This window comes from Macrotis lagotis, chromosome 1 (assembly GCF_037893015.1).
Source record: "Macrotis lagotis isolate mMagLag1 chromosome 1, bilby.v1.9.chrom.fasta, whole genome shotgun sequence".
NCBI classification, from domain to species: Eukaryota; Metazoa; Chordata; class Mammalia; order Peramelemorphia; family Peramelidae; genus Macrotis; species Macrotis lagotis.
The window spans coordinates 824,543,507-824,687,685 of record NC_133658.1 but is presented as its reverse complement, the minus strand read 5'-3'; the positions used below and the strand labels follow the sequence as shown (position 1 = coordinate 824,687,685).

The 144,179-nt window shown below is 35.9% G+C and overlaps 1 protein-coding gene and 1 pseudogene across 3 annotated transcripts; both read left to right on the top strand.

Moving 5' to 3' along the window:
• Positions 1-50,791: 50,791 nt before the first annotated feature.
• Positions 50,792-140,863, top strand: CAB39L (calcium binding protein 39 like). 3 transcript variants are annotated; one of them, XM_074217150.1, is made up of 10 exons: positions 50,792-51,031; positions 52,912-53,115; positions 75,267-75,406; positions 82,589-82,753; positions 89,709-89,827; positions 104,481-104,649; positions 112,716-112,775; positions 118,278-118,343; positions 127,315-127,459; positions 140,774-140,863. In XM_074217150.1, the coding sequence occupies exons 3-9, from the start codon at positions 75,296-75,298 to the stop codon at positions 127,456-127,458; spliced, it is 834 nt and encodes a 277-aa protein (XP_074073251.1). In that variant the 5' UTR covers positions 50,792-51,031; positions 52,912-53,115; positions 75,267-75,295; the 3' UTR covers position 127,459; positions 140,774-140,863. The 3 variants fall into 3 exon arrangements, with proteins under 3 accessions (XP_074073251.1, XP_074073250.1, XP_074073252.1); XM_074217149.1 differs by lacking the exon at positions 50,792-51,031 and having other exon boundaries at positions 52,727-53,115; XM_074217151.1 differs by lacking the exons at positions 50,792-51,031; positions 52,912-53,115 and having other exon boundaries at positions 75,326-75,413.
• On the top strand, positions 104,661-107,918 carry LOC141508484 (high mobility group protein B1 pseudogene; annotated as a pseudogene).
• Positions 140,864-144,179: the final 3,316 nt, after the last annotated feature.

Below are 144,179 nucleotides of genomic sequence, written 5' to 3'. Positions count from 1 at the left end.
GCGGCTGCCATCTTGTGTGTGGCGTTGCCCGGGGCGCCGGGGTGGGGTGCTCGGAATCGGCGCCGGCCCAGCCCAGGGCTTCGCGACCATCCCCTCCTTCCGGCGGGAAGGGGGACAGCGCCGTCACCCCGAGTTTCCCAGCAGAGGAGAGCCCCTTGTCGGTTTTGTTGAGGGCGCGCACCCCCGCTCGGCCTTCCCGAGGCCCCCGAGAGGGTTGGGGGGCAGCGCGAGGAAGGCTTCCTTCCCCCCCGCCTGCAGCGCCGGGGTGCCGGGCCCCGACCGCGGCTTCCACCCGGCCATCTCCGGCCCCCGCGGCCCTGTGCCCCTTCCTGGCGGGGAGGCTTCGTGTCACCCCGCCCTGGACTCGCCTGGGGACGTGGTGTGGGGTGTCACGCAGAAGAGAGAAGGTGTTTGCCCCCCCAGAAACCTCCCGCACTCACGAGCTCTTTCCCCACTAAAAAATGATGAAATTGGGGGCGCAGTGGATACAGCACCAGCCCTGGAGTCAGGAGGACTCGAGTTCAAATTGGCCTCGGACACTCACTGAAACCATTGGCCTTGAGAAATCTTGAAAAAAATTATGAAATTGGTTTGTATATAAAAGTAGGAAGTCACCACATCTGACAACCAGGCTTCATTGAGTTGTTAGTTGTGGCGTCCAGGTGGAGGAGGGGCGGGTCACTATCTTATTTCATTGAGTTTAGCTTTCAATTATTCAAGGCTAGCCCAAGGTCCAGCTGTATGATTGTTTTTGGTGACAAGGATATCCAAGGAAGCAAACAGCTGTGATAACAATGAAGAAAACGATAACTTCTATCCTGTGGCTCAAAAAGCTTCAGTTTCAAGAATTCTTTGTTCAGATTCGAGTAATATGCAGGAATGCAATGATGAACTTAGGCTTGAGAGAAAATTTAGCCTAGATGCAGTGTTTTATCAATAATGGGTGTTTGTTGAGTTACAGAATACAGAAGTGCAATGCTCTAACTTGTAGATAAGACTCTAAATGAAAATATAATGCTTTTAATTGAAATTTCACCTGTTGAAATTTTGACTCCTTGAATGTAGTTGCTTAGGGCACATGTGTATCTATTCATATAATTCATATAAATTCAGTAGATTTCACAGTCAGTTGATGTGTTGTTGAATAATCATTTTATAATCATTTTATTAGTAAAACTCATACCACTATGGTGCTCCCTAGATTTTATTATGCTTTTGTGGATTACCCGTTGCTCTTCTTTCACAAAGCAAAGTGCCCTTCCCAAGCAAACTTTGAACTTTGGCACTGCTTGAAAAATCTGTAAGTTAGTACTTAAGTGAGTACTTATTGAAGCTTCTTGATACAACCTCATTTAAATAATCTTGAAATAACTTTGAATCAAGAGTTAGGAGACTTAAATTCTAGTCACAAGCTCATTATACCAAATCAACTTTTGGGGCTTGTTTCCAAATATGTAAAATGATTTAAATTATTTGGATCACTAAGATCCCTTACAGTTAGTTATATGACACATGCTGTAATCCCCCATTGGAACCGGTAAGAGAGAGGGCATAAGAGTTGTCTTTCTAATTCTCAAAGTTCATCAGCCCCCAACCATTGGCTGGCTGCTTTCTCTCTGTGATGAACAATTGATATTGAATAGTCAGGCTTAATTAGCCATTATAATAGGTGTTTATTTGGTACATCCCCTCACCAAATCTGTGACATGCTTTCAAATCACCAGTGCATCCAGACATTTAAGCTGGCTGTAACTTTTCTGTTTGGCTCTATGCAGAGCCTGGACTTTGCCTTCCTGCCTCTTATCTTTGGCTACAAATGCATACAAATGACCTTATGTTGTTTTATAGTAATTAGTTGCTGTCAGCTGTTGCTATCCTAGAATATGCTAGAATTAGAAAGTCCAAAACTTCTGACCTTCCAAATTCCACCACATCCTCCTCAAGTCACAAGTAAGAAGGATGAGACCAAAGCATTTCCATCTAAGGAGCATGATGGCCAAATCCCTCAACCAGTAAGAATGACTTGTCACACTAAAGGAGCTATCCAGGCCTGAGTCACATGGAGTTCGTTATCAAGATATTTTCTTCTCTAATTATGGATTTCAGGCATAGTATCCTATCATTTTACTTTTATGGGATGAGAGAATTTTCTAGGCCAACCCCTAACCTTACTCATTTATGATATAACCATGATTCTATGCCTTGAGTCTTTTCTATTTTTGGCTTTTTAATTTTTTGGTTTTTTTCCTCGTACCCCACAGGCAAAGGAAGGCAGCTAGGGAGTGCAGTGGATAGAGTGCCAGAGCTGGAGTCAGCAAGACTCATGTTCCCAAGTTCAGATCTGCTCTCAAACATTTTTTAGCTGTGGGACCCTAGGCAAATCCCTCATCCCTGTTTGCCTCAGTTTCCTCATCTGTAAAATGAGTTGGAGAAAGAATTGGTAGACCACTCCAGTATCTTTGAGTAAACTTCAAATGCTGTTATAAAGAATCAAGATACAACTAAAAAATGACAAAACAACTTCAGCAAAGGCAAAGGACTGTAACTTCTATAATATACAAATAAGTTTACATTACTGATTTTCATTTTTATTAGTTAAAAGGCAAATATTCTAAAAAAATCATTATATGAATGTTTTTTACTTTAAAGAACACATTTTGATTTGGTAATTATGGATATCTCTCACACTACTTTCTTTACATGAACTACATGATCAGCAACATTTTAAGCTGAAATGAATCATGAATATGGACAATATGGTTTGCTTGTATTTTGAACAATTAAGATTTGATATTTGCTTGTTATATCAACTCAGTAAAATGAATTGTAGTATAATATACATTTTAAAAAATTCATTTTATAATTTTTATTATATTCTTCTAATTATTATAATTATGCTTCTCCTAGTAAAGCAGCTAGGACAGCTAGGTGGCACGGTGGATAGAACACTGGCCTTGGAATCAGGAGGATGGGAGTTTGAATTTGACCTCAGACACTTGACTGTTAATAGCTGTTACCTTGGGAAAGTCACTTAACCCTGATTACATCGAATCCAGGGCCATCTCCAGTCATCCGGATCATATCTAGCCATTGACCCAGATGACTCTAGAGGAAAAAATGAGGCTGGTGACTTAGCACAGCCCCACCTCATTCAAATTCAGATCATGTTCTTGTCTTATTTAACATCACCTCCTTGATGTATTAGTCTTCTTCTAAAATCTATTTGTTTGTTTATGTATTGTTTTTTAAGGCAAAGTTCTTAAGTCTCTTGCTCAAAAATGGCATGGTGTTTCCTACAAGCTCAGAAAAATATTCTTATGTATGTGTGGTCAGGGTTTTCTCACCAACAAAGCTAATCAGGTGTAAAGAGGTTGTTTTAAAAATGGTCGATGAAATATTAGAGAAAGGAAGGGAATAAATATATTAGGTGCTCTGCTAAGTACTTTACAAAGATTATTCCATTTGATCTGTACAACTCCATGAGGTTAGTGCTGTATTATTCCATTTTATAGGAGGTAAATTGATTTATCCCAGGATCATGCAGTAAGTGTCAGAGGCTGGATTTGAATTTAGGTCTTCCTGAATACAGACCTAAAGTGCTTTTTCACTGGGTCACTTAGCTATCAAGAGGAAAAATATAGGAAATTTCCCCTATTTCCATGTGAGAAAAAAAGCCACATTTTTTTGTTGTTACCCTTTGTTATATATATCTATATCTCTATATATGTATATATATATATATATATATATATATATATATATATACCTATAGTAATTTTTCTTTTTTTAGAAAAAATATTGCTCACAATAGAATCTCCTCATATTGCTCAGTGGAGTTTTCCTGTTTTAAACAATTAGGATGATATTTCATAAATTTTATGTCAATATTCCTTTATTATTAATTACTTCTGACTAGCACTAATCTTAAATTAGATAGAATAACTTTTTTTTTGTACCATATGTTTGGTTTTATTGATGTGAGGAACTAATTTCCCATTGAAGATCTGTAATTGTCTTGCAATTAAGTTAATTAAGTATCTTTAAATGCTTACCCAAATGTTTGCAAAGTTTTAGGACTAGCAGCACTCCTTCTTTCCCTTCGCCTCTCCCCAAGTCATTTTTGGAGCAGCCACCCTTCTACAAAAAGGGCCACTACCACTACCAGTGAGCGCTAACCATCTGCCCCATAAAGTCCTGGAAAGCCCAAGAGCCCCAGGAATTAGCAAGCTTCTTGAAACTTCCACTTCTACTTCTTCCCCAGCCAGTGCAAGGCAGGAGAGCAACTTCCTCTGAAGGTGCTTCTTTTCAGTTTCCTCCTCAGCAGCTGCAACTCAGAAAATTCTTTCACCAGTTTTTGATATAGTTATGTCATGACACTCCAGAGTTATATTACCTTCTTCTTTGCCCCCATGAATCAAGTGTGGAGATTTTTCCCACTGGACTTGATATTTGAAGTTTCCTGTATTGTGTCTTCCTATTAGAATGTAGGCTTAATGATGAAAGATTCTGTTTGACTTTATGTATTCTCAGGTGCTTTAAATATAAGCACTTAATAAAAAGTATTTTCTATCAGACACTGTTCTGAGGATGCAAAAATAAAACAAAAAGTCTCTGTTCTTAAGGACCTTACATCCTAATTGCAGAATTGCCTAGTCACTGAGAGATTAAGGGACCTTCTTAGAGCCACACGGCCAACCTTGACCAGAAGTGGCCTTGAATCAGGAATTTCTGACTTGAAGTTTCTTTCTCTAGACATCACACCTAGGTGTCTGAGTTATTCTGCTTCGTTTCTTTTAGATGACTTTCACAGTCTTAGTGAAACTCATAAGACATAAAGATGAATTTGAAACTGAATATGACTATAGAAAAAATAGTACTGGGCTTAATGGAGTCTATAGTCATCAAACCTATCAGAGTCTGAATTATGTGCAGTATTTGGATGTAAAAATACCGTGCATATGCTTGAGCCTTTTTTCCCCCCATCAGAATTGTTTGAATTATGTATTTGAACCTCCAGATAAGGTATATACATATTACTAAGCAAGAGATCTCCTACTAAAAACAAACTAGTTTTTCATTGCCTGTTTTAAACTAACTAAGCAGATTTGGCAGGAAACCTACATCAAGATATTATACTAGTGGCCCAGTACATCTCAATCTTTTTTTTTAGATAGCATATGTTTGAGAGCTACAGATTATGTTCTGACTAGGTTTATTTTATAGATGACTCAGTATATATCCTTCAAATAATACATTCAACTTACCATGTTGGGTTTTTTTTCCTAGATCCATCTACTCATATCCTCTTTTCTTAATGTTTTTCTTTGATCTTAAAAAAAATACTTCCTTTAATATTATCTTTATTAAAAAATTTTTTAAAGTTATCTTTATTGTTAAGGTTTTACTGAATAGAAAACACAACTAAGCTATATAGTCTTACCATTCATTTAAAAGGAAAAACCCTCTCTTCAACCTCTAGCTATCAAAAATTATGAAAGAAGTTAATATTTAGAGCTGATAAGGGAAGGGAAGGGGGGAGGAAGGGAATAAGCATTAATAAATAAGCATAAATTTAAAATGCACTGTGGTTAAGTACTTTAGAAATATCTCATTTGAATGAATATCCATAAATATATTTATATGTAGCTAAAATGCTACATCTATAAACTATAAGATTTCAAATCTCTGTCAATTTCTCATTTGGGTTTTCATTGCAACTCCATGAGGTTCATAAATATTATCTTTTTTTACTGATAGGAGCAAACTTCAGAGAAAATTATTTGTCTACATATTAGTAAATGACAGAGGCAAAATTTGAAGTAGGTCCCTCCTGGTTCCATATCCTTGGGTCACATACAGCCCTCAAAGACCATGCTTTATTACATTTTGTTATTATCGTCATTATTATGGTTTACATTCTAGTCATAAATAAATATTAGGGGCAGCTAGGTGGCGCAGTGGGTAGAGCACCAGCCTTGGAGTCTGGGGGAGCCTCAGTTCAAATCCGGTCTCAGACACTTAATAATTGCCTAGCTGTGTGGCCTTGGGCAAGTCACTTAACCCCGATTGCCTTAAATAAAATAAAAAAAATTAAATTCTTTACATGACCCTTGACAAGTTTTTGTTGGACAGTGTGACCCAGAAAAGCTAAAAGATCCATGCCATACTGTTCAAGCTTAAGAAAACTTTCTGTGAGAGTTTACAGAAACAGAAGTTTTTAAAAGGTTTCCTGATGATGATGATGATGATGATGATGATGATGATGATGATGATGATGATGATGGCTAACATCTATACAGCTTTTTCCTGGTACTGTGCTAAGCACTTAGAATTATTACATGAATCTTAAAATAATGCTGGGAAGTAGGGGGGAAATTATTAGCCCCATTTTACAGATGGAGGAAACAGGCAAGCAGAAGTTAACTAACTTGTCTAAGATTTTCTTGACTCCATCCATGCTCTATCCAATCCACTGCATTTCTTTAGCTGCACCTACATATTTGAAGATTGTTCTATTTGTAACTCTTTAAGTCATATTTTTTCTGTGGGAACAAATTCTGAAATTACTCATTTAAATCAGCATTCAATAAATTTGCTAGATCCAAAACTTAGGAGTAAAATTAATTCTTAAAAGTAAAAAAAGTTTTTTTAAAAAAAGGAATAAAGACTCCTTGTTGCCCATGACCTTTGATTCTCAAACCAAGGTTGAGATTCAAATTAAAGGTCTACAGAAAGATCTCAATGAATCTACTGTGAAGATTCCAAGAAGAAGCTGAGCACATCTGCTGAGATGTTTTCTAATACTTCCTTCTTTTCCCCTTAGGGGATTACAAGCTGGAAAGGCCAACCTGCAAGAGATACAGCAGTTTTCTTAGGACCAAAGGAGTTTCTCTTTCATCTGAATTGCTCCTGACATGAATGATGTTCTCTTGTGAATTTTGCCTGTCAAATTTATATAATACTAAAATCTGAGAATATATGAACAAGAATTATAGTGTATACTTTTTACTTAGAACTGTGACACCAAAAATACTAAGCAATAAAATGAAATTTCTTGATGTTTAAAATTCACTGAGTTCTGACATTTCAGTGGGAAATAGGTTTTATTTTTACACAATTTTTTGGTTATATGTTTATTGCATAAAGTAAGATATACCATTATTAGATTATGCTGCAGATATAAATGATGCCTGAACAAAATAATTAAGTAAACTTTACAATATGCTTTTAGAAAATGTACTTTATAGTAAAAATTTGTTTTGCTGAATTGCACTGGTATTCAGTCTTTGATTAACTGGGGATTAAACATTATTTCCATGATTATAAAATATTGGTCCTTGAAAGCACTATTCATCAAGCAACAAGAATTTATTAATAAAATGTTTATTAAAGGTAGCTTGGTGGTGCAGCAGGTAGAGCATTGGACTTAAGAGTCAGAAAGATCTGAGTTCAAATATGGCTTCAGCATTTACTGAATGATTCCTGAGCAAGTCACTTAACCCCTATTTACCTCATTCCTTATCTGTAAAATGGGGACACACTGGAGACTAAAGTGGCAAACTACTCCAGTATTTTTGCCAAGAAAATCCTCTGAATAAGCACATAAGGTCTCAAAGTGTTGGACAGTACTGAAAAATTGTCTTGTAGATTAGTAGGTGAGACCTGTCTGTCCTACTCAGCAAATTCCTTTTCATAATCTGGATATCGGAAGTTGAAGTCTGAAATGAAATGAAACATCCACACATACAGATATTAAAGGAAATTTTGGTTGGAAAGTTGTACTAGTAGCTAGGGAGATCAGAAAAGGTCTCATGGAGGAGATGACACTTGAACTGAATTATGAAGTTAGGTATTGTAAAAGGTATAAGTGAGAAGGGAAGGCACTTCAAGTTTGGGAGCAAGAGGTAAAATGTCATATATGAGAAATAGAAATCAATGAAGGAATTTGTTTTATTTGACTACTCATATTTGTATTTGGTTTTGTTTTTCTTTGTCAAAACAGGGAGGGCCTGGTGGGAAGGAGAGAAATTGGAACTGAAAATAAAAAAAAAAATAAGTAGGTAAGTTTGCCTGCCCCAGGAAATGATAGGTAATTACCATGGGCTACTTTCAAGTAGGGTTGTTTTAGATTGTACTTAGTTGGGTATGGATTTGCCAAATGAGTTCATTTCCAATTTAAAAATGCTGTCGTGCTATGTGGACTGGAATTTAGAAGAGAAACTAGAGCCAGTGCATAGATAGATATGGAAATTATTTGCATAGATATGGTATTTTAACCCATGGGAGCTAAATCAATTGAGAAGGGAGATTATATTTGAGGAGAGGAAGGCACCTTGGTATATAACCTTAGTGGATGGGATGCTTATGATGAGCTAGCTAAGATTGTGAAGAAGCAGTCAGATTGTATAAAATAAGGTAAGAAAATTTTCTTCATTGTATATAGTTCAGATTACAATATGAAATACCAAACCAAACATATCTTTTCCAGAGCAGTAAACTGGATGGTTTTCTTAGTTGAAAGTTGATTAAAAAAAAAAAAGATAGCATTTAAAAAAAACAAATGGAATTTTAGTTTTTATATAAATGTTGACAACAAAGGTTTTTTTTTCTTTCTGTTTCCCTTCCTTCCCTCTCATCCCACACCTTCCCCTCCAGGGGCATACAAGGTAGCATAGATTGTATAACAATTTTGTCAATTAAGAAGTACATTATTTTGTGGTTTCTTGAGGTCCCTTAAGAGAGTTTTTCAGTTAATTTTTAATTTTGGAGTTATATTAAAATTAGAGATGAAATGCTATTTTATACCAGTGATAGTGCTCTAAAATGACATTATATTATCTTATGTAATTTAATATTTCAAGTCTTTCAAAATAGCTTCTGAAGTTTTTGCTTTTGTCCTAAGTAATTTTTATTAGTTACTTAGGTGACAACAAAGGTATGATTCTCAAATTGGCAGATGACATGAAGTCAAGGAGATATAACTAAGAGCAAACTAAGATGAAATGTAATACTTCAGTGGCTTTATGATATAGCATCATTGTGGGTACTCCCTCCAATGATACAAATTGCAAGCTATCCATATCTTCTGCTCCTGTGTAAGTCTTCCATTTCCCCTGTAAATCTCCTCTAGTAGGTTTACCCAAGATTCTAAGTACCTTGAATCTCTTAATATTATGAGGTCTAGCCTCTTGGTCATCAATAGGGACCATATATTTATCATATGTATTACATAACCATCCTATCTCCTTTTTCAGTCATACATTCTTAGATTTTTTTTTAAAGATCACTTTTGGGTCTCTAGTCTGTGTGTAGACATCATAGATCTCTCATTTGCCCTTTGAGACCTGCAGTTTTGGTTGGTGGTGACTGGTACTTTCTGATTCTCAGTCATAACACATCGATGTTATTAATAAAAAGGTGAAGTTTTGTTTCGGGGAGAAGCTTGAGTCATTGAAAGTACTGCAGAGGGGGCGGCTAGGTGGCATAGTGGATAAAGCACCAGCCTTGGAGTCAGGAGTACCTGGGTTCAAATCCGGTCTTAGACATTTAACAATTACCTAGCTGTGTGGCCTTGGGCAAGCCACTTAACCCCATTTGCCTTGCAAAAAAACAAACAAACAAAAAAAAGTACTGCAGAGTTTTCCAAATGCAACCCAGAAAAGTTTTCCTTATCACTTTATTTTATAGCCTAATTCATTTTCATCTGTAGTATCCTCAGGATATTGTATCATAAGTATATAATAGATTACAAAGTGAATATCCTGCATCCATTTTGTTTTTCTTGGATTTAACGTTAGGTAAAACTATTTTGATTGGTTGTGTTTCACTTAAAAGATTTCATAGTATTTTGGGACTTGATGCATTCAGCACAATCCAACCCAGGGATGCAGGTGTCTGGAGATCTTTATCATCTTTTTTTTTTTAAGCCCCCTTTTGTACTATGGATTTCCACCTTGGTTGTGGAAACTATTGATAACTCATAGATCTCCCTACTTCGTTTTTTTTTTAGTTTTTTGCAAGGCAAATGGGGTTAAGTGGCTTGCCCAAGGCCACACAGCTAGGTAATTATTATTAAGTGTCTGAGACCGGATTTGAAAGCCACCTAGCCGCCCCTCCCTACTTTATTTGTTGCTTGGTATTAGAAATCAGAATCTTCTAAGTTCTCTGTTGTTGCACATAACAAGGAATCTTGTATAATTTCAATATATGTATAGGCTATACCTTGTTGGAGAAGAATATTTAATATTTTTTGTTTGTTTTATTAAGGAACAAACACACATTAGGATCTTGTGTTTTCTGCAATTTTTCTGAATTAAATGATTTTCGTATATGGTCTGCTCTAAAATATTTATGGTAAGTTGCCAGATGCTTTCTTAAATTTCCATCGTGTAAGTCTTCAATTTATGTGTAGTTTATATTCTCAGAATTTTTGTTGAGATGAGAAAGTAAGCTTATAGGTTCATGTTATTTATTTCCATTCAGTTATTTTGTTTTTAGGCAGTAACATTAACTATGCCTTTAAAAAAATCATTTTGTATGTACCTCCTTTTCCAGGTATGTGGAGAATTGATCTTTCAGTGCTCTTAAAATTGTGATGCTTATATTACAGACCTCTTCCATGTATTCTTTGTCTATTCCAGCTAGTCCAGACTCAGATTGAGAATTGGAATGGATTTAGTCAGCTAGTTCAACCCTCGCATTTTAGAACAATGTAGAAACCAAGACCTAGAAAAGTTAAAAAAAAACCAAGCTAAACTTTCTTAGACTGTTTCAACACAAGTCCTCTGACATCAAATCCTGTGGGGATGGAGAGGGATATGACAGTAGGAAAGGTAGCTCAGCATCAGAGCTGTCAATCAGATAGTACTGACTCTCATGTTCCATATCTGGTTTCAGAGTTGCTCTGGGGTGATTGCTAAGCTCTCTGTGCCTCTCTTTAACCCAGAGAGCCCAGTGCCACTTTTTCCTTGAATTCTTCCTTCTGTATAGTGAAGCTATTGCTATATTCTTTTATCTAAAGTTGGTATGGATATAGACCAGTTTTATCTTCCCAATCCTGTTTAGGGAAGCTTGCTTACTTTATCTTCTTTCCATTATATTTCTGTAAAGATTTTTAGAGACAAACTTGCACACATAGTTTCTTTCATCAGATTAGTGGTTGGTGAACCAAGTCAAGTTAATATCAATGTACCCAGTGCATGGGATCTATCTTTTAGACCCTGCATCAACCCCACAATGTTAATAGACCAGAATGTCCAGTTACTTTCAGTCCCTCTTTTTAAAATTTAATTTCCTTATATGTTTCAATTAACAGGAATTAATTTTTTATTTTCTCACACCTCTCTCATCCCATCTTCCATTGAGCCCCCCCCAAAAAGGAAGACTATTATATGTGCTTTGTCAAGCAAAACAAATTCTTTCATTGACTGTGTCCAAAAATCTCTCTCATTTAGCATCTTGAATCAAGTAACTCTGCCAGTGTGGAAGCGTGCTTCATCATTGATCCTCTGAATTGTGGTTTGTCCAGATTGTCAGGTCTTTCAAAATAATGAAATTATATAAATAGTTCCTTTGGTTCTTCTCACTTCACTTAGCATCAGTTCATACAGGACTTCCCACTTTTCTCTAAAATTATTTATTTCATTTCTTATGGCACACCAATATTTCAATATGTTCATAAGCCATACTTTGTATGGTCATTCCTCAACAGAAGGACATCCCTTTAGCTTTCAGGATTTTTTATTACTACTACAAAAAGCATTGGTACATACAAATGAGTCTTATTTGAATCTCACAACAATCCTGGGAGGCAGGTCTTTTACAGATAAGTAGACTGACAAGGATTAAATGATTTGCCCAGAATCACACAGCTAGCGAAGGTCTTGAACTTCAATATAAATTCAGGTCTTCCTGATTCTGAACTAATGCACTATCCACTGTGCTACCTAGTTTCCCCTGGAACCTCAGGGTTACTTTAATTTGTATTTCTGTAATTACTGGTGAATTGGAAGAAACTTTTTCAAAGTTGTTGATGGTTTGAATTTATTCCTTGGAAAACTATGTTAATTTTCTTTGATCACTTATGTTTTCCTTCTCTGCCATTCTCAGCAAAAATATTTACCTGGGAATTTTTCACTCATGAAAAACCGCTATGGTGGATTGGTATCCAGGGAAGCCTCAGTCAGCTCCCATGTGAGTGATGTTCCATTGTCAGATCCAACCTTCTTCTGGGCCCCATTGAAAGCAATCTGTTTGGCTACCTCAGTCCCTGAGAAGTTATCAGGAGGGGAAAAGGCAATGGTTTTCTGCCAATGGGTCTTCATTTGCTTACTGTCACTTTTCATGTTCCAATAATTTTTTTTGTTTAAAAAATACCCAAATTATACTATATACTCACTCTTGAAGTTTTGTGTAGACCAAGTATGTAGGCTATTTAATGATAAAATTAGCAAGAATAAATGTAAAGTTCTGAATTTAGACACATGTTGTCTAAATATATTACATATGCATGGGGGTGATGACCAGCCTTGATGGACTTGCTCATTCCATCAGTGCAACAATCGGACAATTTTGGGGTATCTGTGGTGGAGAATACCATCTGTATCCAGAAAAAGGAAAATTGTGGAGTTTGAAAAAAGACCAATCACTGTGATCTTTAGGGGGAAAAAAGATCTGTTATCTTACTATGTAATTCTGCAATCTCTTGTACTTTATTTTTCTTCCTTAAGGATATGATTTCTCTCTCATCACTTTCAACTTAGATCAATGTATACCATGGAAATATTGTGAAGACTAACAAACTGCCTTCGGTGGTGGGGAGGAAGATTAGGGGAAAAATTGTAAAACTCAAAACAAATAAATAAATATATTGCATATAGGTAAGATTATATGTCTGGGAGTTTTGGTTGACTGTAAGCTAATGGTATGATAGGGTTGCTCTAAAAAATCCCAACTAATATTCTTAGATTGAATTAATAGTAGTATAATGTCTAGGAACCTAGAGATCTCACTACTTTTTATAGATTAGATTATATTTAGCATATCCAGTTTATTTGGGGGGGCATTGCATTTTTTTCTTTTTAAAATTTTTAAAATTTGAATTTAATTTTTAAATTTTGAATTTTACAATTTTTCCCCTAATCTTGCTTCCCTCCCTCCCACCCCCCACAGAAGGCAATTTGCCAGTCTTGACATAGTTTCCATGGTACACATTGATGTAAGCTGAATGTGATGAGAGAGAAATATATCCTTAAGGGAAAAAAAATAAAGTATAAGAGATAGCAAAATTACACAATAAGATAAGTTTGTGGTTTTTTTTTAATTAAAGATAATAGTCATTGGCCTTTGTTTAAACTCCACAATTCTTTCTCTGGATACATATATATGGTATTCTCCATCACAGATGGCCCAAAATTGTGTCTGATTGTTGCACTGATGGAATGAGCAAGTCTATTATGGTTGATCATCACCCCCATGTTGCTGTTAGGGTTTACAGTGTTTTTTTGGTTGTTCTCATCTCATTCAGCATCAGTTCATGCAGGTCCTTCCAGGCTTCCCTGAATTCCCATCTCTCCTGAGATAGAACCCTGTCCCCCTGCTGTTATCAGAAAGTAAAGTCAAGGAACTTCTCAAAGTTAAGTCTTAAAGTACCAAATCCTTTCAGTATTGAACAACATATTTCCCCAGTTAGGATCTTGGAATAGGTTCAGCGCTCATTGAGGTGTGCTCTAAGGCAGACCAAGGAGACTTTTTATAGTATTTGGAGGGGGCAGCTAGGTGGCGTAGTGAATAGAGCACTGGCCCTGGAGTCAGGAGAACCTGAGTTCAAATCCAGACTCAGACACTTAAAAATTGCCTAGCTGTGGGACCTTGGGCTAGTCACTTAACCCCATTGTCTTAAATAAATAAAAACTTAAAAAAGAGATAGTATTTGGAGGTAAGAGAGAAGAATGGTTTTATAATTTACATCTTGTATTGTCACTTAACTGATTATACATTTGTAAAAATTTTATGGTAAGTTTGAGCTTGCTAAAATGTGAGGGGAAATTTTGCAAAACTACTTTGGGATAAGAATTTGTGGAGTATGCTAGAACAGAGGCCTTAATACACAACTAACAATGTACAGACTAAGATATGAGCTCATAATTTAATGATTAACATCATGATGAAAAATTTTAAAGAATAAAGGATTTATTTTAATTTGTGGGAGGTCAAGAATTTCTTTTGATAAATAATTAAAAGTTTACTTTTTGAAATAATATTCATGCCAACATTCTTGATATTTCCTTGATAGTGGGGGTTGACTAAAAATGAATCAAAACTATTCATAAATTCATCTATTCATAAATTCTTTTGTGGTATACATCTTCTCAAAAGAATGATATTTTCCAAAGAATGGCTTTTTTTCTGAGGGAAAAAAATAACCAAATTATAAAGGCTTAAAGAATGATTTTTAAAGTTACAATGCTTTCAGACTGAACCAGCTCTATACAGAATTACTTTAAGATATATAAAAATGTAAATATACATATATATGTATATATATATATATACATATATATATATATATGTAAGATTTGAGACAGCAAATACAGATTGGGAACAGAAATCCAATTGAGTGTAATTATGTTAGTGCTAACAAAAGTTGAATATTTTGCACTTGACCAGACTTATTTGGTCAGAGAGAAATATGATGCTGTTAGTAATAGTCATAGATCACAGACTCAATCAAAATGTATTGAATTTAGAGTGAGAAAGAAGCTTTGAGGATAATCCAATAGACTTTTTTTTTGGCAAGGCAAAAAAGGGGTTAAGGACTTGCCCAAGGCCACACAGCTAGGTAATTATTAAGTGTCTGAGACTGGATTTGAACCCAGGTACTCCTGAGTCAAGGGCCAATGCTTTATCCACTGTGCCACCTAGCCACCCCATACACTTCTTATTATTTTTGTTTTTTAAAATAACATTTAATTTTGAGGGAGTTTGGAAGCAATTGGGCTTAAGTGCCCAAGGTCACACAGCCAATATCTGAGTCTGAATTTGAACTCAGGTCCTTTTGACTCTAGGGCCAATGCTCTTATCCACTGCACACCTAGCTGCCCCTATTTGAACTTTTTCAATTAACATGTATTTATTTTTCCTTCTCCCCCTTTCATTAAAAAAAAGGAAAAAAGAAAAAATTCTCAGAACAAATATGTATAGTTAAAGCAAAACAAATTCCCTTATGGGCTGTGTCTAAAAATAGATGTCTCATCCTGGATCTTGAAGGCATCACTTGTGTGTCAGGCAGAGAGGTAGTATTCTTCATCATTGATCCTCTGGAATCATGGTTAATCATTGTATGTTTCAGAGTTCTTCAATCTTAAAAAATTTTTTTTTCCAATTAACACATTTATTTTTTCTCATACCACTCCTCCTTCCCACCCACCCCCCACCATCATCTCCCTTAAATCAAAGGAAAAATAGATGTATCTTGATTGGGAACTGTAAAGGAGGTAAAAAAAATCAGTCATATTTTCAGCCTAGGTCAGTATAGAAAGAGAAAAAGAGATGACTTATATGGAATATTAGACCAATTCTTAATGAGATCCAGGATTCCTCAAAAGATTATTTTGAGAAGAAAGTTTCCTCTTTTTTTTTTTTTAAGGTTTTTGCAAGGCAAATGGGGTTAAGTGGCTTGCCCAAGGCCACACAGCTAGGTAATTATTAAGTGTCTGAGACCGGATTTGAACCCAGGTACTCCTGACTCCAAGGCCAGTGCTTTATCCACTATGCCACCTAGCCGCCCCTAGTTTCCTCTTTTTTAATCTGAGCAATTTATATTTTTAAAAATATTCTTCAGTTTCACTTAGATTATCACATTTATTAGTATGTAATTGGGCAAAATCCTAGTAATTGCTTTAATTGCATTTAATTTCATTTGCAGTAGTTGTGATTTCCCCTTTTTCATTTTGTATAATGGTAAATTAGTCTTTTCTTTTTAAAAAATAAATGGTTTATCTATTTTATTGTTTTTCCCCATAAAACTAGCTTCTAGTTTTATGTATGAGTTCAATGGTTTTTTGGTGTATTAATTCAATGGTTTTTTTATTTCACTTTTATTTATCTCTTCTTTAATCTTCAGAATTTCTATTTTAGTATTTAATTGGGGATGTTTAATGTTTTTTCCTGGGTTTTTTTTTAGTTGTATGCCTAATTTATTTATCTGCTCTTTCTCATTTATTGATTATTGCATTTATAGATATGAATTTTCCTCTAAGCACTGCTTTGGTTGCATCCTACAAACTCTGGAGTGTTGTCTCATTGTTGTCATTTCATTCTCTGTAATTAAATTAGATTGTTTCTATTTCTTCTTTGATCTCATTCTTTAGGATTACATTGTTTAATTTTCAGTTAACTTTTTTTAGGTTTGTTTTTTTTTTTTGCAAGGCAAATTGGGTTAAGTGGCTTGCCCAAGGCCACACAGCTAGGTAATTATTAAGTGTCTGAGGTCAGATTTGAACCCAGGTACTCCTGACTCCAGGGCAGGTGCTTTATCCACTGTGCCACCTAGCTGCCCCTTCAGTTAACTTTTAATCTGTTCTGCCTTAGACCTTTATTAAATGTAATTTTTATTACATTAAGGTCTGAAAATGGTGCATTTAATTTTTCTGCTTTTCTGCATTTGTGAGGTTTTTAATAGACAAATACATGATTTTAGTTTTTATGAAGGTGCCATGTACAATTGAAATAAAGGTATATTTCATTTTATTCTGAATCATTTTTTTCCAGAGGTCTATCATATCCAAGATTCTATTTATTTCCTTAACCTCTTTCTTATTTATTTTGTGGTTATATATATATCTAGATCTGACAGGAAAAGATTAAACTCCCCCACTAGTATAGTTTTATTTTTCCATTCCCTCCTAGGGAATTTAACTTTTTTTATGAATTTTTATTCTATGCCATTTGGTGCATATATTTAATGTTGACATTATTTCATCATCCTTTTAGCAAAATTCCAAAAAATGAAAAATCAGTGGAACTTTATGACCAAAGTCCAGAACTGAGATTAAAGAACAATACAGCAAACATCCAGAAACAATGAATTCAGTATTAAGGAGCCATAGTCAGGATCACATGATTTAGCATCCACAACTAAAAGAAAAATGGAGAATTTGGTATCTGATAGTCTAGAGGGCATAAGACATATTTTTGTTTGTCCTTCATTTTTTGAAAATGATCAGTGACATCATGGGATTATGAATTGGATTTAAATGAGACAGTTGCATGTAGTTGTCAGCTTGATGCTGTCTCTGTCTCTCTCTCTCTCTTATTTAGATTTTTCAAGGCAGTAGGGTTAAGCGGATTGCGCAAGGCCACACAGGTAATTATTAAGTGTCCGAGGTCGGATTTGAATCCAGGTATTCCTGACTCCAGGGCCAGTGCTCTCTCCACTGTGCCACCTAGCCATCCCAGCTTAATGCTCTCTTCCAGAGTCATAGAAGTTCAGTGACAAGACAAAAGTCAAGATAACTGGCAGTAACCCCAGATACAGTAAATGACCTTGGCATCTTCAATGTCTGAACAAGCTCTATCTACTTCATAGCACTATTTTCAGTCACTTTCATAGCCTTTGGAACTTATTGCTTTCATCCATCCATCTGCCACAGAAAGTCTTCACATGCTTGAGGTAGACATTCCCTTAACTTAACCTGCAGGTTAGAGGCCTATCAGTCAACCTCAACCTGGTTTAGCCTCTCTGCCTAGAATGGTTTTGCCATCATGTAATCACTGTGCAAGCTACAGCTTCTTAGAGCCACAGATGAGAGTTGGGTGACCAATTAGACACTAAAGGTAGATGAACAGCCCTGAAAAGGTCTCTAAAATCCAACCCCCTATACACTGCATAGACCCCCCCCCAAAAAAAGAGGCTAACAACCAAGAATAACCTGTCTAGCAAATCTGAGCAAGACTTAGAAGGAATCTAATTAGACAAAAGGATGGAGAGTAGTTCCATCATGTTTTGATTAACTTAGAAGAAAAGAAAAGGAGAGAAGGAATAAAATACTGTGGTGGAAGGGAAGATGCAGAATGAAGAAAATTATTTTACTAATTGGGGTGCATGTGTAGAGTTATATGAAGAGGGAGGAATAGGTGTGAACAGGTGCCTGATTGTGGGTGATATTTAAAACTCATTCTCATCTGAACTACTTTAGGATGGGAGAATACACCCACACAGTTGGCTATAGAAATACATTTCACTTAACAGGCAAACAGAAGGAAAAGGAGAGAAAGGAAGGAAGGGTAGCTTAAAGGAAGGGATTAGTCATAGAAAAATAAGCTCTTAAAGTATAGGCAAGAGAAAGAAAGCTTATAAGAGAAAAGGGAAATACTCTATAATCTCTGTGAATGAAACGAGCTTACCCCCCAAATTGAAAAGGATAGATAAGTGCAACAGAAAATAATGTTCTGACAATAATTTCTTTATAAGACAGATGAACATAGAATCAAAATAAGGGACTTGAGCAAAATCTATTATGCTTCAACTGAAGCAAAAAGGACTTTGATAAAAATCATGTTTATCATGTTTGATAAATATATCAATGAAAATAGACCTAATTAAAAGAAATAGGGAAAATACATTTTAATAATGAATATCAGTAGTAAATATGCACATACATATATATAAAATGAATTTAAGTACATGAAAAATTAAATGAGTTATAAGACACTAAAGCTATAAATCATGGTAAACTTCAATTTACTGTCTCTTAGACCTAGAGAAACCTAATTTTAAAAACATAAACTAAAAAGAGATGGATAGAATATTTTAAAAGGTTAGCTATAATACATCCTTGGATATTATCAAATGGAAATAAAAAAGATATATATCTCTTATCTCTGCATGATATCTTCACAAAAATTTATCTATATTGGGATAAGGGTCAGCAACAAGATTGCCATCTGTTTTTATATGGCCCATGAGTCAAGAATAGTTTTTACATTTTAACATAATTTTTATTACATAAAATATTGTAAAATCTATTCTTAGTTTATGCAGTGAACAAAAATAGGTGATGTACCATATTTGGCTTACAGACCATAGTTTGCTGATCCCTGTACAATGGGATTAAAAAACCTCAATACTAATATAGAAAAGCAGAAACATTAAATGAGTCTTTTTTGAAGAATGCAAAAAAATTTTTTATCAATAATGGATCACTGATGGGGGCAGCTAGGTGGTGCAGTGGATAGAGCACTGGCCTTGGAGTCAGGAGTACCTGAGTTCAAATCCAGCCTCAGACACTTAATAATTACCTAGCTGTGTGGCCTTGGGCAAGTCACTTAACCCCATTGCCTTGCAAAAAACTAACAAAAAAAAGAAAATTAATGGATCACTGATGAAATAAATTAATTGGAAAGTAAATTACTTAATCCTAACAAGTCATAGAAATAGTCAATAACTTCATTAAAGGTTATGACAACAGTGTGAATATATCATAAATTTTGAGTATGAATGCAAAGCAATCCTGAAAGGAAAATTTATATCTCTAAACACTTTCATCAATAAAAGATAATGAATTGGACATATTTCTGTAAAAACTTGAAAACCAACAAATTAACCCCCAATTAAACATAAAAATAGAAATTCTGAAAGTCAAAGAAGAAATTTACAAAATTTAAAATGAAAAATAGAATTAAACTAAGAGTTATGCTTTAAATAAAGCAGAATATTTTTAAAGGGAAAAAAACAGGTTACCAGTATCAAAAATGGAAATTGATGAATTTACAATAAATGAAGAAATAAAAGTTATTGTGAACTATTTCATCCAATTATATTCTAGTAAAATTTGACAGTCTATATGAATTGAAAAAATATTTGCAAAAATATAAAATGTCTAGATTAATAGAACAAGAAGCAGTGAAAAGAAATTGAAAAAGCCATGTCTGTTTCCAAAGAAAAAAGCCAGGACCAAATGGATCTACAAAGAAATTCTATCAAACATTCAAAGTGCAACCAATTCCAATATTATATAAAATATTGAAAAAATGAAAAAAGGGATTCTACCAAATTTCTTTGGTGACACAAAAATGGTCTTGATACTATAGACTAGTATCTTTAAGGAGTATTGATCCAGAAATGTTAAAATGTTAGCCAAGTGTGGCAGCTAGGTGGCGTAGTGGATAGAACACCAGCCCTGGAGTCAGGAGTACCTGAGTTCAAATGTGGCCTCAAACACTTAATAATTGCCTAGCTGTGTGGCCTTGGGCAAGTCACTTACCCTCATGCCTTAAATAAATAAAATTTAAAAGAAAAGTTTAAAATATTATCAAGTCAACTACATTAATGTGTCATAAAAGTTATATACTCTAACCAGGCTGGAGTTATACCAGGAATGCAGGGTTGCTTCAATATTTGGAAAACTATGAATATAATTAACCATATTAATAACAAGAACAAAAAACCACCCTTTTATTAAATCAGTTACTGTAGAAAGAGCTTTTGATATGATAAACCTATTTACATTTAAATATCAACCCAGATATCATAGTAATATACAGTTCTTTCCATAATAAGTTAAATAGTATCTGTCTAAAACCAAGAGCTAACATTAGCTTTAATTGGGATCAACTGGAGATGTTTCCTATCAAAATCAGTGGTGAAGCTAGAATGTACACTGTCACTAGTACTGTTCAATGTAGCATTAGGAATGCTAGCTCTAGCAATGAGCCCAGAAAAATAAATTGAAGGAATAAAGAAGAAACAAACTCACTTTTTGGAGGTGATAAAATTTTCTTAAAGCATCATAGTTTTTTAAACTGATTGCTACAATTAAGAACTCTAGCAAAGTTGTAGGTTATAAAATAAAGTCATATAAATCAAGAGTATTTCTGTTTATTATCAACAGACATCAGGAATATAAAGAAAGAAAAATTTCAGTTGAAATAACTACAGAAAGTATAAAATACTTAGGAATTTACCTGCTGAGACATACACAAGAACACAATTATCAAATACAGATCTAAATAATAGGAGAAGTTATTATGTTCATGGGTATCCCTAAGTAAACTTAATAAAAATGACAATACTGCTTAATTTATTTAGTGCCATGCCAATTCAGACTACCAAAGGATTACTTTGTAGAGCTAAAAAAAAAAATTCATCTGGAGGAACAAAACTATCGAGAATCTCAAGAAAATGAATGGAAAAAAGTGGGAAGCCTAGCAATATCACATCTCCAATTAAACTACAAAACAGAAATCATCAAAGTAATTTGGTACTGGGAAAGAAATAGGTTATTCGGTGGAACAAATTAGGTTCAAAAAGTAAATTAGCATAGTAGCCTCATATTTAGTTTATTTGTTGTTTTTTGCACTTGAATAGGATCATAATGAAATCACTGTCATGCCCAAGGTGTAGTATATCCAATTGTGACTGATCAGACCAATATGAGCTCATAAGACTTCCACAAGTTGGGCATAAATAGTTCATATGAACATTTAGAGTAGAGATGTCTCTAAATTTGAACATCTTATATTTGGCGGGGGTAGGGGCTCACAGAGCACAGCACCGTCCCTGATGTGGGCATGCCATGCTATAGGTCCCATGCCAGTGTCTCCCATGTTTCACAATCAACCCATCCCAAAGTCCAGAGAGACTTCAGAGTATCCTTGTGTTGCTTCTGACTTTTCGTGTGTGTGCTTACCTTGTGTGAGTTCTCTTTATAAATAGTCTTTAAGGCAAATGTTTGTTTGGCATTTGAACAACATAGTATTTTATCTGTGTTTCACAGGCATGCAACAATATCAGCCCAATGGCTCTAAACCCCTCCAGTGTGGTAGGCAGCCTAATACATTACTCTCCTCTTCCATATTTTCTTTTGGAGCCTCCCAGACACTGAGCTAGCTCTAACAATGCATGTTTCAACCAATGTAGTGCTGGCTGGGTGAGAACTTCTGTTTTCTTAATTTTGCTAGACAAGTAGCAGAGGATTGAGCCATACTTTGTTGCCTTTCAGCCTCAGAGGCTGTACTGAATATACAATCATTTGCAAATACACTAACTCTCCCTTCACTTTAGTCTTTGTAGTCTTTTCAAGATAATTCATTTACTATCAGTGTGATAGCTGACCTTGATACCATTTTCATCCTCATTGAAAGCACCTGACCATACTCCATTAGTGACTGAGAAAGGGTGAGAACTTGGTCCATTATCTCAAATCTGTGCAAGCATTCTGTCACAGAACAGACTTAAAATAATGTTTAATTTCTCCAGAAAGGCAAATTTTACCATGATCCACCACATTACCATGATTTATTACAAATCATCAGAACTGGCAGTATCAAAGGTCTTGGTAAGATTGGTGAATGTTGTGGACAGACCTCTGTTCTGCTCCTGGCATTTCTTCCATAGTCTCAAACAGCAGGTACTGTTGTCAGCTGTCCCTTGACCCTTTGTGAAGCCTCACTGATTCTCAGCTAAATGACCATCTATCAAGTGAAGGAACAGCCTATTGAGGAGGACTTTGGTGAGAATCATGCTGGCAGTGACTGAGAGTAAATCTTGCTTTTGTTTGTTCCAAGACAATCTATTTCTCTTTCCTTTATAGAGATGGACAGTGGAGGCATCCTTAAACTCTTGGAAGCTAATCTCCTCTTGCCTTTTTAACCCAGAAGATTTCAGTCAACTTCTGTATGAACAGTGGACCCCTGACTTTTAAATCTTAGCTGGAATAGAATCAGCACTAAATATTTTGCCACATGAGATAATCCTAATGGCATTTGGAACCTCATTTTCAATTGGAATTTTGACTGGAAAGGGATTGACTTCCATCTGACATGTGTGTTCATTAGTTTCAAAATTGGTTGATGATAGTCTGTAAACAGTAGGGAAGTGTTCAGTCTATCACTTCACTTCAGGATCATGTCTTTATCACTAATCAATGTAGCTCCATCAGCACTGAGTAGTTGAGATACACCATAGGACTTTTGCCTAATAAATAGCCTTCAGGGGTGGCTAGGTGGCACAGTGGATAGAGCACCAGCCTTGGAGGCAGGAGTGCCTGAGTTCAAATCCAGCCTCAGACACTTAATAATTACCTAGTTGTGTGGCCTTGGGCAAGCCACTTAACCCCATTTGCCTTGCAAAAAAAAAAACCTAAAAAAATAAATAGCCTTCAGAACATCATTAAAGTGCTTTAGATTGTTTTTTTAATTAAAGATTTTATTTGAGTTTTAAAATTTTCCCCCCAACCTTACTTCCCTCCCCCACCCCCACCCCCACCCCCCACAGAAGGCAATTTATCAGTCTTTACATGTTGTACATTGATACAAATTGAGTGTGATGATAGAGAAATCATATCCTTAAAGAAGAAACAAAGTATAAGAGATAACAAGATCAGGCAATAAGCAGTTTTTTTCCCCTAAATTAAAGGGAATAGTCCCTGAAATTTGTTCAAACTCCTCATCTCCTTATCTGGATACAGATGGCACTCTCCATTGCAGACAGCCCAAAATTGTCGCTGATTGTTGCACTGATGGAATGAGCAAGTCCATCAAGGTTGATCATCACCCCCATGTTGCTGTTAGGATGTACAGTGTTTTTCTGGTTCTGCTCATCTCACTCAGCATCAGTTCATGCAAATCCCTCCAGGCTTCCCTGAATTCTCATCCTTCCTGTTTTTTAACAGAACAATAGTGTTCCATGACATACATATGCCACAGTTTGCTAAACCATTTCCCAATTGAAGGACATTTACTTGATTTCCAATTCTTTGCCACCACAAACAGGGCTGTTATGAATATTTTTGTACAAGTGATTTTTTTCACCCTTTTTCATCATCTCTTCAGGGTATAGTGGTATTGCTAGATCAAAGGGTATGCACATATTTGTTGCCCTTTGGGCATAATTCTAAACTGCTATCCAGAAAGGTTGGATGAGTTCACAGCTCTACCAACAGTGTAATAGTGTTCTAGATTTCTCACAACCCTTCCAACAATGATCATTATCCTTTCTGGTCATATGGACCAGTCTGAGAGGTTTGAGGTAGTATCTCAGAGATGCTTTAATTTGCATTTCTCTAATAAGTAATGATTTAGAGCAATTTTTCATATGATCTCATCTCGAAATTGCTTTTAAAGTGCTTTAGGTTCTGCATGAAACTAAATTTCATCTGCCTTTTTACTGAGCCAAGAATCCTGCATCTCTCTAAGCACCTCAGTTTTGATGAAGTTAAACACTTGCCTTCATAGAAGGAATAAACTATCCTGGGGTTAAACTTGTGGAGTTCTCAGTTTTGTTTTGTTCTTTTAAAAGCTTCTGATAAAATAAAAATAATTTTTTAAAAAAGCTTCTGAATTACACCATTTTTGTCAAAGCAACCTTGATAATTGTGTGTCCCAGCTGAGTAAATGCAACCTGAATCTCTGAAGGCTTCCTACTCTTGCCCATAATATGCTGGCTCAGCTTTGCCTCCAAGTAAGCAACAAGCTATTGACACACAGAGAAAGGCATTAATCTCTGAACATAAAGTCTTCTGGTAATCATAATTGCTTTGGGTTGCTGCTCGGGGACCTATCCCGATCCGTCGCCTGGATACATATCTCTTTCCGGTCTTCAGATGTCATGGACCCTCCTTGGGGACGGAGGGCAATGAACTGGACAGAGCCCCTGGTTGCAGTCTAACAAGCAGGTCTTTATTGTTTACATTGCAGGGAATATGGCTCCTGTCTTTCCCAGTCCAGTCCCTTTTATAGTCCCAAGCTCCTCCCTTGTTCCTCCCTCACGGGCGGAGCCGTTCCTGTTAATGGGGCGTTCCCAGCGCCCAAGTGGGCAGGTTTGCACCCCCAAGCCCATAGGTGGCCAAGGTCCAGAGCTGGGTCCCTGACAGGGTTGCCACTTTTGTTGAATGCATTTTTTTATGTAAAATCACGTAAAATATATTTCCACATTAGTCATGTTACAAAAGAACACACACAGAAAAAAAAAGGCAAAAAAGTATACTTCGCTCTATATTCAGAGTTCTTCAGCTCTCTCTGGATGTAGATAGCAGTTTTCATCTTGGATCCCTTGGAATTGCCCTAGATCACAATGACTGTTTTTATAAACATTTCATATCTTTTTTAGGCACTCTGATCAGCTCAAAGATCAACCACAATTACAAAAGATTCATGATTAAAACATGTTGCCCACCTCCAGATAGAAAAGTAATAGACTCAGAGTGCAGATTTAGACTTTTTGACATGGTCAATGAGCAAATGTGGTTTGCTTGACTCTATGTGTTTGTGACAAGTTTTGTATTTGTTGCTTTTAAAAATTTATTACTTTATTTTTCTCGAGTTACATGTAAAAACAATTTTTAACATTCATTTTTTAAAACTTCTGTCCTTTCTACCTCTCTTCCTCTTCCCTTCCCCTTCAACACCTCCCCGCAATATGAGAAATCAAACAATTTGATATAGTTTGTAAATGTATAAACAAACATTTCCATAACATTCATGTTGTGAAAGAAAACTTAACTCCCCCCACCAAAAATAAAAAAGAAACCTCATGAAAAAATTTTTTAAACGTATGCTTCAATTTGGTCTGACAGCTGTCATTTCTTTCTCTGGGTATTTTTCATCATAAATTCTTCAGAGTTGTGCTTAGATCACTGTATTACTGAAAAAAGCTAAGTCATTCATAGCTAATTATCCAACAATATTGCTAATACTGTGTACACAGTACATTTCACTTTGAATCAGCTCATGTAAATCTTTCTAGGTTTTTCCTGAGAATATCCTGTTCATAATTCTTATAACAGAATAACATTCTTTCATTATCACATACCAAAATTTGTTCAGCCATTCTCCAACTGATGGGCACCCCCCACTTTTTAATTCCTTAAATATCTTTCTTCATATAGGTTCTTTTCCTTTTTTTTTTTAGGTTTTTGCAAGGCAAATGATGTTAAGTGGCTTGCCCAAGGCCACACAGCTAGGTAATTATTAAGTGTCTGAGACCGGATTTGAACCCAGGTACTCCTGACTCCAGGGCCGTTCTTTATCCACTATGCCACCTAGCTTCCCCTTTCCTTTTTGTTTTTAATCTCTTTGAGATACAGATCTAGTAGTGACATTGCTAGATCAAAAGGTAAGCATGGCTTTATACCTCTTTGGGCATAGATCCAAATTACAGAGTGGTTGAATCAGTTCACAGCTCCACCAGTAGTCCATCAATGTCTCATTTTCCTTATATCCCCTCCAACATTTGTCATTTTCCTTTTCTGTCCTATTAGCCAATCTAATAGGTATAAGACAGTATCTCAGAATTGTCTCAGTTTTCATTTTTACAAATAATAGTATGTTGGAACATTTTTAACATGTCTATAGGTAGTATTGTTCATATTCATATTCTTTGATCTGAATGTGAATGGATAGCTTGATAAGAATGTCTATAATTTGTCAAACACTATGCTACACATTTCATCTTGCCTGTTCCTTCATCTTACAATGACATAGTCTATTGGATGCCAGTGTTTGCTGCAAAAGTGCATACATCGAGTTTCATTGTCTTTAGGTAAATGGAAGACAGTATTGATGATAATGTCACAAGATGCTAGTCTTCAGTGGTAGGTACTATTGTTGCTGTTTTTAACACCTTTCCTCCAAAGGACTTCCAACCATATCTGACATAACTGAATCTGCTCTTGCATTAAAGTCACCCAGAATTTTTTAACTTGTTCTCTTTTGGCACATTGATGATGAGAGTCTTCAGTTTTTTGTAAAAATTTTCTATGACCTCATCTGCGTTCTTCATTGTAGGAGCATATACACCACTGAAGATAGTGTGGTCCTTTCCTGCCAGTGCCAGTCACATTAGTCTGTAATTTACCTCTTTGGAAAGCATACAAGCTTACTGACTAGATTAGTTTTGATTGCAAAATCAATGCTAGCAACATCCCTTCAGCCACTTCAGAAAAATGTGCATTCAGCTCTGACTTTGGTAAGTTGCTCTTTGTTTGCCACTAAGGGGGAAAATTTCATGATCAAATGAGATAGAATCCCAGAAGGTAAAATATTTTTAATTACATAAAATTTTTTAAAATGTTTTAATTTTTTCCCAATCACATGTAAAGACAATTTTTAACATTCACTTTTTAAAAAATTGAGTTGCTAATGTTCTTCCTGCACTCCTCCCTGAAATGGTAAGCAATTTAATGTAGGTTGTACATGTGTAATCATGCAAAACATTTCCATATTAGTCAGTTACATTAAATTTATTTATTTTTTGCACAAAAATAATACACCTAAAATTAGAAGAGAAGCAGATAATATGGGGAAAAAATCTTTCCCAGGATGGAAATGGGAGGGTGGGAGGTGGAAAGGGGAAAAAAAAGTATATCTTCATAAAAATAAAATTTAATTAAAAAAAACAGAACATAAAAAGTAGAGGGGTAGAGTGTGTCTTATGTGAGAAGTAGCAATAAGGCTGAAGTCACAGGATTATAGAGTTCATAGAGGGAAATAGGATAGAAGAATATTAGAAAGATAAGCTCCAAGGCCATATTAAGAAAGACTTTAAAAGTCAACCAGGAGGGGCGGCTAGGTGGTGCAGTATATAAAGCACGGGCCCTGGAGTCAGGAGTACCTGGGTTCAAATCCGGTCTTAGACACTTAATAATTACCTAGTTTTGTGGCCTTGGGCAAACCACTTAACCCCATTTGCCTTGCAAAAAACCTAAAAAACAAAACAAAAACGTCAAACAGGATTTTGTATTTTGTGCCAAAGGTAATAGCCACTAGCATTAACTTAAAGAGTGGGTGACATTCTCCTTAGGAAAGTCATTTTGATAGAAGACTGAATGATATTTTGGAGTGGGGAGAGACTTGAGACCAGGTTATCAACCAAAGCTATTGAAGTAAGTCTATACATGAGGTGATGAGAAGAAACAGGGCAATAGCAGTTACAGGAAAAAAAGGGAGGGGGACACAATGAAAGTTTTATAACTGAATATCAGAGAACATAATTTCTAGGATTCTAAGATTCCTCTCCCTCTTTAACCTTCTCAACTGTTGTTGGTTCACTAGCTGCCAAATTTGTGGAAGTCTTTTGCTGATATTGATCACTTAAATGTGAGATGACTGTGTTATGAAATGGCATTTCTTGTGGTTAAACAATGAAGACAACTTTTTTTCCCCCTGCCCTTTTAACCTTCCTATTTAGTTGAAATTTTTTTTTTGTTTTTGGATTTATGGTTCAATTCTCTCATTATCCTCTTAAGTTCTTTCACTGATGAGGTAGAGCTCTTAAATAAGGATTATTGTTATTAGGAAACAATCAGTTTAGCACAGACTCTAGAACTTTGTATTTAAAAGCAATATATATAGAATATAATATTGTTATCATGCTTCTATAACAATTCAACATAGAAGTGAACTGTCTACCTAGGTTCCAATAAGCAGCAATTTAATTGACTAATTATGGAGTAATTGGGATACTGAAGACTAGTTGTGGCTTAATGAATCTAAATTGACATTTAGGATTGGGAAAGTATGTGGTTAATTAGTGCAGCTTAACTTCTCAATAGCTATAACTACTTCAAGTTTTCCTTTGACATCATGTTGTAGGGGGGAAAACTTTTCCTTTAAGATAAACCAAAGAACAACAGTGTATCATATGTCTTATGCTTCATTTTGTAGGTGTTTTGCAGATTCTCTCTTCAGTTACTCCTAAATACCTGATTCATTGAAGAATTTCCTTTCTAATTCATCAATACAAACTTAAGTAGATTGAAGTAACCTAACAAAGTACCATATGTTCTGGCACCAAGAAAATGATCTTTCAATAAAATTATTGAAATGCAAAAAAAAAAAATCACAAATTTAGTCTATACAAAACTGACTGTCATTTTATATTTTTCTTTGTTTCATGGGGTGCAGTGGTCAGAGAATTCCTCCCTACTTGGCAAGTGTGCTGGTGATGAGCCTCTCTACTTAGCTACAGTGGTTCTCAGAAAGCATCTTGCCAAGACTGTAATAGAAACATTTCCAGAAAGGTAAAAAGTGCATGAGAATAATAGCCTTTGAGAACATAAGCTAACTTCATGCTATGATGAAGAATCAAAGCAAGATTTTGTAGAAGTGACTTTGCCAAAAATTACAGTTAAAAAACTGATATTTTGGGGCAGCTAGATGGCTCTGTATAGAGCACCGGCCCTGGAGTCAGGAGTACCTGAGTTCAAATCTGGCCTCAGACACTTCATAATTACTTAGCTGTGTGGCCTTGGGCAAGCCACTTAACCCCATTCATTGCCTTGCAAAAAAAAAAAAGTGATATTTGAAATTGTACAGAGAATCAATATGAAACTTGGAAACAACTCAAAATACTATCTTAAACTCACCAAATTCTTCCTCCTCCCCCCCAAAATGACAAAACTCAGTGCTAATAAACTGAGGAAAATAGGTAGACTCATTCATTAATGATAGTATTGTAAATTTCAAATTTCTTTGAAAAGAAACATAGTGGTTTTCTTAAGGTTAAAATAATCCTAACCTTTCATCTAATGTCATTATTGAAAATTTATCCTAAGAATATAGACTGTTTAAATATATATGAAAATCACATTATTACTTTCATTTTCAAAAGATGTTTAAACACTTATAATAAATGTTAGTTGAATGAATGCACAAGCATAATGTTATGTTGCAAATAAAAATAAAAATATGAATATATTAAATACTATAGATTCAAAAAACAAAATGAGCATGGTAATATAAACATATTTTGATGTTTTTGTTTAGTCATTTGCAGTTGTTGTCTTTGTGACCCCATCTAGGGTTTTCTGGGCAGACATTGGAATAGTTTGTCATTTCCTTCTTTAGCTCATTTTACAGGTAAGGAAACTGAGGCAAACAGTTGACTTGCCCAGGATCACTCAGATCTTCCAAACTCCAGGCCCAGTGCTCTGTCCACTTGCTGCCATAAATATGTTGCAAATAAATAAAAAGAGCACATTCATAAATATTTGTAAGTTTGCGTACCCAGAGACATTGAAGGAGATAAAAAACAGATGGGGAATAATTGTATGCTGAAGGCCTTATATTTAAGTGTATTTATACTCTGATAGAATTGTGATATCCATGTGAGTACTGCAGCCACTGATATCCATCAATGACTTCTTATTCTGAGCAATTTTTATAAGTTATTTTCCCATAAATCCTCTAGAGAATCTGTTGTGATTCTTTTAAATATAATTTTTTTAAAGTTTATAAGAGAATAGTTGTTTAAAATCTTAATACTTAAAAATTCATATTCAGAGTGCTTTAAAATGATTTACTAATGGAACCCTAAATCCTAAATAGAAATTAACTCACTATCCTAGACAATAAAGCATAAATATAAATTTTTTAATATTTCAAAATTTTCTAAGAAAGTATCTAATTCTTAGCAACTTATTCCCCTGTTGTTAATGTTCCTAACACAGAAATTTACTGTGGCTGTTATTCATATTTCAGGAATGGAGAGATTAAAGAAATCTTTTTTTAAAAAACTGATAATTATTTTGCCCAGTGATGAGCATTTTTTATGTTCTCTGTTGTATAAATATGAAAAAATTTTTAAATAAAATGTAAAGGATAACAAATAATACATCTTTAAGCTTGTCTTAATATACAGAATATTGGTTTCACTACTACAAACTTTGCTTCAAATCCTGACTAATATTTCAAAGCGAATCATTTCATCTTGATGAGTCAGTTTCCTCATCTGTAAAATGCAATAGTAATACCTTTGCCACCTACTTCATATCTATGTTATGGTAAAGTGCCTTGTTAACTTTACTGTATAAACAAATCTTTATTGTTATTTCCTTCTCAATTTTATGTTTAATGGAGCTTATGTAGAAATGACCATGGGACAAATACAATATTCTGATATTATTTTATTTTTTGTAATCAGCAATCTATTATGAAGGAGATAATATGATTTTTGTAATTAGATGAAAGCATCGAGATGCAGCTTTATATGAAAACATATATTGGATAATGCTGGACATGAGATTTACTTCTTTTTCTTCCCACAAGGTTTTCTTTCTGTTAGGTCTTATGAATTTTGAAAACTTTTTATCCTGTTTAATTTGGAAGTTAATGGAATGGCAATATCTATATTGTTCTTAAATTGGGGCTGGGGAGTGGTCAATGCTTTGAATGATTATGGATAATAACTTTTTAATGGTTTAATTATATTACTCTTAATTCTTACCCTTAATTCTAGCAGCTGTTTTGAATTGTGCTTCCTAATCTGCCTAAAGACACATTCATGCTAGATAGATGTGAAATTGGGGCAGCATTCTGTTCAAATAGATTTTTGGCTTTGCAGACTGAAGTGTTGAGAAGGATATTTGCTTTCCTCACTTGTACTTGGAAGGAATGATTTGATTTCCAAATATCTGGGCTTCTTGATAAACTGCATTTAGGATGTTGTGGGAATCGGTCAACCAGCCACTGCTAATAAATAATCCAGCATGAATCAGAGACTTATGTTTACTGCATTTTATTCACTCAATATTTATATCTTACATGAGACAATGAAAAAAAAGATGCTTGCTCCTTATAGTACAACTGGTTATACGAAGAAAAGTGGTGTGTATTCAAGAAGGAGAAAGGACTCACTAGTTTTAGGAGATAGAGAAAGAATGTGTCCTTGTTAGTTTAACCAGCTGAACTCAATCAAAAGTAACTGTACATCCCCTGTCAGGATAGATAAGAGTACTTTCCTTAGGCTGTTGAAGTCCTCCTTTTGTAGCAATTAAGTCTATTTTGTACCTAAAGAAGACACTGAAGGGAACCAGCTGTTGCAGATGGTCCAGGAGCAAAATGTTGAATACAGAACAAAATGTCAGTTTTATCTTTCCAAAAATCCTCTTTCTGTAGTGGATTCTGGCAACAGCCTGTTATCTAGTTTAGTATTTCCCCTATTGTCATTTCTCTGCTACCTTTCTCCCCAATTGAACTTTGCCCAGTTGCCTGTTAATTATTTCAAACTGGATTTTCAAAAGGTTATCTTATACTTGTCCAAAACTGGACTCATTTATCTTTGTCCCTAAAATTTCTTTTTTCCAGTTTCTGTAGAAGACACAATTTTTCAGGATCTTAGAATCATAATCTTGCATTGTTCTGGCCTTCTCATGCTGCTTCATCCTACATATTCAATCAATTGAAAAAGTTTTCTATCCCAACTACATCTCTTTTATCCACCTCACATAGCTACTGCCTCATTTCAAGCCTTTATCACTACTTGTCTAGAATATTGCAACAGCTTCTTAATTTGGTATCACTGTCTCAAGTCTTTCCTCCATTCCATTCCATCTTTTTTTTTTTTTTTTTTTTTTTGGTAAGGCAAACGGGGTTAAGTGGCTTGCCCAAGGCCACACAGCTAGGTAACATTCCATTCCATCTTACATATTACTGCCAAGGTAATTTTCCTTAAATGAACATTTGACCATTTGTCTCACTATTCAACCAACTCCAAGGGCTTCCTGTTGCCTCTAGGAAAGATATAAAACTCGACCCAACATGATCCCAAACTATTTTTCCAGTTTTATTACATGTTATTCCCTCTCATAACACTCCATCTCCTATCTCTGTGCCTTGTATCTTTGTCATCATCATCATTCCCTGTAGTGCCCTTTTACTTTCTCTTCATAAAATTCTTCTCTTCCATTAATATGCAGGTCAATGATCATGTTCTGCATGGAGCTTTTCCTGAACCTTCATTATTTAGTTTCCTCCCTCTATATACCTTTAATTGTTTCAATAAGCATTTCTGCTATAATGAATCCCAGATCTACTTATCCAGTCCTAACTTCTCTCCTAACATTCAGATGTGCATCTCTCTATTTGGACATCTCCAAATGGATATTTTCTTTATATCCTCACTGCTTAGCACAGTGCCTTTTTGTACATAAAAAGCTTTTAACAGATAGTTAAATGACTAAATGCCTTTAAAATTTTGTGTTTCCAGTAGGGATTTCTTAGGTCATTTTTGTGTTTAGTTCCACAATGTTCTGTCTGACTTTCTTTGAAGCTCATGTGATATATCAGATCCCGAGATGTTAGCATACAAATGTACCCATTTTTAGATTAGCAGAAGAACAAAAGATTTTTACTCTAATTCCTCTTTGTCTTTGTTTTACATGTGTTGCTAATAGTGTCTTGCTAGATTCCTTTTTCTAATCTATTTTGCTCTCCTTTTCTGCTTTATAGGTATGAATTCATCCCATTCATAGCCATAGTTAAAAGAGTTGATTATTACCCTTATCATCTTATGCTTTGCTCCCCACTTCCTCTTGCCAGAGATAAGAACCAGTGTGCTTCACACCAATGCTCTCTATGCTTGATATAATCAACTTCTCTTCCTCTATTCTCTTTTCTTCTTCACCCAGACCCAATTTTTTTTCCCCTTAAAAACCTGCTTTTTTATGGTCTCTTCAAATTCAATATTTGTTTTGCTTGTGACTAATCACTACCTAAACCTGTCCTCTATATTTCTTTCAGAAGATGATCAACAGATTTTTTAAAAATTTCACTTTTCTCATTTTAATATGTATGGAAGGTTTTCTTTCATGATTTCTTGAAATATGTTATCTGGGTATTTTTCCCCTTGAGGCCTTCATGTAAATCCTATGATTATTAAATTATTTCTCCTTTATCTATTTTCCATGTAATTTTTTCCATGAAACATAACATTTTCTTCTATTTTCAAATCTTTTGACTTAGTTTTAATATTTCTTGTTATCTGATGGAATCATTAACATTTCTTGATCCATTCTAATTTTCAAGGAATCTGTCCACTTGGGTTTAGTTTCATCTTGTGTTAAACTGTTAATTCTCTAAGTCTTTTCTTTGAAGCTCTCATTTCTTTTCTAATCACTCTTATTTTATTTATAATGCTTTTATAAAACTTTTAAAAGCTCTTGCTTTTTTTAAAATTTACATCTCGATGAATCTGTACCCAAGTCCTCCTCTTTGGATTTGAGTTTGAATGTTGTCTTCTTTAAGGATGAGTGGGCCCACAGTTATTTATACTTTAAATGTCAAATAATCAGATTAAGAGTATTGGTTGATTGGTGATCTTCTGGGTTTTCTGGACTCCAGACCTTGATTTGTTTCAGAACAGTATAGCATAGTCCTTGGATGAAGTTCCAGTAGAAGTAGTTGACTCTAGTTCTTGTCTGCTAGTTCAGAGTCTCAGGAATTATCATCAGGTTCAGACATAAATTGCCCTAGCCCTGTTTTGGGTCAGGAACTAAGTCATCAATATGCTTTGGGACTGCTATTGGTTCAAGCCCTATTCTTGGACCAAGACTTAGTCCCTCTTGATGATCTCACAGTGTTGACCTAATTTTGTTCTCAATTTAGTCCTGAGCTTGTGATCCACACTACTGAATTATTGGAGCCCTGTAAACTGAGTCCAAAATCCCAGCTTTTCTACAGCTGACCTAGACCCAGAGATAGATGAGTGCTCAGTCTTGGTTCACCCTGATCACTTGCCAATGGGTCAAATTTGTAATACCAGTACTGGAAAGTTACCCCATTTCTCCTCAGTGTCCATGATTAGTCCTTGGTCAAAGTAGTGCTGGGAACTCTTCTTAAAGTTTTGTTGGAGCAATTGTAAAGAGATCAGGCTGCATTATTTCTTTCTATTCATTCATTTTGAATTGTCTCTGATTATGGTAGTTTCGCTTACTAAGTTTGTCTTACAATGACATAGTCTATTGGATGCCATTGTTTGTTGCAAAAGTGCATCCATGAAGTTTCATTGCCTTTAGGTAAATGGAAGACAGTATTGCTTTCATGGATGATGACTTTAGATGGCTATGTTCTATAACATTGTTGACCATTAGGAACATCATTGTAACTAGTTTCATTTAATTAAAATAATTTGTGTGTGTGTGTGTGTGTGTGTGTGTGTGTGTGTGTGTGTGTGTGTGTGTACCTGCAAATTACTTCCACAAAAAGTAGATAAGCAATTAATCATCTTAAAAAGCTATTTGGGGTACTAAGTTTAGTGACATGTCAATAGTTACACAGTTTTTATGTTTCAGATTTAATTATATAATCTTTCTGAAGCCAAGATTGGCTCTATATGGCACAGTCATGTTGTTAAGATATATGATGCTTTAAAAATACTTGAAATAGCTGTGACAAGACTAACACCACATCTGTGTTGGTATTCTTTTTACTGATACAGATCACAACCTCTTCATGACTAAATTGATAATATTTGAAAGTTGCTATGAAAAAAGAAATAGATTAGTCACCCTTTACCCAATTTGATAAATAACTCTGACCTTAAGACTGGTCTTCAATGGCAAATAGTCTATAATTGGATCAAATTCTAAACCTTGCTAGTTTAGACAGGCAAGCCAGAATTGGAGCTCCATTAGCATATTATTCAAGAACCTACAGTGACCTCTAGGTCAGGATTAGCATCACTGGGTCATCAGAGTAAGGCCTTAATAGAGAAAAGGCAACCTTATTTGACAAAAACCACAAAAGCAACAACAAAAAGCCAAGAAAAATAGAAACTTTTTTTAGGGTTTTTTTTTTTTGCAAGGCAATGGGGTTAAGTAATTTGCCCAAGATCACACAGCTAGGTATTTATTAAGTGTCTGAGTTCACATTTGAACTCAGGTCCTCCTGACTCCAGGGCCTGTATTGTGCCACCTAGCTGCTCCCAAAATGGAAACTTTAAATATCTCTGCCTCTAGTCTGAAATAGTTAATAGTAAATTTTGACACTCTCTGCCTTTCCAGTTAGCAATGATAGCTGCTTCCTAGGTTCCAGCTTAGATATTGATTTGGTTTTCTCAGGTGATGGACATAAGGGGGAAGCACAGTGAGACTGCAGTTCAGTCTGTATTGGTGACAGATTGACCTGTTGTCTGGATCCTCACCTTCTGGAAATCTAGAAGTCATCTTGACTCCTTTCTTCTTTTCCTTCTTCCTGCATCCTGTTGTGTTGATATGTCCTACAAGGCATCTGTCAAAATCTACTCTTATGACTCCAACCGTTGCCACTAGCCTAAGTCCTTTTATATACTTAGACTAATAAAATAACCTTTTCATTAATCTTTTGGTCTCCTATTGTCCTTTCTAAATTAACCTTGCTGATAGAGCACATAGAAAGCACACCACGAGATCATCTAGGCCAAACCCCTTCTTTTTATGAGGTCCCAAGAGATTAAGCAATTTGCCCAAAAGTATATAGGAAATAAATGGCAGACCTGGGCTTTATACTCATCTCCTATTACTGAAGTTAGAACCCTTCCCCATTATATCCCCAATTAAATCATAGGTCCAGTCCTTCCTTTCCATATGTGATTTCATTCATGTAAGTATTCCCTACACTGACAAAGATAATGTCCTCATCCTGTCTTAAATTGGAAAATTCATCGCCCTGCAGTCAACCTTCTGATATTGATCTTTTGGTTCTTTTTTTTTTTTTTTTTTTTTTTTTTTTAGTTTTTGCAAGGCAAATGGGGTTAAGTGGCTTGCCCAAGGCCACACAGCTAGGTAATTATTAAGTGTCTGAGGTCAGATTTGAACTCAGGTGCTCCTGACTCCAGGGCCGGTGCTCTATCCACTGCACCACCTAGCCTCCCCTTGGTTCATCTTTCAAAGAGAAATATCTAATCTTTGATCAGTATTCTTACAAAACTTCCCAGGGCTTATCCTGTTGTCTGTCCTTTGAGAATACATGGTAACATGGTAACTTTCACACCATGTTGTGGCTACCTACCCTGGAAACTGGATACAATTTAAGATGAAATCATTCAACATACTTTTGTCCCAGGCACCACAGAAAAAAAAAAGATAAACTACATTAGCCTTCACTAGGTTATTATCTAGGGAGAGATGTACACCTAATAACAATAATAATAATAGATGAATTTTATATTCTACTTCATGGTTTATTAAGCATATTATGTATATATGTGTATATATATATATATATATATATATATATATATATGAATGAAAAAGCATTTTTTAGGTATTTGCATTAAACTATCAAGTGTGAACCATGTATTGAACCGATTGAGGAGGGAAGGAAAGAAAGAGTAACTGGAGAGGGTGTGTCTGTAGACATTAACTAGTGATGTTATGGAACCTACAAATAGCATGAACCTTCAACGGGGGAAGGTTACTAGTGATGAAAGGAGAGAAAGAACTTAGGTGGATCAATGGGGCAACCAAGGTAAAGCATTCCAATTCCCCCCCCCCCCCACTTCAACCAGTGAACCAAGGGGAATAAGTGAAAGTACATTGGTACTAAAGAGGGTGATCTGGAAAATTGTGTCATCGAGGGGGCCAAGTTTCAATAATAAATGGAAAGAGCGGGAGATGAGCATTTTTGAGATAAAGAGGGCTGAGTGGTGTTTGAGTGAAACTTGGGGTGGAAAGACTGAGAAGGATTAGAATAAAAGAATTTGTGGGGTGGGTTGGGAAATGGGTTTAGATGATGATCTGTAGAGTTTCAGACTCACTGGGATATAAAGGGTGGAACTGTGTGTGAGAATGTAAGGAGGCCAGTCCTCTTCCCAAATGAGCTTGCAATTCAGACTAGAGGGAATGCCTTATGATGAAAAACACTGTTTTGGGGTACATAGAATCATCTCCTTGCTGCTTTCCCTCCAAGGACGTTCTAGACCCAGGAGATAGAAGGCACCAGGGAGCAGTCACAGGAAGATTTGATTCCTCTTCTTAGCTGAGGAGGCAGGAAATGAGGCAGCAGCAGGTAACAACAGATGCCCTGTGCAAGGGAAATCATTTGGATTGTTTAATTAATATTTAAAGAAAATTAACTGAAAATGAATTAAAATAATTGAAGTACATTGGTTACTTGATAGTGAATTTATAAAATGAGGTTATAGTGTGTGAAGTTTTATATAATTTTCTGTATAAACAAATGATTTTCTTTGAATAAAATATTCTTTGAATAAAAATATTTTTCTTTTTACTTATTTTTGTATTTTTATAAAGTTACTTTTCATAGTAATAATGAATAAAAGGAAAACAGTTTTTACTTAGAAACTACTCTTAATTCCTAAGTTGATGCCATGGAGAACTAGAGACATGTTTTCAATTGACATTTTTAATTTAAATTTTATGGATATCTTTTGTTTTATACTACCTACATTTCTCTAAGTCTTCTGGCCCTTTCCATTTAGTCATGTCATATAACAAATCATTTTTTTAATAAAGAGGAGAAAAATAGGAGAAAAAAACAAAATATAATTTAAAAGGCTGAAAATATATGCAATATTCCATATTCAGATACCACCCACCTACCTCTTCTTTGGAGCCAAGCCAGTGGCGTTTAGGGTTTTTTTTAGGAGTTATTTGCATCTTGTTTCCTGGGTGTGGGGGGGGAGCAGGGCAGCATGCTTATTTTTTTTTTTAAATCTCTTTACTTGTCAAGAGTCTACAGCTTCTGACACAGGCACAAGTAAGAGAAGAACTAAAAAACTTGTCAAAAATGTAACTGAGACGGGCAGCTAGGTAGCATAGTGGATAGAGCACCAGCTCTGGAGTCAAGAGGACCTGAGTTCAAATCCAACCTCAGACACTTAATAATTGCCCGGCTAGGGGCGGCTAGGTGGCGTAGTGGGGGCGGCTAGGTGGCATAGTGGATAAAGTACCGGCCCTGGAGTCAGGAGTACCTGGGTTCAAATCCGGTCTCAGATACTTAATAATTACCTAGCTGTGTGGCCTTAGGCAAGCTACTTAACCCCGTTTGCCTTACAAAAATCTAAAAAAATAATAATAATAATAATAATAATAATTGCCTGGCTGTGTGACCTCTTGGGCAAATCACTTAACCCTATTGCCTTAAGTTAATTTTAAAAAATTTAAATATTAACTGATGCTCATTGTATATAGTCTACAACTTTAGTGCTTTATAGACTTAGAAGTAATCTTCAAGGCTTTCTTTAACCCCTTCATTTTACATGGATGTTAAAATGATTCTTCTAAGTTATTTAGATACTAAATAGCAAAAGTAGAGTTTCACCAACTTGGAACTGGCCTCAGAGACCATGTAGTCTAACCTCCCAGGCTTACATTTGAGAAAACAAAAGCAGGTAGGTTCCATGGCCCTTTGAGCCAGTCAGGAGGAAAGCTTCAGCAGAGGACTTTGTATCCAGGGCCATGGTACAGAACGATGCTCTTTGCTCTACAACATACTTCCTCCTATTAAGACAGTTACTGAATTCTAAATCCTCTGGTCTATTCTGATCTGCTCTAACCAAGACTTAAGGGAGCTTGTTTTATAACCTGGTCTGGAGGACTTCTCTAGGGACACACAAAATGCAGGGGAGCTTAGACACAGAGAGCAGCATCCAGGAGCCCCAAACCCTTAGATAAGTTTTCTCTTCTGTGGAGGAGGTCGACGTACTCTCTTTTCTCCTTTCTCCTCATACAGCTTTTCCATTGCAGTACTTGGATTAGTTTAAACACTAATTTAGTGACCAGGGCTTTCTGTTTTTACCTACTGCTTTTAGGTAGTCCTAGAGTTGGAAAAAGACTGTTAAAAGCTATTTGCTTCCCTCATAAATGAACTGCCCCTGCTCATGAATCAGGGTTAACAATCTCCCTGGCTGTTCTTCCTTGATTTTTAGCAATAGTTATTCAGATTTTATTTTTTTTCTTGGCCTGAAAGCATTGACTTACAAACTTTCCTCTTTCTAAAGTTCATAATTTTTTAACATCAGTTTTTTTTCAGCTTGTGAATTTCTTCACCTTTAAATTTTTTATTGATCTCTTTTATTTTTACATCATTTACATTTTATATTGTAGATGTTCATCCCTTATAACAAAAGATAAAAAATAGGGGGAGCAGGAACCTAGTTTCACAAAATTAGCACACTGAAAAAGTTTGAAAATTATATTCATGGAGCTCTCAGAATTCAAATGTTTCCAAGGATCATAGAGAAAATTAAATACAAAATAGGAAGAGACTCTGGATATAGTTTTGTTCTGTTATGATGATCTTGGGAAAAGAGAGAAAAAGGACAGTAGGGAGAAAATAAAAGTGGAAAGAGAAGAAACTTATCTTACATTAATAGGGGTATGTGAGATGAAGATTATGCAAATATGGAGGAAGTGGTGGGAGGAATAGACTTTTCATGAAGAGGAGGTGACTATGCAGAGATATAATAGGTATGTCTGGTATGGGGCCCTTCTTCAAAATGGAGCTTCTAAAAAGAACAAAACAGTAATAGACAGGGCCCATGGGAATGTTTTCAAGAGGCAGCTAAGGTGAGAGGTATAACCCCTAAGAATTAAGCCTTGCTGGTTTGGGTCCTTCCCCAAATACAAGCTCAGGGGAAATTCACCAGTACAGGACAAAAATTATAAAGAAAATAGATAAGAAGGGAAAGAATATTAAAGGTACCACACACAGGTCAGTCTCAATGCCTAGTTTGCAGGTTATCCCAAAAATTTTAGTGAAGTTTTAAACTTTAATATTAAACTTTACAAGTATAAATGTGATAGCCTTACAAAAATATCATTTGAAGTTGTGTTTAAATTTCCCTTATTTAGTGTTGTGAATTTTGAAAATATATTTTTAATTTCAATTTTAAAAACAAGATATATCCTATCTTTCTATTCTTTATGTTCCATATGTCTCAGACCAGTGGATAAGTAGAAAAGGTCCTCTTGCTTGGTCATATCGGGCAGCTTTTAGACTTTTTCATGAGGAGTTTTTGTCAAAACTGTTGTGCTCACATTAAAATCTTATTCTTTGCACTTGTAATCCTAGCTTTAAAATTAGTTCTTTTAGTCACTAAGTAACCACTGGTGAAAAGTTTTTACAATTTAAAAGCTGACTAGAGAATATTTCATATATATATATATGTATATATATATGTATGTATATATATATATAGCATAAGGTGGCAGTTACGTTGAATTTTAATAAGAAACATCAATATTTTAACATTTTAAGTAATTAACCTTTTTAGTCTTTTAAAGTTGTAGCTTGTATAGACATGAAGTTATTAAAGTTTAAAACTACACCAAAATTTTTTGGAAATACTGTATATTCATTGAATAACATAGCATGTGCTGTAAATAAATAAAGGAAAAGCTAATCAAATTATAGGATGAACTAAAAGCATCAGTGTGGGACCTCATTTTCAATATCTTTAAAATTTAAGGAAATCTAAGAATCATAAACCAGAAAGAAATTAAGGACCAGAATAGAGTTTTAGAAAAGTTAATTATGATAGTTTTTAATTTTTTTTCAGTTACTAACAAGAAACTTTTAAAAAGCAATATTCTCAGCTGTGAATGACTCCTGTAAAAATTGATAAGTTTTTGGAAATGAAAATCTCAGAAATAAATTCAGAAAAGAAGAAAAATCAAGCACATCTTTTAATGATCACAGAGCAATAAAATTATTTTTAATAAAGGAACTCTGAAGAAAGGATTAAAATTAATTAGAAAATAATTTAATCTTGAAGAACTTTATGAATTGAAGGACAGATCATGTAGTTTACAAAAAATTTTGTCAAAAATGTCAAATATGAAATAATATATCGAAACTTTAGGAATGCTACTAATGTATTCCTCAAAATTTTTTTTCTATTTCTAAACTCATTTATCAACAAAGATAAGAAAATAGATCAATGAATTGATTATGTAAATAAAAAATAACTGGAAAAGCAACAAATCAAGAATTGAACACAAAACAGGCATCTTGAAAAATTGAACTGATAAAACTAGGAGCTGTGTAAGAAAATTAATAAAAATTAGTTGAATCAAAAATAGAGGAAAAATAAATTATCAAAAATAAAAAGGCTAATTTCCAGTAATTGAAAATTAAATAAGCCATGAGAAACTGAATGATCAACAAAACTGATAAATGAATTGGATAAATATTAATAAAAATATAAAGCACTCAGCATAACCAAATTAATAGAGCATTTAAATAATATCAGATGATAATGATGTTTGTCCTTTGTTCTCCGAGAAGACCACGACATCAGGAAACAAGAATGTGAATTGGATTTGAGTGAAGGGGATTGCTCTACTAAGTCACCAACCTCAGTTTCTCCTATGTAGTCATCTGGGTCTAGTGGAATATAATCAGGACAGCTGGAAAGGACCCATGGATGAGCGGTAATCAGGTGCCTGAGGTTGGATTTGAGCTCAGGTCCTTCTGAGCCTAGGGTTGGTGCTCTGTGCACTGGTACCACCTGGCTGCCCAATATCAGTATCAGAAAAAGTAATTGAACAAGCTATAAATGAATTTCAAAAGGAAAAACTCATGTCCAAGTAAATTATATCAAATATGGATAGGACAATTAACTTGAATTACTTAATAAACTTATAATAGGAAAATGATTCTATAAAATATTTTAACCTTGTGAGTTAGTTGTGATTATTATTATTATTATGCCCATTTTACATTTGAGTAAACTGAAGTAAACAGAGGTTAAGTGACTTGCCTAAGGTCATACAACTTCTAAAATATGAAAAAATGAAATCAAAGGACTAAGTATAGGAAGGGAGAAAACTTGTTTTTATAGATGATATGAACTATCTGAAGAACTTAGAGAATTGTCAACTAAAAAAAAGTAGAAAAGAGTCCAGTAAAACTAATTAAAACAGTCATTTTAGCAGTTACTTGATATACAACAAATCTACAGAAATCATCAGCATTTTTGCACTTACCAACAAAATCCAGTAGGAGGAGATAGAGAAATTGCCTTCAAAAATAAAAATATTTGGGAGTATGCTTCCCAAAGCAAAGTTAAGAAATATGTGAGTTCAACTATAAACACACACACACACACAAAATATAAAAGTAATGTAGCTGTAGCTGCTGCTTGAGTTCAATTAATTGCCTGTGATGAATCACAATTCAGATCTGGGAATGCAGGTGGGAAGAAAATAGAGATTTATTAAAGAACCAGCCTTGGAGTCAGGAGTACCTGGGTTCAAATCTGACCTCAGACACTTAATAATTACCTAGCCGTGTGGCCTTGGGCAAGCCACTTAACCCCATTGCCTTGAAAAATCTAAAAATAAAAAAAAAAAAAGAAGTTACAACACAAAAGAAAGTAACATGAAAGTTAAGAATTGAGTTTAAGGAAAAGCCCCATGGATTGCTAATTAATCTTGGCAGGTCAGCGAGCAGGCTCAGCTGAAGTTTGAAAAGGCAGAGAGAGTCCGAGAGGGGAGGGGAGGAGAGCAGGCAGTCATGAAGCTTGGGTTAACCAAACCACATGGTGAAGTCTATGGAGCTCCATGTGGTTTAAGGAAGAACCTAGAAGAAGTGGCACTTCCTATTAAATACCCCTCTATTGTAGGCTGAACAAAGGGTGCTGCTTGGGGTGTGGTCTTTCACCTGGGAGCCAGGTAACCTCCAATGGCAATCTACAGCTGGTCCTTCCTGTCTCAAGGTTTTTGATGTCCAATTTAACGTATCATTTCCTGTCTGCAAGTGTCCAGGCCAAGGTTAGGTCAAGGTGGAAATGGAGGATGAGATACAAACAAAAGAGTCAGGGGGAGACAGGATAATCAACATTGTCCAAGGGAGGCAGGATCTCAGGAGTGGGAACAGATTTTGTTTCTGCTAGATTCACAATTCTCTACATCAATAACACTTAACCTTCTACTCTTTTGAGAGGTTAAGTATCTCTAAAGCACTTTGCAAACTTTAAGGACCATAAAAATGTTACCTATTATTATCATTATTATTTTATTGTTCTCGAATAGGCTAAGCCAATATGATGACAATGATAATTCTGCTTAAATCATTTTACTTAGTGTTATGCTAATTAAACTGTCAAGAGATTGCTTTATAGCTAGAAAAATAATAAAGACATCTATCTGGAAGCACAAAAGTTCAAGAATCTCAAGAGAAATATTGAGTAAAAAGGAAAAGAAAGAAAGAAAGAACAGATCTGAAACTATAATTTAAAGCAATAATTACCAAAACTGGTACAAAACAGTTTGGTAACTGGTTAAAAAAGAGAGATCCATCAAGGGTAGTATAGAGTCTGTTAAATCCAAAGACCCCAACTGTTGAGATAAGAATTCATTATTCAACCAAAAAGCAACTAGGTAGTACAGTGGATAGACCCCTGAACCTGGTGTCAGGAAGCCTCATCTTCGTGAGTTCAAATCCATCTTCAGATACTTATTAGCTGTATAACCCTGTCTCATTTTCCTCATCTATAAAATGAACTGGAAAAGGAAATGGCAAACCACTCTAGTTTTCTTCCCCAAGAAAACCCAATAGGGATTGTGTATAGTTGGGTACAACTGAAATGACTGAATAACAGCAAATTTAACCAAAATTGCTTGAAAAACTGGAGAGCAATGTGACAGAAATTACCTTGCAATATCTTGCAACATATAAGATGGATACAAGTCAGATATAAAAGATCATATCATTAGTGAATTGGAAGAACAAGAAAGAAATTTCCTTTCATATCTATAGATATAGTAAGAGTTCAAGACCAAACTATGGATAGAGAGGACCACAGAAGAGAAAATGGGCAGTTTTGATTACATAAAATCAAAGTTTTTTGTATAAACACAACCGATGCCATTAATCTTCCACACCACCTTCCACTTCAACACAGCTGCAGATAGAGAGGGGTCATACTCTTTATCTTACCATCACACACAATTGTTTCTGATCCGTGTTATGTCCCCTAAATTCCTGTATCTGATCATAATTTTTTGTCATTCCACTTTTCCCTCCCCCTCTACCTTACAACTTCTTATCTGTTTTTCTTCCTAATAGACATTTCCAGTCCTTCCACTTGAAACACAGCAATTCACAGAGTTAAATGAGTGATTGAAGGAAAATTTATTATGCCTCAGGCAAATCTATTAAATAAGGGTAGCTATCATTTTCTCAGACAAGGCAAAAGTAAAATGTGTGTGTGTGTGTGTGTGTGTGTGTGTGTATCAAAGAGGTTAGCATTTAGGTACTTAAAGAAAAACTAATCAAATCATAGAGATACATGATCTTCACAATGGGCCTTTTTGAACCTAGATAAATCTAGCAAATGATTAAAAGAAATTAAAGACCATAATAAAATTTTAGAAAAGTTAAATTTGACAGATCTCTGACAGTTATTCTATGGGAATTGAATGGAATATGCCTATTTCTCAGATATATATAACACCTTTATGTGTTTTACAGATGTGTGTGTGCTAAGATATAAAAATGTTGTGTATTTTATATATATATATATATATATATATATATATATATTAGGCTAATATATAAAGATGGTAAGCGATAGGAACTTCATAAACACACAAAAAAAAGAAATTTGGAATATTAAACATCCTTGACTGACCACAAGGAAGCAAAATTATAATCAGTAAAGAGCCAGGAAAGAATTCTGATTTTAGAACAACTTAATTCTAAACTTGATGAGTCAAAGAATAAATCATAAAAATAAGTGTTTTCAAAGAAAATAGCATGCACAATTTACTAAAACTACTCTGCATACAAAACAGTCTAAAAGAGGAAAATTTATATCTCTATATACTTTCATATTTAAAAAGGGAGAAACAATAGATCAGTGGGCGTACAATTAAAAAATAGCCAACAAATCAAACCCCAACCAAAAGCAAAAATAAAAAATTTGAAAATCATAAGAAGAATAAAATTGAAAACAAAAAACCACTGGGAATTTTTAAAAAACTAATGAAATAAGTAATTTTTACCTGGTTTGAAGTTAAAAATTAAAAGTTCACAACACATGAAAAGAAAATTAAAGAAATATTAGAAATTACTTTGCCAGTTATTTGACCAAAAATTTGCTTAAATAAATTGAAATTAGAAAAACATTAAATATTAAAACTAACTAATAAATGGAGAATTTAAATAACCCCAGTTTCAAGAAAAGAATATGAACAAGACATAAATGAATTTCCAAATGGGTTAAAATAGTGATTACCCAGCAAATCCTATGAGATGTCCAGTGAACAAATTATTTACTCCAATATCACTTAAGCTGTAGACAGAGAAAGTGACATCCTGACAAACTCCTTTGTTGAGAACAAAGATGATTGTGATATCCAAATCAAGGAAGGATATAGTATTTTGTGGTTTATAAAATATCTTCATTACAACTTTATAAGGTAGATAATATAATTTTATTTCCCTCTTAATAGATGGGGGAAAAAACCCCCAAAACAAACCCTGAGACTATGGAAGTATTTGCCCACAGTCACAAAGAATTGGAGCTAGGATTCAAACTGAAACCATTTGACTTTAAAGATAATGTTCTTCAAATCTCTAATTAATAACAAGCATTGTAATTTGAATAGATTATGACACAAAAATACAAAGCATCATTAACAATTTAAATTTGTTTTTGTTATTGTCTTCTTAAATGTAAAGGAATTTTTATAAACTTTTTGAATTGCATGTTCTACTTCATTCTATTCTTATTTATGTTTGTGTTTATAATTATTGGTTTTCTGATAAGCAAACTTTGACCCTATACAGTGAGTACCTTCATTTCCTTTCCTTTTTCATTCATTGTAAATCTGAAATCTGATTTTTAATCTCATCATTCCACTAAAATTGTTCTCTCCAGACTTAACCAGTAATCTTTAAATTGCCAAATCCAATGGATTTTCCTCTATATTCATCTTTCTTAATCTCATTAAAGCCCTTGATCATACTCTTCTTCTCTATAGATTTTTACATTGCCCTCTCCTATTCTCCTTCTACCTGTTCGTCCAATGCTTCTGTCTCCTTGTATTTTCTTCCAGATTGAACTCATTAACCATGGATATCCCCTGAGATTCTATCCTGATTTCTCATCTCTTCTTCCTCTAGAGTATTTCACTTGCAAATATCATCAGCTTCCATGAATTTAATTATCATCTGTTTATCTAACCCTGACTTCTCTCCTATCTTCTAATCTCATTTCCAGTTGCCTCTTAGACATCTAGAATTGGGTGTCCTATAGACAACTTAAACTTAGCATGTGCAAAAACTAAATTTCTTTTCTTTCCATCCAAACTCTTTAGCCTTCCTAACTTTCCAATTATTGTTAAGAGTACATCCTCTCAGTCATGCAGACTCACAACCTGGGTGTCCAATTTTGACTCTGTGTCTCATCATCTATATTTGATCTGTTTCCAAGTGCTAACACTTTTCTTATTTTTCATATATATATATATATATATATATATATATATATATATATATACACACACACACACATATATATGTGCTCTTCTTTCCTCTGATACTCTGTTTTTTGTCCCATCATTTTCAAAGAGGATTGGTGACATCATGGGGTGATGTCTTGACATGTGCATGAATTGGATTTAAGTGAGACAGAACTGCATAATCGTCAGCATCTATCTCTCCTGAGTTATTGAAGTCCAATAACTTGAAGGAAGTCAAGATGACTGGAGATGGCCCAGGATACAGTGGATGACCTTGATGTCTTTGATATCTGAAGTGTCTTCATGGCCATTGGAGCAAATTGTTCTCATCCATCCATTCTAGGGGAAAGTCTTTCATATTCTTGAACTAGACAGCCCTACTGATGAGTTTGAGGCCTATTGGTTACCCTCAACTTGGTTTAACCCATCTGCCTAGATGGTTCTACTCAACTGCTGTGCATGCTACAGCTTCTTGGAGCCACAGGTAAGAGTTGAGTGGACCCTACAGGTAAATGAGCAGTCCTGAAAAGGGCTCATACTAGAGGAGTTCCAAGAACAAATACAAAATCTCTGTATGGCATACAAAACCCTTCCTATGTGACCCCTTCCTACCTTCCCAATCTTTTTGTCTTATTTCCCTCCATGTTCTCTGTGATACAGTGACATTGGTCTCCTTGCTATTGTTCAAACAACACTCCATCTCCTGAGTGTTTTCACTGATCCCTCTCTACCTCCTGACCTCCCTAACCTCCTTCAATTTTTAACCAAATCCATATTTGTGACTGTGAGGTCCTTGAGAGCAGGGGTTCTTTTCTGACATTCAAAGCCCTTCATAACCTAGCCTATTACTTCATTTTTACACTTTTCTTACACCTTAACCCCCTCAACTCCTCAGTATTTTGCTATTCAGTGACACTGAATTCCTTGTTGTTTCCAGAATAAGTCAGTCTATTTCTTAGCTCTGAGAATTTTTGTGACTCCCCACCCCCACACCCCATTTGTAGAATACTCTGCCTCCTTTTTTCTGTTTCCTGGCTTCAAGTCCTGGCTAAAATTGTAAAATTTCCTCTTAATTCAAGTGACTTCCCTGTATTTATTATTTTCCCTTTCTCCTGTCTATAGCTTGTTCATACATATTTGTTTGCATGATGACTTCTGTTGCCCCACTAGATTGCAAACTCCTGGAAGGAAAGAGCCATTTTTTTTTTTTTTGCCTTTTCTGGTATCCCTAGCAAGTAGCATAGTGCTGAGTTCATAATAGGAGCTCAGTAAATAACTTTGGTTGACTAATTCCCTGACACATACATCCTATTCTCCATATGTTGACATCCTTCCTCTACCACAGACCCAATTCAAGTGTCTCTGGTTTTTTAACAAAAATCCTGCCTATATTTTTTTTTATCTTATCTCCTCTAAGCCTTTCATGGAATCCAGAACAATACTCTACCCTTAGTGCATGGTATTCAGTAAGCATATAGACTTTGGTCCTGTTGGTGATCCTGATATGACTATTGCTTTTTGAAGTATTTTATTCAGAGTATAGTAATCAAAATTTATGATTATATTAGATGACCTACACTGATAAAAGAATTGGAGCATTTTCCTTCTAGCTCTGACCTAGATTTGTCTGATTTTAGTTCTTCAAATCCTGCTTATAGTTTTTGAAGGGATGTCATGTGGAAGAGGGATTAAATTTGTTTTGATTGGTCCCAGATGGCAGAACTATTGGCCAAGAAGTTTCAAAGACTCAAATGTAGCTATGATAGAAATTCTTGTTCAGGTATAAGTGAATAAACAAGACAATTTCTCAGTCTCTTTTGAATGAAGCCCTGTGTCTAAGTTCCTTAAAATTTACTAATTACTTAATAATAGTTACTTTAAAACTTCTCTCAGAACCCATCAGTATCTGGAGATGGCCACAACACTGTTGACAATGTAATAGAAACAAGCAATGCTCTTCCTTCTTCTGGGCTTGCTCCTGTGGCCCTTGATGACACAAGGCTAGGGCATGTAACTCCACAGTCAAAGTAGCTTGTCTCCAGCCTTAGGGCATACTTTCCATGTATGATCTTTCATAGAGTCCTCTACCCTCTAAAATGTGGTAGGAAGAGGCCAGGAATATTCACTCAATTTCATAATTACAGGGGTTTAATGATAGTTCCAGAGTTTTGAAAGGCTATATTCTTTGTCAGTAAATGAGGGGAAAGGTATTAACTTATCAGATACAGCAGTAAGAGAACAGGAAACTCTTAATTATAAAGAATCCAAATAATCAAAAAACTCACTTAATTTAATATATCTCTTTCATTCTCTTTGTGTGTATTTATTGAAAGGATAAAAGTATCTTTATTCAAAATGCATTCAGGAAATTTCAGTATATAGTATAAATATAATTTGAATTATAAAGCACCTAGTCAGTATGTGCAAAATTCTAGGGTTGCAAAAAAGAAAAACAACATGATCCCTATGCATGAAGTTTACAATTTAATAGAATGAGGAACTAGCCATACAAATAATTTTAAGATACGTTAATTTTTTTTTTTTGCAAGGCAATGGGGTTAAGTGGCTTGCCCAAGGCCACACAGCTAGGTAATTATTAAGTGTCTGAGGCGGGATTTGAACTCAGGTACTCCTGACTCCAGGGCCGGTGTTCTATCCACTGCGCCACCTAGCCACCCCAAGATATGTTAGAAAAAATTAAATGCATGAGTTTAGACTGCACTGAGATTCAAGAAAAGTGGAAATAATTCACATCTAAGGGGAAAGGAAGATGTCATGGATGGGGTAACATCTAAAGTTGGTGATATGGGGCGGCTAGGTGGCGCAGTAGATAGAGCACTGGCCCTGGAGTCAGGAGGATCTGAGTTCAAATCCGGCCTCAGACACTTAATAATTACCTAGCTGTGTGGCCTTGGGCAAGCCACTTAACCCCATTGCCTTGTAAAAAAAAAACAAACTAAAAAAAAAGTGGATTATACAGAACTACATCTCTGATGGCTGAAATTCTTCTCTTCTTTCAAGTCACAGCTCAGGTCTCATTTCCTATTGAAGCCTATCCTGAATCCTGAATACAAATAATCCTTAACTCCTTAAAATACACAGCTTTCTATTTGACTATACCTATGTATTTATATTTAATGATTTTTGGTGTGTTAATTTATGTTTAATCATAATTTTATGATTATTGTTATATTAATATATAGTTTATATATTTATGGATACTGGTATATTAATCCATCTTCCTACTAGATTCTAAAGTCCTTAAAAGCACTGTCATTTTTAATCTCTTAATATTAATCATTTTTATAAATAGAAAATAATTAATCCTGCATTGTGAGTAGAAAATGAGTTAGCTTGTGAAGCTCTTTGTGAATCTTAAAGTACTATGTAACTGCTGTTATATAAGGAATGTAGCTATCATCTTTATTGCTATTATTTATTATATTATTATTATTATTATTATTACTACTACTATTATTTTGTTTTCCTAATTTCAACTAATTTAAATTTTAATTGAAATTAGGAGACAAACTCCAGGATACAATTATTATTTACTTACTGGGTATAGGGATTATAAGACTATTATGTAAATGATTGTCATGTACTTACCATTCTGAACTTTACATTTTTTGAATTTTTAGAGAATATGATTAAAATGACACTTCATATAATTGTAGACTGCTGTCCCCGCAGACCCTATAACTTACACACCCCAGAACTTAGATAGTACCGAAAGGATGAGTGGTAGCAGTTAGAAAAATGCTGTTTGGATGAGGACCTGCTGGCTGGGAACCGGAATAGAACCCCAAAATAAGCTCTAGCTGCTATGTTTACTTACACAGCAGGTGTGTATAATTAACCAGTAGCTTCAGTTCTCACTTCCAGATTTCAACATTACCTTATCTCCCTATCTCTTAAATCTGACAGGTATATATATTGATACTTCTTCCTTCCATGTCACACCCTTTTCCAAGTTTTGCAGTAAGATACACTATTTGAAATTGTACCACATTGAATGCATTATGAGTGCACTAATACATACATGCACTAATCTTGTCTACTTTAATGTAAAAATAACTAGCATTTCTATTGAACTTAAAAGTTTGTAAAAACTTCAAAGCTATTACCATGTTTTATCCTCACAACAACCCTGGGAGGTAGATAGAGGCAGATTAAGGTAAAATGACTTGCCTGGGGATCACACAGCCATTAAAGAGTGTGAGGTCACATATAAGCTCAGGTCTTCTCCATTTTGGGTAGCGAGATGGTACAGTGACTCGAGTGCTGGATCAAGAAGACCTGAGTTCAAATCCAGCTGTGTGGACCTGAGCAAGTCACTTAACTCTTTTTGCCTTAGTTTCCTTATCTGTAAAAAGAGATGGAGGGGCAGCTAGGCATTGCAGTGGTAGAGCACCCCGAAGTCAGGAGGACCTGGGTTCAAAGTTAGCCTCAGACACTTAATAGTTGCCTAGCTATGTGACCTTAGGCAAATCACAACCCCATTGCCTTAAATAAATATAAAAAAAAAGAGATGGGGAAGGAAATGGCAAGCCACTTTAGTATCTTTGACAAGAAAACTCCTTAAGGGGGTTGCAAAGAGTTGAACATGACTGAACAATAAACAATTTCCCTGCAATAAACAATTTCCCCGCTTCAGGTTCTATGCTCCATGAACTGTGCCATCTATGTAGATTAAATATCCAAAGACAGACTTTATTATTGCCAGTGAAAAGATGTTATATATACTAACCAATATAGCCTAACTAGAAGAAAATATTTTTTTCAACTGAAATATCTTTTTTAATTTCCAAGATTTTTTAGTGATTTTTTCTTATTATCCTTAACTGAAAATCTAGTCTAAAAATTAGTTTAAAATGCTACAATTTACAAAACTTTATTTCATTCAAATTGCTTTTTATCAAAAATAAAATCCTACTACAGTGTTTTTCCCTTATTTTATTTATCTCAAGAAGAAATAGTAATTGTTTTTAGCATTTACTTTTTCAACTTTATTCTTATGATCAAGGATAGCATCTTCCTTTAAAGAATTAATATGCAAATATATTTGATTATCATTATTAATAAAAAGTCGACAATAGCATAAATTCTCAGCAAGACCATAAAGAAAATAATAATTTCATTATAGGAGCAGCTCCCCCCAAAATATGATGAGGGAAACTTGGACAAATAATCAACAAGCATTTATAAGTGTATACTATGTGCTTGGCACAAGGGATGCAAATTCAGTAAATGTGAATTTGTTGCATTTTTGGTTTATTCTATAGGGTTTTGTTTGGAGAGGGGAGTTTTTGTTTTTGTTTTTATTTTTAACTGAGTAATCGTTTTACTTCCTTGCTTTACACACATTCCTCTGACGTACTTAGTTGGGAGGGAGGTTAGTTGGGAGGGAGGAAGAGAGGGGAGCTAAACTGGCTATGTGGTATGTGTAAATATATATATATATATATATATATATATATATATATATATATATATATATATATATGAGAGAGAGAGAGAGAGAGAGAGAGAGAGAGAGAGAGAGAGAGAGAGAGTGAGTGAGTATGCAAGAGAGCTGGTTTGACCAGAAACAGAACTGCCCGTGACAGATTAAGAGACAAGAGAGGCTTGGAATCCGAGTCCAGGCAAAGGAGAGTGGAAATTTACAGCTGCTCTGTGAATGTTCAAGTGATCATTTTCTGCTAACATTTTCCATTGGTAACAGTTGATCTTCAAAAAGACAAAGTCAAGACTGAGCTGTGGAACTTGCTTTTCTATGCCACGTGTCAGCAATAAAAGACAACATCATTTAAATGGAAGATTAAGACTACTTCATCTAAGGGACTTTGGAACCAGAGAGAGCTGTCTTCAGCACCTCACCATGTGGCTGTTAGTTTTTGCTTAAGCCCGGATGTTCCTCTAAGGCTGGGTGAGTATCAGTCGGTTTAGCGCTTCTTATTTAGATCAGTAAGGAAGCAGGGTTAATATTGTAACTGTTAAAATTATTGCTTAAACATGCACTTTTAAGGTATAATTTATAGTTACTGTGCTGCATTACCTTTGTGTCTTGTAAACTGCTGTTACTAGGAGAGGTTGGAAAAAAAAAAAACAACAGCTACCAAACAATACTTCTCTGTTGCCTAAGGCACTTGAATCATGACCAACTATTTTGAGGCCATGGAATATCTTACTTTGGAAATGGGTTTTTATTTACAGAGGGTTTCCAAAAATAAAACAGTTGCAGTGTATCATTTTTCATCTTTCTAGCCTGCCTAAAAATGTAGAAATCGATTATTTTCCTTATAGGAATCATTTGTAGTCAATTCAAAACTAATATTAAAACTCATGTGATACATTCATTGTTAGTACCAAAATTACAGTATAACATAGCTTCAGAACTTAAATAAGTTATATACTACAGATAGTACCAGTAGGAAAGTGGCAATATTATTTAAATGCTAAATGATTGGTAGACCCATGAGAAATGCCATGTAAAGAGTCATATAATGTTCACTAAAGTTAGATGTCACTTTTTAATAACACACTACAAAGTTAAGATAATTAATAATTCCAGTAGTCTCCTGTTTTTTCTACCAGGTCTCATCTGGGAGTCTCACCTACATCTTAGCTTCATGTTCACATCTTGCAGAATTTTAGTATTAATTTATGAGGACAATTATGCATTTCTAAGAAAATGTCAGAAAAGAATGTTGGAATGTTAGAAATGTTAAAATATTGACCTGAATTAAAATAAATCTTTGTCTATTTATACATGTTTAAAATTAGAGATTATATGTTAACATTATGTTATCTTTTAAAAGGCATAGATGAATAAATATAGTATGTAGTCATTCTGTTGGGAAAGGAAGTGTATGTTCTTAGCTCTTAAAACTTAGTCATTAAATAAAGATGTTCTGTGCTGAGCAAAAGACTAATCAGCTCTCTGTCAGTTCTACCATGGAATCACAGAGTTAGCAAGAAACATTATTTAGATAAGGATTCAAGGGGAACTTTTTAAGAAAGAGAACTATTTAGCTATCAAAGTTGGATGGTATCTTTATAAACATATTAAAAGTAGTTTATAATACAATAACATAAAATAACTTGCTTTTACTTTTTAATGGCTCCTTTATGTATATAGAAAGAAGCCTTTAAAACGGGTTATTATTGTTGGGTTTGGAGTTTTTTGTTTGTTTCTTATTTTTTTTCCACAACAACTGATAATATTAAAAACTCATCTGGTTTTTGGATTGATATTGTTGGGGGGGGGGAGTTCCTATCTTTTACTGAAAGCTAAAAGTCAAGACATTCTTACTTCCCTGAAGCATTTTCCACACACACCCCTTCTTAGATTGGCCACAAACTTGCCATGTAACTTCATAGTTTTCAGAATGTTTCCTTTACATTTTGAACTGCTAATTCACTAGTGTGAATATAATTAGTATATTCCAGTACTATAAGCAGTATCCTCACCCCACCCCAGCCTTGAAGTGGCACTCACAGTCTAAGAGAGTTTGATTATGTCCTTGGAGTTTGTAGAGAGAACAACTGGCTAAATATATGTGTAGAATATCTGTCCATCAGGTATTAGACAACTTGGGTTTTCCTCTTGGTGTTTACCATGTATTTATTATGTGTGTTTGCATTCATATATGCATAAATATAATTTGCATAATGTGTATAAATTGCACAGATACCTTTAGATGAAGATATCCATATAGTTATTGTCAGTATGTGAACATGTAATTATTTATCTAGACATTTCCATATTTAGCAGGCCCAAATACAGAGAACTATTAAGATTTTTGAAAATCAGTTGAAGTATTTGTACAACAAAAGGTGAAATTAGTAATCCAAATATCAAAGTAGTTTTCCCTACTCTTAATTTGGACAAAGGAGGGACTTCACATTCATTTAAACATCCTTTCCACTTGCTCTGTTACTGTACCTCAGCCATTCTGAGACTGTTACAACCCTGATCTCACCATTACTCACAGTTGTTTTACTTCCATGATCAAGAATTCCTAAATTCTTTAATCCAATCATATCCTTCTATTATTCCATCTCTTCCCTACCCCGTTGTTTGTGATATGTCCTTCATCCCTTGGTTCTTTCCACAGTACCTTTAACTCTGACCAGTCTTGATCCTTTAGTTTAAATGAGTCCACATCTTAGAGTTAAAAGAGTCTTCTTTACTCTTAAATCCACCCCTGTCTAAACCCTTCCTTTTGCAACTGCTACTGTAGTTTTGCCAAACCTCAGTTTTGAATTGTTCCCAAAATCCACCTTCTCCTATTTTTCCTCTTCATGTGTAGCTAAATAACGTTAGAGAACGCTGACACATCTATGCTGACCAAGGCCACTACAAATTTAGGTTATCCAGTCTCAATTGAAACAAGACAATTCTTTTTCTCCTCCCAAGTTGAGTTCTCATAATGGCTATTTCAAGTCTCTCTTCTTTCTTCAAACCTTTTATACTACCTATTTCCTCCTATTCTCTGAGATCCTCAATTTATGCTGAATTAAGAAAATAGATGCAGAGGCTTTTACCACAAGTGTTCTCTTTTCTCCTTCCCTATGAGTCAAAACTCCTTGACATCATTCTCTATTCTGTCCTTTACCCCCCATCTATGACAGAAACAGTAGCTCTTCTCATGAAGACCAATTCCTACAGAGGTAAACATGATTCCTTTCCTTCCCATCCACTCTGGCATGTTATTAGAACTGCTTAGTATTTTCATTGTTGTTTAGTAATATTAATGTGCCCAACTCTTCAAGACCTCTTTTGGGTTTTCTTGGCAAATATACTGGAGTGGTTTGCCATCCATTTCCTTCTGCAATTCATTTTTACAGATGAGGAAACTGAGGCAAACAAGATAAAGTAATCAAATTTGAACTCAGGTCTCCCTAACTTTAGACTCAACACTCTATCCACTGTACTACCTAACTCCCTCACATATATAGATATAGATATAGATATAGATATAGATATAGATATAGATATATATACACACATGTATATATAGTTGTATGACTAAAAATTGAATTTAGACTTATACTGGCTAACCAAGGAATAGCTATTAGCAAGTCTAGTAATTAAAAACATATTTTCAATTTCACTTTTGACCAAAACCATTTCAAATTGTTCCCCATTCTCCATTAATTCCTAATTATTACAGTTAAGGCAGAGTATTTAGTACAAACAAACGAAAATTTAAAACAGATAATTGAAATGTATATAGAACCCTAATTAAATTGTTTATTCTTCTTTTATAGGATTTTAACCCAGGTTGAGATGTTAGCTATGATATATAACTTTCTGAAAATAATAAGCAAATTAATTATTTCTTTCTGACTGTATTCCCAATTTAACAAAATGAAACTATAAACTAGTCCTCATTATAGACAGATATTTCTTTTACTAAACACACAGAAGCCTTAAAAATGAGGAGAAAATGTCTTACCAAAATTTATTTCTTGGCAATGTTGACATTGTTTTATATCAGATTTTAACTGTGTGTATGTATGTGTTTGTGTGTATATCTATCTATCTATGTATGTATTAAAGTATTAGAGAAAAACAGAGACAGAGTAAGTGAGATATGGTCTGAGGAGTCAGGATATATGACATTTACTGGACTCTGTGATCCTAGGCAAATCACTTAACGTGTCAGTTCTCCAGGTTATTCTCTAAGATTACAGATGTGTCAATTTTTATTATTTGATATTCCTTCACTATTGAAATCACAGGTTTGGGAGGAAAATAAGTTATAAAGGACATGATGTGATCTGTGCTTGATTTTTCCTCAGCAGTATCATTAAATTCTTGAAATTAAAAAAAAAGTGGTAGTGCTTTTGGGGGGGGGGGGTTGCAAGGCAATGGAGTTAAATGACTTGCCCAACATCGCACAACTAGGTAATTAAGTGTCTGAGGCCAGATTTGAACTCAGGTCCTCCTGACTCTAGGGCTGGTGCTCTATCCATTGCACCACTGCCCCATATTATTTTATTTTAACTGTATACTCTAAGTCTATTTTCTTTGACTCTCTTATTTTTTTTAGAAAGATTTTATTTATTTTGAATTTTACATTTTTCCCCTAATCTTGCTCCCCCGCCCTCTCAGAAGGCACATTGTTTCCCTGGTATGCATTGATCTAATTTGAATGTGATGGGAGAGAAATCATATCCTTAAGGAAAAAACCTAAAGTATGAGATATAGCAAAATTACATAATAAGATAACTTTTTTAAAAATTAAAGGTAATAGTCTTTGGTCTTTGTTCAAACTCCACAATTCTTTCTCTGGATACAAATGGCATTCTTCATCTCAGATACCCCCAAATTGTGCCTGAATGTTGCACTGTTGGAATGAGCAAGTCCATCAAGGCTGATCATCACTCCCATGTTGTTGTTAGGTTATACAATGTTCTGGTTCTGCTCATCTTGCTCAGCATCAATTCATGCAAATCCTTCCAGGTTTCCCTGAATTCCCATCCCTCCTGGTTTCCAATAGAACAATAATGTTCCATGACATACATATACCACAGTTTATTAAACCATTCAACAGTTGGTGGACATTCACTCAATTTCCAATTCTTTGCCACCACAAACAGGGCTGCAATGAATATTTTTGTACAAGTGATGTTTTTACCCTTTTTCATAATCTCTTCAAGGTATAGACCCAGTAGTAGCAGTAGTAATTGCTGGATCAAAGGGTATGCACATTTTTGTTGCCTTTTAGGCATAATTCCAAATTGCTCTCCAGAAAGGTTGGATGAGTTCACAGCTCCACCAACAATGTATTAGTGTCCCCCATTTCCCACATCCCTTCCAACATTGATCATTTTGACTCTCTCACTTTTGACTCTCTTCCATAGCCCTTAATTTAGTCTACTTACAAAATGCTTAGTGATTCACTAGAATCCTCACATTGATCTATTATCAAGATGACTGCCCAATCTTAGGAGGAAAATAAAAGACAGACTTCCAGTTCCATAGCCTCCATTAGGACTACCATTTGCCTCTGGTCAAACCCAAATTTAGAACCATGTTTTTCAAAGTGTGCTTTATCAGTGGGAGGAGCCTATGTAGAGTCTCACAAAAATATATAGAGGTATCCAAGTGGTCTAGGGCCTGAGTCAGGAAGAACTGAGTTCAAATCAGGAACATGTGGTAAGGGACTGGTAAGTGGCAAGTGAGGCAGACCTGAACATTCACTAAACCCATTCTGTAGTCAGAGGTGAGGTTAGCTGTACTTTACCTGCCATACCTTCTCCCCACATCCCTGAAGTATGACCTGCACAAACTTATTGGCTGTCACATTTACCTTCTGTTTGTCTCAGTTCTCTCAACTGTAAAAATGGGATTAATATTAGCATACCCCACTTAGTATTATTGAGGATCAAATGAGATTATCTTTGTAAAATACATCAGTTGACTTTTTAATAAATCAAAACATTTAAAATAGACTCAAGGAACTTATTGTAAAATAATTCTATTTTGAATCTTAAGAATCAAGGAAATAATCACCAAATTTGATTCAGTGTAAAGCTGGATTTTCACATGTTATATTTAAGACCTCTGAAATATTCTTTGGGACATCCCACTTGTTTTGTTCCAGTAGAATTTTTCTGTGAGTACTTTGTTAGAAATCACATTCCCAGCCAGAATTTCATTCAACCAGAGTGGTGAAAGCTTGAAGAAACCTCAAAAATCATTTCTGTCAACCACCACATTTTTCACATGAAGGAACTGAGGTACATGAAGATGAAGTCACTTTCAAGCTTACCCAGGTTATTAGGCAGCAGAACTATTATCAGCTTGGATCTTCTGGAATTTTGTATTATGCTACACAGAGCAAGAACTGAATCAGGTCTGAAAGATGTTCTATTTGAAGATTTATTTAAATCTCCTTCATCCTTTTTAAAGGATTATCATTATATTATTACTCCTGAAAGGTTTTTGGAGGGTGGAGCAACGATTGTTGACATCAAGCACACCTAGGTATCTAAGATTGCTTTTGGACAACTGACGTGAGTGACTGAGTAAAAGAAAACATGAAGAATCTCCCTTCTAAGACACATGTCCACTTGGGTTCCTGATGGCATCCCCGATTGGAGACTGTGATTCAGAGCTGTTGTTAAACTTTGCCTGCCAGCATGATAAATGAATTCTTCATAGGTCAGCTCTGGTTCTGCTTAACATAGTCCATGAGCATCCTAGATCATAATCACAATCAACAATAAGAATTTGTTAATTTTTGTGTTATGTCAAGGCAATGTGAATACTCCTGAATTCAAGGAATTCTGAAAGTAATTGGGGAGAAAGGATGTAATCATAAAAAGATAAATAGTAGGGACAGCTAGGTGGTGCACTGGCCCTGGATTCAGGAAGACCTGAGTTCAGATCCAGCCTCAGACACTTAACACTTATTAGCTGTGTGACCTTGGGCAAGTCACTTAACCCCATTTCTTTGGAAAAAAAGATAAATAGTAATACAAAGTAGAATAGTAAGGGCCAAATAAGTGGTACAAACAATAAATCATTGAAATTCAAGGGCAAGAAAGATCAGTTTAAGGCAGGACAGTTCAGGAAGTATGCTAGAATGGAAGACAGGTTCATCTAGTTTGTACTTGACACTAAGTTAAAGGGGAGGTATTACCATTCTTTAAAATGAAATTATCTGTGCCTCTTTTTTTTCAACTTATCAAAGTCTTTTCCCAAGAATGCTTCTCCTCAACATAGCCCTGCCTTGAAATTACTAATACAGCCCATCTGATAACACATGAAACACCCTGTAACAAGTAGGCCCCACCTCTCTATGGAGAGGAGAGAACAGGGTTTCATTTTTCAATCTCCCATATAATTCATCATTTGATCTAAACTGAAGTTAGGTGTTTTAGAGTATTGTCTTAATTTGCATTGTTTTATCGATTGTGTTTGTTCTCCAGATTCTGCTTTGTTGGTCCTTCCTTCATCAGTTCATGCAAGTTTTCCCTTATTTTTCTGAATATCTCCTATTCATATTTTTTTATGACCCAATAAAATTCTGTTAAATTCATAAACTATTCTCAACTCTAGCTTTAGGTAAACAAACTACTACCCTGCCGAGGATAAAATCTGATTACTCTCTGTTTCTGCAGAGCCCCAACTAGGAATTTTTTTACATTTTAAAATAAAGTTTAATTGTATTTCAAAAAAGTAAAGACCATTCTTAGCTCAAAAACCATATAAAAATGAGTGGTAGCTAGAATTGACCCAAGGTCTATGGTTTGCTAACCCTTACTCTAGTCAAGAGGCACCCTTTTTTTTAACTATCTCAAAAAATGTCTCCATAGTTTGGTATATGTAGGATTTTTCTCTTTGAACTCTTTAGGCTATATTGGAAAATTAATGGGATTATTGTATTAAAATATTAAAATTTTAGTGATTTTTCTCACATATCTCTAAATGATTTTCTAGAATAATTGGACCAATGTATAACAATTTTTATAAGTTAGGATTGAAATGTTAAATTATCTTAATAAGCTGAAGAAACAAATAGAATGAACCAAATGAAAGGATGAATCATGTAAGAAAGCAATTCAAACTGTATATATATATTATTTTTGTTTGTCCTTCATTCTCGAAGAAGACTGTGACATCACTGAGGTGATAGCATGGTAAGCATGTGTATTGACTTTGAGTGGGGAGATTAGGGGGTTGTGCTAAGTCACCAGCTTCACTTTTTCCTCCAGTGCCATCCAGTGGCCAGATATGAATCAAGATGACTTGGAGTGGCTCTTGATGTGAGGCAATTGGGGTTAAGTGACTTGCCCAAGGTCACACAGCTAATAAGTGTTAAGTGTCTGAGACTGGATTTGAACCCAGGTCCTCCTGACTTCAGGACTGGCACTTTATCCACTGCACCACCCAGATGTCCACATATGTATAACATGAAAAATGACGAGCCAGTGGAAAACAATGGAATCTGTTTTTAAATCAAGAATCTGTCAGCATAATAGAATATCAAAGTTGGAAAGGACCTCAGATATTCTTCATTTAATCTGATCTATGTATACCTGAATAGAAGTTTCCTCTATTACATACCTAGCAAGTGATCATCTAATTCTTTTGTGATGACCTCCAGAGATGGGGTTCTCTCCAACTGTATCTGCTCTATTTTTTAGGTGGTTCTAACTGTTAGATAGAACCCAAATTGTCTTTCCCATTTTCTCATGTTCTCTTCTGCTTGGATCTAACTGAGGATGATAGAGTGGAAAGCATCCTGGATTTGACTGAGTTCAAATTCCAGCTCAGTCTACTTGTGTGGCATTGGAAAAGCTGGCCTCAGTGATCCCATCTGTAAAATGAAGGGGTTTGAATTGTAAATCATCTGAGCTTTCCTCCAGTTCTACATTATGATCCTATCAAATCTAATGCTTCTTCCACGTGACCGCCATTCAAATACTTGAAGATAGATAACCCAGATCACAAGATGAATCTAAATTGTTGGTATGTACTGTTATTAAAAAATACATGTGAGATTTATAAATAGAAGAATAAATATTTTTAAAAGGAGTATAGTGTACAAGGTAATCTCAATGTTCATCACTGATCCTTATAATATTGTTTCTCAAATTCTGTTACCCTAAGGGTGTTTGTTACACAGCTGTCCAAGGAGTTACTTCAAATTATAATTAGACTCAGGGAAGCATTGCAAACTATTTTGCTGTTTATTTCATTTGCAAAAAAGACATTCTAATAGTGCTGAAAAAGTTTCATTGAAGAATTTGTTTTTGTTTGTTTATTTTCAATTGAAGGACCCATGCCTCCAAAAAAATTTTGAGAAACATTGCTTTAGGATATTATGCCCAATTAGAAACACCTTAAAAATGAAACAGAATATTTGTTCATGGTTCAGTGAGAGATTCAGAAATGAATGAAGGGGGGGGGGGGGGTAGAGCCAAGATGGCCACAGGAGAAGAGTCTCTCCTAGGTATTCTCTCCATAATATTTCAAAAATCTTAATATTATGACTGACTAAATTTTCAAGAGACAGAACCCACAGAAAGATCAATTGAGGCAATTCTCCAGACCAAAGTAACCTGGAAAATAGTGTAAAGGCCCCACTCCATGGGATTAGAGTGGTGGCCTGCCAGAGTGAAGAAATTTCAGCCTCCCCGAAGCAGCTCCAGGGCACTTGGGAGCCATAGCTCATGGCAGTGGGGGCAGTTTCTTGACCTACACCCCGGGGACCACTGGGCACAACTTAGAGGATCAGCAGAGGGACCTCTGCTAGAGCGACTCTGGCGAAGCCCAGGCTCTCAGGGTGGTTGTGGCAGTTGGTGAGGTCAGCGCAGCAGTGCACTGCTGCAGCAGCCAAGGTCCAAGAAACAGAAGCAGGTGTGGAGCCCGCAAGCAGGAGCCTTGAAATGAGAGAGATGCAGGAAAAACATGAAAAAGAAGTCAGCAGCTTAGTCAAGAAGATCAAAAAAAAAAATGCTGAAGAAAATAACATATTAAAAACCAGCATAGATCAAATGTATAAAACAGTTCAAAAAGTTATTGAGGAAAAGAATGCTTTAAAAAGCAGAATTGGCCAGACGGAAAAGGAGATAAGAAAGCTCTCTAAAGAAAACAAATCCCTCAGATGTAGAATGAACTAAAGGAAGCTGATGATTTTATGAGAAGTTAAGACACAATACTTGAACACCAAAAGAATGAAAAATTAGAAGAAAATGTGAAACATCTCATTGAAAAAAACAACTGATCTGGAAAACAAATTCAGGAAAGATAATTTTAAAATTATTGGGATACCTGAAAGTCATGATCAGGAAAAGAGGCTTGACCTCATTTTTAAAGAGTTCCTACAGGAAAATTGCCTAGATATGCTAGAAGCAGAGGGCAAAATAGAAATTGAGAGAATCTACCAATCCTCCCTGGAAAGAGATTCAAAAATCAACCCCCCAGGAATATTATAGCCAAATTCCAGAACTCCCAAGTCAAAGAGAAAATATTACAAGCAGCCAGGAGGACACAATTCAAATATCATGAAGTTGCAGTCAGGATCACACAGGACTTAGCAACAACTACATTAAGGGCTCATAGGACTTGGAATATAATATTCTAGAAGGCAAAAGAGCTTGGAATGCAACTGAGAATCAACTACCCAGCAAAACTGAACATCCTCTTCCAGGGGAAAAGATGGACTTTCAACGAACCAGGGGGATTTCAGTTGTTTCTGTTGAAACAACCAGAGATGAACAGAAAATTTGACCTTCAAATACACAACTCAAGTGAAGCATAGAGAGCGGAGGAGGAAGGATAAAATATGAGGGACTTAATGATGATGAACTGCATGTATTCCTGCATAGAAAAATGATACTGATAATACTCATATGAAACCTTTCATTTAATAGAGCAGGTAGAAGGAGCTTTTCTAGATGAAGCATAGGAGAGAGCTGAATTTGAAGATATAATGTATTGTAAAAATGGTGTCAATGGCTAAAAGGGAAATGTAATGGGAGTAAGTGAAAGGAGAGGTGGAATAGGCTAAGATAATTTATATAAAAAATTATTTTATTGCAATGAGCTATTGCAATGACATGGAAGGAGGTAAGGCAAGGGGGAATGAGGGAACCTTCACTCTCATCAGAGGTGGCTTGGAGAGGAAACAACATATACACTCAATGGGGTATAGACATCTATATATGCTCTTTTTTTTTAGGTTTTGTTGTTTTTTGCAAGGCAAATGGGGTTAAGTGGCTTGCCTAAGGCCACATAGCTAGGTAATTATTAAGTGTCTGAGCCTGGATTTGAACCCAGGTACTCCTAACTCCAGGGCCGGTGCTTTATCCACTACACCACCTAGCTGCCCCAAGGGTATATAGACATCTAGAGTAAAAAGGAGAGAAGGGGGAAGGGGGGGATGTGGTTGATAGAGAAGAGGGTAGATCGTGGGGGAAAGTGGTCAGATATAACACTTTTTCTTTTTACTTCTTGCAAGAGGCTGGGATTGGGTGGCCTGTTCAGGGCCATGGGACTGGGTGGTTGCTGGGTTTCAGGAGTGGTATGTGGGCTCAGGGCCTCTTGGCCCCAGAGCTGGTGATCAGTTCTCTGCACTACTCAGCTACCCTACAGCACATTTTAGAAGAGGGACAGAGTGAAAGGACAGAGAAAATATAGTATATAGTAGTAGGGAGGTATGAACAGAGGGAGTTGCAATCAGCAACAGCAACATTGGAAAAATATGGAAGTAGCTTTTGTGATGGACTTATCATAAAGAATGTGATCCACCCGAGACAGAGCTAGTGGGGTCAGAACAGATTGAAGCACATTTTTTTCTCTTTCTTTTACTTTATTTCTCATGAAGGTCTATATTTTTTGAGGGGAGGAGGTATTATGTTTACTCTTAAACAAGAATATTTTAGTAATAAAAAAATCACTTGTACAAAAATTTTTTAAAAAGGGGAAAAAAGAAATGAATGAAGGATTGGAAAAGATAATATACAGAATAAAAGTTAAATGAATCAGGGATGTGTATCTTTAAGAAAAGGAATGATAAGGAACAAACTAGTGGTTTTCATACCACTTAATGTGACAACTATTTTCTATATTTTCAGAAACTATAAAATAAAATAAATTGAACTCTATAGAGATTTGACTTAGGTACAAGAAAAGACAAAAAATACATTCTTTAGAACTGTCAAAAACCTATATCTGGGATATTGAAATGTAACAGGGAAATTTTGGATTTCCATTCATAAATGTTAAAGTTTTGTTGGGGGGATTCTAGATTGTTGTGTTTTCTTCTTCTCTTATATGTAGAGGTATTTTTTTTCCTTTTAAAAATACACTTAGGGGTGGCTAGGTGGCACAGTGGATAGAGTACCAGCCCTGGAGTCGGGAGGACCTGAGTTCAAATCCCACCTCAGACACTTCAATAATTACCTAGCTGTGTGGCCTTGGGCAAGCCACTTAACCCCATTGCCTTGCAAAAACTAAAAAAAAAAAAATCCACTTAACCCAGGACATTTTTTATACTTTTTAGATTCCCCCCCTTTTGTTCTAGTCATCTGCTTACCTCCCTTTTTCCTTTCTTACTTAAAAACATTTTTTGACCACCTTGGTTGTCACTAGTTCTCAAGAGAAAACTATTATTATTATTATCATCATCATCATCATCATCATCATCATCATCATCATTATCATTATTATTATTTTAACATTTACTATGTGGTCACAATGTATTAGGCAGCAAAATCTGCTTGGGACATGTCAAAATGGTAGACTGTATCCCAAGGGATGTAAATTTCTCTTCCCACAAGAAAATTTTTGTTTTAAGACAAATGACTAAGGTCATTTGTAAGCTAATGATACAGAAAAGTTTTTTTTAAATCCCATTAGTTTTCCATAAATAATATATATTCACAAAATGTCTTTCAACTCAATTAAAGTAAAACTTTTTTTAAAAAACCATGTTATTTTGCTGTTGAAAATGATAATTATTAACATTAAATACCTATATATAGTTTCTGATGTACTTTATTTTTTCATCTATTTTTTTAAACTACATGCTTGTGTAGCTAGCTGTGCCCTCTAACTATATTAAAAATATATGTAAAGAAAAAAATAGGGGAAATTGGGAGGAAGAAGAGAAGTGTAGTTAGGGCTGTAGCTCTCTGCAAGACAAAATACTCTAAGATTGATTAGAGGCAATATAAAGCACCTAACCAAAAAGTATGATCTGGAAGAATGTCAAAAATGTCATCAAGTTACTATCAACAATGACATTAGGATAAACTATCTCACAGGAGAAACTTCACTGCATTTTGAATTTTATCAGTTTTTATCAGTTTTTTAATCAATTTTTTTAATACTTCAAAATACTTGTGACCCTTGATTTTGTTGTGAGAAAACTGCTAAAGGACAAGAAAGAATTATTATACATGTAAAATAATGGTAATTCTAGAGTTTTTTCCAGTATTGTTATTACAAAGTAGTGTTAACTTACAAACAAGGAATCTATGCAGTTGACTGAGTTTTTAAATTTTGGGCTGCCAAGAAAAAAGTTTTGAAAAAAGTCACGTCCTTTGCTATTTGTGAAAATGGGGTATTCTTTTGATATGGACACTCTTGCCAGTATAAGAACTGCTTAGTCATAATTTTATTATGATATAAGTTTATATAAGTAGATAGTTTCCAGATTAAAAACCCATAACAAGTGGGGATATTGATTTTGAAGAACCAGTTTTCCCCCTTGATTTCAGGACACTTGATTGTCATACTTAGGATGTCTTAAGAATTCTCATCAGCCTTAGGAAAATAACTACAATCCTAGATTTTGTCAGTAGACCTTTGACATGAATTTGTACTTGTTGAACAGCTCATTCAGAGTTTATACATAAAGTTTTGCAATTCTTATTAATGAATGGCCTTTTGGCAAAAACATATTAGGCATTACTCATATGTTTTTAAATTATTAGAGTTGGAAGACATTTTAAAGTCTTAGTTCAACCCTCTCATTTTACCATTTAGTATTTTAAAGTAAAATAATAACTAAAATATCCAATGCCTAAAAATGATATTTCTGCTCCCCCAGAAAAAAAGCCCCCAATTTTTCCTTTCCTACACAGGTATTACTGAGCATCTTCAGATGTTAGAGGTTTTAATGAAATTTGTTTGCTCCGTCTTGAGTTCAGTTCTTGTGTAAATTGAGAATTTGAAATGTTTCCCTTTGTGTTAGGGTTAGGAATGTTGCTGCAACAGAGGTTTGCTGTTTGAGTTACATTAGGCAAAAATTGAACCCTTTTTGGAGTTTGCATTTAAGTCATATTTTAGGAGATGGCTATCGTGAAATCAGATCTGACTAATTCACTAATTCAGTTGGCTGGCCCGAATCATGTTTTGAAGATTCTTGAAAAACAGATGCTATTTAATTATAACTTTTAGAACCAAGTTTTAAGTTGCACATTTCAGGAAGATCAGCCTTTGTATATTAGGAACAAGAAGTAAAAGGGTTGTCTTCCAATGCCATAGTCAGTGCCCAGCCCAGATACACTAAGCACGTACAGACTGGGTTGATATCTCTCTCTCTCTCTCTCTCTCTCTCTCTCTCTCTCTCTCTCTCTCTCTCTCTCTCTCTCCCTCCCTCCCTCCCTCCCTCCTGTCTCTGTGTCTCTGTCTGTCTGTCTGTCTGTCTCTGTCTCTCTCTCAATAGTTGCAGAATCAGAGACGGAGAATTGGATGCACTAAAAAGCTCCTTTTGTCCAATTCCCTTTGGAGAGATGATTTAATAGAGGCTTAGCCAGGTTAAGTGACCTATCCGAGGTATGAGCCCGTAAATGTCTAGCTGAAGCCCTGGAAGCTCCTCTGCTCTGGAGCTGATGAAATAGCAGTCAAAGAATAAGTTGATTAGAGACCAAAAGTGGACAAAAAAGGAAATCGCTGTTGGCCCTTCCTGGTGGGCTGCCCTCCTCCTTCAGTTCAGCACTCTCTCTGCAACTGTGAATAGGCCGGAAGCTTTAGTAAAGAGGCAGCAGTGCTTACTGCTTGCTCCCTGGTCCTTTGGTCAGCTTGATGCAGTCTCTTTGGGGGTCTTCTCATCTCCAAATTTAGTTCTGCATTCACAGTCTTTCAGCAGCAGTCAAATTCCCTGTTCTTATGGTTGGCCCCTGCCTGCTCCTGCACATGTGCCTTCCACTCATCCAGTCTGGTGGGGAGTGGGCAGGACAGCTGCTCTGGTTGCTTCAGTTGCCCATTACAAATGAATTTTTGATTTTCCTTGCTCTTCGTCTTACCATATCTTTATACTAGTGCAGCTAGATGGTGCAGGCACCAGCCCTAAAGTCAGGAGGACCTGAGTTCAAATCCCAACTCAGATGCTTACCAGCTGTGTGACCTTGGGCAAGTCATTTGACCCTGATTGCCTTGCATTTAGGGCCATCTCCCTTCGTCCTGATTCATATCTGGCCACTGGATCCCCTCGCTCAAATCCAATTCATGTGTATGTCATAGCATCACCTCCCTGATGTCATGATCTTCTTTGAGAATGAAGGACAGACATAATCATTATCATCATTATATCTGAATTCATATTAGATGATTTTAAACATAAATTTCTATATAATTTTAAAAGTAGGAAGTTTAAAGCTGAATTCCCAATACTATATTCTTGGCACAAAATAGGTTTAAATAAATGTTTATGATAATAATTGGCATTTATATAGGGGAATAAAATTTGCAAAGCACAATAAATACATATGAAAAAATCTCATTTGAGCTTTACAACAATCCTGTTAACCAGGTGCTAATATCTTCACTTTACAGATAAGGAAAGAGAATCAGTGGTCTGCCCAAGGCCATATGGCTAATAAGTATCTAAATCAGGATTTGAATTCAGGTCTTCCTCACTCCAAGTTCAATAGTCTATCCACACTACTTAGTTCTCTGCTTGAGTTAAAGTGATTTTAGATTCTAGAAGCTTCACATCATTTGGATCAAGTGGCAGACTTATGAATCAAGAAGACTTAGGTTCAAATCCAGCATTTGTCTGATTATGTGACCCCTAGGACTTATTACAAGTTAGATAACTTTGTTATCTATCAAGTTAGATATCTTTGATATCTAACAAGTTAGATATCCTTTGTTCTTGAAGAGGATGCAAATGACATCACTGTGTTGATAGACAATAAGTTCATTTGTGGCTGATCAGATCAATACAAGTTCTCTGAACAAATAGTCCAAATAATATTTAGAATGGAGATGTCTCTGAATGTGTGCATGTCTTCCTAAGCTACAGATAAATTTCATGATACCTTAATAGAAAGCATGCTCAAACTTGTGCTTAGTAAAATCACAGAGCTTTCATGTATTTTTAAAAATATTAAAAAGCTAGCATTTATTTATTTTTTAATATTTACAAAGCAATTTATACAACTTGTATCATTTGATCTTCATAACAATGCTGTGAGGCAGTTATAATTATTATCCCACTTTTACAGTTAATAAAACTGAGGTTTAGAGACTTTAAGTGATTTGTCCAGTGTTATACCTCTGGTCAATGTCTGATATGGGATTCAAACTTTTTCCTTGATTCCGAGTCTAGCACTCTCCACTGAACCACTTAGCTACTTATTTCAACATTATTAAGGTCTCTAGGTCTTTTTAAAAATAATTTTTCTTATGAACTTAACATAGCATTCCAGGCATGTTCATTTCTTTCATGACATTATCCATCACTTTCTCCTCCATTACCTTTTTCTTTTTCTTTCAATTTTTTCTACCATAAGGGCCTTTTCCAAGTGAGTTGTATCTTCTCTTTATATGACTGTACCTTTCCAGGAAGTAGTCTGAATTAATTTTTAGTATTGACTGATATGACCTCTTTGCTATCTGAGGGACTCAAAAGTTTCTTACAACACCACAATTTGAAAGTGACAATTCTATAACTCTCAGCTTTCTTTAAAATACATTCCTCGGGGCTGCTAGGTGGCCCAGTGAATAGAACACTGGCCTTGGAGTCAGGAGTACCTGAGTTCAAATCTGGCCTCAGACACTTAATAATTACCTAGCCGTGTGGCCTTGGGCAAGCCATTTAACTGTATTTGCCTTGCAAAAACTAAAAAAAAAAATACATTTCTCACAGCCATATATTGCTACTGGGAAAATCATAGCCTTTGACTATACAGACCTTTATCAGCAAGGTGAAGTCTCTGCTCTTTAGTAGACTGTGCAGATTTGCCATAGCTTTCCTTCTAAGGAGCAAGTCTCTTTAAATTTCATGACTGCAGTAGCTGTCTACAATGATCTTTGAACCCAGGAATATAAAATCTGCAATGACTGCTATTTCTTCTCCCTCTATTCTCCAGGAAGTGATAGCATAGCTTGCCAAGATCTAAGTGTTATTGTTATTGTTGTTTTCTATATTAAACGTTGAATCAGATTTTACTCTCCTCTCTTTCACCTTCATTGAGAGATTTCTTCATTCTTCCTTTTCTGCCATCAAAGTGGTATTGTCTACATATCTTCTACATATCCCAGCAAACCAAATGCCAGCCTTTGATTCATCCAGCCTGGTATTTCATGAGATGTACTCTGCAAGTAAGTTAAATAAGGTGACAATCTTACACTAATCTGTTGTTCCATATTCAGTTCTGTTACTTCTAGGCTTACATACGAGTTCCTCAGGAAAAAAATAACATGATCTAATGCTCCCATATCTTTGAGGACTTGCCATATTTTGCTGTAATACACATAGTCAAAGTCTTTTTATAGTCAGTGAAGCAAAAGTAGAAGTTTTTCTGGAACTCCCTTCTTTTCTCAATAATCCAGCAAATATTGGCAATTTGGCCTCTAGTTCTTAAAAAAAAAACACCAGTCTGCTTTTCTGGTAATTCTTAATTCACATTTTGCTGAAGCCTGCTGAAGCTGTAGAATCTTTTTTTTTTATTATTATTTTAGTTTTTTTCCCCAGTTACATGCAAAGGTAGTTTTTTCATCCTTTTGGAAGCTTTTGAACTCCACATTTTCCTACCACCCTCTCTTCCCTCCCCCCACCCTATGACAATGATGATATGATATAGGTTGTACATGTACAATTGTATTTAACACATTTACATATTAGTAATGTTATGAAAAAGGAGCTAGATCTAAAGAGGGAAATCATGAGAAAAAAGTGAACATAGTATTCTTTTATTTTTTTAGTTTTTTGCAAGGCAAATAGGGTTAAGTGGCTTGCCCAAGGCCACACATCTAAATAATTATTAAGTGTCTGAGGTCGGATTTGAACTCAGGTACTCCTGACTCCAGGGCCAGTGAAAATAGTGAAATTGTTTGATAACTTAAATGTTCTGTGGCATTGCCTTTCTTTCATATTGGTAAACTGATTCTTTTCCAATCCAATGATTACTGATTGTTTTCTAAATATGCTGGCATATTGGTGCAGCATTTTGATAGCATTATCTTTTAGGATTTTAAATAGCTCAGCTGTAATTCTGTCACCTCCACATTCTTAATGTTTTTCATGAAATGTTTCCTTAATATAATCTAATTTTTTTTTGAAGAATCCTCTTGTCTTTCCTATTCTGTTTTCTTCTACTATTCTTTTCATTGTTCATTAAAGAAAACCTCCTTATCTCCTTACTATTCTGTGGGTTGTTATTTGTTCTCCTTTCCTGAAGAAAACTAAGGAAATCATGAGGGTGATGTTTCAATATGTATGAGAACTGGATTTAAGTGAGGTAGAGCTGTGCAAAGTCATCAACCTCACTCTCTCCTCTAGAATCATCTAAGTCCAGACAGGGTGACTGGTGATGGCCCTGCAGTTCTGCACTCATTTGGGTCTACCTTTCCCTTTTTCTTTCCCTTGCCTTCCTTCTTTCCTCAGCTATTTGTAAAGCCTTATCAGACAGTCATTTTGCTGATTTCTTACTCTTCTCTTCTTTGGGATATTTTTTGTTGCTGTCTCCTGTATAATATTGTGAAACTCTGTTCATAATTCTTTAGGCACTCTGTCTACTAGATCTAATCTGTTAAATCTATTCCTAACTTCCACTTCATATGCATAAGAGCTGTTAATTTAGATTATATTGATATGGTCTAATGATTGTCCTTACTTTCTTCAGTTTAAGTCTGAATTGCAATAAGCTTATGATCTGAGAAACAGTAAGCTCTAGGTCTTGTTTTTAACTCTCTCTCTCTCTCTCTACACACACACACACACACACACACACACACACACACACATAGAGTTTCTATACTTTGATATAGAAATTCTTAACTTTTGTTTGCAAAGTATATAATCGTATCTGTATTGACCATCTGTTGTAGTCCCAAAGGAACTGCTCTTTGAATTGTTGAAAAAAGAATGTTTGACCAGTGAGTTATCTTGACAAAATTTATAGTTTTATTAATTATATTTATTATATTATGTTAATATAATTATGTATATTAGCTCTGTTTCATTTTTTTACTCCAAGGCCAAACTTGCCTTATTCCAGTTATCTTTTGATTTCCTACTTTAGCATTCTAATCCCTTAAGATTATTGTGACATCTTTTTTTAGTTTTACTTCTAGAAGATGTTCCAAGTCTTCACAGAACTGATTGACTTTGGCTTCTTTGTCATCAGTCATTAGAACAGAAAACATTCTTGAGTTTATGCCCCAGTCCAATATTTCCCATCCCTTTTTTGACTGTGAGGGATAGTCATTTCTTCTAAGAGATTTTTGCCCACAGTAGTATATGTAATGATTGTCTGAATTAAATTCACCTTTAAAATCATTGATACCAAGGATGCTGAGCGAGATGAGCAGAGCCAGAAAAACACTGTACACCCTAACAGCAACATGGGGGTGGTGATCAACCTTGATGGACTCACTCATTTTATCAGTGCAACAATCAGGGACAATTTTGGGCTGTCTGCAATGGAGAATACAATCTGAATCCAGATAAAGAACCTTGGAGTTTGAACAAAGTTCAAGGACTATTCCCTTTATTGTCTGATCTTGTTATCTCTTATACTTTATGTTTCTTTCTTAAGAATATGATTTCTCTCTCATCAACTCAATTTGGATCAATGTACAACATGGAAACAAAGTAAAGACTGACAAATTGCTATCTTGGGGGGGAGGGAAATAAGATTGGGGAAAAGTTGTAAAACTCAAAATAAATAAAATCTTTAATTAAAAAAAATCATTGATACCCAAGATATTGATATTTAATCTCTCCATCTCCTGTTTGATCACATCCAACTTACCTTGGTTCATAAGTTCCAGATTTGTGAAAGTTAGTAAAATATTAATAATGATATTTAAGACTCTTTAAATTGGTATTAAACAGGAAGCAGTCTGGTGACCCTCCAGTCCCTAAGGGTCCACCATTTATGTGGAACTTGATACAGACACTGATCTGCTTTAACACACCAGAGATAAGAACTTTCAAACTCAGGCAATCCTCCAATCTTAGGTAGACCATATAGATATGTGTCATCATTCCTGGCCCAGCTTCAATTTTCCTATTAGTCTCTTTGGCAGAACCTGGAGGAAGGACTTTGTGTTAATAAGTTTTCTAGTAGTACCATATCCATAGTTGTTGTCAAATTTCTAACATATTGCATTGTCTTATGGTATATTGTTAGAATTGTTACCATCCAGAAATTTTGATGGAGGTTGGGATATTCTGTAGATAATGGAATACCATTCCCTTTTTTGTCTTCTCATCAATCTTATTCTGATAGCATAAATGAGCAACATTCACCTCACTACATTCCTGAGTATAATCAAACCAAATTAAGATGTAATTAGGGGACATATGACAAAATAAATAAAAATTCAATAAAAAAGAAATAATATTAAAAGAAGAAATAATATTAATTTTTTAATAATATTAATTTTTAAGTCTATGTGCAGCCCAAAGTAATGCTTATGTATGGTTTAGTGCCAGGATTAAAATCTATGACTAATGACATAATCCTGAGTTTGTTAGTAATATTATTAGATTTTAAATAAGATTTATCTTTAAAAAGTATTTGGTTAAAATAAGCTCATACTTTTTGGCATCATTAGTAAGTTAAGATTTTTTTTTTTTTATCTAGTCACTCGAAAAGATTTTATTGCAGGCTTCTGCTAAAATTTTGTTAAAAGTGAAATGTGCCTTCTCCTGATATTGAATTGATTGACTCAATGCAGAATGGAACATATATTTTTGGACTTGGCTATGTCAGAATTTTTTTTTGTTTGACTATATGTATTTATTATAAGAGTGTGGTTCTTTTTCTTTCTTTTTTTTTCCAGTGATGTCTAAGAGACAAAAATTTTTAAAAATGCTTGTTAATTTTTTTTAATGGAAAGAAAGAAAAAATTTTACAAAATAAAGGGTTTTCGTAAATGGAAGCTAAACTCGAGTATTTATGAGACATAATGAAATGCATCTTCCTTGTGTTTTGGTGGAGAGGGGAGGTATGGGTATGGAATGAAACTGACAGTTGCAGTTGCTGTCACATCTGCTGGCTATTGTTGATTATTGTCAGTTAACTTTTTTCTTTGTTGAGATTAATGGAATGAGGAAGAAAGAAGAGTTAGTTATCTTGAAGTGAGTGGAATAAAATCAAAATGCATGAATAAACTTGGATTAGAAAAATTCATTTAAACAAAAAGGCAGAAGGGCGGCAAGGTGGTGCAGTGGATAGAGCACTGGCCCTGGAGTCAGGAGGACCTGAGTTCAAATCCGGGCTCAGACACTTAGTAATTACCTAGCTGTGTGGCCTTGGGCAAGCCACTTAATAACTCCATTTGCCTTGCAAAAACCTAAAACAAACAAACAAACAAAAAGGCACCTAAATACTAATCCTATTTATCCTTGTATTTTTATAGTGTTTATTTGACCTGTGGCTTAGTTAGAATTAGAATGGGAGAGAAGGTTGGCAAAGGTTAGTGAGGAGTTAAATGTTCAATCTTTTCATCATACATTACATCTCATTTCTTAATATTATAATAATATACTTAAACATTCCAGCCAAACTTTTAACTCTTCTGGCTCTATCTTTTTAACACCTTTACAGCTTTTCTAACATATCCACTCTCTTAAGCAAGTTCACTTGGATTCTGCCCCTTATAATCTATGTGATCTTGGGCAAGCCCTTTCACCTTTTGGGTGTCTCAGTTTCCTTTTCTGTGATAGAGGTTGGATTTGATGATCCTTTCTGCTACTGTATATAACATTAAAGTCAGGATCAGCTTTATGATTTAGGGCAAATTCTTAAACATAGCTTCCTTGAACTCAACCATAAAATGGGGATAATCCCTACTTCACACAGTTGTTTTAAAGAAAGTTTAAATTTTATAGTGCCATATAAGTGAACTTTTGTTTGTTATTTCAGGAGAGTGACTTAAGTAGAATTTATAAGTGTAAGAACTGTTGAAAATGCCTCACTTAAATCAATTTAATTATAGACTTTTTTTTGCACAGAACTTCACAAAGTTATCTTTAATTAGAAAGTGTTTATTATCAAAATTAATGTGCTTTAAAACTTATGAGATTTTTGCATAGTTTGTTTAAAATGTATTTTAAATTTCTCTTTTTAAATATTTTTTTTTATTTAAAGCATTCCATTAGAAGAAGAACCGTGAGTGAATGAAAAAAATGCCTCTGTTTAGTAAATCACACAAAAATCCAGCAGAAATTGTGAAAACTCTGAAAGACAACTTGGCTATATTGGAAAAACAGGAAAAAAAGACAGACAAGGTATGAGGTAATATAATGATAGTATTGTAAAAACATTTATTTTAATAATAAAGCTAATTGAAAGGATAATTTATGAATCTTATAAGTTGATTCTGCCTATTAGATGACCATTCATCTGTGTAGCTGGAAGAGAGCCATCATCCAGCTTTTGCTCCAGGCTGTCCTTAGGATTCTGAACAAATCATTCACCTCCCTAGCCTTTAGTTTCCTTGTTTTTAAAATGAAAAATGTCTAACTTATCTTTGAGATCTTTTCTAGCTCTAATTCAAATTTCAGATATCATTTCAAAGGCTTTAGGTATATACTTGAGTTTGATTGTTTCTAGATTTGTCAACTTGCTGTAGAAAGATCTTCTTGAGATGACCCATGGCCCAGCTCCTTTCTACCCCACCTCCCCATCATGCAGTTTTGTACTCATAGGATTTAGGTGTGATTCAGGAATGCTAACTTCAAAAGGGCCATTTGCTTACTACTCTGGGGCATTGTTCATACCTAAAATTGTTTCAGGAAAATTTCTTAATATATTCACAGTATAGCTAATAACTAGCTTTTCCCAAAGGTGATTAAAGGAATTCCTAATTCTTCTATAATCACTCATGGTACTGAAAAATATATTGGGCTCAGGACAACTTTTATGCCAAGGAAAAAGTACAGGAAATCCAAAGGAGTCTTTGGAGTCTATAAACAGATACAGATCCTCTGGAAGGGTATAAACTGGGCATAGTTCTTGGGAAAAATCCTATAATATTCCAGTGAGATAGATCCTTAATTCCAAAGTGTCTTGTGCAGTCAGTCCCCTGAGACATTCAGTACTGCCTTGTGGTTTAGACTTCACCTACCAGGTAAGTATATTTGGAGAGTGCTGAATAAGAAGTCTCCATACTAATCGGTTTTGATCTTAAAGTAGAAATTATTTGGTCTCTCTTCTTTTTTTCCCCCCACCAAGAAGGCCACCACTTCTCTCTAGATTTTAGAAGTTCTGATTCCTAAACTTTCACATTTGGAAACTGTCACAATTTGGATTAGCCATAAGACAACTCCCAAAGCTCATGTTGCCCAAAAAATATCCTGTTCTATGGGGAGGAATCTGCACATGGCTATAGTCTTTCCCACCTTTTCCCTCTTGAATGCAGATCTTTTCTGCTCTGTACTGGTCTTCTCACAGCCCAAGAGAAACCATGAGTACATGAACTGATCTTTTTGCTCATTTAATGTACCCCAGAGTGGCATGGCCCCTTCAAACAAAGACCTCACATACCCTGTAATCTCCCCTAATCGACCCCTCATACCCACATTGAAATTTTAATTACTAAAGCAACTTAGAAAGAAGTTCAAGATAGACCAACAATATCAAATATCTCTCTAAAGAAAATAATGTAAGAACTCAATATAGAACTAAACTCAGCTATTTAGATTCCAGAAGTTAACTGTTCACCCTCAAGTGAAACCTTAAGTACCTTTCATGTGCAAAAATAGAAGGCAAGGTGGTATGATGCTAGAAGGCCGGCTTTGTCCCAAGAAAGACCAAGATTCAAAGCTGACCTCTGACCCTTCCTGACTCCTGGACAAGCTGCACAGTCTCTCTGTGATCCAGGCTCCTCTCTAAGAATAGACACTGAGAGTTTATTCCCTGAGAGTTCCCTAAGCTAATAAAATTACAGTCTGCACTTAGTGATGTTTACAAGTCATTCTCTTATTCTGGGTTTGGGGCTTGTCTTTACGTCTGTTCAGGCTCTGCTTCCTCAAGGCAGCTAAGTGGGTGCTGTGAACAGAGCACTGGACAGGGGCCAGGGAGACAGGATGGAGATACAGGCAGGGCCAGCTGTTGCTGTGACCAGCACGGCACTTCCCTTCTCATTGCCTCCATTCCTTTCAGGGCTGGTTGGACTCGATGACAGTCGATGTCTCTTCCTGCTCTCCAGTTCAGTGATAGAGATCCCCTCAGGAGCAATCTGGGCCCTGCAAGATAAACAACCAACTTTTTAACTGGGCTCCCAAAACCTTCCCTGACTGGCTTCTGCCCTTCGTGTGCTCTCCTCCCAGTATTTCCAGATGGCCTCCTTGTTGCCCCTTGTTGTAGCCATTCAATCTCCCTTCTCTTTACTTTTTTATGAACTGTCCTACATGTCCTGCAGCTCAAGAATCATCTAGGCTGACCTGTCCCTGAAAAAGAATTCCTTCTACAGCATACTCCCAAATTGCCAGGCATCATTTGATTGAAAATCTTCAGAGAAACCCCACAGAGTTTCTTGAGGAAACTGTCCACTTTTGGTTAGTTCTAATGGCCTGAAATTTTTTCATGATAGCCAGCTTAATTTGTCTCTTGGCAGCTGCAACCTATTGCTCCCATCTCTTCCCTCTGTAATCAAAATAGAACAAATGGTTAGAATTTTCATATAGGAGAAATATTCTTTTCCCTAGTAACAGCCTTTAAACTTTGAAAACAGCTATCATTGAAGTCAATCCATCAATAAACATTTATTAGACATCTGCTATGGACTAGGCACTATTCTGGGTGACACAGAGGCAATAAGGAAAAAGTCCCTGTTTTCAAAGTGCTTACATTGGATTGGGGAAGATGAATACATACAAGGTATATACAAGATACATCCAAGGGTAATAAACATGACCTAAAAGTGATAGCAGCTGATTCAATATAGAGGAGAGTGATTATTGATGATTTGGTTGGTGTGAACCTAGGTGACTGGAAAAGTGGTGATATCCTTAATAGAAGAGGAAAATTCAGAAGGGTAGGTTTTAGGGAGAAAGAACATGCAGTCTGTTTTGGACATGGTGAATTTGAGATGTTGGTGGGATAAACGAACTATTCCTAATTCCCTCAACCAATCCTTTTCATGGAATGCACCATTGTGGTTGTGGTCCTCTAGATGTACAACAACTTACCAGTGTCCTTCCCAAGATATGATGTTCAAGCCTAACCAACATATTTTCTATATGTGGAATGATTGGGACAGAGAAGAGCAGGTCTCGCAGTTCCTGAAAGATGATCCTTGCTCTGTATGATCACAATAACTTTCTGGATTGCCATTTCACACTATTAACTCATTCTGAAATTCACCAAAACTCTCAGAATTTATTTCAAGCCACTCTATCTCTTCCATGTCTTTACTTCCCATCCACATGCAGTATGCTTTTTTTGAGTCTCTTAATCTAACTTCAAAAAACAATGTGGTGGGTCAGTTAGGTGGTTCGGTGGATAGAGCACCAGCTCTGGAGTCAAGAGGACCTGAGTTCAAATCCAATCTCATACACTTGACTATTACTTCGCTGTGTGACCTTGAGCAAGTCACTTAATCCCATCGCCTTGTGAAATTAAAAAAAAATCTAACTTTTAGCTCATTCAGAGCTGACATTATCCTTAAAGTACCATACCACACTTTCCTATTCACCTTGTTATTTGCCTTTGCTTCCATCTTTTTTAAAATATTGTTTTTTCTTCTTTTTTTCAATCAGTAGACATAAAGTCAGAGTCATTTGCCTTTGTGTTCTTAGTTTCATTCTTGAGAATCTCTTCCTTTTGAGAGCTGACATCTCCTATCGAATTTTAGTGCCCTGGGATCCTTCTTCTCCTTCCTCTGAACCCCTGGGTTCTTATCAGACCACTTTGATTTTGAATTCTATCACAAACTCTAGCTAAGTGTCCACTTTTCTCTTAAGATTCTTGTTGGTGTGAATTAGATCCAGAATAGACATTCCCTTTTAGTTGTTTCTTCCATTTTTTTTTTTTTTTGATTTTTCAAGGCAATGGGGTTAAGTGGCTTGCCCAAGGCCACACAGCTAGGTAATTATTAAGTGTCCTGAGGTTGGATTTGAACCCAGGTACTCCTGACTCCAAGGCTGGTGCTCTATTCACTGTGCCGCCTAGAGGCCCCCTCTTCCCTTTTTTGAAGCAAGAAATTATCATTAAGACAAGCAAAATTCTGAGTGGCTCTGCTTTAGACAAAGAGAGAGTTCCAAGTACTTGAAGTTCCTTATCTCCCCTGGATCATGCCAGGTTTATGAGATTCCCAGTCTCTTCCTTTTTGATCAGGTAACCTATTTACCCCTGTTTCTGTTTATGCTTTTCATTTATTTTCACCAGATGTTCTCCATAATATTGCTATTCCCCCTTGGTTTCCCAAGTTTTCCCACTGCATATATCTTATTTTTAGGAGTTTAAACCCTTCATGGTTTACATGTTACCTCATTGTCCCTCCCTGTTACTCTTCCATATTTCTATTCTTTTCTTACCCCTACCTTTTAGAACTGTTAGATCATTTCAAGACTCAGCTCAAGTTTTTCTTTCCTCATCCCCATAATTGTATTTCCCCTTCCCCAAATTAAATGGTGTTTATTCATTTGTTTGTGTTGAATCTTCACACTAGACTATATGCTCTTTAAGCTCCCCTGTGAATAACACATAGTAGGTACCTAAAAAAAAAGTGTTTTCTTGAATTTAATTGGAAAAACATGGAGTCTGGGTGGCCCTTTGTCAGGTATTGTAAATCAACAACAAACATTTATTCAGCAGATAGTGTAGTGGATAGAGTGCTAGGCCTAGAGTCAAGAAGACTCATCTTTCTGTGTTGAAATCTGATCTCAGACACTTGCTGTCCATATGACCCTGGACAAATCTTTTCACCCTGTTTGCCTCACCAAATCTCTGCCATGAAAACCCCAAATGGGGTCACAAAGAATCAGATGCAACTGAAAAGTGACTGAACAGGGTTGTCTAGGTGGCACAGTGGATAAAGCACCTGCCCTGGAGTCAGGTGTACTTGAGTTCAAATCCGGCCTCAGACACTTAATAATTACCTAGCTGTGTGGTCTTGGGCAAGCCGCTTAACCCCATTGCCTTGCAAAAAAAATGACTGAACAACAACATTAGGCTTTTGTGAAATGCCAGCATTGTGCTTAGTGCTAGTGATATAGATATGAAGAATGAAACAATCTCTCTTCTTAGTGAGCTCGTATTCTAACATAGGACATAGCAAGTACATATATCGATGTGTACAGAATAAGTAGAGGGAAGAATGCAAAGTGGATGGCTACAAGTTCAGGAGAAAAGGTAACACCAGTTGGGGAATCCAAAAAGGCTTCCCACAGTAGGTGTTACTTGAGCACTGTTTTGAAGGAAGGGAAAGAATCTGTGAGGAAGGAGGAGTGCATTCTGGACATGGAGGACAACCAGCACAAAGATGTGAAGATGGGGCACCATCTGTAAGAGTCAAACTGGATTACATACAAACTTGAGGTTAGAAAGATAATTTGAGAGCCAGGTTATGAAGCTTTAAAGACTAAGCAGAAAAGTTGATATTGTATCTCAGAAGCAATAGTGAGCTACTGCAGTTTATTGAGTCGTGAAATAACATAGTTATAACTAGAAAAAGCACTCATGCATCAGGGTATAGTAGATGACTTCTGGTGTCGTTACCAATTTTAAGATTCTATGATTCCTTATAAAGAAAGATTAAAATGCTCTATGTATCTTGAACATGATTGAAAAGAACAAACTAACCTGTATGGGCCTGATATACCTAGAGGAGAAAAAAAGCAACGGAAGAATGATTTGTCATGATAGGAATATGATTAAATTAATGTCCTAGAAATTAGCCTTAAAATGTCATCATTTTTTTCTTTCTTTTTTATTTTTTTGTAAGAAATATTTATTTTTCTAACTACATGCAACAGTGGTTTTCATCAATCATTTTTTGCCAAGTTTTAGCTATTACATATTTCTCTCTCCCTTTCCCTTCCCCTGACAGAAAGCAATCTAATATAGACTATACAAGTATAACCATGCTAAACATAGATCCATATTAATCATGTTGTGAAAGAAGAATCAAATCAAAACAGGGAAAAAATTAGAGGGGGAAAAATAATAATAACTAAGACAACTTTTAAGAATTGAAGATAGAAGGGCAGCTAGGTGGCGTAGTGGATAAAGCACCGGCCTTGGAGCCAGGAGTACCTGGGTTCAAATCTGGTCCCAGACACTTAATAATTACCTAGCTGTGTGGCCTTGGGCAAGCCACTTAACCCCATTTGCCTTGCAAAAAAAAAAAAACCCTAAAAAAAAGAATTGAAGATAGAAGGGCAGCTAATTGGTGCAGTGAATAGAGTGCTGACCCTGGAGTCAGGAAGACCGTAGTTCAAATCCAGTCTCAGACACTTAATAATTACCTAGCTGTGTGGCAAGTCACTTAGCCCCAATGCCTTGCAAAAAGAAAAAAAATTGAAGATAGTAAGCTTTGGTCTGCATTTAAACTTCATAGTTCCTTCTCTGGATATTTGTGTTTGATTATTGTACTTTTGAAATGAACAAGTTCATCATAGTTGATCATCACCCCCATGTTGCTGTTAGGGTATACACTGTTCTTCTGGTTCTGCTCATCTCACTCAACATCAGTTCATGCAGGTCTTTCCAGGCTCTTCCAAAGTCCCATCCCTCATGGTTTCTTATGAACAATAGTGTTCCATCACATTCATATACCACAGTTTGTTCAGCCATTCCCCAGTTATGGGCTCATCATTCTTTCTGAATGGAATCGTGGTTTTAGAAGAGCCTGTAGAAGTAATTTGAAGTTTAACCTTTAATTCTCTCTGGGCATATAGTAATCCCTTCTATAATATTCCTACTCAGGTTATTTTTTTGTATAAATACTTTTAGTTAGAGGAAGTTCACAATTTCATGAAGTCATTCATTATATTGTGGAATAGATCTGATTGTTAGGAAGTTCATTTTTTTTTTAGCTTAAATCTGCCTTCTCTGTAACTTTTGCTCATTGCTTCTAGTTCTATTATTCCAGAGCAAAACTAAAAATGTCTACACCTACTTCTATATAACAGCCCATTACGTTTTTTCATAGTCTTCTCTTAAAGTTAAATATTCCATTTACTCAGACATGCCATATATGACATGGTTTTCATCCCTTGGAATTCAGGATACAATTTTTATCTAGATCTCTTTAATAAAGTGTTGAGAATTGAGTGTAACTTTTTCAGATATAATCTGGCTAGAGGAGAGTAAAGTAGAATCATTCCTCTGGTAACTGGGACATTTGTGTTAGCTTTCTCAGAAGTCACATCACACTGATTGTAAGGAGAAGTTGAGTCTTTGGTGCCTGAATGTTTTCATTCCTTTTAACATTTATTATTCTTAATGTGTTCTTTGTTTACCAGGCTTCAGAAGAAGTGTCTAAGTCACTGCAAGCAATGAAGGAAATTCTTTGTGGTACGAATGATAAGGAACCCCCCACAGAAGCTGTGGCTCAGTTAGCCCAAGAACTGTATACTAGTGGACTTCTTGTAACCCTTATAGCTAACCTGCAACTGATAGACTTTGAGGTAAGTTGATTCATCTGTCTAGCTGGACCATTTGATTGGTTTAGTTTCAGTATGTCTTCAATTAAGCTCCTGGGACTTTTCTTTGTCATTCATTTCTTTCAGTTCAACAAATTAAAACTGAGGATAGCTCATTCCTTGTAACCTTTTACATAGCTATGCTATTCATAAGTAATATACACAATTTAATAAAAAGTAGTGAACATTAATATTGAACTAAGAGACTATGTTCAATTTTAATTTTTATTAGACTTGCCTGGACTAAAAGAAAATTTACCAAAAACCCACCCAGAAAAAAAATGGCCCTAACTCCCCTCAAAAAAAAAATATAGAAATAGGAAACTATATTGTGCTTGGTAAACTGATAAATCTAGACATCGTACTACATGTCACGTAGTTCACCTACTACTCTCTCTGTCTAATGAATTGCAGCTTAGTGAAAAAACACCAGTTTGCAAGACAGGAATCTTGGTTTATTTTGCTAGTTCAAATATTAGCTTACTGTTAAGACTGTGAGCTTGTAACAAGTAAATCTTTGTGGCTCAATTGAGCTCTCAGAAATGGAGAGGTGCTACACAGATTTTTATCAGTAAATTCTCAGTATATGGTTTTATTTATTACCTAATAATAAGCCATCCAGGACATTCAGGCACTGAATCGTTGCAAATAGTCCATTGGGTCATATAACTGAGAGCTAAGCTTTACCATGCTAAACTTAATTTGTTTGAAATCTTCCTTAAATGTTCCATATATTTGCCTTCCTAAGTAGAATATATGGAAGGTAATTTAATCATAATGACTCAGATTCATCATTATGACTATCCTTTATTGTAATATAGTGTAGGTGAGAATGTAGCACAAGCAATACTTGCCTAAAGGTAGATTCACCTAAAATAATTTGCTTTTATAATGCTCAGCCAGATGCACCTATAACTGAACAGGCAGGTAGCATTCAAATTAATAAACATCAGTCTGCTTCTTGGTAGGCCTCCTTGTCAAGTTTCATACCTCCAAAAGCCCTTTCAGAGCTTTTCAAAATATTGGTTTATTTAGCAAAGAAGAAGCTACGCAAAGTGAATAAAAGGACAGAAGGAAAAAAAGGAGAAAGAAATTGATATAAGACCAAGGAAGAATAAAACTAATTTTGTTTTTTTTGGGGGGGGGTTTGGTGGGCCAATGGAGGTAACTGACTTGCCCAAGGTCACACATCTAGTAGGTATCAAATATCTGAGGTCAGATTTTAATTTTCCTTTTTTTAATTTATAAATTGATAGTAAACTAAAACTCAACTAGCAAATGTCCAATAAAATATATTCCTGAAAACATTTAAGTAAAATGAATATGAATTAATAAGATAATAACTTATAATAATAGATTATTCTGATTGATTGCTTTTCTTGTGTGGCTGATGAATTATCTTTCTGAAGGCAGTTCCAGAAAAGTTCTAAAAATATTTTGAATAATGGTAGCATCATTTGAAAATCTGCATAGTTTCCTAAAGGGAGATTTTTAAAGAAAAATAAAACACATTTGGTTGATTAACAGTATACTAAGAATCAATCCCATTAGTTTAGTACATTGATCAAGTCTTTGTAATGATCATAAAAGGGGGAAAAGAAATCAGTACTTTAGGGACTTTTACACTCCTTTATTATGACTCAATGCTCAGGTCACATGGCTGGGATAAAAAGACTTGCCAAAGCAGATTTTGGATAAAAATTCCAAACTGTTTTAATTTGTTCATCTTTCAGATCCAAAGCATTAAGACTTTTTTTTACATTGTATTACAGTAACAAATAAGGAATAACAAAGAATTAAAAATACAATGCATTAAAAAAAGAATGTTAAAAATTATTTATACATGTAATTGGAAAAAAATTTAAATGTAAACATTAAAAGAAAAAGTTCAGTGCAAATGGGAATTGTTCATATTTTGTACTCTTAGAGCAGGTATGTTCTACATAGTATCAGAGTCAACATGATCTACCTAGTACTGATAAAATGGTAGCTCAAGAAAGCAGGAAGGCTCCTTTGTGTTTAAGGATAACAGTGATTAGTTACTTGGTCTGTAATATCTATAGCTGTTATTGGAAATTTTTCCAGCAAGCAATGGTTTAGGCTTCTCAAATGCCTCCTCAAGGATTCCTGAAAAATTAATTTGGAAAATCTCATTTTAAATTTCTACAATTTATGAGGGGAAGATACTGTGCTAGGTACTAAAGATATAAAGACCAAGAAAAAAGTCCCTGATTATATTCTCTAGAAAAGTGGGGAAGAAGAGGTAGCACACAGCATATAGACAGATGAAGAAATATAAATTGTTTTTAATTTGAAATGTTATTTCAAGAGGGAATAACTAATTATTTGATTATAATTATAACTGTTATAAAAATGACTAATTTATAATAGTTGTAATACTAACTAATGATTATAATTATTGCTAATAACTGAGAGGAATAAGGAAAGGCTTCATGTAGGCTGATCTGAGTCATGAAAGAAGCTAGAGATTCCAGAGGTGAAAGTGAAGAAAGTACATTGTAGACATGACCAAAGATATAGAGGTGGGAGATGGATTGTTCATTATATTTGGAGAACTTTCAGCAGGACAGTTTGAAAGAAAGAGTGCAAAAAAAATATGAAATGACTGGACAAGTAGAGGGTACCTGGTTGTGGAGAGCCTTAAATACAAGATGAAAATTTTATATTTATCCTAGAAGCAACATGGAACTACTGAAGATATTTCAGTAGGGGAGTAGTGTTAGTCGTAGTCAGGTCTATATGCCAGGATTATCACTGTGTCATCTCCAAGGAAGATGGATTGGAGAGGAGAGAGAGTGAGGTTTGTTATCAGGCTTTATCTTTTCTTTCTCCATCTATTATATCATTTTTATTCCATATCCTTTCTTGGGATTATTATGTTACCAATTTAGTTATTTTTAGGCACTTTCTATGTTATAAATGTATAATTTGTAGTTGATTAAATAAAATAGTTCTGCTTTAATGTCCACTGTTAAGTTGCAGCATAGATTGTTGTAGCAAACATTTTTTCCTTGTTCAAAGAGGGACTTTCCATCTTTGTTTACCAATGAAATTGAAAAATATATTCTTCTGCAGGAAATTTTAATAAAATTCTCTGGAATATCATTTCTTCATCTCAGTGGAATAACATTTGAAAAATGTTCTGGTGATATTTTACTAAATATTGTGAAAAATTGTATAACTTTTAATAATATATCAATAATAATAAATTTAATATTCTACAGCATGAAAAATAAGGCAGTTCCAGAAAAGTTCTAACAGAGTGTTGAATTATAACTTTAATTTTTAAATTAATTTCAAATGTAGCTTTCTTATGCAATTATTTTGGGGTGGGGTGGAACTATTTTTACTTTTGTTTTTTGGCCTCTACCTGTGATTTTGTTGGCCAAGTGAGCTCCTGATGAGGGAATGCCTTCTACACACATGTATTAGTACTTGCTTTACAATTTATAATCTTAGAGAATTTCCAAGGACATTAAGATTGCATGAGTATGCCTTTTAAAAGTGGGATTTGAACCAAAATCTTCTTAACGTCACAAAACTATCTTTCTGCATATTAGATGCCTAAAAGGAATAGATTCAATTCATTGGAAGTATAAATAAAAATGTATTTTACATGCATTAGGATGGTTAACCATTTAAAAGAAAATTCTGGAAATTTTTGTAAACTGAAGGATAGTTACTAATGCTTATATATATATGCATTGTGTGTATGCATGTGTGTGTGTGTGTGTGTGTGTGTGTGTGTGTGTGTACATTTGTGTTTAATTCAAATGGACAGTGATTTGTACCCAGAATTTAACAGAAGAATAGATTATATTACCTCTGAGAAATTGCAGAGTTCCTTTAATGGCCCCAAACTTCTCTCAGAAAGAGACATTTTTAATGCCAATATTCTGCTAGTGCTATTGCATGACTATGAGTCATGGAACACTCTAAGAAATTAAAAATAAGTATCACACAAAAGGGCAGTGGAGAGATTTGTAGTGAATGTGATCTAGTTGCAGCATAATAAATTTTTAAAAATTGAAGAATTGAAATAAAGGTTGTCAACAGGAAAATGTGTGCTAGAATACAAAGTGGGCTGGTGACCAGTATGAGGCAGTTGAAGTGCTCTTTTGGTACCCTTATAATGTCAGAAGAAAGCAAGGAAGACTTCACCAAGGTGTCAATCATCTTGGTAAACACAGGCATCAGTCACATGTGTTGGGCCAGAATGGAGTGAGATCAAGCCACAGCACTCAAGAAACATCCTGAGCATTAGAATCATAGGTCTAGTTGAATATTTGAGCTAAACTGATAATGATTAAAATAATTATGACTATTTTAGTGATAATAATTCTTATTTAATTCAGCTTTAACTAAGCATCTATACAGTGAGTACTTAGCTATTCATCAGGAAACCCCCATTCAAAGACGAAAGCTGGAGAGAGAAGTAAATTAAGACAACACCAACTAGTACCAAAAAAAATCCTTTGAAATCTAGAGAGCCCTGGAAAGAAGGAATGAGTGTTAAACTGCAAAGCAGAAACTTAGACCTTGTCACTCTGCCTCCTGCTCATCAGATTGGCTAAGCTGATAAAAAGAAAAATGACCAGTGTTGGATGGGCCACAGGACAGCAAGCACATTGATGCACTGTTGGTGGAGATGTAAATTGGCCCAGCCATTATAGAAAACAAGTCTGATCCATACCTCCAAAGTTATTAGGCTGGTGTGTACCCTTTGACGAAGAAATACTATGATCACTAGGATTATATCTAAAAGATATCAAAGAATGAGGAAAAGGATGGAGCAAAAGGAAAGCATGGAAGGAACTAAGGCCACAATCAGAGTGAACATGATGCTTAGGAGGAATAACAAGAAATTTTTTCAGATAAGAGAATTTCCAAGTTCTGGTCCTTGTCAGTGGAATTATTTTGAATAGTCATGAGATTTGTACATGACTACTCTTTTAAGTTATTGAAACGAAGTAGAAATGGAAGTCAAAGGAGTTAGGTAAAAAAATTGTTAGACTAAAGTGTTTGGATTGTCCGTGTATATGGGTATTGAAATTTTTGAGGATAAATAATTTCCAGTAGGATCTACTTGTCCTCTCTTTCCCTTGGGACCTTCAGTTCTATGGTTATTCCTGTTGGAACAGTGAACAAGCAGCTATATTGACAGGCAGGTATTGAAAAAGCAGATCATCCCTGTTTTTTTCCTGCCACTATCAAGCTTTATGATCTAGAATCACTTCTCCAAGTCTCAGCTTCTTGACCTGTAACTTGGGAGGATTGGCCTCAATCTTTACATCTCTTCCAATTCTAAATCCTATAATCTTGGTGCAGTGACATATCTCACTTAATAATAGAACCACCTAGCATTTGGGACATAATTTTGCCCTTAAGTGATGGAGACTTTTCATAACAACATTCTAAGACCAATAGACCTCAAGGCAATATTTTTATATTCAGGACTTCTCTAAGAAATTCGGGTTATTCTAGACTTATTTTATGGGAATGGAGATTTGGTTCAGAATTATCCAGGTTTGTAGGCAGCTACAAGCTTTCTGTATGCAACTGGGAAGGGAAATTACTAACTTCCAAGGTCACTTGCACCAGTCAATTACCAGTCAATTAATGTGTGTGTGTGTGTGTGTGTGTGTGTGTGTGTGTGTGTGTATATATATATCTCACCTATTATATATTAAGCACTATCCTTGGTGCTGGGTACACAAATACAAAAAAATAAAGGAATCTTTGTTCTCAAGTAGATTTCATTCTATCAGAACCAAAATAGATCTTCAGAAAATAGAACTGCAGTGAAGCTTTGCTTTACATTTACATAAAGATGAACTAGTTTACTAAGAGATGTCATCTGGATCTTGACTTATATTAACTTCATCTCTTAACAATATATACAGTTTACCTATCTTTTTCCTCTAAGTACTCATACTCAACCCTTTTCAGGGCTGTTTATATACCTTTGCTCTACTTGTCACCTAACTCTCACCTGTTACTTCAAGAAATTGTAGCATTTACAATGGTCACACCCAGGTAAAACCATCTTGACAGATGGGACTAACCCAGGTTTAGGGTAATTTGTGAGATAGGAGAATCTCTTCCCCAAGCATTTGAAGATTTTGCCAGGTGTAATGTATAGATGAGAACAAGTTGTCCCACTGGCTGAAGCATGCACCATTGAGTTCAGTCAGACATCAGAGATGCCAAGGTTATCCCATTTTCTCCCAGGCCATTGGCAGGTCATTTTTGTCTTGCCATTAGACTTCAGTGACTGAAAAAAAGAAGGATGACTTTGCATAAGTCTGCTTCACTTAGATCCAGTTAACTCACAAGTCAAGACATCATCCCATGATGTCAGTGGGCCTCTTAGAAAATGAAGAGCAAATAGCTACAACTCATCCTTTCCCTCCTCGTTTGTAAAAAAATTTTTTGAAAGGTCAATCATTATAACTTTTGTTCTTGATTATGTAGAAAAGAGAAAAATGAATAAAGAAAAATTCATTTGCAGCAATTTTCCTCAAGATATGTTTGTCTGTTTTCTCTATATTGTCATGGCTATGAGAGAGAGAGAGAGAGAGAGAGAGAGAGAGAGAGAGTCTGCATTTACCTCTCTCTTTTCTAGATTTATCTCTTTTACTATATTAAAAAGGTTTGGTTATGGAACAAGTATAACCAGTATGAACTCTTGAATAATTTTACATATAGTGGGTTTTGTTTTTTTATTATGCTAATAAAATCATGGTTAGTCACTATCCCTATCCTATGCCATTAGGAACTTAGCAACCATCAACAAACATGAACATTTCGGTATACAAAGAACAAAAAAAGGGTTATATATGAATTATTGAACTTATGTTAAGTACAGTTTGCTTTTTAAAGTTATTTATTAAATTTACCATGTTTGTTTTTTGAACAGGGAAAAAAAGATGTAACCCAGATATTTAACAACATATTGAGAAGACAGATAGGTACTCGAAGTCCTACAGTGGAATACATTAGTGCACATCCTCACATCTTATTTATGCTTCTTAAAGGGTAGGTACTTTTGTTTTCTGTTGTTTTTCTTTAAAATGGTTTCCATTAAAAAATTTCGGTTATAGGGTAGTTGTCTTGTTAATGGTATACTGAACTTGCCTCATCTCAAATATTATCAATGCTATTTTTTAAATATCAGGATACATGCCATTAATATTTATAGCTATTTAGCGGCTATCTGACTGTGCAAGAATTTAGTTATTGAGTATATACTCCAGGAGTACTGAAACATCATAGCCTCTGGAGTATACTATAGGAATAAATGGAACACAATGGACCTTTGGATAATGGAGTCTTCTCAGGTCACTTACCTGAAGTTTCAGATTCTCTTTTTATACTCATTGTTTCTATAGCTCATTGGGTCCTTTAGCTGGTCTTAAGTCTCATAAAGCCAAAACTAATCAAAATTACAGAGCTGTAAGAGGGACATGTTTCTGCCATACTCCTATGTCTAGTAAAACAAGTCTTGGCACCAACCAGCTTCTTTAACAGCAAATATTTCTTAAGTACCTACTTTGTGGCAGGTACTGGGGATGCAGAGATTAAAAAGTGACACATTCCTATCCTCAAAGTACTTATGGTGATCTTTAGATTTAAGAGAGAAACAAACAACAAAGAGATCTAAGCAAAGTACAGGGATGAGGTGAAAATCTATTTATTGTATGGAAGGGGATAACACTGCTATTGGCAAAACATCTATGGCCATGGGTAGAAATTGTAAATACAGTTGTGGGTTAGATATAAGGGGGGAAAATATTAACAATTAGTTTTATCCAAAAGTGTGATGGGTTGCACATAGCTTGTTGAACTATTAAATAGATTTAGGTATGAATTTCCTTTAGTTTTGAAAATTCTAAACTTTTATTATTTTTATTCATTATAGCTCAATATTTACCAGTAATCAATCTCATTTAAATAGATAATTTGGGGATATATAGTTAAATGTTAATATATTTTATGTATTTTCATTTTAGAGAAAAATATATGTATCATTCTCACTGATCAGATCAATTATATGATTCATGCTTAGACTACTAACCTAATTTTTATTTATGAATAGTAGACCTAAGAATATGCTTAAGGTAAAAATTAGTATCTCTAAGGAGCAGAAGGATGTCATTTTTATCTAATAAAGATAAATAGGGGTACAGCATGGGGTAGAGGGAAGGGGAAGTGTACATTTTAAATATAAATGCCCCCTCATTCTTGTTCCTAGGAAAAAGTATTAAATCTCTCTTATGTATATATTCTTATATCCTCTAAAGTAAAAAGTATGGATTTTTATTTTTAAGACTTAAGTCCTACTAAATGGTCAACAGTCAAACCCTTTTTAGAATACATATATCACTTTAATTTCTTTGGTTCACATGATTTAGGAATCTACTAATTAAACCCTATGAGTTAAAAACCCATGCTAGAGCCAACATTTTTTAAGGATTAGCTAAATATTAAGATGTCAGAAATCTAATTGAAAATTCAAGGTACTTATGTTCTTAAATAATAAGAGCATTATAGAATCATTCTTTTAAACCAAAAATAATTTAATATTTCATTATTTGATATTTCTTGGAAAAAAATTATATTAATTCAAGAAATATATCATTTTTATTCTAATATAATATTAAAGTATTATATGACCCACTTCATTGTCATGACATACTGACCTCATGTATGCATCTGGTATCCTGTGATTAATTTTCTTCCATTTTTTTCAGATAATCTAACATTTCAGTTTGTTAAATTATGTACTAGACAAGTCTTAGTAAGAATCATTCTCTCTGGAGAATTTCAAAAGGACCTAACCTGCTAGCCTAATTATTGTAACACTCAGAATAGCTTGAAAGATAATAAAATCTGATTTTTTTTTCCCCCAGAAATTTTTATTTTTAAAAGCAAACACACTTCCTAGTGAAAAATAGAAGTAACTCAGAAGTAACTATGCTGAGGAGGCCTAGTGTTTATTGAATGGCATCATACAAAAATTTTCCAGTACTGGCTGACATAGTTTGCCTCCAGCAGTAATAACAAAGGTCATTTTTTTTCCTCAGCATAATGTGAGCTCTGTTGTTAAGTGGGCAGATTTCCTTCTAGTCATTTCCTGTGTTATACTTACTGTGGTTGTTGTATTGCTAGTTTGAATAATTGTTCTTACCTTTTGACTCATTGTATATTGATACTATTCCAGATTTTTAGGCTTAATAAATAATGTAGCATTATTCATTGGTTATTTCCATTTTAATATGTATATGCAACAGACCCCACTGTGATAGTTTATTTTAATACAAAGTCAGGCATAACATAAAGTGTATCAGTTAGGAGTAGATTCTTGATACCTGGTCAAGAAAAAAAATTATATAAATTCAATTTCTTTTATTATGTCCCAACTCCTAGAAAAAAAACATGTACCTGTTTATTAACAATATAGTAATAATAATAATAATGATGATGATGATGATAATGCTAACTGACTATACTGCTTTGAAATTTGCAAAACACTAGAATTTTACAACAATGGGGGATGTGAGGAGAGGAGAACTAGTACTTGTAGTTTTATCCTCATTTTACAGATGAGGAAGCTGAGGCTCAGAGAAATTAATTCATTCCCATGGTCACGTGGCTACCATTAAGTATTGGATAATTCATATTTGTTGTTCTTTTAGAGATATTTTTAGACTTTAGTATTTGTGTGATATAGTCAACAAATTGGTTATCAGGGATGATTAATTTAAAGTTAGAAGGGATCATAGAGATAATCTAGAAATTAAGAAGTTAAGTTACTTGCCCACAGTCACTACTAATTAAGTGGCAGGCCTTTTGCTGTTCATGCATTCATCAACTCTTCAAGACCCCATGGACCATGGCACGCCATTACTGTCCATAGGGTTTTCTTAGCTAAGATACTTGTTTGCCATTTCTTTCTCCAGTGGGTTAAGAGCTAAGTCACCCACCCAGGTCACACATCTAGTAGGTGTTTCAGACTGAATTTGAACTCAGGTCCTCCTGACTCCAAACCTAGTGCTCTGTGCACTATAGACTTCACTCTCTCTGGATTTCTGATGGAAAAATCCATTTCACTAAAACACAACTGTAATGAGTTTAACTGGTACCCATTATGACTTTAATGTAAATCATATCTCTCTCCTATAATAGCTGTTGGAGAAATACCAAGAATGGATTATAATTTTCATGTAGGAGTAATAGATCTTATCAAACTATCAGATTTTTTCACCCAGATTGATTTGTTGACAATTCCTATGAAAGATTGACTGTTGGGAAGTTCATAAATATTATTTACTTATTCTACAAAGATAAGATATTTTAAAAAGTCTTAGGCAGAAGAGAGCTAGCAAATGCATTTACCATGACTAATGGACAAAAACCAGTTATATAATTTCATTGTGATCATGGTTTTTTTTATATAATTTTAAGTACTGGAATTCAGATCTAAGTATTAAATGTAAGTCTTCAATTTGCAATGTTTTTTGCAAAAACAAGATATTATCAGTGTAACTAGGTGATGCTGGGCCTTTATTCATAAAGACCTGAATTCAAATCTAGCCTCAGACACTTCTTATTTGTGTGTCTCTCTGGACAACTTATTTAGCCTCTGTTTTTTTTCAGTTTCCTCATATGTAAAAATGAAGATAATAACAACACCTACCTCTCAGGGTTGTTGTGAGGATCAAATGAAGTAATAATTGTGAAATGCTCAGCACAGTAAGCATTATATAGATGTTAGTTTACTATTGTTGTATGTTCAGCTCATAATCATAGTGGCTCATTATAGTTAATCAATCAGTCAATCAATAATCATTTATTAAGTGCCTGCCACGTGCCAGGCAGGGAAGCTAAGTAGTGACAAGAATGAAGCACTGGGTCTGGAATCAGGAAGATCTGAGTTCAGATCACTGGGTGACCCTGACTGACTCACTTCACCCTCATTGCCTCAGTTCCTCATCTATAAAATGGAGACATTCTGGAGAAGTCAATGACCAACTGCTCCAGTATCTTTGCCAGGTAGACCATGGTAAAGTAAGGCACAACTGAGCAACATGGGCCAGGCACTCCACTGAATACTAGGGATACAAATACAAAAAAAAAAAAAAGGCAGCCCCTGATCTCATGATCTAGCAGGAGAAGACATCTCACTAAAGAGAGCTTCAGAACAAGGAGGGGTGGGAGCACCTGGTGGAAAGACCCAAGAGTCCAGAGTGCCATCAGCTGGGCAGGAAGTGAGTTGACATCAGTCCTGTGCCCCTCCCCAAATGGAGGAGCTGATGGTTCCCTTTGCCCCTTGGAGAGCCAGAGGGAACTGATGGGGAGTGAGAAACTAGGTCCATGTGGTCTTGCAAGATGAGATTAGATTATTTTGCTAATACTGTACCTCCCTTTGTCTAACTGTTGCTGCTGAAGATCATTGTCATGTATTTCATGCTACTTCTCTTGGTTAACCAGTCATATTGACTAATGAAGGGCAAATCTAGCTTTTGTTGACCTTATGAAGAAATAACTTCACTTGATGACATCAGTGGTAGTTTTGATTATTTGACAGATTATTTGAAAAGTGAACAATGATTTGAGAAAGATAAGGTATAAATAATATGTCACTCAATTCTTCTCACTCTCCCCTCCATTCTTTAACATTATTTAATCCCTTAACCCATTCTCTCAGAATCTTAGCTGCTCAGGAACCTCAGAAATCATACACATTACCATACATAAAGAAAAATTCCTCTTCACCTGAAAAGAGGGTTCCTAGCCTTTACTTGAAGGACTCTGGGGAGAGTGATGGAAGATCACTAATTGTCTATGAGGATTGCTGTAGTCTAAACTTGAGAAAGGTTTTGTTTATTTTGAGCCTAAATCTCTTATTCAGTTTCCACCATGTTTTCATTATTGCTATTACTCTTTTAGTATTATTTTACTATTTCTATCTATTTTCTGTGGCCAGAAAGAGCCATTCTAATCCCATATCTATTCAGTAGCTCTTCAAATACTTGAAGGATCATATCATGTCTAAGGCTTCCTGTTTAAGTCTTAAATTCTGCAACCTAAACATACCTCCTCTTCCTTACATCTCTTCACTGTATGGAATGATCTTGAGGCTTTTCAACATCCTGGTTCTATCCTCTCTATTGTATCATGACAGTTTTCTTCCCCAAAAGTGGGGCCCACACCAAAACAGAGTCCATTGGGATCCCCCCCGAGTCTTGGATGCAGCAACTCTGTTAAGATCAATTTTTTTTTTTAGGATTTTACAAGGCAAATGGGGTTAAGTGGCTTGCCCAAGGCCACACAACTAGGTAATTATTAAGTGTCTGAGGCCGGATTTGAACTCAGGTACTTCTGACTCCAGGGCTGGTGCTCTATCCACTGTGCCACCTAGCTGCCCCAAGATCAATTTTTTGACACTGCTGATTCCTTGGGGTTACAGCCTACTAAAACCCCAAGACCCTTTTTCAGAGAGACATATCTTTGTAGTCCTACTGCCCTCATTTTATATTTGTTTTTTAATCTATTTGTAAGACTACATATCAAATGGGAAAAGTGCTTTGCCAACCTTAAAATGTAATGTAACTGATACCAATTTATCCATCTTAAATCTCCTCTTAGTAGTTTGTAGAGAGGTTGGTTCAGTCTTGGTGTGGGCCTGAGAATCGTGACTATCTGGTTTCCAGTCACCCTCTAACACATAATAGCTGCCATGTAACTATGAGTAAGACATTCTTCTATCAATTATTACCTCCCAGTAACTCAGGTAAGCCCTGATAAACCATCTACACCCTTCAGAACCAAGATTGAATCTTCCCTGTAACAAAGAAATTAGTCAAGCAAAATCAACTAAAATAATGGACTTTTTTTGAACAGTTGGGCAATGTTCTATATTCACATATATGCTCAAAAAAACTTATATGCTGCTTATTCTGTATTAGGCACTGTACTAAGTTGCACTGAGCATACAAAGACAGGTAAAATCACGTTTGTATGTGTTGTGTGTGAATGTGTATGTGAGAGTGTGTTGTGTGAGTGTGTGTGTTGTGTGTGTGTATAGCTGAACCATAGAGTGAATGAAAGGGAGTAATTTGTTAAAGATCTTGAAAAGATATGAGAGAATTAGATTATGAAAAGCTTTAAATACTGAAGAATTTATATTTAATAGTAAGCTGTTGGCTGCTATATAGTAGACACTTAGTAAATGCTTTTTTTCTGAACAACTATGAGTTGTTAGATAACATGGTGAGATCTCATAATGAAAATCACTTTGGTGATAGTATAAGGAAGATGAACTGGGGAAGAGAGAGATTTAAGGCAGATTGTCCAGGAGAAAGGAGATAAGGCCCTGAACTAGGGTGGTCATTGTATAAGTGGAGAAAAGAGAATTTAATTTATTGGAGAGATATAATAGAGAAATTAATTCTAAATTTTAAAAACTGATTGGTTATTTGAAGTGACCAATAAAGAGGAATTGGGAATGACACCAAGGTTAGGACCCCGGATGACTAGAAAATCATGACTATAATAGGAAAATAAGAAGAGATTAGAATTTAGGGGTAAATATAATGAGTGATTATCTCTTTTGGTTGGATTTGTTTTGTCCAATTGAATATTTAATTAAAATATTTAATTTTTTTGACTCCAGATTTCTAGGACTGCATCTTGGGTATATTTTTTTCCTCAAAATATTTGCAATTGTTCCCCTTTGTTCTCCCCAAGATGGGTCTTCCAAGTATGATTCTTAATCCAGAAAAACTCTGCCTCAGCATGACCTCAGAACACCATCAAAGAGGCCCCAGGGAAACAAAGATGCTTAGTTTCTTCTATTGATCATTTTGTTTCCTAATTAATTACTTGCTCTTTGGTCAATTAAGTTGCCTCTCTACTTTTTTTACCTCAGTATGTAATCCTATGGACTTTTTCCATGTTGTTTTTTTCATGATTCTTCAGTTAAAATCTATTACATGATCAGAGTTTTAGAGCTGAAAGTGACCTTAAAGATCATATAGTCCATCCCCTTATTTTATAGGTAAGAAAATGGAGGTATATAGTAAGAGCTTAATAATGCTTTTTCATTCATTCACAGTTGGAATCTAGGACCTGATTCTAAATCTATTTATCTTTTATAACAGATCAGTACTGTAAAAATATTTGTGTTTTTGTTTTGCTTTTTTTTCTCTTATGAATCTTAGTCTACTATTTTTGTTGCCCAGATTAGGAATAGTACAGTTGGTAGCAAGCCTCATCCTGCTGACCCTGATCAGCCTGAAAGTTCTGACCTGTTGCATTTCTGACCTGGGCCAGTTTGCCTCTCCTGAAACAGCATGGGTTTCTCTCCCATTGTCAGGGGCCCACCTATTGATGCTAAATTTGGTGTGGACCCCAATCAGTTGAGCCCTGAGCTCAAGCAGTCTTCCTACCTCATCCTCTGCTTGTGTCACCACATCTGGTCCCTCCACTAAAATGTATTTTAATGCATTGCAAAATCCTTTGCAAATAGGGATTTTTTTTTCCATTCACTGTATTTGGATCCCTAGCTCTTAGTCTAGTGCCTGACACATCATAAGCCCTTAATAAATATTTGTTGATTCATCAGTATTTAGCAGTTAACTGCCCAAATATTCTTCCATCCAAAGATCATAAAAGCTACTGTAATTTTGAATTTATGCCACATTATAGTTTGAAAAAATGACTTCCCATATTTAATATCATATGTCTTCAGGATACTTGGATTTATTTATATATGATTATATGAATTTGAATTGAAAGAAAACTAGTTTGGGGCAGGTATGGAAAAGGTCAAGTCATAGGTTGCTAATTTATCATTCCATCTAAAGTTATGGGTTTGAGAGTCCACCACTCAAACGACTTTGTAAAGAATGACCATTGCTAGTTAATTATTAGATCAACCTGTGAGCACCAAAACTAACAGCTACTTTTAAATTCCCTGGTAAACCAATATTAGTCAGAGAAGAAAAAGTCTACTAGAGGTTTACCATTGTAATTAAAAATAATAATGCCACTTATATATCAAGCACTTTACAAACAGCCCTGTAAGATACAAGTACTGTTGTTATTCCCATTTTAACAGATTACAGGATGATAGGCTACAGATGTGGGGATGGAAGGGATCCCAAAGACCATCAAGTCCAACCCCCTAATTTTATAGTTGAGGAATCTGAATAGGCTGAGGTTGAGTGAGCTGCCCAGGGTTATAGATCTCCTAAATGTCTGTGGTGAGAAGAGGGAGTTGAAGGGCTTTGCCCAAGGTCAGCCCAGCTCTAAAGTTTCAAAACTGGCCTTTGAATTCTGGTTTCATGAAAAGCCTTTTTGCCTTTGACTTCTCAGCACCCCGCCAGGGTCTCGCCCATAGAAGGGCTTACTAAGGGTTTTCTGAACTGAATTGCTCTTTTGGACATACCCTGTGATGAATATAGTCACATCTGTTCATAACCTTCACATTCCAGTGACAGTTCCTGTAGATCATCATCCAAATCCCACTCCAACCCACCCCAAAGTTTCATGCCAACTCCACCCAGCCCTTCCATTGTAGCCTGTGGAATGCCTGTCCCCTTCATCTTATTCCTCTCCTGCTCCATCCATCTGCTAGCTTTTACAGAAACTTGCCCTCCTTTAATGGCACAGCCTCCCTGGTCACCCTTTTCAGTACTTCTCTCAGCAAGGTGGGAGTGTTAGAATATTCCTTGTTCCCTGTTGTCATTTTGAAGTTCTCTCCTAACTCCACCATTCAGTAGCCTCCCTTTCTTTGTGGTCCATGTTATTCATCAAAATCCTTGTCTGCAGACCCTCAGGTCACTCCCCTTCCTTCCTCAATGAGTCTGATATCTGGCTCAATTTTTCTCTCCTTCCCCACTCCTGCCCTCACACTAGAGGATTTAAGCACACATTCATTTTCCCTCAAACCACTCAGTTGCTCAACCTATTCACCTCAGCCACACATAGAGGTGGTCATACTCTGACCATCACCCACAAATGTACTATCTCCATGTTCAGAATTTCTGAAATTCCTGTATCTGACCATGTTTTGTTTAGGGAAATAAATCACTTCCCTTCAAAGGTTGTTACCATGGGCGTTCCTGCTTTCCCTCTCCCTTCATTTACACTACCCTATTCTTTATCTGTACCAAACTACCAATCCCTTAATCCCTCATTTCTCTCCCAAGTCAAGTCTCCTGCACTAGATGCTCTTGTCTCTTCTCCCCACCTTGATTCCTTGGCAAACCAGTTAACTCCACATGTTCTTCCTCCTGAATCCCAAGTTCCCTAAACATTTTGCCATTTACACCCCAGTCAAGCCTTTAATTTTTCCTACTATTTATCATCTTCACTCATACACATGTGATGCTGAACAAAAGTGGAGAAAACCATACAACTATACTTTCTGGGTCCACTATATATTTATAAATCTATCACCTCAGCTGGGCCCTCACTGCTATAAGGCAGTCCTACTATGCCTCCCTTATTAGTTCATTATCCCACTTTCCATAGCAGCACTTCCAAACCTTTCCATTCCTCCTCAGAATCCTCATGTTCCTCCCTTTCCCCTACTCTCTCAGCTGAGAACTTTGCCTTATATTTTACCAAAAAACTTGAGACTACTGACTGAGGACTCCCTCTTCCGATTGTATATCTCTCATATGCCTTCTGCTATAGGGGGGTTAATTTAGGCTAGGGATGTAAATTATTGGATTTAATTTTTAAAGTGACTGGTATAGAATGAAGTTAAAATATAAATTTCAAGGGGTTTAGAATTTGTGTGTACTGCTCTTTAACATGACTCTAAGGCACCAATTTGTTTGGGGAAATAGATCCACTTCCCTTCTGAGGTTGTCACCGTGAAGAAAAGTTCTATTCTTCTATAGAATATTGATTATTCAACTGTCAAAAATAATAGTAGCCTGGACTATTCAGACCTAGTACCTTTTTTTAATGTTGTCATGATTTTCAAGAATAGACCAGTGATAAATGGTGATAATCACATATTTCTTGTCTCACAGATGGTTCTCATAAACTATATCAAGAAAAGAATAGATAATGTACTTAAAATTTGGAATGGAAAATTTTTTCACTATTCTCATTTTAGAAATTGAGTCAAAAAATAGGTAGCAAGAAACGAAGCTTCTGATTTCATATATAGAACCCTCTTTTATGTTCTGATATATATATGCTCTTCTTTGCTGCTTATGAACTTTTTAAAGGAAAAAATTGAATTGTGAAGGTGCAGGATTATCATCTAGTCAAGTGTCTTAGTACCTGTTAAAACTTCAGCTGCTATCAGCCTTCTCAAAGAATGATGGTTGCATATGAGTTGCTTACCTGTTTTAAAACAGCGAGTAGGTATTTTCTTAACGCAAAAAAAGGGGGAATTTTGTATTAAGGAGAAAGAAGTTCTTTAAAATAAAAACTTGATGTAGCTCAAAATTCTCGAACCCTACTTTCCAAGTTCAATGGCTGAGTTAGGAGGGCAGTGTCAAACAGAGCTGTCATTGGCCATACCCATAGATCCACAAAGGACAAAGGCGTGCGCGCGCGCACACACACACACACACACAAACACACACACACACACACACACACACACACACACACACACACACATACACACGGTACCCTAGGAGGTTTGTCTTTTTTTTAATATTTAAAATAAATTTATTATTTATTTATGGATTTTACAATTTTCCCCCAAATCTCACTTCCTTCCCCCCACCCCCCACAGAAGGCAGCCTGTTAGTATTTACATTGTTTCCATGCTATACATTGATCTAAATTGAATGTGTTGAGAGAGAAATCATATCCTTAAGGGAAAAAATAAAATATAAGAGATAGCAAGATTACATAAAAAGTTAACTTTTTCTTTAAACTAAAGGTAATAGTCATTAGTCTTTGTTCAAACTCCACATTTCTTTCCCTGGATGCAGATGGTTTTCTCCATCACAGATACCCCAAAATTGTCCCTGGTTGTTACACTTATGAAATGAGCAAGTCCATCAAGGTTGATCATCACCCCCATGTTGCTGTTAGGGTGTACAATGTTCTGGTTCTGCTCATCTCACTCAGCATCAGTTTATGCAAATCCTTCCAGGCTTCCCTGAATTCCCATCCCTCCTGGTTTCCAATAGAACAATAGTTTCATCACATACACATACCACAGTTTATTAAGCCATTCCCTAACTGATGGACATTCACTCAATTTCCAACTCTTTGCCACTACAAACAGGGCTGCTATGAATATTTTTGTACCAAGTGATGTTTTTACCCTTTTTCATCATCTTCATAGTATAGACCCAGTAGAGGTATTGCTGGATAAAAGGATATGCACATTTTTATTGCCTTTTGGGCATAATTCCAGACTGCTCTCTAGAAAGGTTGGATGAGTTCACAGCTCCACCAACAATGTATTAGTGTCCTAGATTTCCCACAACCCTTCCAACATCGATCATGGTCCTTCCTGGTCATATTGGCCTGTCTGAGGGATGTGAGGTGGTACCTCAGAGGTGCTTTAGTATGCATTTCTCTAATAAGCGATGATTTAGAGCAATTTTTCATATGACTGGATAGCTTTGATTTTCTCATCTGTAAATTGAGAAGGCTTTTCTTTAAAAGTCCAGCAACTCAGTTCTGACCTTCTGACTTCAATTTGATTTTCTGATAATACTTTCAAGTGACTCCAATACTGTCCTGGCTTTGGGTTTCTCCTGTCTTGGATCCTGATGCAGGCTCCCCTGCTCTTATCAGCAAGGGTCTCTCCCACCTTAGTCCCCAGCTGCCCAAATTACCAACCCGTCTGACCATACTCAGAGGATGGCAAGAGGGGTATGGTGGCATTGAGGTTTCTCTTCAGAAAACTATGTGTTGCTTTGCTCATTCCTCCTCTTGAAGAAGCCTTTGTGGGGAGGGAGTAATTCTGAATATTCTATTTTAATGTTTGGATGGTATAGTACAAGGGAAAGAACACTGAATTCAGAATCTGAATTTCTGAGTTCATGACCTGGCTCTCGCATTGCTTGTTCTCGCTCACAGAATTACTTAAGACCTCTTCTAGCTTTCTGACTCTCTAAAGGGCAACCAGGGTGGCCCAGTGAAAACTTCCTAGCTGGGTAATCTTGAGCAAGTCCACTAACTTCTGTCTGCCTTAGTTTGTTTCATTGTAAAATAGGAATAATAATAGTACCAACCTCCCAAGAATATCATGAAAATCAAATGAGATAGTATCTATAAAGTGCTTAGCAAAATATCTGGCTTATACCTTTCTAATGAAAAATATGTTAAAACATGGATAATACTGAAAGTCTTCCTTAACAAAAATGAGGAATCAGTGATAGCAGTAAAAGATCTTGAGTGGGTTGAAATGGGCCTCTCTGGACCATCTCTAATATGTCTATCCACCCACTGAATTCCTTTCCTTGATCTTTCTATTACTGGACTTTAGTCCTCTTAAGTAACCTTTAACTGCCTTTGGCTCATCTTGAACTGTTTTTCCCATAGACATCTTAAACTTAACATATCTAAAACATAACTCCTTATCTTTTCCTCCCCCTCCCCCAACTAACTTCTCTATTAATATCAAGGGCACCACCATCTTCCCCACTCTGCCTCACAACTTAGAGGTAATGCCTGATGACCCCTTCTCTCAGCCCCTTATCCAATCAGTTGCCAAGTCCTATTATTTTTTTACTGCCTTAATATCTCTTACATGCCCCAAATCCTCTTCTTTCATACTGCTGCCACCTTAGTGCAGCGTTCTTTTGGTCTCCCTACTCCAGTCTATCCTCTTCTCAGCTGCCAAATTGAAAATTAGAATCTGACCATGTTGTCCTCACCTCCAACCTCCTTCAGTAAACCTCAATAACTCCTGTTATCTCCAGGAGCAAATATAAAATTCTCTTTTGGACATATAAACCCCTTCATAGCCTGGCTCTTATCTTTCCAGTCTCTCTGAAGAATTTGGAATTGGTTGTGTGACATGGAAGATACTGGAACAGGTCCATCCAGTCCTGTTTTTGCCTCCATCAAAAAAGGTGCTGTGCTCTATGAGCAAAGCAGAGTTGAAGTAGCCCAAAAGAAACGTGAAATGCACAAATTTAACATCTCCATCCCCAGTGTTCCTAGGGATTATTTGCACCTGACCTGTGGTAGAGCTTCTGAACTCATCTTGGTCTGATGACCTGCAGTCGGACACACCATACCTTGACTCCAACAGAGAGATGTCATTGTGATCCTCTTTGAGAATGCAGGGCCATCATTGTACAACCTTCTACCTTGTGATCCAGTGACCACCCACCAATTTGCTGTTCCTCACCCAAGACAATTCATCTCTTGACTGTGGAGCCCTCTCTTCCTTCCTCATCTCCATCTCCCACTTCTCTTCCCCATATCACCTTGCCAATATTTTCTTAATGATTGTTATTGTAGTATTTTAGTAAATAGCAATGTTCTTCATTTGTTTCCTGATGTTTTACATTTTAAAGTTTTAAATTTTCCCCTGATTCAGTTCTTATCTATTCATAATCTTCTCTAATTCCTAGCCATATCTGTCACTTAATATCTCCTTTCATATTAGACCTTGAAGGTCAAGCATTTTTTCTGCCATATATGACAGTTCATGTAGAGAGGGTGAATATTAACCTAGTCCAGTGAATTTGCATAGCTGTTTTCTTCATTTTCATTTTTTAAAAACAATGCACTTTTTTGAGAAACATACTAAAACCTTTCTTACATCTTTAGTATTCATCAATTGGATAGTATTCTTGGGAATATGCTAGTTGGGGTGGAGTATTTTGAAATCTTCTGATAAATTAAAAAAAGGTCTTAATAAAATTATAGATGGCAAGAAGGTCCTACCTTTGAAGAGCTTACCTTCTAATAGGAAAAGAAAACATATGTGATGTCCAGGGAGGGAAATTGAGAAGAATTCCTTTTTAGAAATGATGGTGTAGATCTGATTGTTATCCACAGAGTAAGAAGATAAAAAAATGTTGTTCAGGGATGGTGGGGTGGAGGTGATGGAGGATTATAAATAGGATAGGACTCTGGCTGGGGGGGGTCTGGGGCCTGCCAGTAAGGAACCCCAAATAGGAGTCAGAAAGCCTAGCAGAGGGGGCAGAGGGGGTTGAGCAGCCTGTCAGGAAAATGGTCAGAAATCCTGATAGAACATTATCCTGGAGAAGCATGAGTTGAATGAGAATAATAATCAAAACATGATCATGGTTTAAGTTTTTACATACATTATTGTTATTGAGCTTTGCAGCAACCCTGTGACTTCAGAACTATAGATATTTCTTGCTTATTCTGATGAGAAAAGTAACTCCAAGAGGTTATGATTCCCCATGGTCACATAGCAAGTATGAGTTGGGGTGGAATTTGAACCAGTCTTCTAAAGTCCAACACTCTATCCAGTACTCCATGGTGCCTCTTGAAGGTAGATAAAGATAGCATTTAATCCAACCTTTTCATTTATACACAGGGCTCAGACTAGCCAAGGTAGTTCAATCCAAAGGGTTATGCAACTGGGTAATAATAAATCTAGGCTCAGAACAGAGTTCTTCCTTCTAGTCTAGTGCTCTTTTTCTTATGTATAAGCATTTTGGCAATATCTTACAGCTTATAAAAGTAACTATGTTTATAATTTTGAAACTAGGTATGAAGCTCCGCAGGTTGCCTTACGTTGTGGAATTATGCTGAGAGAATGCATCCGCTATGAGCCACTTGCCAAAATCGTCCTGTTTTCCAGTCAATTCAGAGAATTTTTCAAGTATGTGGAGTTGTCCACGTTTGACATTGCTTCCGATGCCTTTGCTACATTTAAGGTAAATGATTTTGCTTCTACCTGTCATGGTTACCTCTGGCAGTAAGAGCTAAAGCTGGGAACCCAAGTGTCAATTTTTCTAATCTAGAGGACTTCACACATGGTGGGGAGAACCTGTTCCTGATACAGAGATTGTACCTCTGATCTGAGCTGACCATTTTGTAAATGTATCTTTATAGATGATATTTTTCAGACTTTTATCTTATGTGCTGGTCTGAAGCACATTTTTACTGGTCTTCAAAAACCTCTCCTTTCTTCTCATTTTATTGGTCCTGGGATTCCCTCTTCTCAGTGGTTCCAGTTCCCATCATGCTTATAGTAAACACATAATATCCATAGAGCTGTTAGTAGGAATAACCAGGGTTTAACTACTTCAAAACAATCATTCAGTTGTTTTGTTCTCTAAACTATGAACTGGGGTGAACATGGGAATGTAGCCATGGCTTGTTTGTCATTGTTATATAGACTTATGGGCGGGATTCATGGCTCCAGAAAAGAATCATTAATAGTTTAAAAAATTGTGAAGGAGCAGTAGTACATTGAGCTCGATAGAGACAGTGCCGGGGCAAGTAAGAGCTGGAAGGGCACTGGGCTACTCTGTGCCTGCTGAAGGAAAGTAATCCAAAATGGGTAAAGGTGATCCTAAAAAGCTGAGAGGGAAAATGTCTTCATATGCCTTTTTTGTGCAAACCTACAGAGAGGAACACAAAAAGAAGCACCCAGATGCTTCTGTGAACTTCTGAGAATTTTCTAGAAAATGATCAGAAAGGTGGAAGACAATGTCTGCTAAAGAGAAAGGAAAATTTGAGGACATGGCAAAATAAAAACCACCTAAAGGAGAAACAAAAAAGAAGTTTAAGGATCCCAATGCACCTAAGAGGCCTCCTTCAGCACTTTTCTTAGTCTGTTCTAAGTATCGTCCAAAAATCAAAGCATCCTGTCTTTCCATTGGAGATGTGGCAAAAAAAAATTGGGAGAAATGTGGAATAATATTGCTGTAGGTGACAAGCAACCCTATGAAAAGAAGCTGAAGGAAAAATATGAAAAGGATATTGCTGCATACCGAGCTAAAGGAAAACCTGATTGGGTAAAAAGGAGGAGTTGTCATGGCTGAGAAGAGCAAGGAAAAAAAGGAGGAAGAGGATAAAGAAGACAAGGAGGATGAGGAGGAAGAGGAGGAGGAGGAGAATGAAGAAGATGATGATGATGATGATTAATAAGTTGGTTCTAGAGCAGTTTTTTCTTGTCTATAAAGCATTTAACCCCTCCCCCCCATACATAACTCACTCCTTTTAAAGAAAAAAAATGAAATATAAGGCTGTGTAAGATTTGTTTTTAAACTGTAAAGTGTGTTTTTGGGATAGTTTAGTACACAATCAAATGTGTCTTTAGATAGTCCTGTGCTTCAGTGGTATTTTCAATAGCCACTAACTTTGCCTAGTACAGTATGGGAGTTGTAAATTGATATGGAAATTTAAAGCAGGTTCTTGTTGGTGCAGCACAAATTAGTTATATATGGGGATGTAGTTCATTTTCATCTTCAGTTACCTTTGATGCAGCATATGAAGTAATTGTTCTGTTAACTGAATACCACTCTATAATTGCAAAAAGAAAAAAAGTTGTAGCTGTTTGGTGACATTCTGAATACTTGTAAGTAAATACAATTTATTTATTAAAAATTTTGTGAAGGAGCAAAAATGGAGAGAGGAATTTAAAAAAAGAAGCAGAAAAGCTATGAGAGGACAAGGCCAAGTGGATTGAGAGGAGGCAAAGATGTGTAATGACTAGAGAGGAAAAGGGTGGAGGATCAAAGGTTTAGTTAGAAGGAGAGAGAGTGGGGTGGCTAGGTGCAGTGGATAGAGCACTGGCCCTGGAGTCAGGAGTACCTGAGTTCAAATCCGACCTCAGAAATTTAATAATTACCTAGCTTTTGTGGCCTCAGACATTTAATAATTAACTAACTTTGTGGCCTTGGGCAAGCCACTTAACCCCATTGCCTTGCCAAAAAAAAAAAAAAAAAAAGCCCAGAAGGAGAGAGGGTGAGGAAGCATGGGGGAGAAGAAAGATGCAGGAATAACAGGAATACTAATCATGCATTATCTCATTGGATTCTCACAATGATTCTCTGTGAGGAGGCAATACAAGTGTCATTATACAAGTGAAGAACATAAAGGTCAGAAAGGTTAAGTCAATTATTCAAGGTCACTTTCTAGTAAGAGCCAGAGCCAGGAAGAGAGGGGAGCAGGCAGATTTGGGGTAGGGGAAAATAAGGGAAGTGGGGAGCTTGTTAGGGTTAAGAGAGAATTAGAGATTAAGAGAAGAAGGACTGATCTGGTACGAAGAAGAAAAAAGAAAGGGAAGAAAGGGTGGAAGGAGGAAGAGAAGCAAACAAAAGGAAGCAGTAAGGAGAAGAGGAGACAAGAGATATTATGAAGAAAAGACAAGAAATAGGCACATATGCATACACATAGGGAGAAAAATACACACACAGATAGATACCTAGATATGCAGCATCCTAATTTCAAAAAGAACAAAAATAGTTGGTGTAGCTACAGACCAATCTTAGAGAAATTAATGCTATAGACCTTAATTGCATAAAATTTTGACTCTGGTATATGATTCCATTTCTTTATTGCAAAAGTCCTGTTGCCAAAGGAGTTAGGGAAGTAATCTCCTCAATAGAGATGCTCTAATCATATGGTACATTGCTGTAATGGAAATGGTTATTTTCCACCCCCCTCAAAAAGCTAATTATAAGAAAGATTCATAAGGAATTAGAACCATAGAACTAGAAACAGAAAAGTAAATGATTGATGAAAGTATATTTAATAATTGAGAGTTAAGTTTCATGTAAATTTTTAAAATATTTCATGTATTCAAATATTCTTTTTTATTTTTTGCTATCCTGTTTTTTTAGCCAGGTTGAATTTTAATTGCTGTTCAGCTTTATTACTTTATTTGTAACAAAAGCAGCTTAGGGGCTACTAGGTGGCACAGTGGATAGGGCACTGGTCCTGGAGTCAGGAGTACCTGAGTTCAAATCCAGTCTCAGACACTAAATAATTACCTAGCTGTGTGGCCTTGGGCAAGCCACTTAACCCCATTTGCCTTGCAACAACAAAAAAAAAACAACCCTAAAATAAAATAAAAAAAACAAAAGCAGCTTACTTGATTTGACTGGCATTCTAGTCTTGGTGTTTCCAGTTGCTTTCTATAGTAATGGATTTTGGATCATAGGATCTTGAACTCAAAGAGACATTTTTTTTTTAGGTTTTTGCAAGGCAAATGGGGTTAAGTGGCTTGCCCAAGGCCACACAGCTAGGTATCAAAGAGATATCTTAGAGATCATTTAGGCCAACCTCCTGAGGTTTTGCAGGTGAGGAAATTTGGTCTAGAGATATGAAACACATTTCATATATCTTGTAAATGAAAAGAGCCTGGATTAAAATCCAGAGCTCCTTCTACTACTCCATGCTGCTTAACTAGTCTCACATATGTTGACCTAAAGAGATTCCCAGGAGGCTGTCAACCTGAGAAAAGTTCTGTTGCTATATTTTACTGATGCACATTTGGCTTTAATTTAATTTGGAGTATCAATTATGGTATACCAGATTGATATACCTTTAAATAATCTCTTAGTCTTATAATTTACCCTCCACTGAAAGTTGGGAAAAGTAAACCAGAGCTAGGTGTTTCAAGAGGCTGACAGCACAAAGAAGAGAAACCAAATGAAATTTCTGAATGTCAGAATGGGAGTTATTACTACACAGTTATCAAGACAGAAAAACACATGATCAGCTTTTTTTTTCTTTTGGCTTTTTTTTCAAGGCAATGGGGTGAAGTGACTTGCCCAAGGTCACACAACTAGGTAATTATTAAGTGTCTGATGCTGGATTTGAACTCAAGTCCTCCTGATTCCAGGGCCAGTGCTCTATCTACTGTGCCACCCAGCTGCCCCAATGACCAACTTAATTAAATTGATCATTAAAATCTAGATTTTTTTTCCCCTCAAATCAATACTTGGACATGTTAAATATTTATCATTTTGGTATAAAATCATAAACTACAAGATCATGTATATATATATATATATATGTATATGTATATCTAAAATATTAGAATTTGAAAATGATGATAGTTGAAGTCTCTCCTTGTCAGTCAGTCTGTCTTCAGTGTACTAAGCACTGTCACTGAGCTAAGCTTTGAGGATACAAAGAAGGGTAAGAAGGCACTGCCCTGCCCTCAGGGATCTCGTTCTAACTGTACAGACAACACTTAAATAACTGCGCGTGTGCAAAACAAAGGCATGAGCAGCAGGAGGAATCAAAAAAGGCCTGCTGCAAAAAAGTGGAAGGAAGCACAGAAAGCTAAAAGGCTCAAGTGAGGCAGAGTAGCTCTCCCAGGATGGTCCAGAATTGGGAGAGCTTCATATTCTGTGGGAGGCACAGGAGGCAAGCTGGTGTACCTGGGTAGGAGAGTGTGGCAGGAAATAAAGGGTAGGGTGACAGGAGAGAGTAGAAGGGGCAAGACTGTGAATGACTTTGAAAGGCAAAAGACTTTCTATGGGATCGTGGGTATATGGGTTTATCATGCTAGTACTGGGCAATCAGTGGAGATTACTGAAAAAAGAGGTGATCTAGTCAGACTGGAACTTTGGGGAAATCATTTTGGTCACTGAGTGAAAGATGGATTGGAATGAGACAGAGCTGTTGTGGTTGTCCAGGAGGGCGGGTGATGGGGTCTACACTAGAGTGGCAGTTATGTGAATGGAAAGGAGGAGGGTGCATATGGGAGTGATGTTGTGAAGATAGAAACGTGTTTCACAGCAGACTGAAAAAGTGAGGTGAGGGTAAGGAAGGAGTTGAAAATGACACCAAGATTGATTCTTAGTAACTGGGCCGATGGTAGTGCCCTGGACAGTAATGGGGAAATTGGGAAGAGGTAGAGTTGGGAAAGATGATTCTGCAGGAAGACTGAGAAGAGGCCATAAGATCTGGCAAATAAGAAATGATTGGTGACTTTGGAAGAGGGCAGTTTCATTTGAATGATGAGTTTGGAAGCCAGACTGCATAATGTTTATGAGGAGGAGTAGAAGAGACAGCTGGTATAAATGTCTTCCTCAAGGAACTTAGGAAGAGAAAAGATATCATGTGATAGTGATGGATGAGATATTCAAGATCGGAGAAACATAGGCAAGTTTAAAGGCAGTGGAAAATAGCCAATAGTAAGGGAGAGATTGAAGATTAAAGAGTTTGAAGATGAAAGTAAAGGCAATCTGCTAAAGAAAATCAGAGAGGGTGGGATCAAGGGTCTTGTCAAAGGGTTGACGATAAGAAGAAGGCATTCTTCAGTGATAGGAGTGAAGGGAAATAAATGACAAGATATGACTAAAAACCTTTCCATTCCAAGCACTGCTTCAATAGATAATTATTCTTTGACTTGCAGTAACTGTATTTCCAGTCTCCCTTTGGGCCTTTATCTTTTTTAGACTCAAGATTTGGAGTTATTATTATTATAATTGGATGCTGGCTACAAGTTATAAGATAGTGAGCTGCTCATCACCAATTACTTTCTGTCCCTGGAAATCTGGAGTAGCCTCCTCAGTGAACTTCCCAGCACAGACTAAAAGAACATCCCTCAAAACAGAAATTAGTTCAAGCCAAAAGTGAAACCCCTTTGAATACTGGGAGGTCCCCAGGTAAAGCTCTCCCTCCAAAGCATTTCTGAAGACCTCACAGGAAAAAGTCTGGATGTTCAGCACACTTAACATTGCAGTAACAAGTGTCATTTAAATGAAAAAATACATTATCATTTTCAACTTGGAATGAAAGTTCAGAGTAATATAAATATAAATTAAATGATTCATTTTTTTCCTGTTTGCTAATATATTACATTTGTGAATTTTGACACTGGCCTACCTTTTCCCATATCCCCAAGAAAAGTTTTTTAATTAGACATTTATTAAAGATGAAGAATAATTAGAATAAGAAGGCTTTGGAATTTTTCCTGGTTATAAGATTCATGCTTTTTTAATTAAATTGTGCAAGGTGTACAGGACAGGGTATTTAACTAATGAGTTCATTGAGAGGATTAGGGTAGAATAGAATTATTAAAAGATTTTGTTTAAAGTGGGATTCAGTTGAAGTATGAAGTGAGAATAGCAAAAATTCTTTCATTTCATTATATGGTATTATTTCAATAGAACCCTAGCACTACCTGCACAAAACAATTTGTACTGAGAACTTTTCTAAACCACTTAGCCTTCAGTGGTCACAATAATTTTATTTTAAAAATATTCTCATTTCCATACAGCCATATACTTAAGTGATTCTTCTATTTTAAATGTCATTGAGCTTTCCTAAAAATTAAAAAATTAAAATCCAGGGGAACAGCCTGGTAAAAAAGCATGTTTAAGTAGCACGAAAGTTATTTCTGTAGGTTTACCTCTGTTTGACACTTTATATAAAATCATCATTTCTATTATCCATTTCTCTGCTCTTATTACAGCCATCATCAAGTACAGCCTTTCTCACAATCCATCTGCACTCCTCTGCCTATCCCTCTACCTGCTCCTCTGCCAGCCCCTCTGTCTACCCCTCTGCCTGACCCTCTTTCTACCCCTTTGCCTGCCCCTCTGTCTACTCCTTTGTCTACCCCTCCACCTACTCCTCTACCAACCTCTCTACCTGCTCCTCTGCCAGCCCCTCTGTCTACCCCTCTGCCTGACCCTCTGCCTGCTCTGCAGCAGCCCCTTAAGTGGAAAACAAAGAGTATGAGTCTGGGGGTCCTAGGTCTCCACTCTACCTCTGTTTCTGATTAGCCTTATGACCTTGGGCATGTTACTAGCTCTTTGGGAGGTCTTAGTGTCTTCAGCTGAGGCTCCTAGACTTGAAGATCCCTTTCAGCTCTAAATCCCGTGAGATTGCAGATATTCTATTAATAGGTTCCTCTCTCCACACTATTGCTCAAAACTTCTTTCATATCCTTTCTTGTCTTCTTCCTTATTTGTAGATTTCATTGCTCAAATAATTGTAGTGAATCTATTGATTCCTGAGACCAAGTTCCATTTAACTGGACTATTCTTCATCCCTTAAGCATCTCTTACAATTTCCCCTCTCTCTTCTTTTTTTTTTGACATAAATTTTCTGTATTTGAAATATCTTTCAACCCCAAACTAACCTTTTGATTTCCTATCCATCATTTAAGGACCAGTCCAAATACTGCTTTCTCTGAGCTGCTGTCCCAGCATCTCTATAGACATCTCTATATGTCCCTTCTCAGTCCTTACATTCATTTAACTTTTTCACTTGGGTTCACATATATCTCTAATATACTGTAAGTTTCATGAATGCCTCGTCTAAATTTCACAACCCCCTTAGGGCAAGCATAGTGATTTGTGTAATCTAGATAACCTTAGAAATATTTTCTGAACTAAATGGGAATGAGGAAATCATGTATTGTAATAAATTAAGGATAGGGACTAAACTATGGATTTTACTGGTACAGACAACTTTTGAGTGAGGAAATTCCCTGGACCAGCTCATCTTGTTACCTCTCTGCAGTTTGTAGCCTTACAGTGTCGCCTAGAGCATTGAGAGATTAGCTCACTTGTCAGGGTAACCTGAAGTAAGCATCAGATTTGAACTTTAGCCCAGGTCTTCTAGTTTTGAAATCAGCTCTCTATCTAGTCTACTATACTACATTACTTTCTTTAGATAGAAAACAATTATGTGATTTGGAAAAATATGGTTTTTTGCCTAATTTTCATTTGATTTATTTTTAGGTTTGGGATTTTGCCAATGAAATACTTTTTCTTAGAAATATAACATTATTGTAATTTTTAAACTCCTTAAACTAACCTTGACATTTTTTATTAATTACCTATAGACTACATTAAATATTATAAGTTATTAAATGATAGTATAAATAGATAATATAAAAGAGCTTAAAATATCCTATACTTTTTAAAGTTGCTAATTAATAAGATGCTCAGGTCTGAGAAGGATAAAGAATGATTATAGAATATATCAAATACAATAATTTTTCCCCTGTACGTTCTCTTTTTAGGACTTATTGACAAGACACAAGGTGTTGGTGGCAGAATTCCTAGAACAAAATTATGACACTGTAAGTATAGATCAGTATTTAATCTTTAAAATGTATTTAATGTGTATTTTAGTATCGAAAATGTATTTTCTTTTCTTAGGCTCCTGAGAGGCTAACTAGTGACCCATTCCGTAACTTCTACCCCAAATTTTTAAAATCTCATCATCTTAAAGGTAGAATATAGAAGTCACAGCCTCTTTGGGGTGTGGTGGGATGGATGATAGATTTGGAGTTATAGCACCTCAGTTCTAATTCTGGCTGTGCTCTTTTTCATCTATGACTTTGAGACCTAGTTTTCTTATAGTTAAGAGTTGAACTAAATGACTCCTGAGGTCCAGGCCTATGATCCCATGTCCTGTCCCTGCTTTAATGGCTGTGATTATTTTTTCTAATACTTCAGGATGTCCACTGGTAGATTGGTATGAATATTACTTGCACCAATGCAGAAGGCAACCCCTCTGAAATTTGGTAACTTGTTTGTGAAAATTTCTTTTGGCTGAAAAATTAATCCCCTGTGACCAATGTGGTAAGGATCCTCTCTGAACCTGGCTTGATTAATCCTTGATCTATAGGTATATAATCTATTTCTGGACCCAGACTTCAAAGTTTTCCAGCTTGGTAAACCTTGCCAGTGTTTCTGCTTCCCTTGAATCACCTTTCAGAACCCAGGATCACTTCACAGTTCTTATTCACTGAACAAGATTTCAGTGGAGGACAAAACTATCTATCTTGCAAAGAACTTCTTGTCCTCTTTTAAGGTTTCACTGCACCCATAATGGGTGATTTTTGGAGGAGTTCTCTATTTTTTTTTAAAAACTGAGTCTCCCTCTCTCACCCAGGCTACAAGCCCACTGACCACTTAGGGCCTGATCCTCGTGCTGATTGTTGCAGAAGCTTTAATCTGCTTTATCCTTCCTAAGGCAACCGGTTCACCCCTTGTCCCCCAGAGGATGCAAGGCTTGGTGTAGACACCCAACCAGCTTCAGTCCTCCTATAGTTTAGAATACATGAATTTAGCAATTCACTAGCCTCAGCCTCTCAGTACCAGGGCTTACAAGCATGGGCCACTATGTCTAACTAGCCAGTCTCCATCCTTTTTAAAGCCATTCTATTTGACTGACAGTTGTTAAAAGGGTCAATAAAACTACCCTGAATTTCCATCTTTCACATGAACAGTACTTGCTGGAGGTTTTTTGGTTCCTCAGATTATATACCAACCAAAGCTCCAACAATTTAATTCAAGAAACATTTATTAAGTGGTACCTACCTTGTGCCAGATCTATACTAAACTCTGGGGATATAACTAAGAAAAGGACAGTCAATCCTGCCCTTAAGAATCTTATGATTTAATGGCAGAGGGGAACCCAAGGTTGATGGAGTTGAAAATAAGCACAACTAATGGAAAATGGAGTGTTACCTAGAAAGCTGTAAAAGGGGACAAAGGGGGGAGTTCAAAAATCATATAAATCTTATAAAAAGAACTTCAATAGGTAGCATTTGTCTTCTTACATAATGTTAGCAATTTAATCCTATAAACTGATAAAAGTTTTATAAACCTGATTTCTAAACCAGAGGTACCACATGCTTAATGGCTTTTTTAAAAAAACTTATACAATTTTTTTGGTTTTTAAAAAGAATCATTATGGTAATAGAAATATTTTGTAACTATTAGGTATCTTCATTATTTGTTCAAAATAATGTTCTTTGGTAATTATAGTAATTACATATATTCACAGAGAAAAACTTAACTTTGATCATAGTTCAAAGACCACATCACATTCTTCCAAGAATAATTACTTAACATAGCCTAATTCTGTATGTGAGATATTTTTAAATTTTAAATAATATATATTGACATTTTATTTTGTCTTAACAGACATTACTACTCGACAGTCATTTATTTAAAGTACCATATATGCTGTGTGAGATATTACCTAAAAAACACTCAAATTTTCCCACAAGATATTTCAATATAAACAGCAAAGCCAAGCCACAAAGTCAAATTGGTTGTGAATGGTGCATGCTTCTGTCTAATTCTATAGGTGATCATTAGCTAAGAGAAAGGGAAGATGTGTATTTTTTTATTTTGATCATTTGCAACCAACATTACCTGTTGATCTTTGGTTTTAATTTTCTTGCTCTTTCAGAGATCATCTACTGTAATTACTATATATTCTTCTTTCTGAACTTAAAATTTAAGTGCTATAAATTGCAACTTTTTAAATGAGTAAAAGAATCTCTAAAATGTTAAATGAATTGGGTATGCCATAATCTGAGCAGAAGATAAAACTGTTATTTCCAGAGACCTTCAAAAAGAATAAAGGTGTCATGTATCTTGATCCCTATTGTGCTTTATTTATTCTTCAGAATAAATCTAATTGTGATTTTAATTAGTTAAATACAGCATACTCTGAATTTGAAACTAAAATTAATTTATGTTTTGGATTTCTATAATGTAATATTTTTTACCAAAAATGTCATGAGACCTTCCCTTTACAAAACAGTATGGCAGAGATGTATCATATTTAATTGGTCTTCCTGTTAAGTGGGCAGTTTTATCAACCCTATAATAATACTTTTTCTGGCAAATTAAGTACTGTAACAAATTAAGACAGGAGCCAAATCCATAGTGCTGATACTATAATAATCATATTTCATGTTTGGTCCATGTTCTGTGGCTTATAAAGCACTTTGCTCAGAAGAAAGTAAAAGTTTGAGGAAGACGATAGAAAAATGTGTTCCTTGCCAAGTTCCTTAAGTTCTGGCACACTTTGCATTGTCAGAGACAAAACACTTAAAGCATGATTTCCTTAAAATTCTTACTTAATGATTTTATAAAAAGGACAACTTTTTTTTGCAAGGCAATGGGGTTAAGTGACTTGCCCAAGGCCACGCAGCTAGGCAATTATTAAGTGTCTGAGGTCAGATTTGAACTCAGGTACTCCTGACTTCAGGGCTGGTACTCTATCCACTGTGCCACCTAGCCGCCCCAAAAGGGACAACTTCTAAAAGGGACGATAATCTTATAAAAGAGAAATTGTTATATGGGTCATTTGTGCATACACAAGCAATACAAGCACATTGAATTATACTTTAATACACAGATTAAAAGGAAAACACAGTATCTCTTGGTCAGAAATTCTGGCTACTAATTGGCTGGCCCTCCCTCTCTGTCTCTGTCTGTCTCTGCTTCTCTCTGTCTCTCTCTGTCTCTCTCTGTCTCTCTCTCTCTCTCTCTCTCTCTCTCTCTCTCTCCCTGCTTCTCTCACTCTCTGTCTCTGTGTCTATGTCTCTCTCTCTCTCTCTCTATCTCTGTCTCTCTCTCTCTCTCTCTCTCTCTCTGTCTCTCTCTGTCTCTGTTTCTCTCTCCTCCCTCCCCCCATCTGTCTCTCTTCCTCAGTCTCTGTTTCTCTCTCTCCCTCTCCCTCTATCACTCCTCATACATATTTATAAACATACATAACATACATATTATTATAATTGTGTATATGTGTATGTTTATAAATATCCTGGTGATTTTAGGGAAATTATATGAAAAATCTTTCCTTTCTCTCTTTGTCTTTCCACTTCTTATTCTCAGACTAGTCTATTCAGTTGCAGAAAACAAATATTACAGTTGATTATATGTTGCTTTGTGTTGTGGTTTCCTTTAAATAGTTTATCTTTCTATATTAATCTCCCCAAGCCCCACACCACCCCCGGAGAACTATGACCCCATCCCCACAAGAGGAGGGGACTGCTGGCATCTCTGTTGTCCAGGCTGCTTGATGTCATGGGCGTGAGGTGGGGGCTCTCTGGGCCTTAGCGTCTGCCTGACTTTTACCATCAGCAGACATGAATGAGGCACTTATTATGACAGTGCTAGAGACCCGGAGGTGCACCACCCAACCTGCTGAAACAGCGCAAGGACTCTGGGCCTCACCGCCTGCCCAGGGCTGGACTGGCCAGAGTTTAACAACTAATTATCTCTGGGGAAAATGTATGCAGAATACATTTTTTTTTAAGTTTTTGCAAGGCAATGGGGTTAAGTGGCTTGCCCAAGGCCACACAGCTAGGTAATTATTTTTTTTTTAAGGTTGGTTTTTTTTTTTTGCAAGGCAAATGGGGTTAAGTGGCTTGCCCAAGGCCACATGGCTAGGTAATTATTAAGTGTCTGAGACCAGATTTGAACCCAGGTACTCCTGACTCCAGGGCTGGTGCTTTATCCACTGTGCCACCTAGCCGCCCCAGCTAGGTAATTATTAAGTGTCTGAGGCTGGATTTGAACTCAGGTACTCCTGACTTCAAGGCCGATGCTCTATCCACTGCACCACCTAGCCACCCCAGGATACATTTTAAACTTAATTTACATTACTTACATTTTTTCCATCATTTTCTCAGCTAAACAATCCATCAAGCCATGATTTGCAAACATTTTCTGATTCCCAAATGAAATCACTTAGCTCAAGTTGGCTCCAGTCCACCACCACCCATCCCCAGGGCTGCCCTTTAATGCTTCCTTGAGATGTCTCACTTCTGACCTTTATTTTTGTGGTTGTCCTCCCCACTTGCCTTGTAGGAAGTGCCTAATAAGTGCATTTAATTCAGTCATTCACGGACAGAAGCTGCATCTTTAGCTTCTCTTGTGGAGAAAGAGAACAAAAAATGATTGCTAGAATAAGATAACTTTGTCAACATTCTCCTGGTTCCCAGGAAGACCCTCAGGTTTTCCATAAAGCCACAAAACTTAAACTAGAGCAGTAAGAGCTACTTCCACCATGACTGCCTTAGAATTATCAATGCTGCTATGGCTGTAGATTCAGTTTTCACTGTCTTGGCCCTATTGGTACTCCCTAGGAACCCTAGGTAGAAATCACTTCTAGTAGTGGTAGAAAATCCCTAAACTATCCCAGTGACATTGGCAATGGACATCCCATATCTGTCCTTAAGTGAAAATATTTGGGGATGACTAAATATGTGCTTCCTAATTTGCCTCTGGATTCACAATTCATACTTTTAAAAATAACTAAGTAATTGTAAATTATATAGGAATGATGCAAGGTAGCCTATTGCCAGTTTCTTTGCAACAGTATAAAATATGAATAAACTTGTTATTTCTACTGAATAGTGTAAATGAATTTTTAGCAGAACGAGCATTTGTTCCATTTTTCTAGCCTGCTTGTAAGACTGAAAAAGAAATTATGTCAATGCATCACTTTGGATTACTTGAAAATCTCTATTCCTCAGTTTCCTTTCGTATAAAATGAAAATGATGAAAATCTATGTGAAAATCTCGTATTAGGCTTTAGTGATTGGAGCATATGTGACTGTGTTTAAATGAGCCTTTGAATAGTGCCTTGAGGGTTTCAGATGTTTTAAGTACATGTATTTCTTTTGAGCCCTTAAAAATTCCTAGGGATAGATACTAGTAGCCTCATTTTATCAAGAAAAGAATAGACTTTGAATGATAAGTAACTTTGGTCAGTTACTATTTCAGAGTTTCTGCTCATTCTACTCCTTAACATTTATTTTCTTTTTCAATAGATTTTTGAAGACTATGAAAAGTTGCTTCTGTCTGAAAATTATGTGACTAAGAGACAATCTTTAAAGGTAAAATAAAATATCTAAGTATAACTTTGTATCTTGAGACTTTTCTAACATTATTTTTGTTCTTGTTATACAGTTCAACAAATAGGCTGAAAGAAATAATCTTATTTTATTATATTATTCCTTTCATAAAAATTTTGGGTGCTGATCTGATTAAAAACAAGTACCATCAAAGTTCAGATATACTGTGTTTTTAGTTGTGAAGGTAGAATATCTCTCAAATTATTATATTATTATCATATTCTATTGTATTATATCCTTATCAGGTATTTTCTTATCTGATATCATATGTCTAATTAAGATTCATATCTCAAAATTTTGTCCAGCACCTGACTGTGGGATAATGGACAAATACTTGAAAAAGTCCTTCATGTCATCAGTGTGGTCATCACTTAGTCATCACTTAAAAACTTGAAAGTTATCAAATGAAGAAAACTGGAAGCCAGTTTTAAACTAATCAAGTTTAGTTTATACAGACTGCTTTGTAAAGTCTCAGAGAGAATGACGGTGGAAGATGTTTGCTCCATAAAATAGAGAAGTAAGTGAAGGGTAACATAAGTTTTAAAAAAGTTAGTGAGAGACCCAGATGAGCAAAATCATCCCATAAGGATTGAAGGGAGAACCTAAAAGAGATTGAAAAGGTCTATAAAGGTTTATTTAATAAGCCTTCTTTACCATTAAGGAAACTGGAACCACCACACTTCACATTATTAATTTACCTTCCCTTGCCATGTAACACCACATGCACAGTGAAAGTAGTGAAGTGAGGAAAGCAGAAAAAAAATAGATGGAATTTACCTAAAGGGGATGCATGTTGGAGGTGACACAGTTGTAAGGGCCCTGAGGAGTCACTTCAGGAGATGTTTGGAAGAGAAAAAGATTTGAAAAGTGTGGGAAAACTTTTGGACTTGATTAATACTCCAAAGAAGGATCCTGAGCAAGAGTGAACTATATGCATGCTAGCCCGTCTGTATGAACTTTTATATGAGAAGCATCTACACAGACAAACATTAAAAAGAAGCAATAGAGTATTGTAATCAGTATTTCATGGTGGACATCTTTAATAGCTCACAGTTAAATGGATGATGTAAAGAATGCAATGTCGGGGTGGCTAGGTAGCACAGTAGATAGAGCACTGGCCTTGGAGTCAGGAGTACCTGGGTTCACATCCAACCTCAGATACTTAATAATAATAATTACCTAGCTGTGTGGCCTTGGGCAAGCCACTTAACCCCATTTGCCTTACAAAAAAACCTAAAAAAAAAAAGGAGAATACAATATCCTACTGATAATTCTCTGAGTATAAATTGTTTGACTATAAAACAAAATGCTATATTAAAATCTCTTTCAAAATGTCTCACATATATGTATGTATGTAAATATGTATATATAATATAATATTCTTTAAAAGATGTATTAATAGAAATGGCCTTGTTGGGTAACCTTCTCATCATAAATATAAAATGAGACATAGGACAGGGAGATACTTTCTCACCAAAGGTGTTCACTGTTCTCATGAATGAGAGTCAGTGCAGAGTTGAAGACATTTTCCATGATGGTGAGTCTTCCAGGTCTCCTGTTGGCAGATAAAATCATGCTGGTTACATTAAGTCTTGGGACACTGTGGAGCCACTTGGATGAGATTCACGACCACTCAAAACAGTTTTGTCTAACCAAGGAAAAACTAAATGAGTGAAGAATGCCTTTTGTTCAGATAATGACATAACATTTAGAAGGATGATTTATAAAACTGATCAATCTGTGGGTGCAGTTACACGTGAGTGCAAATGTGAACATATGTGTGCATTTCCTACATTGAAAATCAGCAATGAATTGACCTGTGATTAAATAGAAAGAAATGTGGCTCTCGATTGCATTTTGGAAGTTGAAGAATTCTTTCAATAACCGCAAATCTTCCTGAAACAAAGACCCATATTTTCATTACTAATATTCTACCAGTGCTACAGTATGGCTATAAAGTTAAGGAACCAAAAGTGTCTTAAAAGTTTTAAATCCATATCATTCAGAGAGCAAGGTGGGGCAGGTAGGTGGTGCAATGGGTAGAGCACTGGCCCTGGAGTCAGGAGGACCTGAGTTCAAACCCAGCCTCAGATACTTAATAATCACCTAGTTGTGTGACCTAGGGCAAGTCACTTTAACCTTATTGCCTTGCAAAATCAAAAAAAAAAAAAAAACAAAACCCAAAACATTCAGAGAGCAAGGGGATCAAATGGTGACTAGGAACAGACTGTCTCTCAGAACAAGTTAGGAACTGTGAAAAGGTCCTAAAGTAGAGATTATCATCAGAGAAATATATGAATGAAAAAGAAGATTGTTTAGTTCTATGGAGAAAGTGCCTGGCCCACTGGCATTCTCGAAAGGTCAGAAGGGCTCAAGAGCACAATAACCCATTGGGAAAACCCTTTGAGGTGTATTTGTGGGAGGGCATGGGCAAGAGCCTCACGGGGCGTTGGCATGGATGGGTGGGAGCTATATCATTGTAGGACATAGTCACACTACAGATCTGTTTGAAAAACTTGAAGATAAAGATTTTGTTTATTGTTTAAATGTCTTTCATTTTGAAGTGAGAATTAAAGGAGTTTTCTGTAAATGTTCATTGGAGATGTTTTGGAACAGAGTGACAAAAGAAAGTCACTTTCAATAGGCATAAGTACATATATGTATTATTAGTACATCAGGATGGTGAGAGGAGAACTTTTTGGAAGGGGTGGTGTCTGATAAAATTTGATATAAAGGACTAGAAATCCTATCTCAGGCTTATAAATTCAGACATCTCTATAATTCTCACTTTTTAATTTTAACTGAAGGAGAAAATAAAATGATATTTGGGAAAGGTATATAGAGTAAAAAAGGGTATGTGGATCTCATTTTATAATTTGAAAAGTCCACATTAGCAAATAAAAAATATATAGAACATTGCTTCAAAAGATCATTTTTCATTGTGTTCAGTTTTGTACCTATAAATCTTTCAGTTAATCAGTTAATTAACCAGAAAATTATTTCCTTGAACAGCCTAATTGAGCAGATGACTTTCATCATTCTGACATAACTTATTAGAATTATGAGAAGCTTTGTGCTGGAGGTCCTGGAGAAACATCAGACCTTGGAGGCAGGAAGACCTAGGAGAAGTTCTGCCTCGGATACTCCCCAGATTTGTAGTTGATGCAAGTCCCATGTCTTTTCAGGGTCCCCAGCAACAGAGACACTTAAGTTAGAGACAGATTGCATCAATGGAGAGAGGAAATGTCTATGCCCAGCATTCCCCATCTTGGTGTGATCACAGAATCAGAAGTAGGATTGTCTCTTTAACAATTGAGCAATGATTGTGATAGCTCCACCTGCAGCCTCTGGTCCTGAGGAGGTTGAGGCAGGGGGGTTTCTTGAGCTTAAGGATGCTGAGGTGAAGTTTGCTACAGATGTGTGGAAATTGAGCCAATTGATCAGACTTCATGCTAATCAGCAGTGGAATAGGGGTGGCTGATGTACTAGGCAAGATGGGGAGACCCAGGAAATCCAGAGAGAAAAGAAGGTAGGAAGGAAGGAAGGAAGGAAGGAAGGAAGGAAGGAAGGAAGGAAGGAGGGAGGGAGGGAGGGAGGGAGGAAGGAGAGAGGAAGGAAGGAAGGAAAGAGCAAGGAAGGAAGGAAGGGATGGAGGGAGGAAGGGAGGAGGAGAGGAAGGATGGATGGAAGGAAGGTTCTAAAACATGATCACTCAAGTGTTAAATACCTCCTCACCTGCAAAATGAATGGAGTTAGATTGCAAGCACGGGTTGTGGAGTCAGAGGGCCTGGGTTCAAATCCTATGTCTTATGCTTATTATCTCTCTGACCTTGGGTAAGTCCCCCTAAACTCTTTGGTCTCTGTTCCCTCCTGTGTAAAATGAAGAGATTGTACCAGATAGTCCGATCTAAACTTCCAATCCTTCCTCTAGACTGCATGACCTCAAAGATTTAAGCTCTGAAGTGCTCTACATTCTATGAATTCTGAATAATTTTCCTAGGAAATTAACCCTCCCCAAAAATATGATTTTCCAGTGGCCCCGATTTAATCAGATCTTTCCTCTTTGCCTTCCCAGTGCTCTGTGAGTAGTCAGTTGGATAGAATTGCAGATAATCCTGAAAGAAGCCACGAGTCAAGGTTATAAGGTTAGAACCAACAGGAGAACAAACCTTGTTTGTTAGTCAGTCAGTCAGCAACATTTATTGAACTCTCATTATGTCCTGGGCCCAGTAAAAGGGTGATAATTAGTTCCCTGCATCATAAAGGATGTGAAAGATAGAAGTACACAGAGAACTACAAAGTCTGCCTGCAGAAGCACATAAGATACCTCTGTTCTCTACTAATGTCCCCAAAATGGAGAATTAATGTAGTCAGAGAAGACAATAGCTTTTTATCAAAGGAAAAGTCATTTTTAAACTTGCTAAACAGGCAGTCAATGTGACTGTTAAGGGTTCAATGAGTAATTATATTTATAGCACGTTCATTTAGCACCTTAGGGCTTATGGTAAGGACATTCTTACCAACAACCCTCTAAGGCAGGTAGTATAAATATTGTCCCTACTTTACAGATGAAAAAAATTAAAGCTTAGGATTGTTAAGTGACTTGCCTATAATTCATATAATTACACATAAAAAAGCAAGGATTTAAATCCACCTATCCCCTGCCTCAAAGTTCAGTGCTCTTTTCACTATACTACAATATTAAAGATGATGATGATGATGATGATGATGATGATGATTACAATACACTTGCCATCCAAAAAAGGATATCTTTAGGTAACTCTCATTCCAAAGCCCACATCAAGCTCCTTAAGAATGATCACCTTAGGTGCTCCTGGATTCCAGCTTCAAGAGAGAAGATGGAAGGTCATCCCCACTTCAGGCTCCATCATATGTTTGCAGTGGGGTTGGCCTCTTCATTTTTCTTTCCTGGGCTGGAAGCCAGGATTGCTAGAAGGAACCCAACACTTCAAGACTTGACGTTGCAAGAGTCTCCAAAGGGGACAGAAGATGACTGGAGCTCCTCCTCCAACAGCAAACACTGAAAGGATTCCCCCAATATTTCTTTCTCCTGGTAGATAAAGAAATGGGAATGAGTGGATTTATCTGAGCAGTCTAAGGAGACTGGACTAAATTGGAAGAGGGAAAAGTTTAAAACTTTACTGTCTTAAACATTCCTTTTGCTGTCTTCCTTCAGATGGAGGGAATATCTAGCAGTGATTTTTACTAGAATGCTGGCTACTCTCAGAGTTTTTATCAAAGTGGGCAAAGTCTGAGTGTGAGACCCTCCCAGTTCCCATCTAGGTATTCCATATGTGAGGCAGTAATAAGTACATAGATCCCATTGCAAGCTTAGGGTTTTTCCTATACTTTTGTTCTATCTTACAATCCAAAAAAGTTTTTGCAAGTAATTTTATGTGCTCTCATTTAAAACAGTAGATGGAAGAAAGATAATGATCTATTTTTGGATCTGCCAGATCCCAAATCAGGATGCCTTTAAGACTTTTAGGTAGAAATGTCCATTGAACAGTTGGTGATGCAGGGCTACAGCTCAGGAGAAAGACTGAGGCTGGTCTATTGATCTGGACATTAGCTACGTAGGGTTCATAATTGTACCTAAGGGCACAGAATAGATGGCCCAGAAAGGATAGAGAGAAGAGAAGAAAGCATTGGGCACAGCCTTTGGGGAATATTCATGGAGTTCAGAGGATATGGATAATGATCCAGAGAAGAGACTTAGAAGGAGTGGCAGCAATCTTAACTGCATAAAAAATGGAATAAAATTAAAATTGTAGGGGTGGCTAGATGGTACAGTAGATAGAGCACCCACCTGGAGTCAGGAGTACCTGAGTTCAAATCCGGCCTCAGACACTTAATAATTACCTAGCCGTGTGGCCTTGGGCAAGCCATTTAATCCCATTTGCCTTGCAAAAACCTTTAAAAAAATTGTAGCCAAGTTGTGGAAGAACTTCAAACTGCAGAGTTTGTATTTATCCTTTGAAGATTTTTCAGCAGGAGGAACATATTTCCCCCATCCTTTTTTTTTTTTTAAGGTTTTTGCAAGGCAGTGGGGTTAAGTGGCTTGCCCAAGGCCACACGGCTAGGTAATTATTAAGTGTCTGAGGCCGGATTTGAACTCAGGTACTCCTGACTCCAGGGCCAATACTCTATTCACTGTTCCAACTAGCCGCCCAGGAAGAACATATTTCAAAGACATTTACTTTGATTGTGGCATGAAGGATGGACCAGAAAGGGGTGAGACTGGAGGCAGGGAGAACCTAGTTAACATGCTGTTGCAATAGTACAGATTATGAGAGGCTTGAACTAGGGAGGCAAAAATGTGGGGGGGCGGGCAGCATAGAAGTGAGAGATGCAGAAGAAATATATTGCTAGTGACATATAACAGACACTCTGAGAATTGCTTTAAAAAACACTAGAATGGGGGCGGCTAGGTGGTGCAGTGGATAGAGCACTGGCCCTGGAGTCAGGAGTACCTGAGTTCAAATCCGGCCTCAGACATTTAATAATTACCTAGCCGTGTGGCCTTGGGCAAGCCACTTAACCCCATTGCCTTGCAAAAAAACCCAACAAAACAAAACCAAAAAAACACTAGAATGGCTAATAGATATTCAGAAAAATTGAAAAAAGGACAAACTTTTAATGTCCCCACCATATACCCCTTACCATCCTTACCCACTTTCCTCCTCAGAAAATTACAAACTACTGGAGAAGATAAAGAATAACTCCATAATGATGAGAAGCAACAGGGAAGAAATAAAATCATTATTGGAAGCAATAAAGAGCAGAAGATAATTGATAATGAATGTAACACTTCATCATCAGACTGCCATAAATCAAGCAAACAAAACCCACTTAAGAAATCACTAGCCTTGAATTAATTAGAGTTAGATAACTGGGGAAAAGGAAAATGGAATAACAAGGATTTTTTCAAATATATATGAATTATTCAGAAATATCTTGAACATAGGGAAAAATAACCATTAGAAAAATAAAATGGTAGAAATTTTACACATATTGTACTGTGATGAAATAAATAAAAGTATAATTAAAAGGCACAGACACAAAATATTTGCATAGACACTAAAATTAATTTTTTCAAAACAGTTGAGTGAGTGTAGAAATCAGAAAAACAAAATAAATCTATGTCAAAATACTAAGGATGTAGCCACAACTTTTCTAAGAGATCAATTGATACCACTAAATTAATACATATGTATATAAGCAGCGAAGAAAAAGAGATTGAAATGAATTAAATTTGTACCTAAGGGGCGGCTAGGTGGCACAGTGGATAAAGCACTGGCCCTGGAGTCAGGAGTACCTGGGTTCAAATCTGGTCTCAAACATTTAATAATTACCTAGCTGTGTGGCCTTGGGCAATCCATTTAAACCCCATTTTCCTTGCAAAAAAAAATTGTACCTAAAAACATTATAAAAGTAATCAAGTAATATAGAGGAAAAAGAAATTATAGGAACCGAAATTTTAAAAATTGAAAATAAAAAGTAGTTGAACTATAAGATTTTTATATTGGGGCTGCTAGGTGGCACAGTGGATAGAGCACTGGCCTTGGAGTCAGGAGTACCTGAGTTCAAATCCGACTTCAGATACTTAATAATTACCTAGCTGTGTAGCCTTGGGCAAGCCACTTAACCCCATTGCCTTGCAAAAAATAAAAAGAAAAGAAAAAAATTAATATTGTACTAAACTTAATAAATCATTAAAATCTAATTTTGAAGAGTATATGTTAATTAAGATTATAAAAGAGAACTAAGAAAATAATACAAAAAATAATTTAAACTGGAAAAATTAATTTGAGTTACATGCATGTCAATAAAGGAGGTAACTTAATTAAAATGAATAAGTACCTACCAAATCATTTAAATTACTAAAACTTAACCCAAGAGGAAATAACTCTGGGTCGAGTAACTTTTCCTTGACATAGGAGGAAAGATCTAGTTGAAATTCAGGATTAACATTGAACAGAGAATAAATGCTAGAAATTTCCCCTTAAAATTAAAAAAAAAACAAGGATGTCCACTATTAACTGCTTTTATTTGATATAGTTTAGCAATGTTAGCAACCAGAAAATATTAAATAGAAAATTGAAAGATGACCTCTGGGATTATAAACAGAAATTAAAAATACTTACAGATTTTTGCTAAGAGAATACAAGAGATTCTGTAAGGAATTTAGTAGAAATGAGTTAGCTAAGAAGCAGACATATCATATATTAGGGAATATTTTGTAAATTTATCTTATTTGCTAAAATAAAGGAAGAGTTGAACAACTGGAGTTAATGATTCATGTCCATACCTTAAGAGAAGTCAATGACATTCTGATGACATTTAACAGGAAACTCCTTAAATAGAGGGGACTCTGGGACTTAAAAGTAAAAGACAAGGTTTGGAATCTGGTGGAGGAATCTCCTTCCCTGTTTAGGGTGTATGTTGTTAATTTTTGATTTTATAATGAAAATCATCAGGGATGGTAGGATTCATTTGATATAAATTTTGATATAAATTAATTACATAGGAAATTTTGATGGAGTAACTTGTTCTAGATGATGAGGTATGCCTCTTGTTCTCTTTATCCAGTCTGAAAGACCAGACTAGATAAATGTATTTGGAAGGCAATAAGGAAATAAAATAATTATGATAAAGGATAAAACATTTAATTTATTATTGGATGCCATACTGGGTTCTTGGCTGGCTCCTGGAAGATTAAAACAGGAACTAGTCAATGCATTGAAAGTACACATTGATAGCTAACTACATGCTTTATCTGAGTTGATGAATTACTTCAGGAATACTGAAGTTACATTCCATTTTAAAATGGTAGTTTTTGATTTGTTTGCTTGTTTTTATTTTTCAGGAAAAAAGGTAGATAAAGTATTTATGCTAAATTCTTATTTTTATTTGTCTTTTTTTAATGTAGCTGCTAGGTGAACTGATTCTAGACAGACACAACTTTGTAATTATGACAAAGTACATCAGCAAGCCAGAGAATCTGAAGTTAATGATGAATCTTCTTCGAGACAAAAGTCCAAACATCCAGTTTGAAGCATTTCAACGTCTTTAAGGTAAAGTACAGTGCAGAGAAGCGTTCCATTTTGGGGGGGGGGGGGGATGTCGGAGGTGGGGAAAGTCTTGTTGAATGACTTAAATGAAACCTTAAACTGAACCAGATCTTTTCTGTTTCTATAATTTATTGATGTTAACATTTAATAAATGCACAGTATTTTCTAAATTCATTATATATACTAATCATCTTATCTTCACAACGCCTCCAATGATCAGTTTCTACTTTTCTAGTCAAGAAAATGGTTCATTTTTAACAATGTCTTGGATTTAACAATTATTTACATTTTAAAATTAAATGCAGCAATTTTCCCAAAAGTTGCAAAATCATTCATTTGTTGATGGAGATAGAACCTAAATTTTGAGCTTCTGACATATCATCCTTTCCTTTCTGCTAGGTTATATTTGAGGTTCATATACATACCTATATGAAAACCCAGATAATCTACATTTGAGAAATGACCTTTAAAAAAATTATTTAGAAACATTATTTTTGAGAAGTTATTTTTCTGTGATAGCAATTTTTCCTTGACTCTAACTTAAGTAAGTTGTACTGTAGTTTATAAAGAACATGACTTTGTCTTTATTAGCCAAATAAAGATTTTTACCAGCAGGCTTTTTAACTGCTTTGTCCTTATTGTCCAGGAGACCTTTCAAAGATTTGAAGTCTTAAGTCTGTACTACAAAAACCTGTATCAATAACAGTATTAAGTAATAAGCAAAGTGCTTCATTACCTGATGCTGACTATTGTGGCCTAGGTTGTTTCCTTTTGTCATGTTGTGACATCAACACACCCGAGTCATTTTTCTTTATTCTCCTATGTTTAGCTGACTAGCTACAGATTTATTGAAGAAATACTTGATAATTTTTCCTTCCATCTTTGAGATTGTCCTTCTGTTTTGGGTTTCCTTGGTTAAGGAAAAACTTGGTTTCTGTTATTTTACAAACTTTTCTTTTTTTTTTCTTTTTTTCTTTTTTTTTTTAGATTTTTCAAGGCAATGGGGTTAAGTGGCTTGCCCAAGGCCACACAGCTAGGTAATTATTAAGTGTCTGAGATCAGATTTGAACCCAGGTAATCCTGACTCCAAGGCCGGTGCTGTATCCACTGCGCCACCTAGTTGCCCCTATTTTACAAACTTTTAATTTGTATAGCACGTGATGCTTTTCAAAGCACTTGTCTAACCATACTCTCTTTGAGACTGACAGTATTCCTTTATATCAGTAGTAGGAAGACAGCTGCTCTTTGGGTCTATCGAAAATGCTTCTCTACTTCCCCCTGCGGCCCAAGCCAGGCCCTGGGTACTTCTAGGCCTGTCAACAGACAGCCTATCAAACGGACAGCATTTGAAAATGTGCCTGGTGATGAACCAGGTGATCCCTCACTAAGGACCAGCCTCTTTTCCTTTTTTTTTAAGTTGTTTTTTTTTTTTTTTTGCAAGACAAATGAGGTTAAATGGCTTGCCCAAGGCCACACAGCTAGGTAATTATTAAGTGTCTGAGACCGGATTTGAACCCAGGTACTCCTGACTCCAGGGCCAATGCCTTATCCACTATGCCACCTAGCCGCCCCAAACCTCTTTTCCTTTAGGAAAAATTATTTCCAAGCCACATGGCAACTCTTGTCCTCTGCCTTGGTAAAAGAAACCCCTCTAGTGGTTCTCCCTGCACAATATAGAAATTCCTCAGAGTTGCAGATTCTGACACTCAAAGATTGTTTCAGGAGGTAACAGTGAGACCATATTGCACCCATTCCATTGCCAAATGGGACACCTAGCTGTATTTTCTGGCCAATAAAAGATCCACAGTCTATTCTTTACCACCCACCCTACAGAGAATTTCAGTGTCTCACCACCAAGTCCCCCTCTGATCCCTTGTGACCAAGACAAGACTTTGGGCTCTCCTGTGACAAGGCAGTGTACCCCAACTGGGGAAGGCTTTGCACATAGTCCAATCAATCCACATTTATTTATTAAGTGAGCACTTTCAGGCAATCAGACTGGGTAAAGTGTGCGTGTGTGTTCATACAGGATAAATGTAATGAAAACAAATACAAACGAGGTTTTTTTGGGGGGAGAGTAATAGCAGGTAGGGGGATCAGGAAAGGCTTCATGCAGAAGCAAAAGATATTTGAAGTGGGTCTGAAAGGAGACAGTGACTCCATGAGGCCGAGGTAAGCAGAGGGTGTAGTGTGTCCCAGGTATGAATATTTAGCCACATTGAACCTCTGAGATGATGGGAAGGAAAGTGAAGTGGGGGCCAGGATGGGGAGAGCTTTCAGTACTAAATGGGGGAATTTGTATTTTATCCTAGAGGTCATGATCCCCTGTTTCAAGGAGCTCACTGGTTCAAGAAGACACTTTGTCAGCTCTATGCTTAAGGAATATTACTGTAGTAGTCATGTATAGGATTCATTAGGATGGGGAGAGATGAGACAGGGAGACCAATGAGCACATTGTGGCAATGATCCTGGACAAGGAGTAGGGCTTGCCTGAGCTGAAGATGTAGCTGTGCAAGAGGAGAGAGGGGTTGAATGTAAAAGATGTTGTAGAGTTAAAATAGCAAGATTTGGCAATTGATTATGGAGATGAAGATAAATGCCAAGATGACAATTCCATTGATAATCTGCTATCTGAGAACCAACCTAAGGACAGAGAATTTCTTTACCAATAAGAAAGTTGGCCATGAGGGCATAAATTCTTTGGCCCTCATTACCTAAGAAACAGAATAAAGTGACCTTCAATCCCATATGGCATCCTTCCACTTTTTTGGTGACAGTAGTATATCAAGAAAAAGGAGTAAAAGGATGCTAAGAATCACAACATTTATAGATGGTCTAAAATATTAACTATTAGAATTATTAATATGAGATATTTATCCAGTGATCCAGCAAATTGACATAACAAGAAAAACTGAATCTTATCAATATTAACATTCACACTGTAAATTAAAACAGAAGACAAAGGGAAGCCAACTAAATGGAAGGATGACTCAGAGTTTCTGCTTACAGAAGCAAACAAAGGAGTTGACATTGCTGGCTTCATCAAAAGACCAAAGGTAGTGGGGTGGCTAGGTGGTACAGTGGATAGAGCACTGACCTTGGACTCAGGAGGACCTGAGTTCATATTCAACCTTAGACACTTAATAATCACCTAGCTAGGGGCAGCTAGGTGGCACAGTGGACATAGCACCAGCCCTGGAGTCAGGAGTACCTGAGTTCAAATCTGACCTCAAACACTTAATAATTACCTAGCCGTGTGGCCTTGGGCAAGCTACTTAACCCCACTGCCTTGCAAAAACCTAAAAAAAACAAACAAACAAAATAATCATCTAGCTATGTGGCTTTTGGGCAAGCCACTTAACCCTATTGCCTTGCAAAAGCCTAAAAAAATAAAATAAAATAAAAAAGACCAAAGGAGCAAGAATGGATAAAGTTACAATCTGTACCAGTGGATGAAATGCCTACATTGATGAAATCATGAATCCTTTGAAGTATTGAAGCAATAATAATAGTAATAATAGCTCATATTTATTTATTCATTAATTCATCCATTCATCCATCCATCCATTTATTTATTATAAAATTATTTTATTTTCCAAGACTGTGTATCTCTCTCTCTCTCTCTCTCTCTCTCTCTCTCTTGCTCTGGCCAAAATTGCCTAGTTCTACTGCTGATCAGCACAGAAGCTATAACCTATTGTGTTTTTCTTATCTGGCCAGTTCACCTCTTCCTTAGCTCACCATATTGGTGCTTTTTTTGAATTTTAGCTCTCTTGCTCTCAGAACTCTCAAACACAAGTGATCTCCTGGCCTCAGCCTCCCCCCTAGAGCAGTAGTTCATATTTATATGCCACTCTTCAGATTTACAAAGTTTTTTCCTCATTATGAACCCATAAAGCAGACTTGGGAATTAAACTCTGGCTCCAGAATCAAATATCCCTTCCACTGAGTTGAATCCAAGTGCTAAATGTCCTTTTGGTGAAGGAATGAAAAATTACAGACTGTTGTGATGAGAGACTAAATATAAAATACCCTCTTCATATGTCTTGAGAAGGTGTAGTTTTAGGTGTATAATTAACCACTTGTTTACTATTATGGTTTTGTAAATTTCGTTTTACCTGAGCCCCAAATTTTTGTGGTTGAAGCATATAATAAATGGCTTTCACCTCTCAGTGATAGTATTTGATTATTTAGGAATGGCTAGACCATTTTCACCTACTTCTAGTGACTTTGTTGTTATCTTATTCATCATCGCCCCCACAGTGCATCTCCCATAAGCTACAAATATAGGACCAATGTCCCTTGCCCAGGTTGCAGAAAACATAATTGACAACACATTTGTCAGTGTTATCTATATTTTTCAACCTGGTTTATATAATGGAGCTATGTACTGAATCCTATATGTAAACCCATGTGGGAGCAGCATGATGGAATGCAAGGTGCAATGACCTAGGAGTCAGGAGGCTATGAGAGCTGGAAGATAGCACAGAGAGGATCCACCTCCAACCTCCACTTCCTAGAGCCAAGGAAGAGATGGGCTTCTGACTCCAGGGTCAAATCTTACACTGCCTTCTGCACTTGATGGCGCTTCTCTCACTTCTCAAAACTTCTGAGGTGTTCAAATGTTGAACACAGTAGTTGAAACAACCTGTTTCCATTCTGTTTATCACCAAGTTAAGCTGTGGAGATGAAGCTGTGTGGTGAGACATTAGAGAATATGGCAAGGTAGAGAGAGGTTCCAAGAATGATGACTAGATAGAAGTTGTCTAAATATGATTGAAACAGGAACCCACAAGCTATACATTGACTTAGAAAATGGCAAATTAACTTTATTTGTGTAGTGTTGTATTTTTATTTATTTGATTGAACATTATTAGATTATATTTTAATCTCCTTCCTGGCTTACTGGGAGTGTTGCTGAGAATTTGACATCTCTGGAAAGGATTCCTGAAAGACCACCACCTGCTTCTAGGATCAGTAACTATTTGTGAATTTGTGGACTCAAAATGTTTATCCAAATTTTTGTCAGAAAAAATGTAAATTCTGCAACAAATCTATCTACATATAGAGAAAAGTTATCTATATTCTTATCTAAAGCTAGTTCAGCAATATAGGATAAAATAAAAAAATAATAGTCTCAAGTGAGAACTCCAGCTGACCATTTTCTGACAAGTATAGGACTCATCTGTTTTCTTTCTAGTTTACAAATTTCATGCCTACTGATGGTGAGAGTGAGGAAAAGACGCATTTATTAAGAATATTTAGTGAGAAATAAGTACAATGATTATTACCCATTACTCTTCCTTTTTACTCTTCTTAGTAATTTTCCAAAAGAAAAATTTCTTTAGAAATATAATAGGAAATATTTATATCAACTAAGTTGAATATGAATCTTAAATTATATGAATCTATTTTAGCACTTCCTTATTTGTTCCTTCCATAATCCTATGCATCATTTAAATGTAGAAGTCAGACAGAAAATGTGAAAAAATATAATTAGGACCTCTGCTTCCATTTCTATTTTTTAAAGAACTTTAATTTTTTTTCCTAAAAGAATTCATTTGTTTTTAAGACTGCTTATTTGTATGTACATAAAGAGATTCGCAGTGGGTGTTTCCAACTCATTTTTTTTTAATAGCACCAGACAAGATTGCAAGTAAAACCCTCTTTATGGAGCTGTTTGATATTCTTTTAAATTTCCCCCACACACACATTCTACATATACACACATAAAACAGAACACAAAAATGGATTACATTCAAAGTAATGGCTCCTACCTTTGTTTTTTTAAAGAAAAAAAGTAAAAATTCCACATATTACTTTCAAAACTGCCCTGTTTCCTTCTGAACTTCCTTCTGTTCTCTTGGATACATCTTCAAAAATATTTTAATGACCTTCTTTTCTTAAATATCATTATTTCTCTTCCCCTCCCTCTACCACCCCCTATTTAAAAATTAAGAGGAAAAACAACAATAACCCTTCCTTTTAAAAAATAAATATAATCAAGAAAATAAATCCATATATTGCCATGCCCAGAAATGTCAGTCTCTGGTTTTTTTTTCTTCCCCTTGAGTCTATTATCTCTCACTTAGGAGATGGTAACACATCAGAGGTCATTTCAGCCATGGTTGGCTAATACATTTGCTTTCAAAATTGTATTTCTTTCCATTGTTTCTGGTCTTGTATAACTTGTTCTCCTAGTTCTGCTCATTTCACACTGCAGTACATAGTACCCAAGATTCTCTGAGATCAGCTCTTCAATCATTTCTTATAGCACAGTAATATTTCATTACATTCATATAACATAATTTGTGCAGCTATTTCCCGATTACTGAGTACCTCCTTATTTTCCCATTCTTTATTTTTTCTTTTTTCCCCTTTTTATCTCCCTTTCAAGATCAGAGAATTTGGTTTGCTTGCTACTGTCCCCTGACTTTGTATTTAACTATTCTTATGTTATTTTGATACCTTTCTGGTAATGTACATAGAAGGGAAAAGGTTGAATATTACTGAATATTCTTACCTCCTTCACATCACACTTTCACTTTGAAAAATCAGTACCCTTGAGCACGAAATTAAAACCTTTTTCAGTAATACTATATAATTGGAAATAAACAGTTATTTCATTACCATCTATCATTAAATGAAATCTTCAATCCCTTTTGTCTTAGATTCCAAGTTACTAAAATAATTAGCCATATTTACTTACTAGGCTGCTATTAATCTTTTTGGTTCTTAAAGAAGAGGACTTTAAAATTGGTAATGGCATTGTGTGCCTAACCTTTATTTTTGTTTTGTTTTTGAGGAAATTTTTTTTAGGGGGGTGGAAGGGTGAGGAAGATAACCCTGTAAGTTTAACTTGTATATCCAAGAAAATAATGGTAGTCCTTTTCACTAAGTCAGTTCACAAATACCTGGAAGAGAACAGAGTACAAGGTAATAATCAGAATAAATGTGATCCTTTTACAATAGTTTTATAAATCAAGAAGAAAATGTTAGTTATCAATTTTCTTCAATTTAGGGTGGAATTTGATTCTTCTGGATATGATATACTCATCAGTAAACTAGGAAATTCTGGTTTACCCAACAATTTCTGTGTGGAAAAGAACTGTCATCTTATCTAGGAATCATTTTTAGACTATTTTTAGAGTTCAGTCATAGATCTAATGCTGTTTAGCATTTGCATTGTTGTTCTGTCATTTCAGTTTGTTCGACTCTTCATGACCCCTATTTGGAGTTTTCTTGCCATTTCCTTCTCCCGCTGCCCTCAGCATTTTCATTAGTAACCTACATAATGAAGTGGAGAGTATGCTCATTAAATTTTTTAATCAAATTTGCTCTGTGGTGAAAAGAAGTGTATCACTATAAGGGCTCCAGTGAGGTGTTATAATGAATAGAGTACAAGGCTGCTAGTCATGTGATCTTGAGCAAGTAACCTAACCCTGTTTCCCTCACTTTCCTTGCTATAAAATAGGCTAGGGAGGGAAATGGCAAACCACCGCAGGATCTTTGCTAAGAAAACTCAATGGACTGATTGGCATTCTGTAGTCCACAGGATCAGTTGGAGATGACTAAGTAACATTTTTTATTTCTAAAGTGTTTTTATATATTAGTTCATTTGGAATTATGAGGTAGGTACAACAGACTTTACATGTTCTCCCTATTAAATGAAACTTGCCCTGGGTATCACAGTCAGTAAGTTGCTGGCTCCAGTTGCTATACTCTACCCACTGAGTCACCCATCTGCCCTGTGAGAAATCCTAAAGCACTGCATAAAATCTGCTATATTATAGTATTATTATCTCTCCTTAAGACTGAACATGTGGTCATGGTCTTAATCTGTGGGATTTAAAGTTAGTGATTAGGAGGAGTTTTTAAAGAGTGGAATGACTAGTTTAATGAGAAGAGTTCTTTTCACTGAAGGGGATTACCTAAGATTCCTCTCAGCCTGGAGGGCCTTCTTTCTTTCTCAGATTCTAAGTGTTTTGGAAAGTACTTAGAAAAGGACTTGATTTTCTCCCACCCTTTCTCCAGCAGGATTTACATAATTGACTTCTTTTCATATTACCCCTATGACATCATATTTTATTTGTTCCCATTTTCCAACCTGGAACCAATTTCTCTGACATAAAAGAATTGTAATAGAAGAGTAACTGCTTTCTTGAAAGAATTATATATTATAGTTGACCAAAAAAAAAAAATGACCATCATTCATTCCTGATCCCCTTCCATACTCTTCCAAATGTTTATCCTGTCTTACTGTTAGATTAGCAATAAAATAATGTTTGGGGCTAAACAGTAGAATACTTCTGTGCTTAATTTACATAGAGGTGGCCTTTGATTTTTATGAGGGGGGTATACAGAATTGATGATTTTATTTTTAATTCTCTTTCATATACATCTTAAAGTGACCACCTGCTGTGTTTTTGTGGTAGAAATAGTTTCGTATAATTAGAATCCATTAAGAGTTTCTAAGATTATGCTGGTAAATGTTAACAGCCAGTTGGGGAGTTGGGAGGAAGGAAATGAGGAAAGAGAGGGGAATCCCTGTGATATCCTTTTCTAAGCAAGTCCTTGCTGATTTCCAAGATATAAATGCTCACAATGAAAATTTAACAATCCAGTGAGCTTTCCTGATCAGGTTTGAGCTGGCTCCAACACAGCCCAGGCAGCTGAACATGGTTTTGTGAATTTAAGTTCTATGTTATTTCTAACCTTTATCATCAGGAATCCCTTAACTTATTTATGGGCCTCTAGATACAGTTAGATTCTCCTGAGTTTTTAATCCCTAAAAAATCTCCTATATAGTAGAAATGCTAGTTGTGAGTTAAAAGAGATAATTTAATCATGATGACATGTAGTGATTGGAACCATCATTTCAAGAAAATAAAAATAATTAAATTTAAATTTTAAAATGTCTAATACAGTGGAATTCCATAAATATTGATTAATTACCTAATGTATACAAGACATTGTGCTAGGTACTGTGAATACCAATATAAAAATAAACAGTCCCTTCCTTCAGGGAACTTATGTTCGAATAGGGTGAATAAATAAAATATACACAAAACTATATGAAAAATAATTCCAAAAGAGAACAATTTGAGGACAACAGAAAAGACCTAGTTTCCCTGGCATCTGAGTTGTACTTTGAGGAAGTGAGTTGAAATCCTCCAGGGGACAGTTAAGAAGGAAGTTCACTATTCATCGGGGACTAGAGGGAAGATGGCAATAGCATATGGAAAACAGTTTTTAAGATGGTTTGACTGGAATAGAGAGTATGTAGTAAAATGAATGAAGGTTGGAAAGGTAGGTGGGAGCCAAATTGTAGAGGCCCCTTAAAGTCAGACCAAATATTAAGTACGTTAACCTAGTAGCCATAGGAAACCCCTGATGGTATTTTAAAAATGCCATTTGGGCAAATCAAATGAGATTATAATTATAAAGAGCTCGGCGCAAGGCTCTGCACACTTTATAAATACTTCTTCCCTCCCTACCTTCTACACAAGATGGATTGTAGAAGAGAGAGATTGGATGTAGAAAGAGCAATCAGGAGAATACTCGTAAGAGGTAATAAGGGCCTGAACTGTGGTTGAGGTTGTACAGAGAGAAAGGGACAGATAGGACTCATACAGAAATAGGTAAGGCGTGTCCCCTAATAGGATGAGGGAAAGTAGAGCCAGTGTTGACTCCTCATAGGGAAGCCTTAAACAGAAATGGGGAAGTTGAGATGAGAAATGGATTTGGAGGTTAATATAATGAATTCTACTTTGGGGTATATTAAAGGCACTGGAGAACATGAGATTGGAACTGGTTTAATAGGTCCGAGAGTCATCTGCATAGGGGTGATAATTTAATCCATGGCAACTGGCCCATACCAGACCTTTGGGGGATCTTCCTACTTAGTGGACAGGAGGAAGAGAAGGAACACACATTTAGGAGTCAAAGAAATGAATGAGGTAAAAGAGAAAGTTTGAGAGGAGGTGACCAAGAAGTCAAGTAGAATGAGAACTGAGAGAAGATCCCTGAATTTGGTAGTAATGAATCATTAATAATCTTGTGGAGAACAGCTTCAATCACCTGGTGAGAGAAGAGAATGGGACACAAGGAGCATCAATTTCTTTTTCTCAGATTTTATGAAATAATCACTATTAAGTATTTCACAACTTATAGAAGTTTTTTGTTTCTTTGCTAAGGTTTCAGAGAAGTCTTAAGGAAGAGAGGAAAGATGATAAATTTTTGAGAATAAAATGAAATAAGACCAAAATTTTTGAGTTTTACTCTGGTAGATAACAAAGGGGAAATGATTTTTGCTTTTAGCAAACCCCCTCTTAACTGGAACAAACTCTCAATTCAGAGCTAAACTTCACTCAACTGATAAATGCAACTTTCATAAAGGATTCAAATAAGTTATTTTATAGTACATTTTATATTGAATTACTCTTGGTGACACCAGTAAAACCACAGTCTCAAATGGAGAAATCACAAATCATTTCTTTTCAAATTAACATAGCAAAATAGAAGTGTGTTTAATGAAATTGGAAGAGTTTGAAAATAGCATTTTTAAAAAATGGGAACATTCATTACTGAACAAGGTAACTTTATGTTCTGCACATGATGTCCAGCATATTTTGAATCAAAAATATCTCCCTAATAATAAATGTGGCATTTCAGGTACTCAGCATGGCAAGGAGGGCTTTTCAGAGTAATTTCTGCCTCCCACGTGTCTTTGAGTTTGAATCAATAGCCTGTAGGCAGTTACTATATTTAGGGACGTTCCAGGGTTAAGGAACCATTAAAAAAAAGTTTCAAAACATGAAGACAAACTTAACAGTTACCTCAGCTTTATGGTAGGGTGTGTTGATGTTCCAGCATGGGTCCAATGGAATGTGGGTCTGTATATTCAACCATGTTTGACATTTATTTTGGATTAGGACATAGAAGCTGAACTTTTCCCAATCTTATTTAACCTTGTTCTTTTTTTTCCCCATTAGAAATACTGGTTCCATGAGTTATTTATGTAGTTGCCACAAAATACCAGCCAGTATTTAGTTGAAACTCCACAGCAACCTCATTGTAAACAGTGGTAACCAGATGTAGTCATTTACATTTGCCACCAGCATGGGATTTCCAGGCATACTTGGAGGTGCTTCTTGGGTTTCAGGTAGTTTCTTTGAGAATATAAAAATTAAAGCCATTTCATGATCTACCCAGTGACCGTGTACTTTCAAGCTAGACACCATTGGAACATATAAATCTCTTCCCAGCACCATCTTGCTTGACCTCAAATTTCATTTTCCCAATAGCAGTGCAGGCTGATATAAGAACACTAATGAATTGATACAGGGAGATGTTAACTGACTTCAATGCAGTAAATCCTCTCTAATGGATGACGATGTGTCAGTTGCCTTGTCTATAAAATGAAAACCAAAAGAGATAATAAATGTAAAACAATTAGCACAGGGTCTGGCACATCAATAGTATTATCTAAATATTAGCTGTTAGAATGACATAAATGAGAGTGAGGAGGAGGAGGAGGAAGAAGAGGATGGTGATGTTTCATGAAAAACATTATGATACATGGGAAGAGAACTGAACTAGAATTCCAAAGGTCTGGGTTCTGGTCCAGATTGTGCCAAATATAAGAGTGTGCCAGCTTGCAGGAATATTTGTGAACATTGAACACATTTAAGCTTTAGTGTTCTTCATGAAAATGAAAATACTAGCTACCCTATATATCTTAAGGGGTTGGTGTGAGGATCAGATAAAATCACAGATGCGAACAGGACTTTGGAAATTGGAAGCTAAGTAAATGTCAAGGGGTGTTACTATTGTTGATGCAAATAACAAAAATATGAAATAAATGAGCTCTGATAGTAATAAGAAATGTGGTATCATTTAATTGATATTAAAAAAACTTTTATAAGTTTTATTCCCTAATTTTGTGACTAACAGTATTATATTTGGAAAAAAATTTACAATCACCAATAATAATGAATTGCCTGTCTTGAACAAGAAATTACCAGGACCAGGCACAATTCAGATCATCTAGGAAAATGTCTTCAACGTCTCCTTCTTAGGAGATGGGCTATTTTTCTTTATGTAATGGCATGCTGGAATACTGCCACATATAGACAGTCTCAGAGTGACAGGGTTCCCTTCAAGTCTCTTGCCAAAAGAGAGATTCTTTTGGAGACTTAGAGAAGAGACCTTGTGAAAATTTTGCCCAGAAAAATAAACCAGAGATATACCAAGTGGAGGTTACATAAGTAAGATTGTACTGTTATAAGATAATAAATAAATATTTCTATGTTAAGAATCTTACAGCTTTACCCAATATTTTCTTTCCTATGCCCTTTTCTCATTTTTGTCCTTCTTCTCCATCTTTTAGCTTTTCACATGTTATATTGGGGGGTTAAAACATCTTTTGAAAAATATTTGGTATAGAGCAGTAATGTCAAATGCAAATAGAAATAGGGAACACTAATGGTACATAGGATCCCTGAGGACCATATATTGACTTAGTTTTAAAATCTTTGGTTTATTGTATTTTTATTTATTTATTTATTTTGTTTACTATTTCTCAGTTACATTTGAATCTGGTCCAGGTTGCACTCAGCAGTGTTGCAGGCTGCATATTTGACACCTAAACATATTATAGTATCTATCTGTCCCACACTACAACTCCATCAGCCTTAATTCTACAAATACCCTTTCTCACTTAAATATGTTGTTTTTGTCTCATTGGCTTCTCCTTGGCCATGGGTGTCTGAATAACTGAGTACCAGGATTATATTGTAAAGTGCTATTCAGTATGTCATGAATTTATGTATTTTTACAATCTTGTGCATTGATGGAGGCTACCGACCAGGTCACCTAAGTTTGATGAGGCTCAGCACCAGGTTGTCTGGGAGTGATAACTTTTGTGTTATAGCCTAGTGAGCACCTATAACAAATAATTATAATAATAATAATAAAGTAATATGACACAAAACATAGTAAATCTTCTGGGTCTTGTTTTATTTAGGACATAAATTTAAATTGTGACCATCAAAAATGTACCATATCTTTCACTGTTCTCTTGCTGTGAAAGTCCATGTTCTTTTGCCTTGTTTCTCTAGTGTCTTGTTTTGTTTTGTTTTTAGTAGATTTCAGCTCTTGTTTTCTAAGAATAGTAAAGCTGAGTTTTGGATTTCTATCTATGTGAAAGAAGAGCCAGAAGAGCTGGAGAGTGGGCACCTAGTGAAACATTCCTTAGTAAATGACCTTGGGGGTGGTACCAGAGTCTAACTTTCTTTGGGTTTCTTTGTCTTTTAGGTATTTGTGGCAAGCCCTCACAAAACTCAGCCAATTGTGGAGATTCTGCTAAAAAATCAACCAAAGCTAATTGAATTTCTGAGCACCTTCCAAAAAGAAAGGACGGATGATGAACAATTCACTGACGAGAAGAATTATTTGATTAAACAAATCCGAGACTTGAAAAAAACAACCCCTTGAAGATTTTACCTAATTTTATGCCATAGGCATCAATTCTATTTGTTCAGTTTATATAAGTGTCATTTAAAAAAAAATAGTGCTTGGGAAGGCATGCACGGGTGCCTATTTTAATTCATTGTTCAGATAAATGGAATATAAAACTTTTAAAATGGAAAAGTTTAAAAAACTAGAATAATATATTATTTTTAATCAAGTTTGTGATTATTTATGTCAAATTAGCAAACTTCTGCATTAGAAACTGACCAGTTTTTATCCACGTATTTGCATCAATTTGTTGTTGCTTTTCCTACCAGCACATTTGAGCTATTGTTTACTGTAACTGCACCAAATAAGAGCTTGGATGATCGAAATGATCTTTTTCTCTGTACTTCTAGTCCTTACTGATTAAGTGCTATGCCCACCCAGTAACTGTGAAAGATCAAAGCTCTTTGGCTGTATTTGCTGGGGATTAAAGAATTTCTTGTCACTAGAGGATAAATTCAAAAAAGATGATCACTTTAAGTATTTTTGTTCATATTTAGTTTCTTTCCTGATGTCCTTTGGTTGATTCTAAATGAGTAGTTCCTAACCTTTGAGGGAAATTAATATTCTTTTGCCATAGTTGAGATTTGAGTTTTGTTCAGGACTGTCTTTTAATCTCCTGACCCTAGTCTAATGATTTCGAGAGCAACCCAACCTCTGCTGGGGAGTTAAAGGGGACCAACCACAGAGAAAGGAGGACTTCAAGCATGGTCCAGAGGAACCTCCAGAGAAGCCTGAAATCCCCAGCGTTAGGTCCTGGCTGGTTCTGCAAGTCCAAAGAGATCTCCTTGCTGCTCGTCACATTGACTTATGCTGGGTCCACAGTTTCTGTGTCCTATTTGTGGCTGCTGTTCTTATGGCCTCTGGAGCAGGAGGCATCGCATAGTGATACCTGATGCCAAGGCTGGGTCCAAAGGTTGCACAGCTGTTTGGATCACTCATTTTCATAGGGAAATGTAGAAGGAGAAAGGGGGAAAAAATAAAAGATAAGAAAAGAGATCTAGCAGGTCATTAGAGGCTTCTTTGCCTAGTACAACAGGAAGCTGTTACTCTCTCGTTCTACAGCAAATTCTTCATAGAAAACCTGTGAGATTCTGTGGTCCAATATACTATTGCATAGTAGGGTAATTAAGGATTTAATTTATGCTCTTTAGAAAAGGCACAGACCTTAACAGGTCATGGTTTATTTTCAGATGTCAGTTGTATAAAAATGATGTATATCTTAGCACTCTTGAATTTTAAAGCTCTATTTACAAGCTATTAAAGGCATGGCTATTAATCTGCATTGTTTTTCCTGATTTCATTTCTAAAACATGTGTTGCTCCTTCTCCCTAAGAACTTGTACATTTTGTAGTCTGGGGTCATATGTTCTTAGCCTGTCTACCACCAGTCCCCATTTCTCCAAATGAAAATGGGAGCAATGAACTTGTTAGTTTTCAAGGACCCTCAGCCTTGAAACATCCCATTTGAAGCATAAACCCGGGAACCAACTCTTTGTTTCTACCAAATCTAGCGATGTTAACCTGCTGGAGGGACCTCCTGCTGTAGAAGTCTAGAAGCTGGCCCGCAGAACGGACAACCCACCCTTGGCCATGGGCAGATTCTTTATATCACAGAGAAGGCAATTCTAAAATTCATCAAGTTTTTTGGAAACCCATTTGTTTCCTGCTGTTTGATAGTGTTAGAGGACACTTATTTCCAGTTAATTGGAAAGCAAGACCTTATCATTCTTCGGGTAAATATAGATTTTTCAATTTCCTGTGGACTAGGATCAGGCCTCCCGTTTCCAGCTTAGCACCCCTAAAACAGGAAATCAACCTTGGAGATGCAGGAAAATGAACATCTGGAGCTTCAGTGGGATGTGAAGATGCGAATCATCAATGTGTAAGTAGACCAGAAAGCAGAGTTGAAAAAGGTTTGTGCATACTTAGTTACAGTGTAAATATTTTCAGAGTTTTGAATTTATAAAAAAAGTCAGATTTAATAAACCATCTTTATTTTTTAATTTTATTTTTTTACCTTTAAAGATTTTATTTGAAGTTTCACAATTTTTGCCCCCAATCTCACTTCCTTCCCCCACCCCCCCACAGAAAGCAATTTGTCAGTCTTTACATTGTTTCCATGCTGTACATTGATCCAAATTGAGTGTGATGAGAAAGAAATCATATCCTTAAGGAAGAAACATAAAGTATAAGAGATAGCAAGATCAGACAATAAGATATCTGGGTTTTTTTCCTAAATTAAAGGGAATAGTCCTTGAACTTTGTTCAAACTCCACGGTTCTTTCTCTGGCTACAGATGGTATTCTCCATTGCAGGTAGCCCCAAATTGTCCCTGATTGTTGCACTGATGGAATGAGTGAGTCCATCAAGGTTGATCATCACCCCCATGTTGCCGTTAGGTTGTGCAGTGTTTTTCTGATTCTGCTCATCTCACTCAGCATCAGTTCATGCAAATCCCTCCAGGCTTCCCTGAATTCCCATCCCTCCTGGTTTCTAATAGAACAATAGTGTTCCATGACATACGTATACTACAGTTTGCTAAGCCATTCCCCAGCTGAAGGACATTTATTTGATTTCCAATTTTCGTACAAATGATGTTTTTACCATTTTTCAACATCTCTTCAGGGTGTAGACCCAGTAGTAGTGGTATTTGCTGGATCAAAGGGTTTGCACATTTTTGTTGCCCTTTGGGCAACAAAACAAATTGCTCTCCAGAAAGGTTGGATGAGTTCACAGCTCCACCAACAATGTAATAGTGTCCCAGATTTCCCACAACCCTTCCAACATTGATTATTATCCTTTCTGGTCCTGTTGGCCAGTCTGAGAGGTGTGAGATGGTACTCAGAGATGCTTTAATTTGAATTTCTCTAATAAGTAATGATTTAGGGGCGGCTAGGTGGTGCAGTGAATAGAGCAACAGCCCTGGAATCAGAAGTACCTGGGTTCAAATCCGACCTCAGACACTTAATAATTACCTAGCCGACTGGCCTTGGGCAAGCCACTTAACCCCATTGCCTTGAAAAAAAATCTAAAAAAAAAGTAATGATTTAGAGCAAGTTTTCATATGGCTATGGATTGCTTTGATCTCATCTATAAATTCCTTTTACATATCCTTTGACCATTTGTCAACTGGGGAATGGCTTTTTAAAAAAAAAAAAATTTGGCTCAGTTCTCTGTATATTTTAGAAATGAGTCCTTTGTCA

Excerpts from the sequence above, each read along its gene's own strand:
- CAB39L (XM_074217150.1), top strand. The coding sequence starts at position 75,296 with ATGAAAAAAATGCCTCTGTTTAGTAAATCACACAAAAATCCAGCAGAA. Across the intron at positions 82,754-89,708 it reads TGCAACTGATAGACTTTGAG|GGAAAAAAAGATGTAACCCA; the intron begins GTAAGTTGATTC and ends TTTTTTGAACAG. Across the intron at positions 89,828-104,480 it reads TTATTTATGCTTCTTAAAGG|GTATGAAGCTCCGCAGGTTG; the intron begins GTAGGTACTTTT and ends TTTTGAAACTAG.